Source organism: Falco rusticolus, chromosome 6 (genome assembly GCF_015220075.1).
Source record: "Falco rusticolus isolate bFalRus1 chromosome 6, bFalRus1.pri, whole genome shotgun sequence".
NCBI lineage: Eukaryota > Metazoa > Chordata > Aves > Falconiformes > Falconidae > Falco > Falco rusticolus.
Genome location: NC_051192.1, coordinates 66,499,514 through 66,643,692, shown reverse-complemented (window position 1 = coordinate 66,643,692; position 144,179 = coordinate 66,499,514). Strand labels below are relative to the sequence as shown.

Sequence of the window (144,179 nt, the reverse complement as noted above, 5' to 3'; positions counted from 1 at the left end):
AGTGAACAGAAGAGCTCATGGTTAGAGGAATCACTTCATGTGCATGATCTGTCCACTCAGCAGACCTGGAGCCTCTGTCCAGATGTAGTCCTGGATAAAACGTACTGTGTGGATAAAACCAGCAGATTTCCTGCTGATCGCCAAAAGATGGGAGCAGAGAGCTCCTTCCACAACAGAGTACTGAAGACACAGTGTTTACGTAACGTCCTTAATCATTTTTTTCAAATGTGTCACACAGAAGTTTTACAGTGCTGCTTGTCTCGAAGCTTCTTCCTTTCACGGTAAGAAAAGGGGCTGCTCTTGAGTCTAATCCAAGTTATTGCTTCAGCTAAAGACAGACTATGTTGCTGCATTGAGGAGAGCTCTGTTTATAGCAGGGGTTTTATTTTTTTTGTGTTTTCAAGGTAGATACAGGTCTGGTCTCATCTCTTCAGGCATTCAAAAAGACCAATAGCAGGTATTTAGTGAGAAAAAGGGCTTAGATAACTTTTTTTTTTTTGTGACATTTGGGGCACCTTGAGATAGCATAATATGTACAGAATTTGTATACGGTATATGTACTATATATAAAATGCAGGATCATTCAAGATGAGAAGAGGCCATTGAATGAAAAACACATTGTAATATATTGCTAAATTATGACAAACTTGATTTTGAGTAGCGTATGAAGTATATCACAGAACTTATTCCTAAACTAAATCAACAAGGCCTTTAAAAAGTCTTTAATTTGGCCCTCAGTTTCCCAGGTTATTCAAGCAAAATACATATTGAATGGAGCCCACAAATTCAATGTACAAAGCACAAAAAGCTAAAAATAGGTAGCTGGAAATCCTCCTACTTCACATACAACACTTTATACTGCCATACTACTGTACTTTTTTTTTTACATCCTGGAGGTTCTAGCATAAATTATGGGTTTACAATTGACAGCTGCTGGAATTCATACTGTTCAGTCCACTCTAATGAACTTCATTTAGGATTGAATTATATGAAATCATCCCCCAGTTAGCAAGCTATCCATTTGCAGTGACTTCTGATGATTCTTAATAAAAACAGAAGGCACTGAACATACTCTTTTCTATATCTACAAATTATGTGCCAGGGTCAAACAGCCTTAGGATTGCAGAGGAACCATGGAATTAATTTAGATAATGTGAAATAAGATGCTGTGGCAGTTGCACAAAAACAAGAAAAAATACTCCTTCCAGATCACGACTGAAGACGTTGTTAAGCATTGGCAGGGTAGCAGCCTGGAAAGGGGATATCCACATTCAAACAAGGATAGATGATACCTTTAGTCTGCAAAGGTTTGACTCAACATTAAGCCTCAGCTACAGTTAAGTTGAAAGAAGGTAATTCTTAGGAATTATCTTTGAAAACAGGCATTTATTAAGTTACTTATTTTTAATTACGTATTACATGTCACTTTGGCAAGATAAAAGCAGTAATAATAATTCCAAAACTGTAATTTCCATGAAAGGAAGGGAGTGAGGATGCATATTGGAGCTCCTATAAAGCTGCTCCACTTTAGCACTTCTATCATGTTTCTGCTCTTTAGGTCCCTTTCCACATTAGTTTCTACCTATTCAGACAGAGGCTGCTGCCCATGGCTTCTTGCCTATTTTATAAGGGTATGACGAGATAGTTAAAAATGCTTCACAGGCTGAAGGGAAGTATATTCATAACAGTCAGTTTTATACACCCAGCTTGGCTGACTACGTTGGAAAGCTGTTATGTCTTTAGCTGTGTGTGAAACCAGCTCCTCTGAGGGACATTGAGACCAAAGACTACTCAACGTGCTCTTTGGCTGGAACAGTGCAAGCTGGGGACAACCAGCTGGAAAGCAGAGACAGTCCTGTGGGTACTGGTGGTATAAAGATGACCATGAGATAGCAAAGGGCTGTCACAGTGAAGACCAATGCCATCCTGGGCTGCATTAGGCAGAGGATTTTCCAGAAGGACGAGGAAGGTGATCCTTCCCCTCTGCTCAACACTGGTGAGACCCATCTGGAGTGTTTGGTACAGCTCTGAGTCCCTCAGGATGAGACAGACACGGACATCATGGAGTGAATCCAGCAAAGGGCCATGAAGATGATAAGCATCTGACACATGAGGAAAGGCTGAGGGAGCTGGCACTGTTCAGCCTAGAGGACAGAAAGCTCAGGAGAACCTTACCAATACATACAAAAGACTTCTTATTTCCATTTGAAACATTTTCTTGCTTCTTGAAATGTAAGTTAAATCACTGCTTTAATTTTCACAGAAATAAATCACTTCTAAATGATCCTAATAGCTTTATTTAGTGGAAGGAGTTTTGAAGGAATAAGGGAAACTGATTTACACATCACCCTCATGTGAGCCACATCACCCAAATGAGTATTTTAATCTGTTCACATACCACCCCCACATATAAAACCATTTTTGAGAAAGCACGGTAACACAATTCTAAATAAATATTTACACATAGAAAGGCCAGCAGATTAGTCAGATCTCTGTTCTGGGCTTTGTATTACATTGCCCATATCCATAAATTCTTAATTTCATCCTGTGCGTATAATTCCTACATTTTAAGATTTTCTACTTTTAAGAAGTTACCTTGCTGTCAAGAAATACACCAAAGATAAGGCATGAAAAAGACCAGTACTAATAACTGAGTAAAAAAATCCTTGAGCCATAGAACAGGTCATAAATAGAAAACACATTTCAGGAAGCATCGTGACAATAATGTTAGAACTGCCTGGAAGAATCACACATCAGGCTCCTTTTACAGCCATCCTTCATAACAATTTTACTGTCTGTACCCCAGAGAGCAGGCTAAGTATAGGTATCACTAACATACAAAAAACCAGACGTAGCCAGTATTCTTGCATAGCTTCCAGCTCAGCTGTCATCCCGACTGATCCTCAGTGGGGTCAAACATAATCCGTTGAAGATGTCATTCCCACAGGAAGCTGAGGATCAGTTCACACAGGACTTTGTGTTTGTTTGCATATGTGTATTCACTGTAGTTAATGTCTTTTTACTGACTGCACTTAAAAATTGCCCTTCCCGCTGCACTGTGTGAAATGAGATTATCCCTCAAAACATGAGACAGTTTCTGACAAAATATACGCGAATCAAGCCACAGAATGTCTCTCCCACGTTCATGAGAACTACTGGTCAGAAAAAAAACCCTACCTAAACAGCTTCCCATCCTATTTTGTCTGCATCACTCCTAATAGAAATAATGGATATGTTACCTTTTTTAAGCTTATGGTTAGGAATGGTTGCAAAGTAATAATTATAAGCAAAACCCTTTATGTCTCAGACAGATATCAACTTCTTCCTACGGGATGCTATATCATATCATCTTTCCAGGAAAAATTTTGAAAAAAACGACACCATTTTGATGCAAACAAAATTACTGTAAGGATAAATGTGCAAATAAAAATGGCAAAACCAGGACTGAATCATAGCATTCTTACTTATTAATGAAAATGTTACAGCATCTGCCACCATATGAAGAAATGTTAATAAAACAATCAAAAATGTTAATTTAAGAGTCAATTATAGATAGAATTAGAGGAGATGCATTTTGCACCATTGAGCAGTGAGTGATAAAGAATTGCTACAAAATCACCTTAAAACACTTCAAATTCACTTCTCATAAGCACTGCCTTCCAGGCTCTTTTCCACTCTAAATTCTATGATTAGTAAAAACTTACCCTCATCTGAGACAAAAGGAAATAGCAAAACTCTGAATTTAGTATGATGGACTATGCTAAAGAAACAGATTTGTACATATTCACGTCTGTATATACATGTGTGTCATTATGGAGGGCAAAAGCAAAAAGGAGATAAATTGAAAAAAGTAATACCTGCTGAGATTAAGCTGAAACAAGATAAAAATAAATCTTAATTGTCTAATCCTAAAACAGCAGTCCAAATGAGGATTTGTAGTGTATCTTTTATGGATTTCTGACTGACTGTTCAAAGACTAGAGGCAGTTTTAAGAAAAACCTAACTACAACACCTTTTAGTCAACTGAATCTATCAAAGTAAATGGAGGCACATCAATTACACAGAGAAAGGTAACAAGAGAATGAGGAAAAACATTTTTTTTAGAGAAGACCTCTCTAATAAGGAATAGGTCCACAGCATAAAATGCAAGAATTACCTATATTTGATACCCAGAGCAAAAGAACAACAACAAAAAAAAATGACTGGAGAAAGTGGAAAATTCTATTCTAGAAACAAGCATATGTCCAGAAAGAATAGCGAATAATCATTACATGATGAACCTGTGAGGTCCCACCAATGACTAGAAACACATGGCTGTAAGAATATGTGGAGAACACATTCCACAAAGCTGAAGAACTCATACAAATAAGAAAAACAGAAATCCAAATGTTGCTAGCTCCGACAATAAACATGCAAAAATAACCATCTTGTGTGTATCCTTAACCATAGAAAGTCTAGTATCTTTTTGTTTCATAGCGCCTTAGTCATATTTTAATGTCTTGTGTACCCTAGAATAATAGTAAAGCATCTTGTATGTCACAGCTTCAACCTATAGCACAGGCAGTCAGCCCCCACTCACCAGTTACGATACATTAAGTGCTTAGTCTAATCTGGTGAGACTGAGCACCAGTTTACACTGTCTGGATGACTGAGTACCCTGTACTGGTATTATAGGACAAATCTTTCCAAATCCTTTAGCAACACTGATAATACAAATAAAATCCTGTGCCAGCACACTGTCAAGAACTGTGATGCTGTCCACAGCAGTCTCACAGAAAAAATAAAAGATGTGTTGGGTGAAGAGGCACAAATAGGAGATGTGAAAGACAGAATGGAAAATGTAAGGAACTGAGTACATCTGCTTAAATAGGAAATGTGGAAACATCCCTTCTTTTTACCTTAAATTTTCCCTCTCCCAGTCTTCTGCCTTTGCAAAGGTGTTTGGGTCACTTCTGGGAATTCCTTCATTTCTTGGCAAAGTCTCTATCTGACAGGCAAACTCTTTTGATAATGTCAGAATAGTTCTGTACTTGAAGTCACATAATTTGTGTGGCACTCAGCTTCTGAGATCTAAATTCTGGGCCTTACCCAAAAAGCCTATCAGGACCCAGACTTTGTTGCAACTGAGGAGGCCAGTGCTGATTCATACTTAAGTATACTTAATTCTACTGAGGAATACCATCAAAGTTAGTGGGAGAAAGCTTGAAAGACCAGACTCAAATTCCTTATTGTTTTTTGTGTTATTTCTGTTAGTTGGGGTTTTTTACATGTTAGTAAATACAAGTTTTTAACATGTACTGGAAATACAGATAAATATTGACGCACAGTTTGGATTAACAAATGTTTCCAGGGAAATTTGCAAGGTAGTATGGAAGCAAAAATCCTACTTGGCAAGAAGCCAGCTAATAAAAGTTCTTTTGCAATGGAAAAGCATCCTAACTCCAGAACAGAACATGATAAAAGCACTGGTAAACATCCTGACTGCTTCATCCCCAGAAAAATTCCCTTCTACATAATGACTACTGCTGCTGTGTGATCATCTTTTCCTGCATGTCCTTGTGAAAAACTAGTACTCCAGGGATTTTTTTTGCTTTTGATGATTGATCTTCTCTCTCAGCAGCCAGCGGAGTTTGCCCTTGACTTCTACAGAAGCTGGGTCAAGATCCAGAACAAACAGTGACAGAGATTGCTATTCTGAGTTGTATGAATTGGATGAGAAAAACATGTATAAGGCTAAAAGAAGGGGACAATGAAATTAATGTATGGGTAGGGAAGATTCTTTACCTGGGGCACCAAGCAATGCATTTTGGATAGGAACTATAGGCCCACATTTCTCATATCAAAGCAGAAGCAGTCAAATAAAGCTAGCTGGTCCAACTTGGCAAACTTACCTGTTGTTTTAGTGGACAGGCCAAGGATTGACTAGACACTAGATCAGAGCTGGCAAAAATCCTCATGGTTGTACTAGACAGATTTATGCTGACTGAAGATCTAGCAATACATCGTCCTCTAATTAAGTGAGAAATACAAGAGGCAATGTGCTAGAACTTTTGATGGCTTTCTCTGCACTGAATCTATATTACTAACAGAAGACTTCAGAATTAATTCCGGCAACATTCAAAAAACGTCTACTCGCAAAACTTTTGGAGTCAAGCCATTCTGGCAGCAAATATTTGGAATAGATTTGAATGATATTATCCATGGCAATCTTCTCTTGAAAAAACCAGAGATATCATGGCAAAAAATGTGCACAAAAATTTTACTTTGTAGACCAGCAGAAATGCAAGGCCTTTCATTAGATGTAAACTCTTTTAGTAATTAAACATAAAAAGAACTTTCAGACTAGCGTTATAGTAAATTCAAGGGATTGCTACTGATTGCATCTATGTATAATTTCAGTTAGAATATTTTTAATGTGAATTTAACATCTCTAAAGCTGATCCCAAAATATTTCAGCTTTTCATCTGTCACAAAAATATTGTATAATGCCAGAGAAACTATTAGCTTCACAGAGTTACTCTTCTGCTATCAGAAAGTATCTGATACACTTGCCATTTTCCCATTTGTGTCCCCTGCAGCTCTAGAATACAGTACTTTTAAAAACCCAATTGCAGCTGTTCAACTAAAAGCTTCAAATCTGAAACTGAACAGGTAAGAAGAAAAATAGATGGACCAGAATCTGGAAATATGCAGATATCCTTGTTCCACGGTTCTTTAAGTTGTTGTATTATCAACAAATCTCTGCTGCCGGTTCAGTTTCACTAATTTTTTATTTGAATTCGTACAATACCCCCATAAATGATTTTTTATATAGGTTCTCCTCCCTGGTTTTACAGGACAACTGTTCTTAAACACTGTTTTTTCAATATGTGGGGAAAAAAAATAGTGAACCAAATCTTCTCACAGATCACAGGTTGTTGGGGGTTTTTTTCTAATTAACTATTTACTGTGTTCAGATGTTGATTTATAGCTAATGTAACAGAAGTGTAACTATGCAAAAATCCTGAGGGTAGGAGTAGTCAAAACTGGCCAGTTAATATTGGCCCACTTTCAGGCTGATTTCTGCTTTACTTCTAAACCAAACCTGTGATTCCCTGTCAAGATTAAAAGTCTGTCATGGCAAGTAATTCTTACAGTTAATGTAGCCCCTTATCCTTCAGCTTTCCTTAATGCCATGCTTTACTAGACCTGCATACAGAGAATGTATTTCAAAGCCCAAAGTCACAAAAAGAGGCAGAAACACAATATTTTAAGATACATTGTGCAGATCTCCAGCTGGTACAATTTCACCTCCCCGCAAATGCGGACATAAAACCCCATTTGCAATGTTTCTTGATTCTACAGTTCTTGTGTCTGTACACAGAAGTGGATTTTTCCATTTATTCTCCTCTTGCTGGATGGGATGCATCACAGAGACAGGAAAGACGTCACTTCTCACACGAGCAGGACATTCCTGAATGCAGCTGTTTGCACAAACCAACCTACATGGCGCCCATTAGACAGAATTATGTAACTTTGCCTGATGATTCTCCAAGTATTATACCTGCTTATGTTGCTACTATGCACACAGCTGCTACTCTTCACAGAACAGCATTTTACCTATGCAAGGTGCCGAAACTTTTTGATGGGAGATCAAGAGACTATCTTCTGGAGAAATATTTTCTAGGCCACAAACGTTTGTAGGTGTAAGGGCATTCATGGCTGGGCAGCATTATGCTAGCACCATAGTGAGTTTGTATAGTTCCTGAGCAAATGATGGAAAAGAAGGTGCCTGGGGCGGGGCGGGGGGGGGGCTAGCACGTTAAAATTCCTATTAAAAAGAACTTCAAAAGAACTTCAAAAGTCATTGTCCATTGACTTCTGTGGAATTATCACTGTGTGACTCCTACTGCATCCTTACGCTATTGAAAAGCTTATTGGCACATAGAATTTCCCAGCTTTGAGATTGATTCGTATGTTTTGAAAATTTTTCAAAAAGTTTTCTTGAGAGTTTGATTTTTACAAGTATGTGCCTGATTCACAGCCTGGTGATTGGTGAATGAAAATATTTCCAGTAACAGAATCATTAGAAATTATATCAGGAATCAATAGGAAATCATACTATTTTATTACATGACTTAGAATTTTGGGAAAAATAATGAATGGGGAAGACTGCCTGGTTTGTGTTAATAATCATATAGTGTAATTATTCAATAAATCCAAATGAGTAGAATACATTTTCTACAAAATAGTGTGAAACATTCACAAGAGCAGCTAAACTCTCATATATATTCTTTCAGGCAGATATACTGGCAAATGCCCCTCAATCTTCAGGCTCCTTTTTGGCTTAGGGTATTCACATGGACAATTGAACTTCCATACTCTGAGCCTGAGGCCAAGCAAGGCTTTGCTGGAATCTTTTAGCTGCCAGATGAGCAGAGTCCCAGAACTTTCACGAATTTTTCTTGCATCCTCCTGTAATAAAATGACTGCCAAGGTTAACTGTCAGATATTTGTAAGAAGCAGTAAATCTGAGAGCGAGAAAGGTATTTCCCATTGTTTAGATTAAAAAAACCACCAGCTTCATTGGAATATGTGTGAGAGGGAAAGACAAACTGTGCTTTGAAGCCTGAGCCTTTTTCAAGACTGAACATCTTTGCACCAAAAAACATTTGCAAAGAATTAATACGTGAATGCGAGCTAGCAATTCAGCAGCCATTATGGAGCAAATTATAGATCACAGTCTGAGACTTTGCTGGGCACAGCCAGTTTTATACACTAAAAGACTGAATCTACTAGCTTAATTTTTCCTGGTCTGGCTACGAATACGGCTCACAATTGGTTTATAGTTTCTTTTGGGTGGTTGTTCTGATTTTTTAAAATCTCTAAATAAAATTCCTTCAGTGGTGTTTTCTGGCCAACACCACTCCTGTTCTCATATATGGAGCACTTCCAAATTGGATTGCTTATGATATTTTCTTACTGCAAGCTAAAATCAGTCAGAAACACCTGCGATTTTTGCATTCTTTCAGCATCTTGGTATTTATAGGGCAGGATCTGACATTTACACTGTAAAAGCAGTAATTCTGCTGACCCTCTAGGAAAAGAATAAAAAGATGTAAGGAAAACTGTGGGCAGTACCATTTTTAATCAAGATAAGAATGCAACTGAAATGGACAGTCTTGAAGATTGCTCCACAGAGCTAAAAGAAGCAATAGAATCTATTGATTTTTTTCTACACAACCATTGTTTCTCCACCCGAGGAATGAGATTGAGTTTCCTATTCTCTTAGACCTCAAGTGATGGAACTTTCAGAAAAGTTCTTTTACCTGCCCTCATTTGGCAGAAAAATTCCCCAGAGGAGGCTTTACTTTCTTCCCTAGAAACAGCAAATTTCATATAGCCTGTACTTGCTATGCTAGATTACAGAACATTCCATGTTATCTGACTTTAGGTAATAACTATGGAGATGGACAGTGCATATGTTCACACTCATCTTCCTATTACTATTGCAACAGGCTGCCAAAAAAAAGTAAATATCAGATTGTGCAAGAAGTTTCATTCAGATTCCTCTCTGTGTTCTCAGCCATCACTTACGGGTATAAAAATAGCTCCCTTCATCTCTGTTTTCAACATTTTTCAGAATATAGATGACACAACAGAGAAAAAAATAGATGTGAATATTTTCATATCAATAGCACATAACAAGAGTGTTCAAGAATAAAAAAAAAATAGAGAAGTAAGAAAAATAAAATTGAAAAGCCAAATGAAAAACTATAGGTACAATACAACTACCATGAAGTTAAGAGAACTGATTTAATGGGAACACAGCTGAGCTCTAAACCATGCAATAGGGGAGACCAAATAATTAAACATATTTACTCAGCTTCCCTAAATATGCAAACTGGAAACAGGAGAAATTCTCTTTCTAAACTCATTCTCATGGTAAATATCAGTGGAACATCAGCTGTGATCTAGATTCTCTTTTCTTCCCTAACTGAGGCCAGAAGAAATGTCTTGGATATGAAATTAAATCATTCATTCAATGAAAATAATCTAATGAATGATTAGAATCTTAAAATAAGTTGTATATAATATATGGGAATTATCTGGCAAAGTAACTCTTTTCACCAAAAATAATCAAATATATAAGGATCAGCGCTTTAGAAGATAGAGTACAAGATGGACTATTACTTGCTATGTTTTGAAAATATCTGACGTATTCTGTAGAGTAGGATGAGCAGCTCTGTGAACATCAGCCTAATGAATCAGGAAAAGAAATCTATTTTATGGAGAAATCAACAGGAATGAAATGCAAAAAAGTGATGCTGACTATACTTAAACATCCTTACAATTTCAGCACGTATTACACAGTAGTTCTTTCATTCAACAGCAGTGTACACCCAAGAAAGTGAAATCCCATTGAGAAAGATAAAGAGGAATTGGTTGTATAAATAAAAATTAGTGGTAGTATAAGTAAAAAAAAATGTTTTATTACATTTGCTGCATCAAGCACAATAAAGTCCAGAGTATTAATATATCTAATTAGTGTTTTGAAAGGAGGCATTTCCCAAAGCTGAAAAGAATTATGAACCAAGCCAGCTAACAGAAAGAATTTAAGCAGAAAAATATATGGCAATTGGGAATCAATTATGGACATTTTGCTCCATGCCTAGAAAGTCATAATCCTATAAGCAAGAAAGAACTCTGGCTTAAAAACCTGCAATAAACAAAATGAGAAGACAGCTATAAAGCTAGAACAATGTCTAGAAAATTGGGAAAACTGATACTAGCAAATATAAATTAGTAGTTGCAAAATGGGAAGGAAAAGAATACAAAAATTTAATCCCCAACAAGAATCAGGACAGTAAGAGAACACTTCATTATGTAAGAGTTAAAGTTGCACAGGTCTATTACTCTACAGAAATTATCCAGCCATAAAATGATACAGAAAATGCAAAAAAATATGGTCAGTATCATTTGAATGTGGAAGGAACTGCAGTAATGCTTCAGAATGGACAGGCAGAATACCATCAGACTGATAGTTCTAAAACCAGACTCTTTGTGTCAGGATATTGAAACCAAATGAGATCATCACTATCTATTTTTTCAGTGATTTATTCAACAAAAAGTATCTTTAATCTAGATGAGTTTTAGGAATTCAAATTCTAACTTGGGAAGAAAGAGGGACCTTAGGACTGCATCTATGTTACGAAGTTAACAGTGTCCAGGAACTGCTTTTGGCACTAAGGCCACCTGGCATGAAACAGCCTGTGTCATTAATAATGAATGTTTTTACCCCTCCAAAGCAGGGTGGCTTCATCCAAACTGCAAACTAGAATTATTACAGCACTGTTTAATTTACTGCTATAGATGTTTTAGGTGGAATGGATCTCATCCAAAATTATCAGTCCCATATCTGAAACAATCTTCAGCAATGTACTGTATTTTACCAGCTGTTTTTCTTCTCTGTTTTCTGCCACAAATGCATACATTTCTTCTGTGTTTAATTAGTGGACCCCATGCTCCTTAACTGATTCTTTGGTTATATGATCAATACTGTTAGAAAAAAGATGATTTAGACTATCCACACTGCATATTTTTTCCGATTTTCTAAGAGACAGTCATCTTAACACACCTACAGCCTTCTATTACCCCAGATCTTCATTTGCAGCTGTTATTGCTATAAGTGGGAGTTGGATATGGGGATTAAAAACAAGCTATTTCCTTTGGGGACTGATGTTAATACTTCTGTTTAACAACACTGAGTCATCACATTTGCTCCAATGCTGTTCACTTACTGTGTGCTTAACTGAAAAATCCAGATCTTCCTTCTATTCCAGCTCACAATTTTAGCAGAATTTCTCTCTGCTCTAAACACTGCATTTTATTCTGTTTCCAGTGCATGAATTTTGTTAACTTGAATTTACTCTGTGTCATGAGATATTCCCATATGTTTTATGGGCTGTGAAGAGTGAATACATTTTGACAAGATTCAGACATGACATTACTGAAGCCAAATAGCTTAGCTGTTTTCCAAGAAAGTATTGGACCTTTGTATGAATAGTAAAATTATCCAGAGGATAGAAAAGATTCAGCAAACTTTTCTTTGATATATAAATCCTCAGGTTTTAAGGTATGAATCAGCTTCCAGCTGCTGAAGGAGTAAGAGCTTCCCCATAGGTAGTATCTGCCACAGCAGTCTGTTACACCAAGCTGAAACATCTGCTTCCAGCCATGGCTGGACTTAAATACACATGTAGTTGTCTGACAATAATTAACATCTTTTGCTGCTTTCACCACTACTAACATTCTTCACAAACATTTCCCGCAGTTATTGACAGTTTCAACATAGTGAATTTGCCAGTGTCATACCCTCTGTTTATTATCATCTTTCATCACATATATCCATAGAAATGAATGCATATGAAAAAAAGTGGGAGGCAAATTGGTGTATGCAACCCGATCAGGAAGTCAATTATAAGAAATTACTCAGCCAACAGGGGAAAAAAGTAAATCGAGGTAAGCTGTGCAAACTTTGCAAGTCAAGAAACAGTGGCTGACTTTTGGGTTTCTCTGTTTGACTGTCAAATGAAAAGGTAGTGAGTAAAATAGTAAGATACCCAGTCCTGCCAAAACTTACTAAGAATCCACTGAAGCTCAATCAGTAAAAAATTCCAGGAAAAGTGGAATCCCACTGTATGTTTTCCTCAGAGAGGTGTTACACCAAAGCAGATTAGACACATGCATGTGATTAATTACAATGACCTACCAGGAGTATCCACATCACCATGACCCAAAATGAGAGCAGAAAGGACAGTAAAGCTACAAAACAGGCCATGAAAAAAGTCTGAAGGAAGGCAGAAATGAAGAGGGAGCCAGCAAATTAGCTGTCAGGCTGGAGAAAACAAGACAGGAAAAGGAGTAACTCAACAGGAGACAGAACGTTCAAGGGCTCAAGCTGTCATAATAGAACAGCTGGAACAGAAGAGCCTTTTCTTATGGTGGCTATTTCTTCACATTTCTGTTTTATGCTGGGATCTTGGGAGAAAAAACAGACTTCATATATGCCTTCCCTTTTCTTTGTTCAGAAATTCACTTGAATATGGGGACTCAAATGACATGAATGTCATTTGAGACAAATAAATCAGAAGTTACGTCAGCAGAGATGCTTGCCAGTGAAGCGCCTTCTAACACGACCTAGCAAGCTGACCATGTTTTGTCCAAGTGTGAACATGCACAGCATTCACCTGGTTTTGGACACCCATTAAGACTGACAGCAGTTAAAGAAAGAGATCTCCTGACAGGAAACAGGCAAAATTGTCTACAGCTTTGAACACTGCTCTGGAAGGAACACATTTTGTTCCCAGTTCTGTCAGTGAACTGTTCTTTCTCCATCTGTCAAGTTTCTGAGGTCATGGTTGACAGTAATGAAGTGTCATATAAGAAATAAACATAGCATAAACTTGATAAAGAGGCTTGATCAAAAAAGGTATTAATTTAATTAAGAGTGTCTGAATTAAGTAAATGTCAGTTGTTGCTATGGACTCTTGGGTTTTTTCTCAATTAAAAAAACCAAATAGCTTCAGTTACTGGTGCTTCCTATTGTTGGGGTTTTTTTCTTCTATCCCTCTATCCCCTAATTAAAAGTGATGTGAAAGCAATATTAAAGAAATTAAAATCTAGCGTTGCTTGGTCTCCATATTATTTAGAATTAAAAAAACCAAAATTGATTGGTAGGTATCTCTGGAGGCCGCCTAGTCCAATGCCCTCCTCAAACCAGGGCCAGTGACCAAGCAAGGTCAGGCTTTTCAGGGCCTTGCCAAGTTGAGTTTTGACTGGCTTAAGGGTGAAGATATACCACAGTCTTTCCAAGCAACCTCCTCCAGTGCTTAATCACTCTCACAATCAAAATTCTATACTCATATCCAGCTGGCATTTCCCTTGCTGCAGCCTGGGGCTGTTGCCTCCTCTCACTGACCATATCTAAGAAGAGTTTAAATCTGTCTTCCCCCACGGAGGTGGCTGAAGATGACAGTTAGGTATCTCCCCTTTTCCTTCTCTTCACTGAGATGAATAAGCCCATCCTTCTTACACTCATCTCATACTTTAAGCACCTGACCACTGTCTTAGCGGATGTCTGCAGTACTCACACCAGGTTTTTAGTAGGTTTTTTTTGCACTGAAGGGCCCCAAACTGGACCAAATACTCCACATGTAATTTTGATTAAAGAAAGGCAGAGGGGAATATTCACTTCCTTTAACTTGCTGACGACACTCTGGCTAATGCAGTCCAGCATGTGGTGGCCCTGCACTGCAAGCATGCACAGATGACTTGTAAAACTTGCTAACCCCCAGGACACCCAAGTCCTTTCTAGCAAGGCTGCTAGTCACTCCCTGGTCTACACCATTGCTTGGGGCTGTCCTGGCCCAGGAACAGGACTTTACATTTGTCTTTACTAAACCTCATGAGGAATGTGTTGGCCCATTGCTCCAGTTTTTCAAGGTCACTGTTGATGGCAGCACCAATATATCACATACTGACTGCTTGCCTCAGTTTTATGAATTTGCTCAGTGTGTCTGTCCTATTCCCCATGCTGTTGATGAAGACAGTAAACAGCACTGACCTCAACATCAGCCCCACAGGAACACGATATGTAATCAGCCACAAGTTAGATTGTAAACCACTGACCACTGTCCTTCGAAACCAGGGAGATCTCCCCATTTGGTCTACACAACAATTTTATAGGAATGATACATGAGATTGCATTTAAAGTCTTGCTAAAATCAAGGCAAGCAACATGTGCTGTAGCAAAGAAAAGTCATGTTAGTGCCAGATGAACCTCAGCAATTTTTCTGCAACATTCTGGATCCAGGCCTCTGGCAAGCAGTGCAATTCCCAAGACAGCAGGTCTGGTCAGCAGAGAGGTGCTGCCTTTCCACAGCGAAGGCAGTCTCTGACCACTGCTTCCTCTTTGCGACACAGGTACTACCCTCAGACCAGCCATGGCAAGCTACGACACCTCCCTCAGATATATCCTGGAACGTTTCTTATGGAAGAGTAATTCTTACTGATCTGGAACAAATCTTTGTTTCTATGAACTCCATGCTTTGCCTTGGAAAAACTATTTTTCCTTAAGTTTAAGAAGTGTGACAAAAAGGGCTGAGGACAGGTGAAATTAATTTATTTTTGGACAGTGTGATACAAAAGAAAATATGGAGTGATCATCTAAGCTTAATATTAATTTCTTTATACGAGCTTTGCACATGCCAGACACCTAGATACCACTATCCATTCTGGGGACATTCTGAAGTTAGTGATCAGGATTAAGATTTTTTGATAATGAGTCTGAAGAACTGCATGAGCAAATAGTTACATGAAAGAGGCATCCTGAAAGCAATACCTAGGAAAGTATGGAGCCTATAGCCGTTATCCATGAAACTGAAATACTATAAGATTTTTGTTTGAGATATTAATGATCTAGAAATGAATTACAAATGTTTTTCTCATTTATAATGAAAAATAACCCCAAGGACTGAAATCTAAGAATACAACATCCTACTTCCATATGTCGAAAGAAAAACTGATTTTTTTGATTCCTTTGCATATCATAAAATATTTCTCTGAAAAAAAGCATGAAAGAGATGTTGAAAGAGTTCAACAAATTCAGTTCAGAACTTGTTAAAATATTTAATGTTAGGGAACACTGAACATTCCTGGAGTCCTCTATCAAGTTCTCTACTGACCTCATTAATCTTAGATTATAAAAGATCGTTGCACTTAAAGGAAAATTCCCAGTCATTATTTATACTTTGGCAAGTAACTCAGTTGAGCAAAGCTGAGATTGCGTATCCCTGAGCAAATGTGTGCAATCTTCTTGCATCTTTAAATGCTGCTTACAAGGAAATTCAAGTTACCATTCGTTATGGATTTTAATCTTTCTCCGTAACAAGGGGAAAGTCCATCACCTAAGACAGCATGTCCTAGGATTTTGGTGAAATCCCTACCTTTTTCATTGTAATCTCAGTATTCCATTGTCTCTTCTTCAACGAAGGAAGGAACTGTGAGAAAATCCTTTACATTGCACTTACATGAGGATGAAAACAAACATTCCCCTCTCAGCAAAGGAGTTCCCCTTGTGCTAGGATATATTAGGGTCCTAAAGTTGCAATTAAAACACGTATCTATCAGCATGACAGGCAAAGTTCCAGTCACAGTGTGTGGAGTTCTAAAGTGTGCTGTCAATAGACCCTGGAGATCACTTCAGTTCCCCCTCCATTAAATACATAAGCGTCTATTCAGTTTATCAGAGGGATGCAACGCCATTTGAAATGTTCTAGGATGTCCTTGACACCTTGTTGCCATCCAGTAGGGCACAGAAACGCGCAGGTTCCTGTATGCCCTCTGTCATTCTGCTGTGGATGTCTGGGTCAGCCTAGGGCATCTCCGATGGCACTCAGAAACCACTGTGCTGATGTGCTGGTTAACTAAATAATCCTCAGCTACTCAGAAATCACACTGAACCATATTTTCTTTACCTGCAGTGGAAGTTTAAGCGCTTAAAATGCCTTTAGACATCTGTCTCCAAGCATCTAAATGGAGATGTCTTTAGTGCCATCAGTGTCTGGGCTACCCTATTGCAAAGTGACAGAAGTGGCACTACAAACTTTACATATGATCATAGAATCATTTAGGTTGGAAAAGACCTTTAAGATCATTGAATCCAACCACAAACCTAACCTGTAGTAATGAGGCATCAGTGACAGTGGCTTTAGCCATGTTCCACTAACAAGTGCTTCTAAAAATAGGCTTACAACAGAATCACTGAGCAATTTTAGAGAAATCATCTAGGGAAGAACACAATGCAATTCAGCAAGAATGAATGTCAAGTTCTGCACGTGAGTGAGTGCAATCAGCCATATAATGATAAAATGAATAATTACGACCTCTGGTGCTACAGAAAAGGGTCTCTGAACTACAGTGAGTCACAAGTTGAAAATTACTCAATGTTAGGCTGTTACAAAAAAAAAAAAGAACGTGACATACTGGGATGGATAGATAAACAATAGTTTTGCCTGAAAAACGCATGAAGTAACTCTTTCGTTCTACTTGTCAGTAGTACGACCTCAGGCGGAGTACCAGGTCCATTTTTGGGCAGTGCAGATCAAGAGGAATGTGGGTCAGTCCAGACAAGCAACAAGAATGACTGAAGGGCTTATACACGGCCCATACAGAAAGGTTGAAGGAATTAGGATTGGGTAATCTAGATAGGGCTGAGGGGAGAAAACTTGGCATGACTTAATCTTTTCTGCCTTTAAGAGTAACAAAGAGAATGAGGAGAAGAGAAAGGAACAAGGCCATTTCTGGTGCTGATCCCTACTAAATACTTTTGGCCGCTTTGATTTATTGCTCCCATGTGTGTGCATCAGGAGCAGGATCCATGCATAAAGTTTGTCCATCACTACGGCTTAGCTCACCCTCATGAACAAGACTCTTGGCAGGAGCAGGCTCTCTGGAAATGTGGAGCTACTGCCAGATACTGAGGATAGTCCAATCTTGTAACCTTTTTTCCTCTGTACTGGGTATCAGCTTGCATTTGCACGAAGAGTGTTTACACCACATAAAGAGCTGACTGAGCCAGAAACAGAGGCAAGCTACACAAATCATTGCATGAAGAAGCTTGACCATCTCTCTATTTCTTTGAAAGCAGAATCAGAGCGTAAGTATTAGCTGAGGTTTAAAAGGTGTTGCGGAGTTGTACACAAAATGTACTTCTGTTTAAAATGAAGAAAAAAGAATCCATTGATTAAAATCTCATGTCAGAGAGTAGCAAGGGCTGCCTAAGGGCATGGGAATCAAAGGCGATCCAGTGCAAGCTGTGCTTTCACCAACAGGGTGCAGTCCCACAGGGGCTGGGCATGGCGGGCAGAGCCACAGGCTGGTAGCAGGGTCCGTCAACAGCCCCAGATCCCGGTCCACAATTGATGCCTGGGATCCTACCAGGAGCAAAAAGAGATAGGGGCATGGAAATGGCTGCAAACAGACACAGTTGCAAAATAATTTGGGCAGAGATGGAGAGTACTGGACTGAGCTGAAATGCTGTCCTGTGCCTACCAGCAGGGATGGGGGTGGCCCATTGGAGGCTGGGCAGGGTCAGTAAGATCTGTTGGTGCTCTCAGGGCCCTGGAAAGTTTCAAAGGAACAAAAAATTACATACTTTTAATTTAACACACACCTGACTAATTTTAAGGATATCCGTATTTCAAAATAATTGATTTCACATAGCACGTTTAAGTCCTAAAGATGACAGATAAAATCCAATAAATGCAATGATTTGTTCGCTACTACTGAATTCAAATATAGACAATTCTACCAACAACAAAACATCAGATATATATATGCTAGTAAATATGGGCTAAAACAGGGGGCCTCAAACTTTTTAACCAGGGGGCGGCGTGCGGATGAAGTGGCAGGCAGTCATCTGCGGCTGCTTGGTTTCCCCCCCAACCCCGGCGGGGGGGTCTGTAAATACCGGGGGCCGGATTGAGGACCCTGGGGGGCCGTGTCCAGCCCGCGGGCTGTAGTTTGAGGACCCGTGGGCTAAAGGAAAGATTTTTGGTCTTGGCTTAAGCTTGAAGGTTTAAGCTTACCAGAATTAGTTTGGGTTGGTGGCAGAACCAACCGTGCCAAGATCTTTTTTAACAATTATGTGGGTTTGGCAAAAATCTCATTAAATCCCCTGAGAATTGGATTTTTTTTTGAGAATCTGGCTGCATCTCAAATGGGAAACAGACTCTTCCAGTTTTGGGATTTTACTGGAAATCATAAGCATAGAGTGATGTCGAAGCTGGGAATTCAAATGTTTCCCTGCCCTTCTTGGCCACAGATTAAATGAGTTGGATGTGACATCCTAATTTCAATCCATCTGTTCTTTCAGGCACTATCAGATACGTAGCTTATTTAACTGACAGCAAATTCTCAGAATAATTCGTATTACTTGCATTCTGCAATAGCCTTGGTGATCTCTTCTCCTTCCCTACTTCACCCACAGACACAGACTTAGCTATTCATCATGTGTTCCTCACCTCATTGTGCTACGAGACAGCTGTGCTCTCATGGATTGCTTTAGACCATTTGGCTGCAAATGCTGGCTGGCAATCCTGTACAGCTGTAACCCTGGCCCATAAACTTTCTAATGAAAGCCATGCCACCGTGGGTACCAAAGGGAAAACAAATACCCTTTTGTCCATGGAAAGTCTGGCAGGCAAGCAGATTCACTTCTGTTTCAATAACAAATTTCCTCTGACTGCAGCTCTCCCTCAGTCACTCCTTTGATTTTTTTCAGTTAGTCAATTTGACTGAATAGCCAAAGGCAGGAGAAGATCTAGGGTACTTTGGGCTCCAGCTGCTGATTAATTTGAAACAAAGAATTTATAAATAATTATCGAAGAAACTGCTAAATGTATTCATAGAGTACTGCCTTACTGGGAGGTGGTTTCATTCCTCAACTGGTTTCTTTTTCATATGCACACACATTCAATAGAAAAGCCTGGAGCAGGGAGGAATGTCTGGCATTTCTGCTGTCAGTGTGCATGTACGTTGGAGTGAGATATTTTTAGAAGCCCATCACATCCAAGTATGCATGAATTCTCACGTAACCTCATAGTGCAAACAGCTCACGGAGTCAGGGATGCGAGGGTTTATCAGATTAAGCGCACAGCTTCGTTCCTGTTGAGCATCCAGCAGATATTGAAGATGTGAAGTTCTCCACAAAAACACATGCTGCATGTTTCAGTCCAGGGGCATAATATGCTGTAAGACTCAAATGGAGAAGAGAAACAGCAAAGGCTGTGGTAGCCGGGGTATGGCACAGCTCCGCAGCGCAGAGCTAAAACTCATTAGCCTGGAGACTGCATGGGGAAAGCTGGATGTTTCAGTGCACTCTAGACAGCCAAATCTTTTGTCAGTGTATCTAAGAAGGTGTTCTTTTCTAAAGTGAAATTTTCTGCAAATAGGAGATTTCTACTGGGTGCACTGTAGTTTCCCAACCCATGCCCAGACATGAAGCCTTATTTCTTCTCTCTTGCCTGACCATCTGACAGACACCCTTGAAGTGCCTTCACAGCCGCAGCAAAACAGGGTCAGCTTTACAAGGAATGCCCAGAGAAGGTCAGCTTCAGAGGGTATCTGGTTTGAGACATAGAGTTATTCACATAAGAATGTGAACTTCAAGGAAAGGGACAAGTTTGGACTGAAACCTTTCTGGACCTTTTCCAATTGCCCTTTATTTCCAAGAGGATAAGAATACCATTTGTTACAATGCCAAAGGCTAGTGAATGTAAGGAAAACATCTAAGAAAATATCCAAATGTTAGTGACAGAGGTCTTACTGCTTGAACTGCAGAACAATATTACTAGGTCCCACTTAAAGAGGGCACTGTTTTAAAGATCGGGTAAGTGTCTCTAAACTGTTGAGTGATTTTAGATCCCTGAAATTTTGTAGGCTAAGCAGAGGACAGTTTAAAGTGCCTTGCATCTTTGCCCTAGCACTGAAACATCCCAAACCACTTGACATGTACGTTGTTAGGTGCACTCCAAAATAAACAGGACCATATTCCACCAAGGTACTTTTGAAAAAATATTTTTTAGCAGTAAAATAGGGCAGAAATAAATGTGAGCCATGGGTCAATTATTTTTAAAACTTTTTTCATTAGAGTGTTTAATCAGACTTTAAGTACCTAATTTAATCACCAAAGCTTAGACATAAAGCCATTTGCTGAATGAAATCCAAGTTTAGAACATAAATACAACATTCCTGCATAACGCAGCTTTGATCTAATGACTAATAACAAGGAAGGATTCTTGTTCTATTACTCCCAGAATAAAAATTATATGGCCTTTGTGTTAATTTTCTCTAATCTTGATTACATCTGTATGTCTTGTAGGTCTAAGAGGCTAAGACAAAAGTGATTACAATTCTGTTAGCTTAAAGGCAATCACTGCTTTTGGATCCAGAGATTTTAAAAAGGGTTGAAGTGACTTTTTTTTTTTTTTTTTTAAGTTTCCTTTGAAAGAAAGAAAGAATGAAGAAATGGAACAACAATGAACTAACGAGATGGCTAGTCCTGCTTGTTGCTTCTTGTGAACATTTTTCTTTAAGAGAGGAAATAAAGTCTTAAATAAAGATGACATGGTGTCACACTACTGGAATTGTGCAGGTTCATAGAGCAGCCTGCAAAAACACTGTTGAAGAATATGCTGAATGTCTTTCTAGTCCCTATGGTAACCACTGGAGGAATAAGTTGTTCTGAGGACAAGTGGAAAAAAATGCTATGAGAAAAACAGACCCTTCCCAACTACAGCAAGGAAAAGGTATGATCTTTGCAGCCTCCTAGTAATAACATACATTGCGATTATAATTTTAAATATACAGAGATCCAAGTGTCACAAAGGGGATGAAAAAGAAAAGAGCTGGCCCAAGAGTCTGTGTCTTTACGATGGGGCGTGAGGTACAGAAGTAATTTTCAGCCTGTAATTAATATTTCCCTGCTACTGCTAAGGCTTCCACAGACTAATCTCTCCTCTTTCAAGGTTCCTAATTGGATATCCTCTGAACAAAGTCCCATAGCTCTAAGTAATTCTAAGTAATACAATGATCACAAAATAAAATTATCACATAGTAGCAGTTCTCCAAATACTTCCTGAGCACTGTAGGTGGCTCTGCTGCTGTTCCTTCATTTCCTAAATTCTCACGTTCTCCCATGACATCTCTTCATTTTGCTCAGCACCCAGCATCAATCATCTTCAGCAAGACATCCATGCCACTGCCCGGCATGAGTGGGATTTCCTTACTCCAGGGCAGAAATACCTATTACCATCAGCATAAAATATCTGCAGCATCCCTATCAGAGCTCACCAAGCTGAATTTCTTGTCACCATTATCTTATGCAAATTTTCACAAATTAAAAATAATAATTGCTCATAATCAAATTTATAACATATCAACTTGGTTTGCTGAAGATAGGGAATCATGTTGTTTCTGCTGTCGAGATCTCAGAGAGCAGGAAGGAAATGTTCCAGAGGAACATGGGGGAAAGGAAGAGGATCTGGAGCATGAATTTTCAGCAGAGAATTGAAGGAACTGGCTGGGGAAGATGAACACCTGGCATAGTAATTGAAGTTCGTAACATTTTACTTTTGAACACCGTATCTGTACCAAACATTGATAACTGTGTATGTTAAATAGTTTCTAAAAACATATGTCTAAACTCCAAAACATAAAAATGTCAGTAGCATGCAATATATTAATAACTGTAATAATGAATATTTCATAGCCAGATAAATATTATACCTGATTTTAATCATTGTCTAAATAACAAATTGAGCATCCCATAATGCTCAAACTAGCAAAATACACTTTTCTACCAAATACATGATTGCTTAAAAGTATTTTCTTGCATTTCACTCTAAAGGTTGAAGAGCTCTTTCCTGCAGCTCACCAGAGCAATAACTGCCACTGAAAGGGACCCTTCATGTTACACCTCTGATCTAGGAAACACTTACTCTAAATACAAATTTAGAAATTCTTCACCTCATCATTCTCAGCAGCCATTGCCTCTTGATTTATCTCTCTCTCATTACTTTAAAAGGAGGAAGAAAAAACCCAACACATTTAGTTTATTAAATAGAGAAAAGATAGTCTTCCTTTCAGCAACAGATGTAACTGAACTACCAAAGCTTCTGAGACCAGAAGGGTTGCAAATTCCCTTCCTCCTGCCCTAGGTAAGGTAAACTGCTGTCAAAAAAAGGCAGGTTTTGACTGATATCTCCTAGGTAGAAATACTCTCACATGTGCTCCACAGCACAAATGGAATGAGCTGGCCACAGATCCAGGACACATGAAGCCCACTGCGTATGTGATGCACAGATTGACCTCTCTGAGAAGTGGTGTACGTTTGCAATAGGACTGGTCCATCCAAAACATGAGCTGTCAGCAAACCATATGCACAAGAGAGTTAATACAGCAGTCCCAATATACGTAATCCTCAAATTCCATTCAGATAAAATTTTCAGGTGAAAAAGAGACATATCCAGGAAATGTCCATGTTCATCTGGTAAAGAACTCTACTTCTAGGGAATACTAACAATGTATACCAACTTGCCCTCCAAATCTAGAAATTATATTTTTCATATCTCATGAGGCAGAAATTTTTAGACATTTTTGCTACCATCACTCTCATCTTGACGCAGGGAACCCAAATCCCCCATGCTTAATTTTGCTGCATTTATTTACTTGCCAGCAACCCTCCTCTCTCATTGGAGAACACAAGTCTCAGCAAAGTCATGGCCATGAAAGAATGCTGTTAGCAGCAGCAGGAAGAAAACGGATGGAAGATCTAGTTTTGACAAAGCTTCAAAGCCAGGACATATGCACTCTTGTTACCCTTTTATCTCATTTCCCCTTTATCAAAACTCATCTCTTGCTACTTTTTAGCAGGATGTTCCAGGCACCCCAAACAGCGCGAGGTCTGTCAGTGTATCTTACAAAACCAGTGAAAGTCCTTAGGTCTGCAGGGTCATGGGGGAATGAATAGTGTCCCTTCAATCACATGAGCACAGAATTAATCAGACAGTAGAAAAGTGCTGCGCTCACAAAGTTGTACTCTTTCTCCAGTTACACTGGTCTTTATCACTTCCAACAAACTGTCAGGAGAGCGTGACAAAAGGAGAAAGAACAAGATTTTTGGATTATGAAAGCTCACTGTTAATCAACATGAGGACTGCAGATATTGATAACATCCTGGGCTGGGCATTCAATTCAGATATCCAAGGGAAAAGCTGTTTTTCACTCCTGCATTTGTTGAGGGAGAGCCTTAAAGAATCTGTACAAAGGCAGATTGAAGATCATTGCTCTCTCCTGCCACATGATTCCTGGGCAAAAATAAGAGTGGAACTAATGAAGAATATAAATAAGGGAAAACAAATACAAAAAGACTGAAAAGATGTTACAAGAAAGCAGAAATTGGAAACAGGTGTAAGTTAAAAACAAGAAACAGTCTAGAGAGAGGCTGGCGTCAGTTCAAGCTATGGGAACTAAAAGAATTCAGTCACCTCTAAAAAGAATTAATAAAAATGTCTTGGCTGTATCAATAACTTAAACCCTTCTGTACAGGAAAACCTCTGTTTCTCTTTCTTCCTTTCCCCCGTTTTGTCTGTTTTCTCATGCACCTTGTAATTTCCCTCAGGCCCTATCCCTCACAGATACTTTTCCTCATGTTCAGAAAGGTATTATTTAGAGTACTTAAACCCAAGTTTTTAATTATACTGATAAGCAATGGCATTGTTCTGGATCTTTGACAAGGGGTGAAATTCTTAAATAATAATTAATACAACATAATCATTTGACACAAACATTTTTACTGCATTATGGCTCCAAATAATAGCAAGTCAGTTAAAAGTATGGACACTTCTGAAGAGGTAAAAATGCTTAAACATTGTCATCTATAAAGATGAACAAATAAGGAAAAGTAACATATGAAAACGAGCTTGCTATAATAAAACAGCCTGGTATCTTTAAGGAGAACTTTTTTTGTTATTTAAATGGGGATGTGTTGAAAAATCTTTAAAAATAAATTTATAAAATGTCTTGTCATGGAAAACATCAATGATGTTGCCTAAGTCCCAGGTAGAAACAAGCTAAAATATCGACCATGAGGTCATAATGATTTCCCAGGACCTCCTTGAAAATGTGAAAAGTATCATGAGAGGGATTTTCCTGATGAAATAAAGTATAAATAGCTTCAGTAAAGTAAGCAAGGGAGTTAATTCTGGCAGAAGAGATCTGTGTTGAGTTATTGAGAACTTGCTCTCTCCTCATGTATCTTTCACTGACAATTTAAATCAGTGGATGCTACAACTCCAACCACCAGAGAAGAGTAAAATCTGGGACTGGTAACTTATTACCTCATTCCCAGTCATAAATCTTGGGTTGCCAGGAACCTCCTTTGTCCCTTTTTGGCTCAGCACAGGACCCTGTACAACCCATCTGTCTATCCCACTGCCTTTTTACCCCTTTGCATGCACACACACACAGAGCTATATCTAGCTACAGATAGCTAGTTTAGAAAAGATATTTTGTTCCGAGCGGTTCTGTTTCTCAAGTGAATATCAGATGAATTCATAATTGTGGGAACTCTTGAAACATTTCCAGCTTTACACAACGTGTTTGTTTTAGGGCTCTGGTGACATCTGTAATATGTGGGTCTGCTGAGATTTGGAACAGATGCGTTATTTTCCTCAGCCACCTGGAAGAAAGTAAAATATTGAGAAAAGCTGGTTTACAAGGACTCCCTGGTGTCTGCAAACTGGTCTGGTTAATAAGAGAGAAATAATTCTGATTTTTTTCAACTGCAAAACAAACAGCTAAACACATAATTGCTGTTTTCTTTCAAAGAAATGAGTGTCAGAAGACTTGCAAGGCTTAAAATTAACACGCAGTAGCGTGCCTAGTGTCCTTTTTTGAGGGGGGCATAAAGGATTTGGCAATGTACTTTTCAGACCTGTCCTAAAACTGAAGAGCAAAACCTCAAACCTATGTGCAAATCACTGTAAGCTAGACATCTTTAGACGGGAGTTAAAGGAAATTCAGGAGGTTGTTTTAAGTTCTTAAATTAGAGGTTGAGAGTAAAATATCTCTGCAAAAAAAGTGGCCAAGTTCAAATGGCAGCCCAGAGAGTGGGTTTTATTCCAGAGAGAAGGATGTTCAGTTTGTTGCAAATGTCCTTGAAATTAACAGGCAAACTACTTCACATATACAAATATCACCACCCATATCATTTGCTGAAGTCCTCCTTTGCTTCCTCTCAATATTATGAAATGTGGCAAAATACTTTGCAATCCCCATTCCCTCCTTTGAAAAACGGGTGTCTGTAGGCTGAAAAGAGGAACCCTGTGTCCTGCAGCCCTGAGCCTGTGAGCAGGTCTCCATCTACTAACAGCAATTTTGTAGTTGGAGCACAGCCTTGGACCGGGATCAGGAGCACCTGAAGAGATCCTGCTAAGCTGCAGAGCGTTCACAGGGCTCAGTTTGCTGCTCTGTTCACACATGGACACATGGTCGCATGCCCTCAGATGGTGCTGGCATCCATAAGAGTATCAGATCAGCAATCAGGGGAGAAGAGGTGTTTGAGCAAATGGACTGATCCTTGCCTTCTCTTTTGGTGAGAGAAAGTGAAAACACAAATATTTTTGTCTAGTTGACTTTAGGATTTCTCAGGTGGTCAAGGAGAAACTTTTTACTGTTTAGAAGTGTTTTAAAATTTCTTCTCAGGCAAACCAGAGCTTTCCCACATTAAGATATAGAAGGTATTGCCTGAATTGCTTTCACAATGTAACCTGAAACATCATCAACATTAGGTAAAAGAGGTGTTTCTTAACTACTGCTGTGAATAGGGAGGAGTTAGTATATACAGCAAAAAAAAAAAAACTTGTCAGAGATAAGGGATTTTGTCCAAGATATACACATTTCAGCAGCAACTGTAAAAACCAGTTGCCTCACCAAACACCCTAGGCTTCTGGCCTAAAAATTATGTTTGGGAAGATAATGTTCTAAAAGAGACAACTCTTTGAGCATCTGTGTTTGCAGGCTTTACAACCCCTCACATGCTACAGCTCACCTCCAAGACATATACACTAGAGTTCCCAAAGAACTAGTTTTAGCCCTATATCTTGCACTGAAATTATTTTTTGCATTTCTACAGAACTACGAAATTTCAAAGAAAACAATCAGCATCTATCATCAAGAGAATATCAAGTTTAGCTGAAGTTTTCTTTTGTCTCTGCATTTTAAAGATTGAATGGCAATGATTAAAAAATGTTTTTGTAACAAATGTTTATGCAGCGTTAACAAAATTCTTGCATTATTATTGAGTGCTGGACATTGCGTAAGAACAACTCTTTACCACTACCAGTTCATTTCAGCTTTAAAATATCATGACCTTTATGTGGCAAGTGCTGTGTAAAGAGTTCAATGCGAGAGAAGCATTAGCACTTCTTAAAAAAATAAACAAAAAAAAAATGTTTCTTTTTCAGGACTGCCCTCTGCAAAGCAACTAGAATATAAAGACATTTCGTTATAATACTAAGAAAATAAAATATGGGATACATTCCTCTCCCTTCACCCCCAAAAATATAAATCTTAATTATGTAATATTAGCTACATCTGCAAAACTATATTGCTGCATTTGTAAATCCCACAGGTCCTCGTGCAATTTCTAACAGATGTATCACTGCTCTTACACAAAGGGAAACAATGGCTCAATCAGCTTTTCAGCCCACTAACCACAAGAAATACATCAAGTTATATATCCAACATCTGGTGATGATATCATGTCCCAGTTTGTTTTTCAGCATCTTACATTAACCTAGAACTAGGTCTGGCTGTGAAGCTCAGCAGAGAATTGCACTACAGTTCACTTTTTATTACCTTTTCAGAAACTCTATGACACGTTTCATTGAAATTATAATGAATTTATGAAGTCTATTATTTAGTAAGCCATTTGTCATCTTGGTATGATGGAAACAACCTAGGTATCAGGTTTACAGGAAACGTCTGCTTATGTTATACTCAAAATTTATGTTTAAGACTCAAATTTGAGCCCACAGCATTCTCCTGGAGAAATTGGCTGCTCATGGCTTGGATGGGTGTACTCTATACTGGGTTACAAGCTGGCTGGCTGAGCCCAAAGAGTGGTGGTGAATGAAGTTACATGCAGCTGGTGGCCAGTCCCAGGTGATGTTCTCCAGGGCTCAGTGCTGGGCCCAGTACTGTTTAATATCTTTATCGACAATCTGGATAAGGGCATTGAGCACACCATCAGTAAATTTGCAGATGACAACAAGCTGGGTGGGAGTGTTGATCTGCTTGCATGTAGGAAGGCTCTGCAGGGGAGTCTGGACAGGCTGAACCGATGGCATGAGGCCCATTGTATGAGGTTCAACAAGGAGATGTGCCAGGTCCTGCACTTGGGTCACAACAACCCCAGACAATGCTACAGGCTTGGGGAAGAGCGGCTGGAAAGTGCCTGGTGGGAAAGGGCCTGACGGTGCTGGTTGACAATTGGCTGAACGTGAGCCAGCAGTGTGTCCAGGTGGCCAAGAAGGCCAAGGCAGCCAACAGCACCCTGGCTTGTGTCAGAAACTGTGGGGCCAGCAGGACTAGGGGAGTGATTGTCCCCCTGTACCTGGCCCTAGTGAGGCCGCACCTGGAATCTTGTGTTCAGCTTTGGTCCCCTCACTGCAAGAAGAACTTTGAGGTGCTGGAGTGTGTCCAGAGAAGGGCAACGAAGTCTGACTTTATGATCTCTAAAGTCTTTTCCAACCTAAAAGATTCTATGATTCTATGAAAACTGCTCTGCTTGGGCTTGTTGACATGCTTGATTCTTCCAGCTAAGCCCAACTTGGAGCCAAGGTGGGAGTGAGATGAGGAGACTTGGATAAAAAGCTAATGGGAATAGGAGGGTTAAGATGAGGAGTTGAAGATGCAAGAAGGGGAAAAAGAACAAGCAACCAAGGTGGCAGGGCAGTAGAGAAGGCTAGCTGAAGCATGCATCAGAGAAGTGACAGCAGGGCTAGATCCAAATAGGAATTGTCTTCTAATGTAGGAATTACATAGAATTGTAGTTGTTCAAGCAGCTCATATAATTGTCAGTTATCCCGAGTGTCATCTAGTCCATTGGTTTTTAAATGTCTAAAAAATGCCACACTTTAGAACTGGTTGGCCTGATCGAGCTAACTTTTTGGAAAGTGCTTGCTGGAATGAGCTGAAAGAATGCAGGTTCTTCCCAACAAAACACTCAAGTTTGTAGGTACGAAGCCTGGCATTGTTTTTTTTACTGTCATACAGAGCTTCATCATCCTGATCCATTGTAGTCAGCTGCATGTCAGCATCACCGCCCTGGCTTACAATCAACTGTTCTTCTATTTAGAGTAACCTGGCCTTGGGATAAAGTTGTTCTCAAGTCACTACAGTGACAGTACTACTACTGCTGCTATGAATATTTTCTGCTTTCACTCTGTGAACATTTAATATTGGACAACACCTAGTTCTCAGCATCTCAAGTACTCCTCTGCCATTTCACAAGTCATCAAATTACTGTAAAAGCAGTAAAAATATAGTCTCAGTAGAGCTTTAAATTGTTAGCAAGTAGCTGAAAATTAGCAGTAGCATACCTTCTCTCTGTTATGTACGAAGAAAGAAAATGTGAATTCACAGAGGTGATGGTTTGAAAAGGGTGGCTAAAGTGTACGCTCAAAGTTGTTCCTTTGAACAAGGTATGGTACTTTGGACTCCATGACCAATGGAATTTAAAGTCCAGCCAGGGGTGATATTTAGTACATAACCTTATTCTCAGGGTGTCCCATTGGGTTAGTGTAGGCTGCTCACCATTCCACATATTTTTTTCATACATCCCATTTTCAGTTTCTTTCATTATGCATTATATCAGGGGTCCTCAAACTAGGGCCCACGGGCCGGATACAGCCCCCCAGGGTCCTCAATCCGGCCCCCGGTATTTACAGACCCCCCTGTCGGGGGTTGGGGGGGGAACCAAGCAGCCACAGATGACTGCCTGCCACTTCATCCGCGCCCCGGCCCCCTGGTTAAATAGTTTGAGGACCCCTGCATTATATTAAGCTTAATATCCAACACCTAGTTTTCAGATGTTTTTGCCGGACCTGAGTACCTTAAGATACGGTGGTTTTGTTTATGCTATTTATTATGTTATTTATTAAAGATAAAAAATTATTTAAGGAAGTTCTTCCATTTTAAGAGTTACTTTTGAATGTTTTCAAATTATTAGCCAGCTGGTGTGCTGACTTCTGTAGGTACCTAGAACTTTCACACTTGCAAGTTAGACTTATTTACCCACAGGCCAAAAAGTCACAATACCCCCTAAGCAATCACTTTGGGCACAAATGAACATAGAAGGAGCACAGATGGATCCTTTTTAATGCCATTAATGATCTGGATGATTGGGTAGAGCGTACTCTGTATGGTATGTATGTTATATATCTGTTATGTATGGTCGATATACTAGCATCAGCAGCATTCAGCTTCTTTGACAAATTGCAAAGCCAACCTAGGTTCAAGATTTCTACAGTTATAAGTGAATCAGTCTGACATTTGTTTACTCCCATTTGCCTGATAGCTCACAGGAAAGGAAACATCACTATTACCTTTAATCTGTAAAGATACTGTTTGTATTGCAGCATCTAGTGTTTGCAAGCACTACTCAGAGTTCAATGTCAAGTGACATTACAGAGTTCTGCAAAGAGGAATACCGGATACTGGATGTTCATATTACCACATAACATCAAGTAACAGCATGATTTTTACATTTAGCAGCTAATGCAGTAATCAAAACCTGAAAAGTTTCTACATTTGAAAAAGCAGGAAATTTTGTGATAGCAGTGTAACTTGCATGCAAATATCCAAATTAGATGCTCAAAATAATACATCCATTTTTCTGACAACCCTCTTCCTCATGTTCCTCTTCTGAAATCACAGATTTAGACCAGCTTTCTACATGCAGAGGTCTGTTAGTTTTCAAAGACATCCTGTCCTCAGTGGGAGTTAGGGACACACATCTCTTTTGAATGGTCCCACTGATGTTTTCAATACTTATCTACAGAAATTATTATCCTGTGTCAATAATAAAGTAAACCATTATTTCTGTAAGGGCTTTATATTTTTGGAAAACCACAGCAGTATTATAAAAAAAAATTGCTGATGCTGCACTTTGGGAAGGCCAGTGGGAAATATTGCGCAGCTAATTCAAATTAGGACGCTGGTTTTCATTTGAGCATGTCTTATAAAGTGCTGTTCTGTAACACAGAAATGAGAACTGTGGAAAGCCAGTCATACGATGTGTTTCTTCATTAGAAATGTAGACCAGCACAGTGACAATTCAAGGAGTCTTCAGAAAAGATTAAAATTTGGACTGCTTCTCTGTCATGTATTTAACAACACCATGCTTATTCCACCATAGGGTACTCAAAGGTGAAAAGCCCACTAAGCAGGACTGGAATGTCACTCCTAGACTCTTGAATATTGTTAGACATCACCTAAGCAGAAAAAAAACCCCCAAGAACCAAACCCCAACATAAATAAAAAACAACACAAAACCCCACACCTTAACCTGGTGTCCTGCAACTGTAGACTTTTCTTTCTTGGCCTCTGAGAACAGCCTGACCAAGACAATCTGTGGTGTTAATAGAAAGACACTTCAGTTCTGGCATGAGGCTACTGGAACCATGATCTTTGTGATCAAAATCCAAATCTAAAGTAAATTCTAAAAGAACAAGAGGGCAGTGCTTAACTCCTATCTAACAAGAAATTTCTGAGATGCCGAAAGTGATGTCATTAAGATTTTTGATGATGCTATTTTTTATATCATAGTAAAACCAACATTAATATTTTTGCTGAACTGTAATAAAATAGTTATGCTGACAATTTTAAAAAATAAATAGTAAAAATACAGACACAAGAGTTGTTAATCATGAATAGTTGTCCTTCTCACAGAATTGCTCTTACCCAGTACTAACACAACTCTTTCCTGTGGACCGTGTAAACATCCCTGAAAAATAGAAAAAAACCTTGGGTTATTTTATGGAAACAGGGAAAAAGCAAACTGTGGAGGACTAAAGTTGTAAATAAAGGAAAACCTACATGGTATTTCATTTTTCATGCCAAGAGGGTTTTATCTCATGTCTTTCTCTGACCATGATTTTAGTGATATTTCTCATAAAGCAGCCATCTTCAGACAGATTTCCACTTATCTGAAAAATACTATATTGATTCTGTGTCTATTATTGTACACAGTATTTTCTAGCAACAGCATCTAGATGACTAGAAGGTTATTATTCCTGCTAGGAGTATATATTAACACAAATTTACTTTTGATTTTACATCAAGCAGTTAACAGCTGTTCAGAAAATTTGCCACTAGTGTAACAAGATCACTGGTGATCATCATATGAATCTTTTTGTAAAAACACTCGGGAAAATGAGGTAAGGAATTTGAAGACTGGCAGAGAGTAACAGCATAGCTAGGAAATGCTTTGCTTAATTTTACCTCTGCGCAACTTTTTATAGGGAAATCTTTAACTGAACCTCTTAAATGGAATTGGAGTTAACTCCTTTTAGAAGAAGGGAATGAAAATGTAATTCATGCCCATAGAGATATAGGAATCTTCAGTCAGAAGAATTTGAATTCAGCAGCAGAATGAATTAGTAAGCCTGTCTCTCACCCTCCATCAGGTGCATTTGTAAAAGGGTGTTTCTCTACAGTTTTATCAAGACACCTCCAATGCACAACCTGGAATAAATAAACTCCCTGCTGAGGAAGACTGGACACTGCATGGCTGTGGAAGCTCTAGTGTGTTGAAAAAATGGAAGCACGTCTCACCTGATCCCATGTCTACCTGGGAAAATGTAACGCAGGAAGAGGTGACAACAGGCTGTAAACTTAATGTTTTCCAGATGAATTCGGGCCTAAGATTGTCTGAAAAAAGTAGAAGTTCCAACGAGAGATGGGCTTGAAGACTCCTCCAACATCTCAGAAAGTTAAACTGATTAAAACTTTATTCTATCTGCCAACAGTGCCAACATGTTTGTGTATGTCTTGTCTGATGGTGATTCTAAGTTCACTGGGGTTCAGTGAAATTCTGGAATGTTATATGATTGTTTTCAAACTATATAAACCAATATTTTTCCTTCAGTTTGTTTAAGTTCAGGTGGGCGATTGGAGGTTCAAGTGATATGAGGATTTATTTTTAAGGGTATAGGCTATCTGTCAGGAATTAAATATAAGTATGCTCTCACTATTACTAATTGTTCACACGCTTAATTCCACGTACATGAAGGGAAGGAAGAAAAAACACAGAAAGTCACTTCTAACCCTTTGTCTCCCCTGCAGAGCAGGTGGTAGGAAATGATGGGCACTACAGTGCCATTATTGGCTCCTCTCAGACCTGGAACGCTTCTGTGATAATCAGATCATCTAAGGCTCAGCTTCCCTTTCTGGTTAAAAGTTCATGGGGGTGCTGTAAATGGTAGATTTGTCTTCCCTTGGTCAACCAATTCCTTTTCAAAATAAAGGCAAAGATAGTAAAAATAAAAAACAAACAGGAAAAGGAAGTAACACAGAAGAAGGAACAAAAAGCTTGATCTGAGACACAACAAACCAGCAGTGAGCTTCAGAAGATTTTAAAAGACTCTAGAGAGGCCTGCATTAGAGATTAAATTAATTGCCCAAGCACACCAAAAGCTAATCCAAGAATAAAACCATGCTGTTTCTTATCTTCAATTAACTGTTAAAGATTTAGCAGACAACGGTTAAGAAATGGTTTTCCCTCATTCTGGCTTGGTCCAGAATATTTTTTGGATCAAGATGTCAAATAGCATCAATGTAGAATCCAGCAACTCTGGAAACAGGAGGGCCAGCAGCTCTCCTTTCTAACCATCTAGCAGTCCAGATGGTTTCTTTAGAGCACTTCTGATAAACAAGCTCTACAAACATGTTGCAGCCAAACCTTTTAAATGAGTCATTCAAAACACAACCCATTTTGATGTATTTAACAGCAAAACCTCCTTTTAAATTCCATTTAACTGCTTGGGCTAACTCACAGCTTGACTGGAAGAGTTGAAAACCATTTTCTCTCTTATTCTAGTTTGGGCAATTAATTCTACAGCTGACATTTACTATCCAAAAAAAAAAAAGCTACATCATTTATATAAAACACATTAAATACAGGATGTTGTGTACAGACTGTAGAGTACTCCCAAACAGCACATTTACACTTCTTAGTACACAGGTAGTTGCTGTCTTCAAAGCCAGTTACTGAAAAGTAACTAAAATATGAATCAATATGTAAAAAGTACTAAAGTACATATCAGGTACTGGGAACAAGACTCCTAATAAGGATAATACTGTCACGTTAATATCATTAACAAAGGAGTATACAATTCAGTAACACAGTAATAGCAACTTACCACCTAAAAGAAACCCATTTCAAATACCGCAGATGGTTCTTACACATGATACTCCTTTCACAAAGAACACAGAACTCTAGATACTGTTGATTAAATCAGCATAAAAATAAAAGCAGCTATAATGTGTTTAGATATGCTGCAACTCTTGCAAATGAGAGATTTATTATTTATTGATTTTTGTGCATCCTGCACTTAATTTTGCAGAAATTTTACATGAACTGCACAGATGAATCTCTTCAGTTTACTTCAGAGATTATTCCATGCTTTGAGGAACTGAATAGGGTTGCTCAGTAACCCTTTTTCTCCTTCCAAATGGCATTCTATTTAAACCACCTCAAACAATCCCTTCCTTCCATTTTTCAAATATTTCCTTCAAAATAGCTGTGAATTGTTGTCTTATGTGGTCACTTCATGATAGTTGGTTAGCGCTTTTACAAGTTCTTTAACCTCCCTTATGAAACCAGTCCCTGCGGTACTATAAATGTTGTTTTTCTCTTAGATTCATCCCCTGTGACAGAATATTTTGGACAGAATTTTGGATCCTTTTTTGAAGTGCAGGGTCATCAGTGTCATGCAAGAGAGAGGCATGCTGACTATGGACATCACTAGATAGGCATAAGAAGAAATAAGTAACTGTAATCACTATAGTCACAGAAGATTAACTCAAAATAATATAAAATATTTCATAATTAAAAGGAAGTATGTGTAATAAAGGAAAACCATGTTCAGTGGAAGTTTCCTTGCTGCCTACAGCTGGAAATTCACGTATTCCATAGAGGTATTTTAACTAATTGGCTCTCAAGTTTACAAGACAAAAATCTCTGCCTGTTGCCAGATATTTTATTCAGGGCCTGAGAGAGAAACATGTTCATATAAGTCATGATCCTGTGCATGCTTCCTTGGTGTCCTTGTGTGCCAAGACCGATGTAACAAACTTTGGGAATCTTCACTGAAGACCACAATGTGCTAACTGAGATTTGAGATAGCAGCCATCATCCTGACAATCTGGCAAACTGCCTAGGAGAATTCACTCTATCTGCTGGGAGAATTATGGATATTCTCTAAAGAGTCAATGATTTCCTGAAATCTGGCCAAAACCACATAAGTTAATTTTTACACAGATTTCAATTTCATTTGTAGCTAGGTACTTAGAGGGGTGGACCTTGTATAATAAAAATGGTCTAGAAAAAAAAAATTGAAAATATTTTCTAGGCCTTTATTATAAAATAATAAAGTTGTTTGTTTCCTGTAAAAGGAATTCCTTTAGTGAAATCCTGTCCTTAAACTATAGTCATATAGTCTCCCTAGCAATCTAATTAGGAAAGATTTGTAAATAAATTGGTTATAAATGTGTCTTGGGATACTTTTGTTTTCAGGAACTGCAACTGTGACTTCTCTGTTTATTCAGTTCTGCTCCCCTGGGCACATGTAAACAAGCAAGAGTGAGGGCAGGGTCTGGGAGGTTACAGAGGACAGGATTTCATCCTAATCCATTGTTCAGTGCTGTACTGACCTGTAGTAGACTGATATTATTGAAACTGATCTGAAGTTGCATCTTAGACACTATATTCCTTCTCCCTCTTAACACACAAAATCCAGAACTACAGGAATATTATTAGATTATTTGTGGTGAAATCCTGGCCCAACAAAGGTCGCTCCCGGGACTGACCAAGCAGTGTCAATGACATTAACAAGTTGGTTTAACAAAGACAAGATTCCAGCCCTGTCTTTTATCTCCTGTTAACAGGCTTTTATGTGATTTCAGAATGAAAAAAAAAAAAAAAAAGTCACCTGGCTGGCTAAAAATAGGAATGCAAACCAGAAAAATAATGGCCCATTTAGGGAAGCAGTTTCTATTACACTTTCCAAGATCATACCTTATTAAAATCTTAAATTGTAAGTGCTTAATTTTTTCATAACCCCATAGAAAAATTAAACATGATCTTAAAACAGCTGAAATAAGCTGATACAGTCGTTGCCATCAGCTTTCTTCAGACCAGACTTAGTACTACTATCTTATTTGCTTTGTAAGAATCTGTAGAACTACGCAATCTTCTTCAAAGTCTGGGATGAACACTTTAGTTTGTATTCTAGTAATAAGTAGTCAACTGCTCAATATTTGGTTTACAAAATAAATGAGTCAATGTTGTGGTATTTGCATTTTCTTTTTGTATTTTAAATATCCCCTTTATTTTTACCATTTAGAAGTAGCAATTAATTAAAAAAATAACATGCACACAACTTTTCTGTGCATAAATATCCCAATATTTTAAATAACGTATATTATGGGGCTTAAGGTGGCCATAGCTATATACTACTGCTAATCTGAATACTTCCAGAAGACAGGTAAGATGGTTTGCGGTGTTTCTAGTGGAAAAGCAAAACTACTATCAGTAATTCTGCACAAAACAATGATTCTCCTTTTCTCCCCACCTGAAAATCAGTAATTATCACAAAACCCACCAAGACCGGTACTTACTTGCAGTGTTAGTCTCAACAGAGACACCAAGGCTTGAATGAACCTAGGTCTTCAACTGTGTCTGAATAATTTTCCAGAGCTGTGGTGAAGTTCACTGGCACTGGGAAGTTCTCACATCTGCAAACCATGGCTGTTCAGTAGGCCAACAAGGCATTTTATTTTCCAGTGCTGCAAATCCAGCACTAAAATATGCAAAATTCCTGACCACAGCTATAGCCTACTGTAGACCAAACTCTTTAAACTTCTAATATAAACATTTTCCCCAACCATATTTTTCTGCTCTTTCATAAGTGTGGGCTATTCTTGTTTTAATTTAATTTAAATTGAAGACAGAACTACAGGCTGCAATACAGACTATCTTGTGGCCTGAAAGAGAGAGGCAAGATTAGCGCTAAGAACATACAATCTACACAGCATGTTACTACAGTGTAAATCCTGACTTTCCTATCAAAGCCTCTCCTCGAAGCTTTCAGACTTTTAAACAATGGATCAAGAGTAAAGCAAACAGCAGCAGGTAGGGAAAAACTAACAGTGACTGCCACCAGCCTTTCTCCTTTTGTGAACTTCTTACCACAGACAGGAAGCAGCAGCTCAGCCTTTATTTTTTCTATACTTGCTCGCTTTCTCAGTGTGGTCAGTCATACTTGGCTGATTTTTGCTGCAAGGAGCGTAAAAGAGGGATTCACCTGTAGCTGCATCGGAACGTCTATATCATACTAAATAATTTGAAACCTTAAGTAAATTACTTTCTCTAATGAAAACTAAAATAATTACATATAAATCTGGATTGCTTTCTAGAGACTGAGTTTATCCAATTAGTGTAACACAGTTAAATGCAAAATCACGCATGGGGGAATAAAGAATGTGACTCCTAGCAACAAAACTGGAGGCTATTACATAGCTAAAAGCAGCTTTAGGATCTGGCTGAATTTGAATTCTTGGTGTGATTTAGTGAATTACAGTCTTCTTAAACTGTGAATGTACACCCATAAAATCTTGTAGTTAAAAAAAAAAAAGTAAGAAGCATGATCTATTTTGCAAATAAAAGTGAAACTAAGGGTCAAGATGAGCAGTACATTAGGGGAATACCTGCACATACACACATAAAATATTGTAGGCTGAAAATCTTTAGGAGAAAAGTAATACGCTATTACAATTTACATTATGGTGAAGCAGTAGTAACATTTTACAATTTTGCATCAAGACTGCATGTCTTTTTATGACACTATTAAAACACAAGACAGTATCTTAATGTAAGAAACACTGGATGAATTGAGTTTAACATGCTGTGCAGATGCTAGACAAGACAGCAGTGACTCCTCTAGCCTTTAAAAGTCTATTAATCTAAAGCAACAGGTAGGAGCTACGCCTCTTCTTATCATTCCTAATGTCCAAACCCCTTGATCTTAAAAAAATAAGGTGACATGTTTTCTGAAAACATCTGCAGTTCAAATAGAAAATGTTAGCTGCTTGTGATGTAAGATTTGGGGTAACAATAGCAGTCCACTACAGAAAAGAAAGAACGTAAGATGAAGGTTTTAAAGTCCACATTAGCATTTGCCTGCACCAGAAACAAGTTGTCACTTTCTGACCTCAAGGTACCTACGGTTTGTTATAGCCTGAATTGATTGTTGATATTTAAAAAAATCCAAGTAATCTCATGGCAATCTTTAAATACTTTCAATATAAGAGAATAGCCTGGCAACAAATAAAGCTGTATGCAACCATGCCAAGCTAGTTCAGCTAAAAGAAAATATTCATTCAGTTCCTATGTCTCCAGTCTGCTGCACCACATTCAAGAAGGCCCCTTCTGGAAAGCCTATTGAAAAAAACAACGACCACTTCCTTTTCTGTGACAGAATTTCGGGTTTTAATAAAAATGTAGGTTGCAAAATAACTCAGTTTCACCCAGAGGGAGAGAAACCCCTTGATTAAAATTGCTTCAGCAATTGGGATTGTTCTCTCTACATGAAAGCTGTCACACTTGCCTCCACATGTAGCAAGGTAGCGGGTTTCTGCAGTAAGAGTGAGCCAAATCTGGCACCTAAGCACTGGAAAAGGACAGGAACCCCAGTATTGCCCTTTGGCTAACGTTTCTAACTGGCTGACTCTGAACCCTCCTGCAAAGCATCCCATTCAGGCCTCAAAGTCCTTGTTCACCAGCTAGGGCCTGCCATCCTGAGGAGTCAGGTTGACAATTTGCCCCAATAAACTTTTTGGTGAGCAGTCTTGAATTCGTACTGAAGTCTTAGCTGTGAAAGCACGGAGGATGACAGAAGGATAGGTGGTCTTCAGTGAAAGAAAGCCTCAGAGTGGAGGTAGGAACTAAAAGCCGACCTTACCACCAGTCTAGTAGCTAGTCCAAAAAATGATTAAATCGATTCCCAGGGCCTGGGGACTCTATTGCAGTCACATATATGTCTTGCTTTGGTATATTCAGTCAGTTCCTATATTCCTGATAAACTGTTGCATTCTGCCTGAAAAAAATTTGAGTACTTGATGAAATCTTTCTTTTTTCTCCCCACCAAAACAAAGCAATAGTTTCTTTTCCTTTCTCAGGATAATTCCTGATTACTTTTTTTCCCTCTGGGTACTTTTTTCACGTTAATCTCTATGAAAAGAGACATGAAACACTCTAATGCACCGATCCTTGGAATGGCTGCAAGCCAAGTTAACAACAGACAACATCTCATAAAGATGTAAGTAGATAATGAGATTTATTTTGGCAACACAGCAACATTTTTAAAGCATGTGACTTGTGGGAATGTAAAGTTTTATCACTGAGGGAGGCATCAGACAGACACAAACATCTTTACTGAATGCAACAATTAGGTTTATTCCTTTATCACAGGAATTGCTGTTCTGTTTCTAAACAGAGATAATTCAATTCATAACTTCTCAGCTAAAGACAGGTGGCCAGATCTTCCTGTAACTTAGACATATCTGATCTGTACTCTGCTCCGTTACCAGGCTGGAATGCTAAAGCGCAGTGAAAGGACCATTCATAACACTGCTGGGTGGACAGCAAATATGCTGGGCAGAAAAGAAAAGGAAAAGCATGTTGGACGTGCAGCCATTTCCTTGCCATGTCACAGCAGGCTAAGTGTGAAAAAAGGAAAGAAAAGGAACTAGTGCATGAAACTAAGCAGTCAGGATAATTGCAAAATAACAGTCTGATATTGCTATTAGCAGACAATGCTGCTTTTTCATGACTCAGTACAATCTCCTGATTATGTACATCGCATTGCAAAGCTGGTTAGGACAGTACCAGTATCTAGTAATTTATTACATATTTAGCAGTTCATTGGTTCCCATTAGTTTTAATAAGAATAATGTTTCATTCCACTGGGAGCCTGACCAACTTTTAGCATGAATGAAAAATGTTCATATTCTCATACTGGCATTTTTTGTTGACATACTCTAGCAAGGTTTTTGTCACATATTGATCTCATTTTTCTCTTGTACATTGTGAAAAAGTGTAATGAATTCTGAAATGTACTTCACTGACCCCCCCCATTGTAGATAAAAAAGACTATGAGAGGAGAGTAAACAGTTTTTCTTTCTACTGGTAATTTTATAATTGTATTGCCCTGTATATGCAAAACTTTTTATCTATTTCAACAATATGACAACAGAATAATGCAGAAGTTTTGAGAAAATTAGTCAAATACACCAGCTTTTGATACCTCATTCTATTTTCCAAACTTAAAGCCGTGGAACATCCCCAACATGTCCAAAAATCTCACTGCAAACATTACTGATTTGGTAAATACTATAGGAAAAAAAACCACCATGGAACTAGTAGGAGATTAAACCGAAAAAAATAAAGAAAAATATTTTAGATCATATAATGACATACATTATGGCAGCAAAATACTATTTTACAAAACAAAGTTACTGAGTATGGGAGGCCATTTGTTACAAAGAGACAACTTCAATCATCCTGTGGCCCAATGATTCTTAGCTGTAATCAGCCAAAAGGAACAAAATAAAATTAGTTGGTTTGTTTCAAATATAACTGAACCTCTCTCAAAATATATCAGTATCAGTCCAAGAGTTTTATTCTTAGTGTCTAGACTTCGTAGGTTTTTGGGGGTTTTTTAATAACTATCAGCAAACTTCTTGGCAGTTAACTGTGTTGAACCCTGGCTGTTGTCTTGTCTCGACTAACACACTTATTTACTGAAACAAAACCTTCTCTTCAAGTTTCTGCTGGTTTAGTCCCCTGGTAACAACAACAACAAAAAAAAAAACACCAACAAAAAAAAAGTTGTTGAAATGTAAATATTTGAGCACTACTAGATTAGGCTTAAGAATTTAGGAACTGTCTATATCTGTTAAAAAGCATGCATTATCCATCCAAGTTACTAGAAAAATGTATACCAGTACTTTGCCAAATTATTTTTATCTGACTTTGGAGAAAAAAAAAAATCTGATTGCCCTAAAATTTTCATAGGATAGTGACTGAATAGTACTCATCAACATTTTGGAAAAGCAACAGGGTATTTTACCAGCCTGATGGAAAACACATAAATGAACCTATTGCAGTTCTGCTTTTCTAGATTTGCCCTACGCAATACTCAAAATCAAAGCATAGTGAAGCACAGGTAACTGCAACCTGAAGACGATTCTTAAGTCTGTTTCTTTGAGTCAGTCTTTAACTTCTCCCATTTCACTGTAAGGGAACTTAGAATTATATTAATTGCAATGATACTGTACCACAGAATGCTTTATTTTATGAAGTCATGAAGAAACAGATGAATCTCGGGTAGATCTAACAAAAGAACTGACCCAGGGCCCCAGAGAACCTAACACCTCACCAAGAAATGAGAGTAACTCATTATGTGTTCAGCAGTAATTCATATTCTGTGGTTGAGAAACAAGATAAGGTAAACAAGAAGATCTCTTGCACAGAAGACTCATTTTGAGCTGAGATTGTGTGAACCTGGATATTCATTTGTGACATGATGTAAAGAATGAATGTAGAATCAAGTGCATTGGAAGGCAAGTCACAACTGGATCTATTTGAGGACACTGTGTAAGAACAGGCTGTATGTAACTATTATGACATTCCCATTAAAAGTGGGGAAAAAAATGTTCAGCACTAAGAGTTTTCAAATACACATTTGTGCTAGGAAAAAAAGTGTATGTTTAAATATCCTTTCTGAGTCTGCGTGTATTTTTTTCATATCACCTAGAACAGTGAATAGATGCTTTAATTTATGTGCCATAATATTAAAGAACCTACTGAATCTGTATGTTTCATTATCAGCTCACAGCTTAGTTCTCAGCAATGGAGTCTCGATCATGAAAATCCTGCATAAAATAAGCAATATGGATCTTTGATAAAAGCCTACACACTGAAATCTTCTGCAAACAATCTAAACAATACATGTACTGAGAATAATACACTTGGAATTTACTTGGAAATGTGGCCCACTTTATTTTAACTGAAAAGCATTCATTATACAGTGCAAACAGTTCTTTGGCAAATTTACTGATTAAAATAAAAACAACAAAGACTTTGGTTTAGGTAACATTAAAAAGGAAAATAAATATGTAAAATTTGCAACATTATACAGTAATATTCTTACAGTGGATGCCGAGGAAATAGTCACCTAGCCATTGGCCACTGTTTCAGAAATGTTAAAATCAACATTGATTCTGCAGACACTGCAAGAAAGCGAATTAGTACAACCCATGACTGACTACATTTTAAACTGTGGATAAAGACCTGTTTTTCCTGCATGGTTTATGATCAGATGGATGGTGGAAAATAACTCAGTATTACACTTACTTAAGCATATCCAGACTCATAAGCCCATTTTATATACCATATGAATAAACAGTGAACAGCACAGAAAACCTCCCACTTTACTCTGGAGGCTGCAGAAAAGGAACAATCAGATATAAGGTACTATTTTATAATGTATAAATGGAAACTCTCTTCTCGTATAAGTGGAAATCTTGAGAAAGTTTATTTAATATACAATTGGAATAAAAGAATGCAAGTAATAACCAGCTGGATGTGTTACTGCCTTATTTAACTGTTTAGACAGTTAAATTATATTTGAGTTAGCTATGCAATCCTCCCTCTTTGAGGAATTCCTGCTATAGGTCAATGGGAGTTCCATCTGAGTTGGAATTACAGGACGAGACATGTGGTTTGGACTCTCAGCAAAAGTCAACAAAATACCAGCGTATCAAAGAAATACAGGAATGACAACCTCTAGGAACTGTATGATAAACATGCTCGCCACACACAATTTCTAAAAGTATTAACATAGAAAATTACATAATTCAAAACATTGTATATAAAATCAATTAAAATATTCTTTAAAATATAAATTGTAGTTCCATGTGTACCTCTACCACACACCTTTAACACACCATTCACATGTACATATTGCTCCTACCATAGATGAAAAGAGTTTCTGTAGTAAGCTTTAAAGATACACCAAAGATTGAATGTTTCATGGTATCAGTTTATCAAATTAGAAATTATTAATGTTAGTAATCAGAGAAGTTATGTGCCAAAATAATATAGCGGAACTCATATTGCTGTCCTAGGTTAGTTATTAGACAGGTATCTGATCTACCATGCAATAATTAAGTATTCCGTCTGTTTTCATAATGCAAAATTTTTAAGATGACAATGTTTAATTTTGTGCAGATTTATTTGATACTGAAACCTCCGTTCCCTAAATTTAAACAATAAACTCAGAACTCTGTGAACTACACCACTAAAGAGCTCTGGTTCTAGTTAGTCCTGACTTAGGACTTAAGGACAGAGCCATAAATTTTAACATATTAAGTATTCAAGGAGAGAATCAATTCTGAATAAACACAAAAAAGCTGTAAAATGAGGTATAATAGTTGTCCTTCACTGAATATAATATATATTTCCTGGTCAAAAATATGCACTTTGTATTCTAAAAAGTACAAAACTTTGAAATGCTAGTGTAGACATATACTCTATAACGTTAAACATTTATTAAATGGGAAATAAAGTCCATTGGCAGACAATTTTTAACTTGAATGATAAAAATATTGAGGTAAAAATATATATGCATTAGATGAAACTGAAAAAAAAAAATTCAAATACCTTGTCAGAAAAAGTAGTCAATCCACAATTACTCATGATGCTTGATTTTGATTGTTCTTTTTGTCAACAAACAGTGCCACAAAATAACCAGGAACCTATTTCTATTGACAACATGCACAATGAATCAGTAGGAATCTTTGTATACAAAATGGCATGTGACATCTTTTCACATTTTCAAAACAGGGCCACACAAACTCGTGAGCTGATCTGAGATCAAGAGAAGCATGCTTTAAAACTGAACTGGATGATCATGTTACAATGATTTAAAATAAATGAGGAAAAAAAAGTTGCCAAGCAATTACATATGTTTTGACAAAAGGGATTACGCTCACTTTAAGATCAAATGCTACTTTGTCATCTATGATTTTCTAGAATGAGGAACACTGTCAATTATATCTGTAATTTACACAAAGCAACTGAATGTACCTTCCAATTACCTTTCTCTTTATTTACTTACTAATTCTAGGGTTTTTGCTTTGAAAATCTTAATAAATTTTGCTCCTTGAATGGGTGTTGAAAGGTGTCGTGTAGTTTTCTTTATTTCCTTGCTAGTTCAGATGCAGAAATGATAGTGTGATTCATCAGAATTTCCATGCATAGGTGTTCGCAGAAACTGGCCCTCCACAGCATTGCTCTGGGCACAGTGACCTTGTGTTTTCATTTTCCCTGCATTTACTATGTAATAACAAAGAGCTATATATCAAGTCAGACTGGTACTGAAAAGGGATAGTAAACTTTCAGTGTCGCTAATTAAAGACAGGAAATGAAGTGTCCATTTTAAAGTAAGTCTTAAACCCAGTCATTTTGGGTACCTAAAACTACCTGACAGTGTTCTTTTAAAAGTAGCACCAATTTGAGTTTGTCTAACCTGAGAAGTTTAATACACAATTAACATTGACCTGTTTGCTAATTTCCCTTTCATTAATTTTTGCATTGTGATTACCTTCACGGGCAGAAAATACATTACGTTATACTGTTACAGCACCATTAGAATATTGTAAATCTTGGTTTCTTGCTGTTGTTAAGACTGTAGTTACCTGTTTTTGCCATCAGCAGGCATTGAAATTATTTGAGGAGTATGCACCCTAAATTCTTAAAAAGCAGACTTATGGCTTCTTTTTAATAATATTTTGTTTTAAGCAGACTGGACAGCAATCTCCTTTAACCTTCACAGGCGCTTCGCAGTCAGCTGGTGGGCATGATTCTACAAAACAAGTTATCTGACCAACCTGTGTCAGGAAAAAAAAGTAACAAAACCGTAACAGACTTAACTACATGTTCCAAACAAGAAACACATTTTTCATATCAGCGAAGAAAACGTTGTTATTTGTCCTCTCTAAGATCTTGGCTATTATGATTAACTCCACATAGTTTATTTCATCATAAACTTATACTGAGAAAGCTCTTTGTATTATACCATCTTTTATGGAGCAGTATACCATTTCATCTAATGTTCAGGCATGGAACTCTAGGATACCAATTACTGACATTTTTCTTTTATCTTTTTTTAATTTCACCATGATAAAAGAAAATTAAAATCTAGCACTAAGATGAGCTTGTATTGATTTTTTTATGTATTTTAGTAGACCTTTTCAAGAAGTCTCTCACTTTGCAGTTAAGTTTGCCAGTACAACTATAGATCAATGAAAATGGAAAGTTAAAAAAAGTATATAAAGGCTGGACTGAAAACCAGTGTCAGGGACAGGGATAGCTGAACATTATGATTTTTTTTGCACCAAATAACTGAACATCCATAAAAAGAACAATTAGTAATGATTACCCAGAAATTAGCATGCACAAAACTGGAACTGCTGTTTTAGAAGCAGAATCTAATATAATTTCTATCTCAAAATGGATTTCCACATACTTACTTTGCATTCACATACAGTACAAGGGTCCCTTTTCCAGGTTTCATTGCTGGAATATGATTTACCCTTTTCATCAGTGCAATCAGTTTTACTGAGGCGAGATTCAAGGTTTTTTATCTGAAAACATTAAAAAAGTTAATAACTCAATCAAAGAAAGGGTTTTATTTGTGCAAGGTATTCAGTCTTTTATGCTGCATAATCCATGACAAATACTTGTCTGGGTTTTTCTTCTCACTCCACAGTTTTCATAATGCTAAAATATTGTAAACAGGTAATATGTATGGAAACAGCCTTTCAAAAGAAAACTAACAGAAAATATATCTTTCTTAACTTTGGAATATACAATTAGAGCATACAAAGAGAAATAAACTACGCGTGACACATGGAAAGGCAAATCTAAACTTTCAAAAATGAAATGGAAAAAACAATAAAAATTTAAAATGTTTGCTTGGATTTTTGACTATTTTTTCATTAATGATGAAAAAAGGGGTTATATGACTAGTTATTTTGCTGATTATATGCTTCTTGGAAACAGTAATTAGAAAGGCATCATTTTTAACAATCCCTCTGTCTTTTTTACATCCAGAAAAAACAGAAGAACTTACTGAAACGTAATAAGTCTTAACAAAGCATTTCCACTGTCAAGATGGGAGCATTGATGAGTACAAGCATTAAATAATACCATCAAAGATGGAATTGGGTTACTATGCAAATAAATACATGACTTGTATCTATAAATTACATGGAAAAGCTGCTCTGAAGGAACTTAATTATTCTAGGCAAACATTTTAGCCCACTTTGGATTTGTCTGTCCTCTAAGGTATACATCTTTAAAACTGAATTCCACTATGGCAGTTATTCTGAACAAAGAGTTTGTGTATGCCATGTTGTAAAAGTCTTCTTAAAGTGATCTAGATCTGAACTATGATTACAACGGTAGTCTGGCCTATTTTATGAAGACTACATTTGAATCAGTTTTACAGAGATTCTATACATTTCAGATAGGAAAAAAAGATTTTATTAACTCTACAAACAAATTTTTAAAGAAAGACTCATTCCATGTTTAGTAGAGAATCATAGAATGGTTTGGGTTGGAAGGGACCTTAGAGATCATCCTGTTCCAATCCCCTGGGTTGGAACAATGGTTACACAAGGCTTCAGGTTCAAAAGTCAAGTGGAACTAATTGTAGAATATTTCAGTATGATTTCAAAAGAACATAGAAATAAAAACACACCGTGTTGTGGGTTTTTTTGAGATAGTATGTGGTGGATTTTGGCTGAAGTAGATGTCCAAATACTAAAAACTTAAGAGGAATGGTGATAGGAAAACATTATTGATTAAATATAAAATTAGAAACTACCCATTATAGCACTTTACCTGGTTTCTGAGGCTTGAAATAGTTTTTTGCATTTCCAAAACAAACTCTTTGAAGTCATTCACTGCAGGCATGTTAGTATTTTCATTAGACGCTGATGTGGCATTACGAAAATATTTACTCTGTTTCACAGAACTGCAACAAACGAACACCAAGTCAGGATATTCATCTAACTTTTATTATTTTGCTAGATATTTTAAAACAGCAAAAATGTAAAAGAAGCGTAACCAACAAAGGTAGGAACCACAACAGCACACAAGACCCACTGGTGCTGAAGACAGTCTCAGGTCAAGTGAGCTGTGGATTATTGTTAATATCACTAGCAACAGGGAATTTCTTCTACTTAGAAAAATAACATATGTATTTCATGCAGGGGGAAACAAAGTTGTCATCAGTGGCACTGTAAAGCAACACCTTAAATCCACTAGTAAATCTCTTAAGCCTTCGATATGAAAGCAAAAAAAAAAAACCCAACAAAAAAACAAAACAAAACAACCAAAACCAAGTGTTACTCCCAAATACAAAATTCAGGTTTCGCTTTCAGATCCAGTTTCTCCCTCTAGATACTCATTAGCCAAACACATATCTAAAGAAATATGACTTTGAAAAGGAAAAAGTTGGTTTTCATGAATAAATGAGAAGTACTTTTAGATAATAACATATTCCTGTGTCCCATTTTAACTACCATTTGAAATCAATACTGATTATTGAACACAATATCTAGTCTTCTGTTTATAGCACTTTTCAGTTGATACCTGATAAGAGAAGTACAACACTACATTATGTTAATTAATTTAATCTGTTCATGGGAAACAGTTATCAAAGGAACTGTCTATAAATCATAATATATTATTTGACACCACTTTAGAAAACATGTATTCAAAACCAAGGATAACACTAATTATTAAGGCACATCACATTAAGATTCTTGAATCTATAACAAGCATTCCTATTGCGTTACCATGTCTTCTCCAGAGCTAAGGGATACCCAAAGAATGAACTGGCAAAGAAATCCTCTCTCATGTAATAGGGCTCATGATTTGTAATCCTTCTGAATAAATTAAAAGAGCACTTATTGGCAGGTGTTCAAGCTACTTGGTTTCCCATAGTTTCATCTAAATTAAAGAAAAAGAACTCTAAGCAACATAACGTGCCAAAATTTAAATAAACCAGCTGCTATTGTATAACAAAAAGTTTAATCTTCCCCACCTGCTCAAGTTATTGAAAATGAGAAGGAAAAAAAAGGAGGAAAAAACCTTCTCACCACAAATGCAATATAATACAACAACGAGCATGAGAACTGATGCGAATGTTGAAGGACTGAGGGTGTTTAGCTTTACTTATGCTATAAATAAAGTATTGTAAATTTACTATTTTGTAGTCATAATTAGTAACTGGACTGTTGTAGATCTTTGAGTTTCATTTCTGAAACAGTCAAACAGCAAGTTAAAGAAAACAGGAAGTTTCTCAGATATGGGGGGGGGGGTTGCTTCTATTTTTATTTCATTTAATCCTCATTATGGGACTAGCATTATGGGACTATTCATTATGGGACTAGCATCTTTAAGAAGTGAATTGCTGTTTTGTAAATTTACAAACTTCTAACAGTTCACTTGCAAAGACAGACTAAACATCCTTCTTCAAGGATTACTTCAAAGGAACCTGTCTTTTTTTATCATCTATAAGTAAGTTTATACTTAGCTTCTGTCTGCTTTTGTCTAAAATCTTAAACATCTAAAGGCTCTATTACTTCTTGACAGCTTCCTATCAATTAAGTGAAATATAATGGTGGTGTTTTTTCCCCTGCTATAACATCCACGTGAGTATTTGAAACTGCTGAAATAAATTTACCTATGTATCTGTCTAGCCGCTTTCCTTGACAGCATGGGTAGACCCTGTCTGGTCATCTCAGTCAAGGAGATAATTTTGGAAAGAACTATCATTCAAAAGCATCTCGAATTTGCTCATCATGAAGGAACTTCGCAAGAAATGTTTGGTCTGAGCAAAATTCATTTCATTTCACTAATTCACAGATAAATTTTGATTCCCTAGAAATTACAGGGATCCTGAGCAGTTGATCATTTCTAACTGACATTGTGATTTACTTCCTTGCTAGAGCATTTTGAGGATTATGGAGTTACCAACAACACTGTATCACTACTGTTCTCCACTCCAGCTCTAAGTATTTTGGTACTAGAAGCAATCCATACAAATTACTACAAATTTTTATGCTAGTGTTATCAACACTTGGTTTCCTCCTATTTCTACAGGAGGACCTAGCAGCTCCAAGGAAGAAACAGAAATAATTCAGTTTGGTTACAGTAGGAATGTGAGACTCCAAATCCCCCAAATTATGCTTCATTACAGAGTCTTTTCATGAAAACCAATGAAAAAACAAAAGCACTATACTGTGTCACTTACAAAGGGTCTTAAATTTAAGCTTGGAGGAAAAAAAAAGGTGTTTTACTGTTAGCAGATAAGCATCAGAATTTCACAAAATGCATCTTAAAAGAAAATAGCAAACTCATACAGGACTCTACCACAGACTGTGCTATACCACAAAAAAAAAAATGCAAACTCTGCAGTTTTCAATTTGTAGTTGTAGTGTACAGTTCAAGTGTCAGAATGAAATACATCAATCAAACTTGAGAAAGCAGACAGTAGAAAAAAAGTGGTATGCACTTACAAAGAAATCATTGAGTTTCTTTCCATTTTGAAAAGAAATGCTTCTTCATACTTTGGGGAAAACAAAATAAAAAAATCTCACCTTATTGTCTTGGACATTTTCATTTTCTTCAAGGGCTTGTCCTCCTGAAAGCTGTAATCAAGAGAACGTCTTCCCCGAAAGTGATATGAAAATGCATTAAACTGTCCTCTAGTTCTACAGTCTGAAATGAGACAAGAAATTACACATTACTACAGCTTAATTCAGCAGTTACAATATTAATATGATTTTACACTGTCTTCTGAATTGGCAAAGGCCAATTGAATCACACATTGTCTGATCCCTCTGGAATCTGTTTGATAGCCATTAAATATATCTCAGTGATACAGCATTTAAACCAGATGGGTGCAGAAAATTATTCACAGACCAGCTTTTTAGTATGAAACAAAGGAATAAACGTTATTTTCAAAAACCTATCAATGCTACTTTAACTATTGTTTTCACTCCTGAAATTCAGGCTCTCTTGGGTTTTCATTATTTCTTGCTTTTGGAATGGGGTAGTTACATATGGAGGAAAACAATGACAGAAAAAACAGCCTGTTGCTTCCTTATCTATTCCTGTTATTTTTGGCATCCGAAAGAGAATCTTTAATTAAATCCTGGAGAACTTTGCAGACACATTTTACTGGTTGACCAGCCCTATTACCAAATTTGAGGGATCTGAAGGTATCACGAGTTACTCAGATACTTTCTACCACAGAGTGAAAATCTCAAGCCTGAGAATAATCATGAGAGAAATCTTCTAAGATCCTAAGAGGACGTGTTCACAGAATGAAGTATGTCTTTCCTTCGGTTCACTTTATTTTGCCTTCCAAACACAGTGAGTATTTGGAAGGAGTCCCACTTGAAAAAGGAAAACAAAACTGGAACGGGACTTTGGAGAGGAGACAATGAGAAAATAGAAGTTTTCTCATTTCTCTTCACAGAAGCTTTAAAACAAAAAGTTATAATGGGCCAAGCTGCAGCAGGAACCAACAGCTTGTTCAACTATTAGAAGGAAAGAGTCTGCTAAGAAAATAGAAGAGAAAGCTGAAATACAGAATCCCATGGACATATCCCAGCTAAGTCTGGTATTAGCACAGTAAGCCATGGAAGCAACTTAACAGGGAAAGAAGTTATTTTCTCTAATGTTTCAAATTTATTCACAAAGTCAGTAACATTTTATATTTTTCTGAAATTTAGCAGTAGCTAGATCAAATACCTAAAGTATGAACACAAAATATTGCACAAGTTACAAGTCAAAAAAAGAGGCTTGAACAGAGCAACTCTAAAAACAAATGTAAAGTAGTTCTGTGATTATACAAAAATAGGTGTCTTGGACTACTTTTACTTGTACTGGACTTTTACTAAAACTAGACTATTACAATTTCCCTGTTAGGAAAAACTTTGTTTGTCTATGGCTTAATATCATTTACGATAGAAAAAAAAAAAGAGTGATCAAAAAATACTAATTGATTTTTCAGTTCAAAAATAATACCTATAGATCATTCTTTTTATCATTAATTTATCCACAATTATTCTTCCCTTTTCTCTCTTTGCAGCCTGTCCCATTCCTGAGGAAATTTATTACCTTCCTCCTATAATAACAGCACCACCAAAGAACTAGATTATATTTACTGCCAATATATTGTTCATTCTTCTTGTGTGTTCTGCTTTTTCTCACACAATTTTCTTGCTGCCTGCTCAGAAACTAAGCTCTTTCAGATGGGAACAGACTGCTGTGTCTGTAAGATGCTTGGCACGAAGGCATTTTTGATTACTCTTAGACACTTCTATATTTATAGTATGGTGAGAAAAGAGGTCACACTGAAGGGCCATTGGAGAAAGAGCCAGTTTTTAGAGGAATTTTTTTCTTAAATCAATCTGTTGCTTAAAGTTCTCTTGACTATCGTAGAAATTTTAGTTTCTCTTGGAAGCAAATTGTGGAAGGTTTCTGCTATACTCCTTTGTTTAATAACTGCTAACGTCACCTCACATAATAAATTTTTTGGGGGGTACAATAACACAATGGCCTATTGTTTTTTTTTATTCTTAGGTTGGTTTTTAGAAACAAAGGTCTGAAATCCTGGGAAGGTTTTATCACCTTAGACTGGTAAATATGAGAACCATATGTTCAGTGGCAGCTCCAAGTACACAGACCTGACATTCCTGTAGTTTTTAAAGACTCAAATATGTCAACTTGCCAAATGAACAACTCTTGTTCTTGTTTTCTGTTTCAGGTACAAGCACGAGGACGACTGTCGTTGCTGAAAGGTGCAGGACAGAATGCTCTAGCTTTCAGAAAGCCTAAACCAAGAAAACTATTGGTCTTATTTTTTTTAAACAAAGAATACCTTAGCAGTAGTAGTAAATGAGAATAATGAGCCTAAAATTCTGTTATTTTCAGCCTACCTACCAAATTAGCTATACCCAGTCCAATTAATTTTCTGCACAGAAGCTGAATGTTTAAAAGCAACCTAAGAATTCTTTTCCTCTATGGACAACGGTTCTTCCAGAAGCTAGATATTACACTGCAAGAGTCAAGACAGTATGTTTGCATATGTAAGCCATGTGTACATCTTCAGAAAATACCATTTCCCATAAGGTTTTAAAAATGCACCTATAATATACATCTGATAGAAAAAAACCCTGACATTTTGAAGTATTGAGCACTCTTAATTCCCAGTGAATCACCTCTCGAAACTGGGGTCAAGGAGAATTAATCTAAGATCAAGGAGATTAAACCAAAACTTAGGAGACTAACAGAACATGAAGAAAAGCACATATAATGTAATTATTGCTCCTATTTGATACTACTTCCATTTTCTGAGATTTATTGTAGTGAATTAAGTTGCTGTTACTGTAAGCATTTGTATGTATCTAAGAACTCCTATTCATGCCAGAGGGATCAGTAAGTGGGAGGAGAAACACTAAAGCTGTCTGAAATGTCATAAGATTTTTTTTTCAGTAGATGTTTTCACAAAGCAGCTACTTAATTACACAACATAGGAAAAAAGAGTTTTCACTCTAAAAGAAACCTTAACTCAAAGTAACTGTTTTTTGCTAAATAGGCAACATCCCTTCACATTACACTGCACCTCTTCTTTTCTTCTGTTGAGTAAGAATGTCTAAGAAATGATAAACCAAATAGCAGCAAAAAAGGGTAATATGTAATAAAATCCAACAGCAGTCTGCTCGAATTGGAACAGAGGCATTTTGCATAAATATTATTGAAATATCTGGACAAAAATAATGGTATAGAAGGTAGAAGATAAAATGACAACCCAGACTGTCATATCCCAGCTGATACACTGGGGAATTCTAATGATAAAGATGTTCTCTGCAGTTGACCTCAAAGTTCAGAAACCGATGCTGCCAAAACTAGAAGGCTCAGACATCATTGGGAAAGAAAATATCCAGAAAATTTACAAAACATGACTATATAAATTGTTAATATACAGCTACTGCTAGCCTAAAGACATTTAAAAACATATCATGTCTTTACGATTGGATGTTGGATGGCCTGCAGGAAGATAAAAACCTGTTAGGTTCTTAACACCAAACCAAAGCAAACCCAGCCTCCCCAGCAGAAAAAATTAAACAGAACTAGTTAGAAAGTTTCACAGATTATAACCATGCATCTTTTGGAATATAAATATCAATGATCAGTGGGGAAAAAATAATTTCAGACAGACTGAAAAGCCATAAAATTTTGGAAATTTCAAAAGTAAGGACACTGAGAACTGACCTGCCCATTAGATTGTGAAGGTACTGATGTCCTAGAATAGTAACAGTCCAGAGGGAAGAAGGAAATCCTCCAACTGCCTAGTTTTGCAGGCATCACAGACACCTCCATTAGGATGCCCTCCTACCCATGTTTCCTCTAGAGACAATGGACATTGCCACAGGAAGAGATTGCAGTCTGAATTGTCCTCTGGAGGAATCTCTCTACTACCTGTGGTGGGATTTGACAGGCTGAGATCTTAGGTCTGGGGTCTCATCCTGGAGTTTGGGTTTAAACACAATGAAGGACAGCCTGTTGCTTCCCTGTTGCTTTTCATTTGGGATGGCAACTATTGACATGAGACCCTGGTAGCAAAGACAAGGCAATATCATACATTAAGTCTCCTTATTTTCATTTTATGAATTAAAATTGTATTTTACTGATCATAGATATCTAAAAAAGAAAAAATATTCTTGGTTTTGATTAACTATAAATAAAAATACTGATTCAACAGAATTTGTAACCATACAGAAATACTGGACTATATTAAATGTACTTTTATTCAAAGAAAAAAAAAAAAGGATTTAATCCTTAAAAGTACAGACCATGGAACTGTATTTTAGTAGCCTGGCATAGTCTGAATTGTTAGTAAACTAACAGATACTGTCTTTAAATGTAACTTTAAATGTAAAAAGATAACCTTGAAAGTAGAAACCAAAAATAAGTATGACATGACAGAAGCAAATGAAAAGATCTGTGTAAAGGGAAAACATTTGCAGGCATAAATTGCATTATTTTAGTATTTTGAAGAGTTCTTGATAAAGAATTTCCATTGTCACAAAAGATCTTGCAGTCTCGCACTGAGACTCCTGTTAAGATTTTTAAAACAGTCTTTCACAGCATTTAGTGCTTAGCCCAGTGTTGCTTAGTACTTTCATTAAAGATGAAAGGGCATAATGAGAAGCATATAATAAGATATAATATTAGAAGTCAATTTTTAACTAGGAATAAAGCACAGTTGTTAAAAAGTTGATGACTTTCTAGAAGCAATGATAAAAATCAAATAGATTAATGCGGTCAGTACAGAAACAACAGATGGCATAATTGTTGGTCTGGTCTTAAAATTCAGAAGTTCATAAATATAGGTCTATCCTACTGGAAGATCATCTATAAATGCACCCATTAAGAATGTGTCTTAACAGTTCTAAAGAAATTCAGTGGAATTTAACCATGCTTAATTATAACTTATATAAGGCTGTTTTCCTGAATTGAATAAAAAAGAACAATATCTGACACAGGAGATATGTTGGTTGCTAACTGAGAACCAGTTAAGAAAAGACACCTTCCTCAATCAGTTTATGCTTATGAAGGTGATTTGCATCTTGTCTGAATCACTAGGTCATTACTTGACTTAAAAGAAAAGGCTAAATATATTTTTCATTTCAATGTGAAAAAAAAAAAAGGTGGGAAACGGTCTCACAGTGGATAACATTTCGAATTTATATATTTGGAGTCAAACCACGTTTCCATTTGAGCCAATATGTCTTTGCACCTCATTTCTAGCCTTCTTTTTGCATAGTTTCTCTCACAAAAATATTAGGCATAACCATAACAGCATGCTTATATTTGAGGGAAGAGAGCTTTATCATATCTGTTTTGGGTTCAGAACTGAGATATAAAGTCAGTAAAAGTAATCATAGAAGCATACTTGGAAAAAAAAAAGTTTTTTCTTTTGCACTAGAGAGGTTGAAAAAGGCACCAAAAGGTTCTTGTTCAGAAAACCTGAAGCTTGGATGCTCTTTGCTAAAATGAGCTGCAGTAAACCTGCAGTAATTCCTCACCTTCTCTGACCAGAAAAAGAAAGGTAGAAAGTGAAGGAAACGAGAAGAAAAACTTGTGTACCTCAGTGGAATTCCCTTTTTTTTCACCCCATAAACTAGTAATTCTGTTGTACGATTCATTAACTGAAATCTAAAGGTAACCTGGTACTGCTGTTATAAAAAGGAATACTACTCTGTTTTATAAGAAATAAATACTAGCTTTAATCAAGGAATCTAAGAAGTAGCTTTTTGTATCTAAGAAGTTTTTCTTTTCTTCATATGGAAAAGTATTTTGACTTGAACAAAACAGGAAGGATAACAAAAACAGATGTGGCTTTTTAATGAAGCTGAAAGAGCTGAATATATGGGTCACATTAAACATAAGTACATGAAGTGCAATGAACAGCACACCATATTCTAAATTTTAATTTAGTATAATTTTAATTATAAAATAATCAGAAATATTTTAAATATGGAGAATGGTTTATATTTTTTCTTTTAAATAACAATAATAAATTCAAAGAAACAAAACCCCAGAATGCATTTAAAGTAAATGCTGTTCCTGAATGTATGCTGTGTATTCCCCCCACCTCAGAGTAATCCGATTCCTTAGTGCCACAAAATGAAAGAATTTTTAAAAATTAATTGCTTAAACCTGGATTCCCACAGAAAATGTCACACCCATTCATCCATGCAAGAAAGCAGTTCAAGCCATGCACACTTTATTTTTTCTTCATTAAACCTCTGCACAGACTTCAAAAGAGTTCAGAAGAAGGAGATACAGATAGGCACTTTTTAAAAGAACATTAGTTATTTACCCTTTCTTTTGCTTGGCAGTTGTCTAACTGTACTGCATCCAGTAGTACTCTCTGGTAGTAACATAACTGAATGAAAACACAAGCTAGGCTGTTGAATGGCTGAATACTCTAAAGACTTTCCAAAGATAACATCTGCTCTAGAAGGCTTAGTGATAACATAACATTTAGAGAATCAACACAATTTCTCAGAACAGCTTTACAATTTTTCCAAATCAATATTATTAATGTATTTGTGAAACTGTCAAGCTTTATGAACCATGGCAAAGTGAACTTATCCTGAACCAGCAGAATATGATTTATTTGCTTATGGTAAAGCATTTGAAGAGTGATAATTGATTTTCTCACAATGCTTCTGGTGAATGTCAGGGTTCTTTTGAAGAGATTCTGGAAGAGTTTGCATTAAAATGACAACATATCAACCATATCTAGAGTTTTATAAGCTATTATTAATTTAGGAATGGCGAACCTGGTAAATATTGTTTTAAAAAAATCTGAATAAACTAAAAACAAAAAAAACCCTGGTAAAAATTAGAGTAAGACCCGAATGAAATTATATCTCGAGTAAATTGTACAAGTTTTCATCGAAACTTGAAGTATTTATTTCTCCTAGTCTCACAAAGATAACTGACACTTTAAACCAAATCTTCCAACGAAGAATTTTCTTAGACAGTGATTTATTATTTAAGGCATTGTTTACTGGACAAGACAACTCAGCAGTCAGCGTAAAACCTAAGTTATGCAGTATCTTTGAATAGTAAAACTATCTACTTTTTTCATTTTTAATGATACCTGAGCTTGTTCTCATGGTAAAGTCGCCCTAGTTGTAATCCTTCCTCAATATTTACTGTATCTGTTCAGGTTGAAGGGACATGCTCTATCCATTTAGCCTATATCTACTGCCTTATATTCTGAGCTATATCACCAAAGGACTCTGTCATTGGGGACAATTATATTTGACCAAAAGTGTTAAATGGATGCCACTGGAAGAGTGTGACCTCTCTCAAAAATACAATCCACTGGTTCCTTACTCACGCATATCTTTTGCCAGAACACTGGACAGCCTACTCAGCAGTAGTAAATTCAAGAGAATGAGCAGTAGAAAAGATTAAGAACTCAGATCTGGATTCCTTCCATCAGCAAATCTACAAGATACTGATATTGAAAGCTAAGTTATTACTAGGGAAATTATAAGATTCTAATAATCTTCAACTGATTACTCTCTCTAATGAAAGCAAGTTTTTTTTTCCAGTTAGTTTGACAGCAACTTCTAGATAATCAGAGTTCCACAGAGAAGTTCCCAAAATTCCTGAACATACTTTTTCAGCCAGGGCATGTCATCTGAGTTTTGTCAAAAGAACAAGATAATAACACTGTCAAGACCTCAGTAAAGAGAAGTCATTGCTCCCTGAAGTATTTTATTGATGATGCTACTGTAAATGATTCTGCAAACCTGCATGATCCGGAAGATTCTTTTGGGAAGGGATATTCTAACTGTGTTACAGAGGCAGTGAAGTCTGGTGTGATGAAGACTAAAGAGAGGTCATGTAGAAAATCCGTATGTGAGAGAAGCCAACAGACAGGCTACCAAGCAACATGGGATTCTCAGTGTCCTGTTCTTCATGCAGCTAAGTAAACTTTGCTTCTGGAGAAAAAAAAGTTTATTTCTGAAGAAAAACAAATCACCCCACTGTCCTAACTTATGAAGGAGGTGGTAATGAACAAGAATATTTAACCACAAAAGGAAGAAAACAGGCACTTATCTACACTGTGCAATGCTCAAATCTATGTCACGTTTAGAATGTGTGTATTTAATAAAAAATATAGAATGATCGCTCATTTAACAAGGATTGTGCTCCAGATTTGAGTTTGTAACATCTTAAAAACTGAACACTCAAATGTCTTCTTAAAATACAATAAACAGACACTAAACAAAGCACACATTAATACACCCAAATCCACCTATATACAGACCTTCACAGCAATCTTGCCACATCCTGAGGTCCAGTTTAGGAATATCTTCACAGCTACTATATCCATGTGGGAATTCAGCCACCTTAAAGACATCATGTTGTACCCTGGTTATGTTGTCACCATTGTCACACAAAACTCTGGCAAGAGATGTCTGCTTGATCTGAGTGAGCTGAGCAGGTGTGAACACACCTGGGTTCTCATACCATAACCTGTAATCTCACAGAAAAGACAAGTTTGCTAGTGAAAAAAACCAAAACACAGTTTTCCAGAAATATTGCAATACTGTATTCAGAATGAAATTAATTGTTCCATAAATCCTGTTCTGAACTTTACATTGTATCTGAGGGACTGATCCAGATACCAAAATTTAAGCACTTGGCATCATACTGACAGTCTGAAAGGGTCAAAGTCTTGAACAAATCCTTTAATTTCTCTTCTACTCCCATTTTGATGTTTTGGGTATCTTTGGACATTTAGAAAGGCATGAGACTACAAAGTTTACAGTTCTTTTAGAGGCTTCAATTACCACAGATTTCATTCTCCAGGCAACTTCCCTATAGGTTTAGAAAAACTGATAGAGTTGCTGAGATTAGAAGAATGGTTAATCTATACCTAGTTTATTATCAAGATAAGCGAGATTGTTTAATTTACTAAAAAAATTCTATTTTGTAAAACTGTTTTTATACTAATTCAGGGACTTCTTAATATATACTCAGTTAATGTGTTATATTCAAGCAAGAAATGCTGTGGTTTCGAATAATACATTTTTCATACATAAAGAGCTAAAAGCCTGTTATCAATAGAAAATATAAATAATATAATATTATGAAAGCCAAGCCAGTGCTTGGAAAAGAAAACGTTTTAAATTACTGGCCGGATTTGAAAACATTTCACACTATTCTGTGATATCGTTCACATGTCTCAAAACTATAAAGTTATAATTCTATATTGATACTTTTTTCCACTTATTTAAAAAAAAAAAATAGTAGAAGGCTCTTTTAAACTTTATGAAAAATCAATAACAATTTTATACTAAACTTAGAGGATTGGTCAAAAAAATTTTCATTTTACCTACTTATTGTACCATTTTCATAAGCCACTGGACAGTGGCCGATGAAATTCGAAGTACTGGGATCAGAAAACCAGATTCTGAAATCTCCCTATTGACATGAAGCTAGGTTCCCTTCAAACATCACTCCTTTACTCTGCGGGCACATTTGTTTTGCATGCTGCTGGCAGTTTTGATCCTTCGCCTGTTGTAAAGGCCTTTCAAAGAAGCGAGAGTTGCTTTCATAATGTCTAATAATATTTTACTATTTGCTGGCATGTGGCTTCAAAGCATTTGTATTCTTTGGACAGCAGAATCTCATCTTCTAAGTATTGAATGTTTTCCTATAGTTTCTAAACATTGTTTCAGGAAAAAAAAAAGGGAATAAAACCAAAAAACAAACAACGCCCCCCCCCCCCCCCAACCAACCAAAAACCAACAACAAAACAAATAAAAAAACCAAAAGCTTTTGCTGGAAAAATGCAGATGCACACACACAAAAAAGCAGTACCATTATTCTCTTGTGACACAAATAGGTACTTCTCACCAGTAATCTGGAGCTCATACTGCATATATTTCTCAGTTTACTCCCTCTGCCTCCAGGCATGAGTTTTATGTTTCACAGCTTAATTTTTAAACAGATTTTATGTAAGAAAGTTATTGTTAAAAAAAGTATACAAAAAGGCTTGTGCTATTGACTACAGAAATAAAAGAAAAGCATTTGTACTATCTTGAGTAGCTAATGCAAATAACATTATCTAAAGTGAATCAAATCTAATTTCCTAATCCTTCCTGTTTCCCCTTCACTAGGATGGGACTAGTCAGCATAAGTCTTTTTACCCTCATGCCATGCTAGGTCACAAATCATGTTAAAATGAGGGAAATTTTGGTTTTCAGATTCTAAGTGAATGACCTTAAAGTATGAAAGGAGATCTAGCTTCTGTGACAACAGCAATGACTATTTTCTTACTTCAGGTACCATAGAAACTGAAACTGAGAAATTGCTCATGATGTGCATGTAAAGCAATTTGAGAACAATTATCAAATTGTCTTCTTTGTGATAACCTGTCTACTTAGTGCACAACCTGCTTGTACTGAAATACGTATACAGATTATATACACAGTGATACTTTTCCAACATATGCTTAAAGTAATGGAGATGGTGAAAGCGTCTTAAATACTACAATTCCTTTGCCAATAAAATAATTAAATAACAACGAAAGGAGATTAATAACATCCATTTTTCAGAAAGGTGAATGACTTAACTGGTAAAAGGAAGCATGTGTTGGCTGTGGTGCTTTTAGGAGGTCAGTGTGACATATTCACCATAAAAAGTAACAAACTTAAAAAATAAATTAATCATCACTTTTAACAATGTTTTCAACCTGCATTCTTTTTTTCTATTTTATATTAATATCATAATGAAAATAAAATGTATTTTGATTTGGAAACAAGACATCGCAATTGTTATTAAGCATCTTCAGTTCAAAATTAATTTTGGTTTCCATGGTATTTCAATTTACCTGTCTCCATCCCGAATACGTCTAAATTGTGTGCTTAATAGACACATCAAAGTTGGCCCCAGTCGGCTCCCTGGAACTAAGTCTTCCACCATTAGAGCAGGAAATAAGTCTATGTTCAGTGGGGAACCATACAACCTATGAATAAAAAATCACAAATATTTAATATCAAATATTTTACATTTACAAAATAACCAGTATGTGGTAAAACTTAAGGGCCGGGTATATGAACTACTTGTAGTAAAAATGACAGTGATAGTGCTACAACATTTGTGAACAGGCTGTGGGTGTATATGCAAGAAAGCCTGCAATGTAGGTTGTATATGTGATGTAACATCACAAGGGTCTGCAAGTTTACCCCACAATTTCCTTTCTCCTAGTAGCTTCCTTCTGGTTTTTTGAAACTTTCTTTTTCAATAGCTTCTCTTTCCTGCCCCTCTGTACTCTTTTTCTTTTACCATAGCTGAGACTAATCCTGTCTTTGATTTTTTGTAGATAAGCTAGCAGTGGTAGGTAGCTGAAGACTTATTTTCAAACACTGAAGATCTAAAGAAGAACAGGTTACTGGCAGTGAAGGATGTCCACATTCAAATACAGTGAATAATATTCCCATTTGTTTTAGTGTACAGAATGGATAGAACTGAACACAAATACTTGCATGAGATTGGTATTAAAGGTGACTTTACATTGAAATAATATTCATATTTAACAGCATTTATAAAACCAGACATTTCAAATTAATAATCTCATGAACACATACAGTATATATTAACTCTGTATTGTTCTCATTGTTCTCAGAGATGTAGAGGTGGAGATTGTCATCTATTCCCTGGTATGGATGGAAGTGTCTTAAAAAAAAATCCCTTTACCCCTTTCTTAACAAACATTGTCTTCCAGATGAGACATTTAGCTACTAATTTTGCATGCACATTTAGATAATTGAATATTTTTCTTCACCTCTGGCTCACCTGCTAAGTTTCTCCCTGATTTCAGGATTCTTAATTTCATTTTTCAGATCTTCAAAAGTCTGAGCTGAAGAAAGATTACAGTAAACTCTAAAATCATGGTAGGGAGGAATTCCATGATCTCTGCCTCTCTGAATATTCATAGCTGCCAGATCTAAAGCCACAGTACGTGCCATGGAGAAGAGTCTTTCTGTTAATTCTGTATTGAGTAATTGTGATGGGACACGCATCTTACCAGCAACACCAAACAATCCCCTTAGAAGTGGATCAATGCCTCCTTCATTTACAATCCGAAATGGAGAGAAGAATGCCTTATGAAGAGGTAGATGGCCTTGTGGAATAGGTTCAAAGTTTTCATCCAGTCGATACAGAAAAGGATTAATGAGTGTGTGACCAAACCTAAAAGCGGCAGTTGCAAACTCATTAGTTATGCCAGAATTAATACTGGGATCATAACCCTTATATTCGCCAAGCATCTTCATGCCTACCTCTCCAAAGATCTTAGGCAGCCAGTGGCTAAATGTTATGTGTTGCATTTCTGCACCAACAATTTTGCGTGTTTCGTGGTATATTGTGTCACCATCCCAGTGTGGATTGAGTTTCAGTAGCTCTGTGGCAATTCGGTTGTGCTCTCTAAACCACAATGTGTGGATGCTGGTAAGACCCAGCTGTTCGTTAGAACGCTGATCACCAGCTAAAAAGCAGGGAATTGGGCTCTCATTTTCATCTCTCATACATTCTGTTGGTGGGCCAGTAGCAAATGGAAGAAGCGGCTTGCCGGATCTCTGTACGATGCCCTGTCTCAGAAGACCCCTTTGACTTGCCAAGTCTCGGATTTCTAGTGCTTCGTGGTCTGAACTGCCATACACATTGGACGCGTCAATGTATGAAGTCAGCTGGTTGATCTGTTCTCGTGGGTACACAGAATTCATAAGAAGAGATGTCATGCCGCTTCCACAAACTGGACTGGAGCGTACAAAAAACATGCAGCGTGCACCATTTCGAACTCTGGGATCATTTGGTGGTATCATGATCGAAAAGCATGGAGGATCATTTGTACAAACCGAACTGCAATGCTGACCATCTGAAAACCTGGCCTCACTTAGGGCAGCTACGGTGAGGTCAAGGTCATGGTCAAGAAACTGACCCCACTGCATGAGCATGTGAGTGTACTGGTCATCAGGAGTTATTGTTTCTGTTCCGATCAGAGTAGTTGAAACCAAGCGAGGCATTGGGAGTGCATAGCCGTTAGAGAGCCTCTTGGGTTCAATTCCCCGAGGCAAATTAAATCCATTTTCGTAAACTGACTTTAACAGACGTTCAAAGGCTGTCAGAGAAGCGCCCCACATGGGATGCTGAAGGTTGTTACATGTTCCATCATGTGTCCTGTACTTCTGGTGGAAGCACATATCTGAGCAGTTGTTCACTCGTCGATGGGCTGTACAGCCCGAGAGGTTAGCTATCAGATTCAAGTACTGTGGGGATACAAGGTCATTATAGTGATAACCTGAAACCGGAAGAGAGACAGAGAGAAAAATCAAAGACTTCATAGAATCATAGACGCCACAGATCACGAATTTATTTGAAATGTTATTTCATCACATTTCTCACCAGATTAAATATCCCTATTGTTTAAAAATAACAATACAATAATAATCACATATGTATATTAGAGCATTAGGTCATTTGAACAACAACTATTAGGTCAGGAGGGAACCTTGTAAAACACCAAATCAAGTAAAACTTCTGCAAAATGTTCACAAAAGGTCACTTAAGAAAGCAGAGATATTTTCAGAAATAACAGCCTCATATTGAGACAAATGGGAAATTGTCCCCATGTTAGGAAAAGTATTTTAAGAACTGTCTGTAGCATTTACATGGATTTCAAGACTTTATCTTTTGAGACTTGATAATTTACTGAACATTACTATTTTGTTTTGCTTTGTTACAGCACAAGTTGCAGAATTTCAAGAAAAAAAAAAAAGAAAAAGAACAAAAACCACAAAGGAAAATAACCACAAGCAATATAGCTAAACAGAGGAGTGATCTCTAGGACAAGTGGTGTGGAGTAACTCACATTACCCAGGACTAGTGTCTAAAGAAAACTGGTGGTTTGTGTAACACTTGGCACAGGTTTCCTATGCAATCCACTCCATTCACCTCTGGGACTACAACATACTTCCTGCATTTTTTTCTCAGTTCATAGAAAAATAGTATACACAAAATATATACTGTAATTCATTAGAATTATGCTTTTATAACTTCAAACTAAAGGCTATGTGTTGCATGATCTCTGCTGTGGTATGACAACATGTGGAAGGATTGAAGACCGTAAGGCCTCCTAGTACAGTGCTGAGTGACTGCAAATCACAGGTCAGGCTGTGCCTTGTCCATTCTGCCTACTAGGAGTCATTCTGAAAATTATTTTTTCTTAAGACACATTTGGGCTTCATTGCAGGGGAAAAGTCATTAGTTCAGGCTGTATCTACATTATCAACTTGTGTAGACCAACAGAAGAATGTAGAGTGAAATTTTTGATGCTGAGAAAGACATTCCTACTTTATCCATTATGCAATAGGAACGGGTTTCCTTTAGAAGAGCTTTACTTTTTTGTCCTGGACTGCATGTGGCCTTGGGTTGGAAAAGAACTCACAATGTTCAAGAACATACACAACCTAAACCAAAGCACAGTAAGTGAGGACAACTGGGAGATTAATTTCGCCCTGCTGATAGAAAGCACACCTTGGGTGATTAATGGATATACAACGTGGATGAGCAAGGTTCCATGATCCAGGAGGCAGCCCAAGAGTCAATCAAGAGGTTGAGTACTTGGCAGTGCAGATATACTGTTAGCTAACTAGGAACCATCATACACCACCATGATTCCTGATCTGGAAAGCTTGCAGTTATGAATAAAACCAAAAAAGCAGAATAAAGGCAGAAGAAAAAAACAAAATGAGTGAGTGTACAGTGGTACCGTGTTCCCACAGGCTCGCAGGGTTCCCACCATGATGATAATCACTCAGGAATATGAACTGAATGCAGTTTTGCAAGAAGTCAGTGCAGGCTAACTGCATACAGTCAGGACTAAAAGGAACATTTCCTGAACTCAGTTCCAGCGTGCCTTCAAAGACACTAACCTTCATCTACATTCAACACATAAATGTGGGCTAGACACGTTGGTGCTTTGCCAATTTCTACAACGCAGAGCAATTCCAAACCAACCACCTAAAACCCCTCTTTATCTTTGCCTTTAAAGGGACTGGATTGCTCATAGCTGCTCAGCTGGGACAGGACCTGTGCTAAAGGATCTATGTTTTCTCAGCCTCAGGCTACATGTACCCCGCATGGTTTACAAGTCAAAGCAAAGATATTAGAGATCTGCTACTTGCATTAGGCAAAACTAACCTGTTTCTGTGGACATATATAAATTATTTTACAAAATACTCCAGATAGGAAAAAGAAAAACCACAGAGCTAAACCAGTGCCACTGGGTAATGCAGCAAAAAACACTCTTTTAATACGTGGGCTAGTTTAGGGCAGTTTAATTCTAAGACTACACTCAAAAAACTTATCTTCTTTATAACAACACTCCTCCTTAATTTATCTTCATTCATCACTGCGTTCTTTCCTTATGATTATTCTTCATGCAGTCTTTACATAAACATTTGTCTCTTGTGGTTATCCTGGTTGCCATCCACATTTCTGCAATCAAGTTGTGAGCAAAGCTCGACTATGAATGTTTTGGGTGGAATGACTTTCATTACTAATTTAAAATAAATGTTCAGCTTCTCTGTTTAGAAGTTCACGTGGGATGCAATTTCTTATCTATGGATTAAATCTGATGGTATTCTGAGGAGACTGGAGGCTGCCATAAATGTCAATCTCAGACCCTTAATTACCTCTCCCATTGTAGGCACCAACTCTGTCTCTGCTTTATAAAAATGTGAGGTGCTGAGCATTTCCAGTACTTAGAAGCTGGCTAGCTCAGTTCACAGTAATATTAACTGTATTATTTTTTTCAAGCTGCAAGATGTTTCAGAGTCATAGAAATATTGATTAGAAAGGACCTCTTACCCAGACCAAGCTCCTGCTTAAAGCAAAGCTGCCTCCAGCACTGGATCAGGTTCAGGTGTATCCCCTGTCTAGCAGGCTTGAAAACCTCCAAAGACTGAGACTCTTCAGCCTTTCTGGGTAAGCTGTAGTGCTGCACTGGCCTCCTAGTGAGAAACTGTTACCCAACATCCAGTCTGAACCTCCCAAGCAGCAACTTGTGGCCATTCCCCTTATTATACAGTATGGTACTACAAAGGAGAATTTGTCTTCATAGTCCTTCCTTGGGATATTCCAAGATTTTACATTTTAATAAGTCTCTGAATGGGAAATTGTCAAGTTTCTCAAGTGTTCCCAATGCAAAAGTGCTAAATAACACCTTTCATTGGGCTCTGCATTTTGCAATAAAACCAAATAAGGACAAATATGAGTATTAAAATATGAGCATTAGGCTATTTAAATGAAAGCAGATTTCTTTTACTATTCAAGTTTCTCTAAAAGCCAGGTTTCTGTGGATTTTGTAGGGCTGAGAAGCAAGCTATTGTTGTGAACAGAAATTCCAGCATCACGGGAAGTTGCCTGATTTTGTGTTCTTTAATTTGTATGCTTTAATGCCAATTTTTTGTAAACTTTAGGGGATTGAATTCCACATTACAAATCCTAGAGAAATGCAGCCGAGTAATTCTCACACATCAGATTTCATATATTCCTAGTATTATATTTAATGCGCTTGCATATGCATCTAATCAGAAAACCAAAATAAATGAGGTTCCTCTTACAAAACACAAGCCTTCAAAGAATTTTGAAGAAGTTTCTGTGGTAAACTAGTAATCACAAATTATTTACTCAGCTCTAATACTGAGTAGCAAGCTCCTTTCACTAAAAAATACTGCTGTACTCCACAAAGCTTGCAGAACAAACACTTACCTAGTTCACAGTCAAAGTTAAAGTTTCTGGAAGTTATAATAAATACTCAATTATAAACATCAAAAAGAACATAATAAGTACAAATATTTCCTCTAGATTTTCAGAGTAGCTTTTGGCTACGTCTCAAGTCTCAAGAGCTCTCCTAAAACTATCATTATTTCCAAATGCTTCAGTCCTATGTCTCAAGCCTATCCACATACATATCTATACACATTAGCGGCATATGCTCCAGCTGGACCTCATGAATTTGTACTTGGACTTCAATAACTAAAGGTAGAAATATTAAACCTCAGATTTTTCTGCTATTTATAAAAAGCAGCAAAAACTGTATTTCTCATTACATCAGATCAGTGTTAAAGTAAACAATTAGCTTAGTTTGACAAACACTTCAAGAATGAGTAGCAAATAATTCTTTGAATAATATTGTGGTATGTGAAGAAGCTTTGGTTCATAAAGTACACAAATGCTTCTTGTTATATCATCATTTCTTTTTGCCAAGGCACGCCAACACTAAATAGCTTTACTTAAAGAAACACGAATAAAATACTGATCGTTTTTAATACACAACAGTCTGTTCTGCTATGAAACAATGGTCCTAATGAATTAACAAGCAGGATGCATTATGCATTTCCATTATACTAAATTTGACCAGCAGAAGAATCTGAACACGATTTTTTCCCCTAATATGTCAACATGAGGAAAAATAAAACCACTCTACTTGGACAGCTCAGAGTTACACTGCAATGTAGCAATGTGCAAACCAAGGACTGAATTGGGCAAACACATATATTTGGTAAAGTTTTGCAAAGTCATATACTCCACTGATTTCAATGTAATGATTCTGCAGTTGAGACCCAGACTTGGAAAATAAATGTCTCTTGATGTATAATGACTTAAGAAGGCAAATACACTTCAACACAGAAAAACAAAGAAAGATTACTGACTTGTTCCATTCAGGTCAACCATTAGACCATCTTGTACATGATCTTGAATAAGCTGTAATGTCCTTTCAAATATTTCCCCAGCTCTTGCTTGTTCAACAGTGTATGGATCCCTTGGATATCGAAATAAGGCTAGCAAATCATTTGGAGAACGAGGACGACTGACAGATAATTTGAAAAAAATAGTGAGTGTACACAGGAATTACAAAATAACAATACTACATAAATCATGTAAGTGTTCAGCAAGGAGATTAGTACGTACCTTGGTTACTCATCTCAAAATGGAAGGCAAACAAACAAAAAAGTTTAATAATAAAATATTAAACATTTAGTAGCAATTAAACATTTAGTAGCCTTTTAATACACATTATCTCAGTAGAAAAACTGTTGCAGTGAATAGACATCTCAACAGGAGTGTTTAAACAATAGGAATCCTTACATGTTAAACTGTTAGTATTCCCAGAACTAACCAGATGTTAACAATGTCATTTAAATAATAAAATAGCTTCCTGATTAAAAAAATCTTCCATTATTTTTAGTATATACAAAATTAATTTTGACTTCTCACTATATAAAAAAAAAAAAAAAAGTAGTGGATACCTGTCAAACAGATGTGTACGTGTTGAATTTATTGCTCTGTCAACAGTTGCAATTGCTTCCACAATCGATGTCTGTACAAAAGGATCTCCATTTCGGCTGACATTAGGCACTATAGAAAAAGGAATTCACATGTTATTGCAAAAATGGCCACACACAAAAAGATACTACAATAAAACAGAGTCTAGACACGACATCATTTTAGTTGTGCAAAGTAAACTCCTGTTCTTTAAGCATTAGTTAGTCCAAATATAGACATCTTAACCATTCTGGAACTGTATCAAAGCATACACAGTAGAGTAAAATTCATTTAAAACAGAAGTTAACATAAGTTTAAAAGTCAGCTTGCTTATAAATCTAAAACAAAAAAAAGGACAAATGCATACAGCACTTAAGTGTCCATTAATTAGTCCTACAATTTCAAGTAAAAAAGACCAAAGAAAAAAACCAATTATTCTTCAGGGTTTTTTTTCCGGTGTGGTGTAATATCATCTTTTAGGTGTTGTTATCAAGAACCTGACCCATAGCCACTGAAATCAATGCAAGTATTCCCTCTGATTTCAATTAGTACAGAATTAAATGCAAGAATTTTAACGGTTTACAGGAATGTGCTACAAGTGGAAAATAGTGACAGACTTAGTTTGCCTTTTAGAACACATGCACCACATAAGTTCCAGAAGGCTTCAGGGGAAAAGAAAAAAAGAAAAAAACCACACCAAAAATACTAAAAAGAAGAAAAAACCCACAGAAACTTATATATTCCCAAATGACTACAGTAAACTAACAATGTTCCTCTCCTGAGCTCAGCCTAGTAAGCAACACACATTAATTTTAAAGGGCTATAAATATTTTATATATTTTGATCACTGCTTTGTTTTCTACTTTAAAATTATTCAGCATTTTATTAGTACATTAAAAATCACATGCTTAAAAGCTCTTTAACGACTCTGCATAATACTGGAAACTCAGTAAAGCATAGTTCCATTCATCTGCCTTTTTATACGGTACTCAGTTGCAGCTGGATGTTTGTACAAAGTATCTAGGGCTAATAACCTTCCTTTCGGTCTAAACCAAGAACTACCAGATCCAGGGGCAACAGCTAACAATTTCCAGAGTGTGTTTAGATTGGAGAAGTCACACAGGAAGAAGGGTAAAGCAGGGAAAAAGTCCAAAGCAAATACACTGGAATAAAATCAGCAGATGTACAAAATCAGCTGACATAAAACCCGTTGTTTGCAAGCTTTTCATGACTTTTTTTTCTTTCCTAAGCAATATTTCATTATTCCTTCATAACTGGCAGCTTAAGCTGTGTCTATATGAGTTTCAGGGTCTAGACCTGGGTAATCAAACTTAACCATCTACACAATCAAACAAAACAGTCCTTGGCACTCCATAGCTGTGGCTGAAGCCCCTTTCTCTTCCCTGTGGCCACCTGCCTTGGGCCGCTGACAGCATATTTCCAGCATCCAAAACAAGCTGACCCTTTCCCACAGTGCCTAATGGCAATAGTACTTGATCTGTCCTAATTGCCTACTGTCCTTGCTTGACAGCTTCACTTTCATAACCATACAAAAACATTCAGATAAGCTAATTAAAGAGAAACATTTACAGGTTTGCTACCCTCATCTCAGTTGTTTCAGGGAGTGCCTGTGTGCCATGAACCATCTTAATACTGCAACATTGCAGACTAAAAATCCAGTGGCTGCTTACCTTCCCTAGTGCTGTCTACAATAGATGCAATATCGGTGTTCACTTTAGGTAAGTGTTTTGCAGAGCTATCCTGATACACATGGCCTGAATCATAAAACTTGGTCAGATATTAATCATACTGTACTTCATTTTTGTATAGACTATTTGCTGCCAGCAGTTCTCTTTTTAGGCTGATAAATATGAAAAGTTAAAGTCCCTGCAAGCCTTTCACACAACACCTTTTTCCCAGGGCTGGGGAGTGGCAGAAAAAAATGGCAATATTGTTAAGCAACAACTTAATCCACACACATCCCACTTTACATTTGAGCCAGAGACTTTCACAAAACAACAGAAAAGGACAGAAGAAAATGGCAAAAGAAAACATCTTTAAAATAATATCAAACATGACCAGCAAAACCTGCCTTCTATACACTTACCTTTCTTCTGTCTCAATGTTAAGAAGATTTTTATGCATTCATAAAACATTAACAGAAAAGCAGACATGCAAGTTTTTAGGCATTTCTAGCTATACCATCATTAATACTATCCAGATAGCAAGTATCCAGTACTTATAATCTGTCCGCTTGTCCTCCTTGCTTTTCTGACAGCTTCATTTTTATAGCAACCATAGATAAAATGTATCTGACATCACACTAGTTTTAAGGAGAAACATCATGTAGATGAATGCAGAATAATCAAGGATAATTTCACTAATTTTAGGTTTAATGATGCCACAATTTATGGGAAAAAAAAAAAAAACAACCCAAACACATTACAATTAAATACTGCAGATCAGCTAGCACCAAGTTTTGCAGTTTGCTAATTCCAGCAGATGAGAATGAGCAGTTGACATCTGCACTAAGTGAATGCAACTGGTTTCCACTGGAGTTGTAGTTCAATTCATGGTTTCACTTCACAGAGCTCTTACTGATTTGAGATCTGGCTAATATTTTTTATTAAAATAAAATACAAACAAACAAATAAAAAACCCCAACAACAACAAAAAAAACCAAACAAAAAACCCAAAACCACACACAGACACTATTTTTCCTCTCAGAAATCATCCTTATAGACTGAAGAAATACTATTTTTGATAGAGAAGGGGTTACACTGATACTCCACTAAAAGCAACTTAGGCCAGGGAACATCACAGTTTTATTGATACCCCAGGGGTCCAGTCCTGTCCAGCTGATTCATCAGTGCCCTGGATGAAGGGACAGAGTGTCCCCTCAGCACGTTTGCTGGTGACACAGCACTGGGAGGAGTGGCTGAGACCCCAGCAGGCTGCGCTGCCATTCAGCGAGACCTGGGCAGGCTGGGGAGCTGGGCGCAGAGGGACCTCATGGAGTTCAGCAAAGGCAAGTGGAGGGTCCTGCCCCTGGGCAGGAATAACCCCCCGCACCAGTACAGGCTGGGGCTGGCCTGCTGGGAGGCAGCTCTGCGGGGAAGGGCCTGGGAGCTCTGGTGGGCAGCAAGATGCCCATGGGCCAGCAGTGTGCCCTGGTGGCCAAGGCCAGTGGGACCCTGGGGTGCATCAGGAGGATCATGGCCAGCAGGTGGAGGGAGGTGATCCTGCCCCTCTGCTCTGCCCTGGTGAGGCCGCATCTGGGGTGCTGTGTCCAGTGCTGGGCTCCCCAGTTCTAGAGAGACTGGGAACTGCTGAAGAGGGCCCAGCGGAGGGCTACGAGGATGATGAGAGGACTGGAGCATCTCCCTCGTGAGGGAAGGCTGAGAGAGCTGGGCCTGTTTAGCCTGGGGAAGACAAAACTCAGGGGGAATCTTTCCAATGCCTACAGATACTTTAAGGGCAGGTGCCAAGAGGATGGGGCTGGGCTCTTTTCAGTGGTGCCCAGTGACAAGACAAGGGGAAATGGGCACAAACTGCAACACAGGCAGTTCCACCTGAATATGAGAAAGAACTTCTTTCCTTTGAGGGTGCCAGAGCCCTGGCACAGGCTGCCCAGAGAGGCTGTGGAGTCTCCTTCTCTGGGGACATTCAAAACCTGCCTGGACACGATTCTGTGCAACCTGGTCTGGAACAACCTGCTTTAGCAGGAGGTTGGACTAGATGATCTCCAGAGGTGCCTTCCAACTCCAGCCATCCTGTGATTGATATCATGGTAATCAATACTTTAGAAAAATCACTGATACATATTTATAAATTTAGTAAACAAAATAGCAAACAGATGACATAACACTGGGAAGTAATATCCAATATGTTAAAGAAATCACTGCTCAGTACTCATTTTCCAATGATACAAAAATACTATGTCATATTTTCTACTGAACACCCCCCACTCCCCCAGTCTTCCTTCAAATTTTCCATCAAAATTAGTCTGAAAAATCAACATTTTTATTCAATAAGTCTGAAAAGCATTAGGGTCAGTCTGTATAATATAGTTATTTCCTTATCCTCTTTGGCTGCTTTATTACCAATTATTAAGTATTAATAATTGATTACTATTTGCCATAATTACTTTTAAATAATTAGAATAATCTCAAATATACTCCTTTTCTTTCTATTTTCTCCTTTAGCTTCTTAAGATCATTATGACTTTCCTGAATTCTTTCACAACAGCTGCAGCTTAATTTTCAACCAAGTGCTGTAAATGCTCCTTTAAAGACACCACAAGACTTTTTGTCAATTTATCCCTAAAGATTAGCGTGTGTATTGAACTAGCAAATTCTAATAGGTCCAAATAATGTCTCAAGAGGCAAGTAGTATGACTAACTGGAGCCCAAATCATTGTTTGTTTTGAAGCTTAAATCCTAGAGACATTTCAGCTGACATATTCCCATCTTACTCACGTCTATGCAGATAATTGCCTGAATTAATATTAAAAAAAAGAAAAAATATGATTATGGGAGAATAGAATATGAATAAAAGAAAAAATTTCACATTTGATTAACTTCTTTGTTTACTTACAAATTAAGCAATTGGAATAAAACTATAATCTAATTCATACCTCTGATTCATACACCTTACCATTAACACTAAGCACCATACTAACAGAGGAGTATCCTATGGTATTCCGGGCAACACATTCATATCGGCCTTCATCAGCTGTTCCAACATCGCGAATGGTAAGAAATCCCTCTGGACTAACATGAAACTTTCCACTCTCAGTTACCTGTACTCCATCCTGCAGCAAAGCACAACGTTTCGTTATTCTAAACACCCTTTGTTTTCAAAGCTGAATTTTTGCCATCTTTTTTCTCTTCTATTTTTACATTTTATTTTTTATTTGTATGTTGTAGGCCAAGTACTAGTCAAATTGATTTAGATAAACTTACATTAAAAACTCACACACTTATGTTGACAGGAAGACTTGCATGTGCTTCTAAATTGTACAGTCTATTTAGTTTTCAAAATACTCATTATTATAAATCAAAGTATTTTAATAGTCATAGGTCCTCATCAAAAAAATTTAAGACCCTAAAATAAGACAGCACCTCTTGAGAACATGTATATTTGGTTTTACTCAAAGTTAACCAACCAAAAAAAATCTCAAAGAGCTTTTATGTATCAATTCTTCATGCACTATGCATTTAGAAGCTGTTCAAGGTACGTTAAAGTACATTTTCTAATGCTCGCCAACTGAAGATGATCATAAGGAAAATTGAAGATCAATATTAGCGACTCATTAATTAACTGGGAGCTCTGCTAATAAATCTGACTAATAGTTTGACATAACTATTGCACCAATGGAAATCAAAGTGAGAGAGGCTACCAAAGAGTTACCAAAACATGTCCTGGTTGAAGTGTCAACAGTGCCAAAGGGCTCAGCAACACAGTATTTTTCATTGTTTTATATCTATAGTATCATTGAAAGTGTGAAAATTAAAACCAGATTCACACAGAACTGTTACTAAAATACATAGGCCTTTTAAAGGCATACCTTATGAGTTTTAGCTGGTCCATATAATAATTTGTATAACCATATAATTTTATATATATATATAAAATTAAGGTTTCATACCCATATACATCTGATTGACCTTCAGGTAATGATTTCAGACACCACAGCAAGCAATAATTTAACAATGTGCACTTTAAATAGCTAGTTCTGAAGAGATGGAAAGGATGTTGCCTTTCCGCAACAACTGCACATATAACTAGTACCTTATTCCATGTAATTACTGGCTCTGGCTCTCCTTGAGCACTGCATGGGATCTGCACATTTGTGCCCACCTCCACTGTCATGTCACTGGGAACACTGGCAAATACAGGAGTCACTAAAAAAAAAACAAATGATACATTGACAAGATATGAAATACCACTTGTGCAAAAGACTGTCTAAAGAAAGGTCAACACTGCTTAATTTTTTAAGTTACCCAACATTTCTTAATCTACAATCCTATTCTGTCTGCAAGTTTTTAGTTGCTTACAAGTTTGTGTTAGAGATAAAAGCCCTTATTCTTGAAGTCTGCTTCAGGGTGATAATTTTAAGTACTTTTAACTTCCAACAAAACAGGCTAGTAGGTACCAAAAACTCTTCAGTTCAATAAATTAAAAAGAATTTCTGTAAATACCTAAATGTGAACAAAATCACCAGAATTAATATCTCATCAATTTCTGACAATTTTTTAAGTTTTAGTTTTTTAATTAGCAACAATTAGATGATAAAAGCAAAACTTCCATAAGTCATTCAACTGTGATGCCCTCAGCCTGACTTGCAGAGGTGCTGCCTTCACAGAGCTCTTATCCCATTGACACCAAGGAGCCCTTATCCTTAAAACATGAAAACATCACCTTCAATTTTAAGGACACAGGGTACAGTTACCTAAGTCCAGTGTGAAGAAATTAAAGCATTTTTTAATCTTAATTTCTTTCAAATCCAGATTGATATCCAACACAACCATCATGAGAAGCACATACAAGATCACGAAGACATTAAGGATTGTATTTCTGCTGTAACATACCAGTATTTTGCGGAGAGTGGGAGGAGGCTGTGCTTTTACAGAGCAGTGTAATAAATGCCACAAGAAATGCTTTGTAATTAAACATTTAATCTCCTTGAATTTAATTAAACACTAAAGCACTTAACTAAATTATAAATCATAATATTCTAATTAGGTCTAGAAGTAGCTTGCTTAGAATTTACTTGAAGAAAAGCGTAAGAAAAATGGAGTAGGTTTTTTTTTTTCTGTGCCAGCTTATTTTAAGTATAGGGAATGACTTTTCATCATGAAGGTCATTCACCTGTTGTAAAATAAAGCATCCTCTTTCTGGACATCAAAATATTATGTTAATAACACTATTTAGTTAACAACACAGAGACTTTTAAAGAACTGGTCTTTTCACAGAACAGGGTATTTTTCCAAGCATAAGAATACTGTCATCTTCAAAGCAAACCTCCATTCTTTCAAAGAGAAGTAAACCTCTTTCACAGAAAAATACTCTGTACAAATACTAATAAGTATTCATACATGTTATTTATTAAAAAACACCTGGAATCTATACATATACTCAAAAACAATGATCAGAAATGTGAAATGTTAGCAATATGCTGAACAGCAGGATTTTTAAACAACAAAAGGCATAGCCTCATTCTAACAAGCTTTTATCAAAAAAGGCCATGCGTAGTTGTAAGCTTACGTAGTCTCCACATGACTTTGAACAAAGTCTATCAGGGCACACCGTCCCACATGCTCAATTTATAAAAACTAATAAACCAACTTATAATTCAAAACCACCATTTAGAATCATTGTAAAATGCAGGGAAAGTCCTGAAGAAAAACCCAAGCACTATTCAAGCTCTGTTTCAAAGGTTTTTTTGACTCTGAACAAAGGTAAACTACTTCATATTAATATTTTGTGCTATCAAAGATAATTGACCTTACATTTTAGGGGGAGGAAACATTGAACACAGTACTGTGTGTTTTAGTGTAAGCTTAAATCTTCTTCTCCCCCCTCCCCCTGCCAGTAGCCATACATTGAGAACATACCTCTAGGCTGTACAGTAAGGTATACGACAATTCGTTGCGATCCAATAATGTTGACTGCTTGGCATTCGTACTGTCCCTGGTCATGCAGAGCAACCCTAGAAATCCTTAGAGTTCCAGAGGATAGAACTAAGTGTCTTCTGTCAACAGACAACTGGCCTCCTGAAACAGAGCAACAGCATTTGCTATTTACAGCAGTGCAGAATGAAGTTCTTCTGTGTCAGAAAACGGGAAATCCAGAAGATTTTAAATTTGATAAAATGTTGGGAAAAATTGAAGTATTTTAATAAAAGTTTTAAACCTTTACTTCTCAGAAGACAAACACGAAAAGCAAACAAAACATACATATGCACCCAATCATAATCCTGATCACTTCTCCATTTGTGGTAGAAATAAGTATTTTCATTTAAGAATCATAATTAAGCATCCAAATGAGAAAGCATCATAAGAACACCAATAGGTATTACTGTTCACTTCATCTTACTGCCATGTAAGACATAATTCATCTTATGTGCCTGGGCTGTCTACAGAATACATAGAAAAATACATACAGCCCTGAAAAAGGTTGAATATAATAAAAATTAAGTAAAAGGCACATCAATGTCTGTATCCTATTCTTCCTTTATGGACATTTAATCTGATTGGGACAATCTTGGTAGACTGAGAAATGGGGACATTATCAGCACCAAAACGATCAAGAGTTTAACAATCTGCTTTAGCCACCATAATTTAGAATTTCCTGAGCTGTTTTTCCTATTAGAGTTATTTAATTCGATTCAACTGGAATATTTACTCATTGATAAAACATCCACTACAGAATTTCTTCCTGCAGGACTTGGCTCTTAATTCCTTTACAGCCACAATCTGATAAAAGTCAGCAGAGTGCACCCCAACAATCCTGTCAATGTGCATTAAGTGACAGAAATGCAGTTATACTGATGCCAGTTACAGGTTGGACTGTTCTGAAGAGAGCACATCCCACCTAATTTCAGATCCAGTTAATGACAGTCATCTCCATTTCTGCTGCAGTAAACCATCAGTGATAGGTATGGACACATGTGATTTGCCTCATATTTTCTTAAACATTTATTATTAGAAATCTAATTTGGAGACATATTTGAGCAACATTATTTTTAATGAATAATGAAAAAATGCTTGGGCAACTAGATTCTGCGGGGCACCTTGCCTTTTCTAGCTAAAGCAGAAAGAGATGAGCCCTGTTTCCTTTGAAGACTGAAGCATCTACACAAATACATGCAATTTCTTTCAATGCATGAGTGATTCCAAAATGACAGCTAAAGTATTCTAGTAGGTTAAAAGTAAAACCAGAACACTTACCTCCTTTAGTCCAGGCAATAACAGGCTGGGGATAGCCTTGTGCTTCACAAGGGAAATCAACGGTTTGTCCCTCAATCACTGTTTTGTCTTGAGGAGTGACAGTAAACTGAGGTAGAGCTGCAGAAGAGAAAATTAACTGGTTAAAAAAACCCAACTGAAAGATGCACAACTGTCTGAAATGAATTACCATTTCCTGTGTGACATGAATAGCTCATATTGGTGGCAAAAGAGATGTTAATGTGACTCTTATATCATGACCACTATAGGGCAGAGAGTTAGGGCAGCCACTTGCGCAACAGGCATATCTCCCTCACAACCTGACCCTGGCGTCGGTGAAGGCCTCTGGGTTCTACTGCCATAGATCCAAAATAAGGGCGTATGGTAAAACTTGTAGAATCAAATACAGTATTCCCTGGATTAAAAATTCCTCCTTCTCGTTCTCTCAAAAAATTATCATCTAAATTGTGAAGAAAATGCAATGTAGCAAAACTATCCTGAGCTGCTTGTTTTCTTCTTTACGCAAAAGGAAAGCAGTGGAGTGTGGGCCAATTTCTGCAGTAACATCATGGCATTATCAGTGAGAGAAATAGTTTGTTCAGCTCTCAAAACAGTCATCCATTGGTGAATAATAAATGAACAAACCATATTGACAAGTTGCTTTGTATAGCTTTTAAAAATTGAACTCATTAACAAAGCATTTGCAACCTGAACTGTTTGCCTGTCAACGGTTTAAGAGATCTTAACATGAGAACAGAAACAAACTTCAATTTAAAGGTTACTCAAAATGTTTTAGAAATAAAAGTTCCAGCACAAAAATGTTTGCAAAAAATATTCTCCATATATAGGAGGCTTCTGATACATTGTTGTCGAATACTTCATATTCATACTATTGACATACAATATCAAAATTATTGTGATCACAGTAAGTTAGAGTACTCTGACTTCTGTTTTGCAGAAAAGGTGTGCTAATGCCTCAGGTGGCAGAGTGATAGTGTCCATGAAACGCAGGAGGAAATGTTCCCATATTCACTGAAGTGTCTACAAAAGAAAGGCAGCACAGATCTATCTGTGTGTGAAACTCCATTTCTGTTACTTCAATTTCTAATCTCTAGAACTGATGCCTGCTACAGAAGAAATCTAATTCCCACAAATTTGATACAACATGTTTACTCCTACGGGCAAAAAAAAACGTAATAAGAAATAAACATTTCTTATTCCCATCCCTGGAAGTGTTCAAGGCCAGGCTGGATGGGGCTTTGAGCAACCTGGTCTAGTGGAAGGTGTCCCTGCCCATGGCAGGGGGGTTGGAACTAGATGATTGTTAAGGTTCCTTTCAACCCAAACCAAATCTATGATTCTATGAAAACACCAATGATTAAATTCTAAGAATACTCAATTAAAATTAACTTTCAAAGAATTAGTATATTATTACTCTGAGTGAAATGTACAGCAAGAGTCCTAAGGGCTACACTAGAATAGTATTATTGAAAGAAAAATCTCTTATGGCTTTAGTTCAGCTCTAACAATTCAGAAAAGATGAAACCACACAATTTAAAGTAATATACTCTTCCTAATATGTTTTACAGCATGTCATTCCTAGTTTAACATCACTCACCTTGGACTATGATGTATGCAGTTGCATGGATATTATCTATGCTGTTAGTTGCAAAACAGGTATACTCGCCACTGTCTTCTTGCTTCACATTTTGTATGTAAAGTCCTCCTGATGGAGTTATTGTGATGCGAGGGTCACTCGGTAAAGGGGTTCTGTCCCCTTTGGTCCACGTAATGCGTGGCTGGGGGTGCCCAGTTGCACTGCACTCCAAGGTAACACTCTCTCCAACTAGCACTTCCGTATTTTGTGGATGAATCACAAAACTTGGCCGGGCTGTGAGAAAAGAACGATGCCTAAATATGACTTTTAGCTCACAAAGCACTAATTTAGCTGAATATTGCAACAGTTTGGGGAATATAGGGAGTTAATGTCTCTGTTCCAACATACTTAAAATCTTGGTGCAAAATCTGCCTTGCTTTAGGCCTAATCTAGCTGCAGACATTTATAAATATCAACAGATAAAAAATAAAAGCTCATAATTGCACTGATGTTTTTTTCTTAACTCCCATTAAAACAATTTTTAAACACTTCCTTCTCATTTGGTGCTGCTTATAAAGGTCTCTTTAAAGGCATACACGCTGAGACCCAGAAAACAAACTGGCTAAAAATTGCCATAAGTGCACAAAAAAGAAAAAAACTGATTAAGCTACATTTTAGTAAGTTTTCCCAACTACATGTGTGCTTTGCAGTGACATTTGAAGTTTGCCTGATGCTGAGTGTCAAAATTTTCTCACAGCAAAGTTTGGAATTTAGAAACACTACAGTCCTGGACAGGAATTTAGTGCTTGCAAAGACAAAGCCCTGGCCAGACAGAGATTCAGGTTAAAAAGCTCCTGTGCAAGGACAGCTGCACAGGGTGTGCCAAAGCTTTCACGAGCGGCCTGTTTGGAAGCTTGTGATTTTCAGGTATCCAGAGAGAACATTATTGCACTGAGCAATGTCATAATGCAAGAGCCTCTTCTCCTAACCCTTCTACAAGCCGCCTACAAGACTACAATTGCATACTACAATAACCATATTAAGTGGCTGATGTATATTTTCGTTCTAAGGATATTATACCTTCATGTTCTAGTTCTTAAGATGCCCAAACACAAGGTATCTACATGTCAAGAACATAAAACATCCAAAGTATCTTTTTAGCAATTGTATATTAAAAAAATTCTCTATCTGAATGCAAAATTCAGACTTTATGTTCTTTACCTGGTGACTCAAAGTATCTAAGAGTAACTTCCTGAGTTTTCACTTCGCCAGCCACATTTTTTGCCATGCACTGGTAAATGCCTTGGTCTGTTTCTTGAGTATTCTGAATCATTAACGTGCCATCATCTAGCAAGTTTAGACGGGAATCTTCTTTCATACTGAGCTCATTACTGTGAAGAAAAAAAATCTGCTGGAGTTAAACCTTTAAATCACAAGCACAGAAAACTGCCAAATAATAAGTTCCAAAATTATATTACCCAAAATAACTTGGGGTCGTGGTGTGTGGTTTTTCCTGTGTTAAGTATAATAAGAGAAAACTAAAAGTTCTAAAGAGAAGAAGAGGAAAAACCAAAAATGAACCAATTTTGCTTATGCAAGTATTACATCTTCAAAATGAAAAGACAAAATACTTCTATGAGTAAAAGCTTATGGGGAAAATAAGTGAACAAAATACACATACCTGGTCTCATTTTCCTTTAAGGCTGTTCTAACTGGCAAATCAATTCAAAATGTTTCCACTGGAGGTGTATCATGTCAGTTCAACACTTAAGATAACCTCTCTCCTAGTAGAAAGTATTTGCTATAAAACGAACCTTTGTGCCAATCTTTGTCTGGATTGCTCAAAGAGCACTAATGAACCTGATTATAATTTGTTCTGGCATGAAAGATAAGGTAGGATCAGTTCTTCAGGCTATGTCATGGGTGCATGGTCTGTGACATTAACTAAGAACAGTTACAGGTTTTTATTAAAGGAACTCTTTCTCACTGCATCCCACACTACATGATGAAGAAAGCACAGAGGAGGGATGAGATCTCACCCCCTAGGTACAAAACCCAGCCTGCTGATCTATTCAACATACTGCTCAACAGGTCAATGGCTTTTGACTAAAATCTTGCCATATTCAACTACCTTGCAAAGAGCTTTGCTCTCATTCATGCAGCCAGGAAACATGCCAGAGTCAATAATCTTACACCCCAAGCTCAAATTTCTTCTTAAAACTTTTTCATATGTGTATTCTGAATACATGTTTTCTTTGTTTATTACAAAAAGGACACGAGCCAAAGAAAATTTTAATGAAATAATTATACCATCCAAGTTCAAGGCTCTGTTCTTTACATACTTCATAAAACGCTGTACTCTTTCTGCATGTGGGGTTCTCACTGATATCAGTGGAAATAACCAGGACTCCATGCTGTGCCATTTTATCAGCAACTAACAAACTAAAATGTCTCACTTGCTGATAGAAAATGTAGAGAATTTATTTTCCAGGTCAGGTTCTCCATTTGTATAAAAGCATTATTAAGTCAAAGCCTCATTAAGCTAGTGGTAAACTCACAATTCATGTGTCTGTCATAAATTCACATCGCCTTAAGGGGGGTGATGTACTGCTACATGGCTGGCTTAGCTGTGCTGTGCCCAGCACTGCTGGAGGGACCCAGGCTCTGGGCACAGCTTAAGCAGTCACTCTGCAGCAGGCTGCCCCTTGGGCTGCTGAAAGACACACATCCTTTGTAGGCCCTTCCCTCCACATACCCTAAGCAGTGAGGAGAAGCAATGGAGCAGGCTGACTAGAGCGCCTGTGCTACCTCTATCCTTCAAGGCTTTTAAGACCCAACTGGATAAAGCAACCTGGTATGATCCTGCTTTGAGCAGAAAGCTGCACTGGAGATCTCCTGAGACCTCCTCCAACCTGATTTCATCTGCAATCCTATGATATAAGCATTTGCCTGCCCTCCATGTACCAGTATAAGGAGCCTGGAAATTGATATATCCCTCCTCTCCTGGAAGGAGCCACACCTCAAAAGAAAGCTGCCTCTGAGGAGCTGAGGCTCAAGAAGACTTTCTAAGAAATCTAACTCTTACCCAGTCAGTCCTTTAAAAATGTAGTTTTTGCTCTACCTCAAAAAGTAAACAAACACTACCTAACCCACAAACTGCACGTCCAACACATCCATATTGGATTGCTTGGTACTCACACATAAATGATTTAGTTTTACAGCTGCGAGCATCTCTGTAGGTATAACTATAGCTGAAAATCTTTCCAATAGTGTTATAGTTACAATTTAATATTTTCTAAAGGCATCAGCTTTTAAGTGTTTAAAATAACTAATGAAAAATGATCTGGGACGTTATTACTTCATATACTACTTCTATAATTAATGTTTCTGCTGTAACTATTCTACATATTAGCATGTAATACATGTGGACATGCATCCAGAAATGTACACACACCCAGACAAACATGCTTACACCAAGTTTCTCTCTTCCTTTTTTAAACTTACTTGTTCGAAGCCAGATAATTTCTGGTTTAGGATTGCCTTCAGCTCTGCAAGTGAAGTACACTGTATTCCCTGAGGTAACATCCACATCCTGAGGCTCTGATGTAATTCTTGGCCTCTCTGTATCAACAATAAAATGTATAAGGAACTCTTACTTGTTTTAAAACTACTAAAGAATGGTAAATAAAAGATTTTCCATACACCTTGTAGAAAAACACTTCTCACAAATGTTTTAACTTAAAGTACTTATACACTTAATCAGGATTAAATGCAGTTTTCCCTATGCAGACGTGGCTGTGGGCTTTCTGACTGCCTCCATTGTTCCGCAATACCTTTTAGTAGACTGGAAATGGATTATCCAAATTTGTATCAGGTTCTAAAGTAGCTCTTTTATTTATTTGAACAGAGGCTCAATTTGCTTATGAAGGAAAAACTTTAAAGCAGCAAGCACAAGTGCCATTCAAAGTAACTTCCTCTAGATAAGCATCAGTCCTAACCTGCCTCCTACAGAATAATTTGTCCAGTTCGCTTCCTGCAGTTTCCATATTCAGGCTCCTCAGATGTGCTGAGAGCTGGTAGGATACCATGTGAATTATTCCTGCACCAAATCCCCTTTTTGCTATCTTTTTCAAGAACCTGATAGACACATGGTCCATGGTCATAATTCTACTAATCAGAACTATATCCAACACAACCAAAAGGACAATTTCCTTATTTTATATCTTGGCCTCATCATGTGGCTAGGCAAGCAAATGCCCATAGCTTGATGAGAAATCTGCATTTTGATTTTGGAGCAGAGAGGTGCAGGGCTAAGCCTTCACACCCCTAGGCTGAAGGAATACAGACAAACAAGAGGATTATAATAGACGTGCTTATCCAGTAATCGTTCAGTGACAGAGGATTTCAGCACCTGTACAGGGCACTCCTCGTAAGTATAGCCGAGTAAAAAAAAAAAAAAGAACCAGTGGCCCGACCTTGATTCCAGTAATATCAACAAGAATTTTAACACGAAGATCTGTGAAGTCTGAGGTAATTCTGTACAGCTTCCTTCTTATCTTTCCCTTGTATAGAAGGGAATAAAGGATACCAAACAATATTAACATAACACCAGTGACCCTAGCTTAAAATCCTTTTATGACCAAAACTGAAATATAAAAAGAAAAATAAACTTTTTTTTCTGGATAATCACATTGAGTTCCTCAAGGAGAAATTTCAAACATGGCTGTATTTGTTTCATTAAAGATAGGCTGAGGGGTAAAATCAATCAGTTCTGCCAGGAGACAAAAATGGAGAAGGAACACAAGGAGATTTCTGGAAATAACAGATATTGACCAGAGGTGGTCAGTGGTATTGAAGAGAACAGAACAACAAATCCTAACAAACAAACAAAAATACAGTTCAGGCACATCTAACAAGCCAAAAAAGCCATCAGGAAGTGGCAAACCCACCACAGTTAAGTTCTTCTGGTGTTATCGTGGCCACTGATCTTCCTTGGATCCTTCGTGGATACTCACAGGTAGCTGCTGCTTGAGCATTACCTGACTCTGCATATGTCTTCAACAGCTCTGCCAGCCACAGAATCTCACAGTCACAGTGAAGGGCGTTTGAATCCAAGCGCCTGCACAAAACAAGCAGCCACAACACCTGTTAGCAAGCTTTGACTGTTTTGCCAGGATCAAAATGGTTCTGCAGTACCAGCAATACCTCTACCTGTGAATACAGACAATGGACAGTACAGAACACAGGTGATTATTTCTTGCTTATATGCACTCTGGTAGTCTTTATGACAATGCATAACATTTTTATTGCATGGGCAGGACTGTGTTCAATATAGCTAGCAAGCATCTAAATAACATTCCTTTTTTAACGCCAGTATTCATTGACTAAATCAGGTTTTATTTAGATGTTATACAAACTTTTTTTAAATAAAGAACTTATACCATTCTCCCACATCTTTTTTTTTTTTTTTTTCCTGTTTAATATTTATTACTGTAGTAACTTCACAGCTAACTTGACATTTTTACAAGTTCCCATTTTGCAGATCAGGCAACTGAGACAAAGACCCACAGTTTTATTTAAACATTAAGCTCCCATTGAGTTCAGCGGGTCAGTAACTTTGTAAAAAACCTGCCTATTGCAGATAACGAGAACCCATAAATTCTGTTACTTTCTTTCCAGTAGTGAAGGGCCCTGTTACTACATGGAGGACTGCACTTTCTGGTGGAAGGCCCTGTAGGGAAAAAAAACCCATTAAGTACAGAAATCTGTACCATTAAATATATCAGTATACATAGATTGAAAATAAAACTGTATGGCAAAGCAACCTCAGAGTGGTGTATCTTTAGGGGTAGTAAACTTTTTGATCATTTTGTCCTTTAGTATTCTTTTAACTTCTTCTACAAATGCCCAGGTATTATTTCTTCCCTGTTGTCTTATGAAAACCAGGCAAGAACAAGCAAAACTATTTTTAAAGTTTCTGTACAAATGTCTCCTGATATATCAGATGTTACCGGCAGAATTTAAATCTGGAACAAGAAAGTCATGATGTGACCTTTAGGGATAAGCTGTTCCAGGTCAGAGGACACCAGGTCAGTCTAGCTCGGTGTTCTCTTCCACTAACAGCCACTATTTAAATTCCCCTTTACCTATGAATTACGTGAAGAAGCATCCCTTTCCATTCGCTTGAACTCCACAAAAATTTAAGGGAGGTATGAGTGAAGCAGCTACCACTGGAAGGCGCGTGCATCATCAAAATTTACTTTATCCTGCCTTCTGCCCATAGTTAAAGGCATGGTATGTCTTAAACCAGCAGGACCACCTTCCCTTATGTCCCTTGTGATCTCTTTTCCCAGTAGACCTAGCGCTATGGCTCACTGCACAGCACACCCTCATCAGCCCACCCAGAAAGGAGGGTATGAAAGCATCACTGCCTTTCTCAAAATGGCAGTCTTGGGTAATTTAGAGAATGTTTATCCTAGATCAGTGAAGATACAAAGTGAGGGACAGAAAACCATCTGAAAGTCACCTTATTATGGTACTCATATTGAGTTTAAGTTTTTAAGTGGGGGACTTAGAAGCCTCTAATTTTCCAAGTTAATGGCATTTCAAGAAGAACTGGCTCCTGGAGTCGCTTTTAAAGTTATATTCTTAAAAACATGATTATAAAAAGGTGCTTGATGGTTTATCAGATAAGGACAAATAAAAAGAAAATACTGAAATAATCAAATATTGAAAGACATCATAGAAGGATCACCCAGTAAGACATAGACAAGAGGGGGGAAAATATCCCAAAAATAAAATAACAAATAAAATAAAGTGAAAACACTAAAAAAACCCCACAAAGCAGGATCTGTATGTATTATTTAGTCTACAAAAAAAGACCATATGATTACAAATAACTCCAAGACAGGAAACAAACAAAAGGATTTAGTTACTAAAGACAGTAAGATATGAAGCAATGGTCTCAACCTATGTACATAAACAACTGGAACACATCTCTAGGAAAAATTATTTAATATTTAAAACAATTACACAATGAAAGGCATTTGCAAGGAAGATAAACATTGCAAGATGAGACACAGTCTAATTAGATTATTTAAACTTTCTTTAGTTCAATAATAATTCAATTTACTTACAGTCTCTTCATAGATTCTAAGTGACTAAATGTTCCAGGAATCAAATGAGCTATTCTGTTGTTATGCAAAAATCTGTTAAAAAGCACAGAAATACTCATGTAATTCAGATTTTGAAATAGTCATTAATTTACATTCTTCTAGAAACTATTTAAAAGAAAATAATTTTACAAAATAATAATAAATGTAACCATTTTCAGCAATTCTTTGGCTGCTATTTTTAAGTGGCCTCCAAGGTGTATTTAGCGTCCATATGGAGCGAAAGAAGCCATAAAAAGAAGTGACCAAAAAGCAAGGCAGTTCATAAGTATTCAAATGAGAAACTAAAAAAAAAAAAAAAAAAAAAAAAAGTCATAATCTAAATCTACTTCTTCATTCATAACATTTATTTTATGTCAAACATTGATCACAGCTTTCTGGGAAATAGTTTGCAATAGAAAAATACACGACAGGCAATGCTCACTTCTGCATGCCTCTATGGTCAGCCTGACCAACGTGTTCTTGGCAAAGACTATGTAGTAGTTACAATAAAAGATTTAGATAAAAAAATTTATGGGCATGATAAAAATATTATTTTACAGTTTCAAACAAGCAAGCTGACTTCTGAATCTTACCCCAAGAAAAACAAACTTACAGCCTTTCAAGTTTTGGAAGATGGGTAAAGGATTCAGGTTCCAATGTTTCTATTTGATTAAAGTGCAGATACCTGAAAATATGTTAAACAAAAAAAGAAAATACTGAAACGTTTTTCTTAATGAAGCTGCAATATTATAAAGCAATTATTGTTTACACACTGTTTACACATCTAAAGGGTGACAATGATGTAGTGGCTTAAATTTCTTCTGTTATTATCTGAATCCTGTACTTGAATCTGAGAAATGTAAGACATGACAAAAAAAAAAAAAAAAGAAAAAAAGAGGGGTTTGCAGACCACTATATATCATCTCTGTGACTGTACATATGCGCAAAAAAAAAAGTTTGAAAACCATTACTTTGGAGATACTACTTGGAACACTCTCTTGCCAAGTCTAGTTTTCATTAGTATGCACACTTGAATAAATATATATGGAAAAAAGAAAATTATGATTTTTTTTTTTACAGGAAAATGTTGCCAGTTGCTTAGAAAACTTTTGTAGTTTCTAAATGGACAACATTTTTAGCAGGGAACTGTTCTCATTGCTATCACACTGTGTGAACATTTAAAACTATGCTGAGAAGTAACCTGTTCTAGTCCATGAATACTGGCATTTAAAGCCATGATGAATGGTCTCAAAAAGTTCAAAACCCAAACAAATTCATAATATAAAACCAAGTTTGATTGAACTGCTTTTAGAGAAAGGGCTTTCCAGCAGCTGGTGTACAATTAACCACCACAGCTGTGCTGTTTGATGCTCTGTTGATGCTTATGTAAGCTTTTAATATTACACAGCAACAAATATTACAGAGATGTTAATCCTGTAAAACTGAAAAAGTCTAATGTAACAAGATAAATAACCAGATTGTTAATCTGTAACTACTGTGAAAATGGACTGCAAAGGCAGGACCATTCTAGTCTTGACTATGTTGTGGAGGTACTCTATAGCCTTGCAGATGACAAAACAAGAAGTAATTGGTAAGACTTGCACAAGGAAATGTGAAAATTATTTATAGACTTTGGATCCTTCTAATTTCTAAATGTATCCAGACCTCCTAAAATTTCCTATTTGACCTCTGGCAAACTCAAGGACATTCGAAGAATGTGCATATATAGAAATCACCATTGGCTGAAGAATGAAAAGGAGCATCATTTAAAAGCAAAGAGACCATCTTGGACCCCACAAACTCCTGAAAAAGTAATCATTCAGCATGAAAAGTAATAGGACTGAAATACCGCACATGCTCCAATCCCTGACCCGAGCCGAATGGTCGTCACAGAGTGAGGAAAGCGGGAGCAAGCGGTGATTATGGCAGAGTGATTGCAGCGAGCCCTGGAAGGTGCGTGCAGCGGGGAAGCCAGGCACGTGCCTGGCAGTCTCCCAGATCCCCCGCCAGCAGCAGCACAGCCCGAGCATGAGCCAGCAAGCGATGCCAGGGAGCAATGAACAGGGACCACAGAAAAAGCCAATAAATCAGCACAGATGTGATCAGGCACATCAGAGTATCAAGTCTGCTTTATGCCAGTACAATGCATGGCCACAAATTGTAGCAAGCATAGACTATGATTGTATGCATGAGGAAACAAGAAGCACATGATCATGCTACGCCTGCCAGTCTTCATCTCCCTTTTGAAAATACAAGCCAATTTCAGCTAAATTAAAAAGGCAGACATCTCAAAGGCAGATACTTCCTGCAAGGTTCATCAGAATCACTAGTAGAGAGAAGAGAGACCTCCATCAGGCCCAGCCCTGAGGAAGGACCAGCAGGATAGGGCTGGTATCTGCCCCGTGGACCACCCATGAGGTGGGCAGGCACAGCTCACCCGGAGCCAGGGCTCTGCTCATCCACCTGTCCAGCATCAGCAGCATTTGGGAGAAAGCAAGGCAAGATGGGGATCATGGCAGTGAAAGAGGATACAGGGAAAAACCAGGCCCAACTGTAGGGTTTTTTTTACTTCTTCTGAAGCAGCTTTGGTTTTGGAAAAAAAAAAAATACATACACTACTTCTCGTGCAGGCAACAGGGATCTTTTCCTTTTCAACATTGTTAATTGTACTTGCATTTTTATGATTCATGAGCACCTTACAAACATACCCCTTACCTTCCCAATAAATTAATTTCTTCTAACTCTTTGGCACTGACAAGGTAAGATGTGTAGGTACAAATAATACCTCTTACTAGAGCAAGAAATAGCACTGGTAAAAAGTAGGCACACAGAGGCACAGAACCCCTTCTTCAGGTCCACGGATCAGAGGTGAGATTAGCAAAGACAGGAAAAGAAAGGACACCTCTCTCAGATGGTTTAAGTGATGTATATGTACATCATTAAACTCAAAGCAACAGTTCATAACTGCTGTTCAGTATTCAAGACTACTATAGTTACAGATGTAAACAATACTTTATGTGCCAGAAAACTCATCCTGTTTTGCCAACCAAAGTAATCAGATAATTAAAACAATATTTCTGTTATAAACCTTGCCTTGTTTACAACCTCAAATCATCACAGGTACAACTACAATAATTCAGGCACTGAAGCATATTTTAACAGTTAACTTTACCTCATCAGAAATCACGCTGTCTGAAGTAGTTCAAAAAATCAAATAATGAAGTCCAACTGGAAAATACGCTTAACTGCTTCATATGACAGGTTAGTTGGGTTTTGCAGGTCTTTAAATTATGACCTCAAAAAAGTCCCGAGCAACTTGTCAAGCAATTTATCAACAGAACAAAGTGTTAAATATGTAGGCAAAGTAATCAGCAACAAGTGTAATTCCAAACAAATAGATGCAGAAACCAGATTGCACTGTAAGTCTACAATAAAAAGAATGAAAAAATCCTTGGCTTTACAACCTACAGTTTAATCACATTTTATCACTTATCACATTCTTTTTATCCATGTAGCACATTCATTCTTTTTTAAAGGATTTTTAATATTTTAATTACTATGAAAATTTCTTGGACTGGAAATTCACTTTAAAGGTAATCATTTTCAGGAAATAATCTCACACTAACATGTCTTTACAGACCTCTTATGTTCAGAGTATAAAACGTTCTTAAGAACAGTAGTGTGATATAATGAAATGGGTATTAACAAGACTTTCATAATGCAAATTTAAAAAAAAAGCATGCAAGAGTGATTTTTAAATACTGTGTCTTCCTTTTTTAATTCTGAATTCATTATCAAGGATGAAACAGAAGGGAAGGAAATACTTAAAGGGGAAAAAAAATGTCCAAATGAAATGCACCTAGAGGAAGACAAAGACTTGATCAAATAAGCACGGTACACTTTTCCCTTTGCTATTATTAATCTTGGATATGAATATTTACAGTAAAATTCAGTCCCGGGGCATTTTTCACAGCACTAAATTTAGCATTGTGTGTTCTGTAGCATAGTATTTTTGTAGAGGATTACTTTTAACATATATGCCAATTGCTTATTTCTAATAGTACCTCCACATCTTTGAGGAAGTACTTACAATCCATTAGTCGAGTATAACTTATGTTCTGAATATTTAAATAGCATGTTTGTAATTTTGATTGTTAGAAAGAATTTTCCCTGCATTTATCAAAGAGCTTTCTCTGCCCAGGGGTATGATAAGAATTAACAGGCTTAAATCACAAGGAAAGAGATTTAAATAAGGTATTACAATAATGATATAAAATATTGGAACAGGATACTTAAGGATATTATGGAATCCTCTCTTTAAGGACTTTTAAAATAAAGCTAGATAAATATCTGTTTCCAGTCACATAGGTTTGCTGTCCCTAGCCGATCTTATGTTAGAATAATAAAGACGTACTTCTCAAGGCCCCTTTCATACCTTTTGGGTTTCTTTGTTTATTAATTACTTTTCTTTCGTTATTCCTTCCCATAGGTATTTTTAGCAGCAATGAGACTTTAATCAGGCTCCACTGTGTTAAATGTGCTTAACTGCTCACATACAGTTATGCAAAACCCAGGAACTTTTTGTAATAAAAAAACTGTTTAAAATTCACAGCAACATTTCAAAGCTACTAAAAATTGAATTGAGGGAAATAAAATGAATATATAACAAGCTGCATCACTATATGTAAAATAACATTTTTATCTATTAATTTCCCCCAAATACGTACATGTGGACACAAACTACAGCATAACTCTATTAACAGCTTATAAAGAGCAAAATTAGTATGTTAATATGAAAGTCAGAAGAAAATGCATAATTAGTTTTCCACTAGATCAGGTAAACAGATTTAAATTATTCTATTAGTATTGGGGATCCCTCTAGTTAAGGACTACAGAGAACACTTTTTGTCCCTGATACATACAGCTTTTAAGCCAAGCTCTCAAAAAATATAGTAGATGTTTGGAAGAAAAGTAATGTACACATATCTGGAAATAGGACTGCAGTTAGAGCTCTATCTTGGGATCCAGACACAGCAGACTTGTGACCTCACAAGCCAGGTATCTGTGACATTTCAGGTGGGATTCACTTCTCCAAGCACAGACGTATAGAGGCATATAGCAGTTGTCTAAGCGCAAGCATACAGAGGCAGCTTTCGTTGCCTTTCAGGTGCTCTGGCTGCCTTCCAGCTGCTGCTCTGAAAAATCACAAGTTGCCTGCAGCTTTGTGTCACATTTGCCAGATCCAAACACATCTTGCAGATTTAACAGGGTCTAAATTGGTACTAAGCGGCTACTTTTCACTAAGCGGCCATGAGTGAAGAGTTAGGTGATGAAATATGTATGGCTCAATATGTTCAAGTGCCTAGGACTGCAAAGTTTTTTCAGAATTTACTCTAGCACAAGTGAATTTCAAGATCTGATTCAAAGATCTTATTCCCTTGGCAGAAATTTACGAAGAAAAAGATCTACTACTACATCAGCAGATAAGAATTCTGCCACAGAGTTTTAAGAAGGATTCTGCCAGCTGCAGTAAATACCAAGTTTATTCTTCCCTTATACATGTAACAGTTCTAAATCAAACTATGTTTACAGTTTCTCTCAAAGAACAATAACAAAACAAAAACCAACACAACAAAAAAAAACAGAAAAATGCTTGCTGTCCTGTGTTTTGTTTTTTTTTTTAAAAAAAAAAAAAGTAATTATCAGTTTCATTCAGCTTCACTGGAGTAGAATTACTATGAATCAAAACTTTCCCCGAGATGTGGGCTACAGCATCTACTTCTGCGAACTCTGCTGAGCACTGAGCAGAGAATTGGCTGAGTCAACACATAAGTAGCAAATGTTGATAACTTTAGGCCATAGAAACCTCAAATGCAGAAATAATGACCAAGTAGTTGGTACTGTTCCAAACTGAAGTTAGAGGACTGGGAACTTGTTCACAAAGACTAACTTTAGCCTTGAGAACACATCTTTCTCCAAGGATAATGTGATAAAACAGAACCTGTAGAGACAGAACCTATTTTTATGCTAAAGATGCTTAAATGACAAATCTCTCAAACTACAAATCTCAGTGAATACCCTCCAGCCCTGCCACTGGCTTCCTGTGCTCCCATTTTCCCAGCTGGCAAGCCTTCCCTTTAAGATCTGCACAGGAGAAGGGTCTAGAAGAAGTGTGCTTTCTGATGTGCACCCAGCAGGGCATTAACTCCCCCGGCAGCTCACCAGACCAGCCATGTGCACTGCTTGTGACAACTGATGCTGTGACATAAGGGCAGTCCCTGAGCAGTGACCATGTCAGGCTCCATTTCCATACTTCCCAGCTAGCGATGAGACTCAAATCCTGTTTAAAACTTAATTTCATATAGAATAATGTTGATGTCTCAAGTCTGAGCTTAAGTTGACAGCATGATATCACTGCAGGCTGAGAGGCTTAACTGCAACCTAGCAGGAATGTACATTCAGAAGGTGTTAATATTCCAAAGTGATTTATGATTTTTAGTCATGAGTCAACAGGAAATAGAGCAAAAGAAAAAAGGATAAAAAGGATAAATATTGCCACTTACAGCATATCAGGCTTGTGGCATGGGGAAGATTATTATTTTGGAAGTATTAGTAATTCAATAAATAGGCCTCAATATTTAGAATTCTACACAGAAAATAAGAATTGCTATTAGCATGCAAGTAAGCCCTACCAGTTGCTGTCAATATGCTGCAGTAATCATTTCTAGAGTAGGAGGAAGAGAAAGGCATTAAGGAAAAAAATGACATTTTTATATGTTTTATAATTACCACTTTTGTTTTATATAGAAGCTCTTCCTTCAAAAGGCATCTATTGCCCTGTAAAATGAGCTTGTATGATTTTGTCCACATCTGAAATGTCATTTTATTTCAGATACACACTGTGTCCACTAATGTCCACTACAGGTTTATAGTAACAAGGAAACTGGTATGTATAGAAAATTTGTTTTACACTGATAACACCGTCATGAGTTTCAAAATTTATGTTGGTCCTAGAAGAAAGATGTTCAGCTCCCAAAATTCATATGCTACAAAACTCATTGGTCTAGTACTGTTATTTGGCAGTCAGACTATGAAATAGCTATGCATTTATAGCTCTTTCTGTTTTCCTAAACATTACCACAATGAATGTATAGCAATGCTTTCTGATTATGAAAAAAAAAAGTATAGTTAAACTTAACGGAATCAATACAATCAGTTTTTGTTATGTTAAGGACTGCATTTTTCATTCTTTTTCAGCAGAAATTATTCTTCAGTCATTACACAGGAAACTGACTATGATTTTAATCAATCTTTCCAGAAAACACTACTGAAACACCTACATTACAAATTATTAACTTTCTTACTTCTTAATATGGCAATGATTAACACATATGAACAATAGTAAGGTTTTAATTTTGAAATCTCATTTTAAAATATAATAAAACTGGGTTAAACTTCCAAGAGACTAATTGTGCTTTAGTTATGCTGCATAAAACAAACTGCTGCAGTCAAAGGAATTGCAATGTTATAAAACCTACAGAAATTAAATCAAAATATCTAAGCCATACACATTAGTTTTCAACATTTTCCACAATAATGTGTCTTCTTCATCAAAGCTATGTAACAATGTACAGGGACACCAGAAATGCAAATCACAAATAAAAGACAAACATAGAAATGAGGAATTTGACACAGAGATCAATTGTGTTTCTTGACATGCAAATGATTATGGGGCTTTCTGCCTAACAACCCAGGGAGTGCAGACATGCAGAGCATGCAGGCAGTATGGATCAAGGCGTGCACTTTTCCTCTGCAGGGGAACCATGGAGATGACAGCACAGAAGAGAAAAGGCACTTACAGTTGTTCTAGAGAGGCAAGTCCTTTAAATGCTTGCCTGTCAATTGACTGGATTTCATTCTTGTACAAATAGCTGAAACAAGAAACAATCAGTAATATTAGTACACGAACAAGAGCTACATGAAAGTGGAAAAGAAGAATTAAGTTGACACATGAAGATAGTTTTTCAAGTACATATTAGGAAAAAAAAATTACAAAACAAAAACTAAACACATACACATAAAAATACTTTGTCCTTGAAATTTTGTCCCAAATATTTGTCAGGAAAGACAAAAGCGTGGAGCCTTGTAGGCCCTGAGGCTGTCACCTGGATGGTCTTGGGCTTCCCAGTGCTCACTGTTACATTACTTACTGTTTCTTTGCCCCTCAGTTTCTTGATGGGCTTGCCAAAAGTCAAAATAAATTCAACTCAACAGGACAGAATTGCATCAGAAATGCCTTTGCCAGAACACACTGGGGATGCCATTGGCCTCTGATTTTCTTTAAAATCTCATCCAAATACTGGTACAAATACTCAAATTATGATGGAATAAGTCTTTTCACTGGACTTGGAGAACAAACAGTGAGAATTTCTGTAACTCCACCTGCATCACCTTTTGAATATTTACAAAAAAATACACATTAGAATATTGGTATCACATCCATAAGACAGCATTATATATTTCTTTTAGCGCTTTGTAGAATATGGACATTAGGTCCCCATTGATACTCTATAATATAAACAGAATAAACATATGCAGAGTACCAGTATGTTCGCATGTGTTTATACCTTTTCTACAGAATTAAAATAAATCAGGATGTATCAGTGTATGTGCTCACATTCATCGTGCTTTTAACAGCAAGAATGGTTTAGCGAGAGGGTGCTGGAGAAAAATCACGCAGCGTAGCTAATGACTGCAGTTTCTCCATGGAGGCAGCAAATGAAAATACTTATGGGGTTCAGTGTCAGTCACTGTCTGTGTTAGGTTAGGAACAGGTTTGCGGTTTAGAACTTTCTCACAATTATTTGACAAATGATTTGAAACTCAGTTAATCAGGCATGGATTTCTACAAAAAAAAAGGGTGAAGAGACTTTGGACCACAAATGGCTTTATTAGCAGGCATTTTATTAGTAGTGGTTTTGGCTTTTCTATTATTACTTTTTTCAATATGGAGTAGCACATTTCCGTTGTGTCTAAATATAGTTTTCCAATGCATTGCTTGCCGAGGTTCCAACACATAAATATACAGACTCAGGAGTACTTAATGAACATAGATACACATCCGAACAAAAAGCAGAGTTCCTCCAATAACAGAATAACAAGGAAGCAAAAATTTGAGGTGTTTAAGATGCTCAAAATTATGAACAAATTAAACTGGGGAAAAAAAAGTCACGTGCAATTACTGTAAAAACTTTTACAATAATTTGAAAAGAGAGAGGACAGATGTATTAAACATTTTGGATGTGGAATTGGTTTTTATTCTATTTGAAAAAATATTTCATGAATATTCAAATACTTGTTTTGACTCAGAAATATCAATTCATTTGAGGATCATAAACATTACAATTTTGTATCTCCTTGATTTTCTTTTCTGTATGATGTTAAATTCCTACCTTATTTCCAGCGAGAATTTTAACTGCACCATTTCTTCCCAATCCTTAGAAAATTTCAAGGACTGAACAGCTGAAGTGTTCTTTGCCATTCTTAATGCATTCCACTTGGCAATGTGGAAATTCCTCTTATTCCTCCAACTAAACTCCTGATCAGACCACCCAACCAGAGTGGGCTAAAATGGTTTTAATAACCAACCTCAGTTAAGCGTCTCTTGTGGGCATTTGAAGAATTCTATTCAAGAAATCTGAATTAATCCAATTTGGAAAAAACCAAAACATTTTACCATAATCACTCATGTAACTTTTATCTACTTTTGGCAGACAAAATAAGGCAGAATGAAAAACAAAGGTGAGTGAGAGGAAGAGTAGGATAGCGACTGTAGTTTTGCAGACTTTTACCACCATATCGCAGGGAAGGGAGCAGTCTTTCGTGTCCCCTGTTGGAGCTCTTACCAAGCCACTGTAGAGAGACTTTATTTGGGATTCAGTTTTAAACTACAACTTTTTCCATTCTGATCAGAAAACCCTTAGCTGCAGGACATTCAACTGACCTCAGTCCATCATGTCTGCCCACTGCTGAGAAACTCCAAATCTACAAAAACATGTTTCCCATGACAGATGTGCTAACCAGACTTACATTTAATTGTGTAGCTGTTTCCCTCAGGATATTAACAGAAAGAAAGATACATAAATATTTACCTAATGAAGAGAGAGATGACAGAATACAAAATACAAATAAGTAGCACTTGCAAAAAATATTTATGTCTTTCTAAAATGCTACTGTGCCTAACAAGTAAAACAAACACCGCACTGATTAACAAAAACATTCTCAAAATTTATCCCAGCTACATTAGCAGAAAACAGATTTAGGGTATAATTAGGGAAAAAGTAACATAATTTATTTACCTAAAAGCTTTCTTACAGAACTGAGCCAGTAAATTTTACAAAGAATGAACAAACATTGGCTTAAGATGACAAAGGGATATATTCTATTAAGACATTTAATTATCTTTTGCCAATTACTACTAACTGTTTTCAGAAGACTTTAAAGAAATAGCATTTTTCCGAAAAGCAGGCAAGGCTGATAAAGGCCAGAGGTACTGGTCATATACTTGGGAAATGAACAAACAAATACTTAACCAGTTATCAGGAAATTAGAAAAAAAGTAGTTCTAATTAAGACATTTGTCAGATCCCCTTATGACGATAATTTTTGTGGGGGTTTTTTGCCTTTTTTTTTTTATGGACTGTATTAAAAGTCATATGATTTAAGGAAAGTAAGATCCAGGCATATTTATTTGGAACTAGAGGGGGGAAAAAGGTAAAAAGTAATAGCAATATCAGGCATTGTAGAGTTAAACCTGAGAAGTAAATAAGTATAGGAAAAGATCTATATAGAAACATAAAGGAGATGGTGGAATTAGCAACATGAATTGCAAAGAAATGAGATTCAGAATCACTGGAGGTGTTCAAAGGACAAAGCAACATGACCATGACAGCAACAGTGGCAAAAGGCACAGGAAGAAACATGACCTAATCCCATTTCTGGAAGGGTGAGGTCAGAAACTCAGCACTTTGGCAAGCCTGTAACATATCATCTACCACTATTACTTCATTCACCAAAGGCAAAACAAACCTTACATGTTCTCCTTTAGTATTTCCAGAACTGATATACTTCATACAGTGTTATTTTCCATTTATCAAGTTTATTGCAATGTTGTTATGTCTGGTTCCTCACCTCTCTGTTTCTAAGTGAACATGCATTAATGTGGTTGCCAAAGTTCTTCTCATTCTCCATTTTTATTTCCTTCACTTACTTCACACTAGCTTTCAGTTTACTGTTCTGTAAATACCAAGCACCTTCCCTGGAATGTTGTTCGTTTTTTTTAAATTGCTAATCTAAATTTAGGGAGGAGATAAGGAAAAATATAAAATATTTTCTTTTTAACTTAACCTCATTTTTCCCATTGCTGATTCCAAATACTCTAGTATCCTACATGTTAAAACAGTAGTACATGTCTACCTTCAATTCCCAATTATCTTCTCTCTTGGAGACTAAACTGTTGGCTTTCAGGATCAGGAAGGATTATCCTACCAAGCGTCCACAAATCTGCCTGCATCTATATTATAAGGGTGGGAAGCTTTTCTTTCTGTACTACCACCTGTAGTCAGTAAACTGAATAACTCACAGGAAGTCAATTAAATATATTCAGTGTACCATGTACGTCATGTACACATATACATATAAATCTTGCATCAGGAGCACAGATTACAAATGTTACCAATTGTCTTGCTCATATCAACTTCTAAAGCTTATTTTAGACAGGAGTGTTTACAGTATCCTTTGTAGAAGGGGGAACAGAAGATGATCTAAAAAATTATACAGAATGACTGAAACGCAGAGAAAAAAATATATATATTACGGATGGGGTCCAAGCTACTAATGCCTTTTTGACCCTTAATAAGGGACCATATTGCCAACACCAAGGTATATGAAACAAAGACAGACAGACAGAAAAGGAGAAAGGTTGGGGGGTGGGGGGGAGGTATCCTCTTGGTTTCATAGCAGAACAATAATTACATTTCTTTCTTTCCAACTTTTAGTATATGAATTCAAAGACAAATCATTACCAGAAACAACATAGCAAGAGCACACAAAACTGTTTACAGAACTGTCAAAATTTCAATTGCATATGGAACAAGATTACAAAGATTCCTAAAAAATAAGCTACAAAAATCATACGTGCATAATTTTCTTGTTATAATGTAAAGATCAACTTTTACAATGATGAGTAATTTCAATGCACAGAAATTTAGAAGCTATCATTCTGTCAAAATCTATTCTTCAGACAGACAACTCTGAAAACATGTGTGCCTCATAAAACTCTATGCTCAACTTTACAAATAAATACTACAAAGAAGCATTTGAAAATTCTAGGGTTTAATACTTGCTGGAAAAATATTTTGTCCAAAAACACAAAAACTGATCAGCAGAGGTACAGGAATGGGCCTTAACATACATCTCTCAGACACTGGTTTTTATTTTTTTAAAACTATAATGTATTATGTTTTATACTTACATATTTGATATATAACTATATAGTTACAAGTATTTTTGTAAGTTATACATACATATTTACTAATGGTTACACACTTTATATACACTTATGTTTTGCTAAATCAAAGCCACTGAGAAATGACAGGTTTTCTAAAATTACTCAGCGAGTTATACATTTTCAGACAGTACTTGAGTTCTCATATGAACAGAAGTAACACCATGGACCAATGATCTCATTTAATGAAAAACAACAATACAAGTTAGGTTTGCAAATATCCATAGGATCAGGCCATACGAAACCTCAAATATTCCAGATTGTTTGGTTTTATAATATTAAATTCTGAACAATATTTCTAAGTTCTGTACAATCTCTCCCCCCTAATTTATACTTCATTTGATCCTACTGGGAAAAAAATTGTCTGTTTTCTACCACATTGAATTTTATATTCCAGTTTTCTTACCAATACAGATCTAAACATTATTACATGTATATGAAAACAAATCATAGTTCAGTTACCTCTTTTCACTCTTTTATTGAGCTGAGCAGAGTGCATAGTTGGGTTTTATCTCAGGTTTACAATAGCTAAGCAAAGGCAAACATGGAAATAAAGAACTAAGAACAAAGTAGTATTTCTGCACAGCTGTTGACCATGGAAAGAAGCTTAGCCATCCTGAATTAGTAGACCTTACATACTCCACTACCAGATCCACCATACAAACCCCTATTGTACAAATACAATCATCGTGGACACTAATAACTATTTGGGGACAGTCTGTTCAATATTCTTTTTCCTCCTATTGTATCTAAACAATTTTATTACTGAAAAAGAATACACATAAAAATGAGACCAGGAAATGTAATCAAACACAGCCTGGAAAACCAGGGAACATGTCTGCACAAATTTACGTGATTTTTATTTTCCTCCCTTCTCCCACCTCCTTACAGCTATTCAGGCTGTATTCTTGAAAACCAGATGAAGCTAAGCTTCTGAATTGTGCGCAAACAATGGAATCTCAAAGTGACCATTATTTGCTATACAGCATTCAGGCAACGATCAATACTCCAAGACAACAGAGTGAAACTTTTCTACATGACAGTAGATAAGGTGGACTCCAGAGACTACAAATGTGAATCCATGACAACCTACTTTTCAGCTTCAGTCTTTTATACAGATAAAAATAACATTTTTTATGCCTTTTGCTTATTCAGGTAATTAATCACTTGTTAAGTTTGCTAAAATTGGGAGGAGTTAGTCTTAAAAAATAGAGGGTGCCTGAAGACATAGAACTTATGGCAAATCATATAGGTACTTTTCTATTTTATGTTTGATTTAAGCTGTTTAACTATTCCTAAATTGTTCACTGAATGTAGTATAAATTTGTAAGAGAAAAGTTATATAAGTTACAAGCTTCTGCAGACACAAATCCTGGACTAGCTGCTTTTTAAGCCACTTTTCAAAACATAAACTTTAAAAGTACCTGTATGATTGTTTCAGTGAACCGTTAAAGAGGTGACTTCCTAAACCTTTCAACACATCCCTTTATAAATTATGTTTTAAGATGCATGTAATAAACAGCAACTAGTAAGTTCTTTAAAAACTACTGCCTACAGATATCAGGCTAATATTAGCAAATCTCAGTGCACCTTCATATAGAATAAGAGATTCACAGTTGTCCCCACCCCATAAATGAATTTCACAGATTTTTCAAAGCAGTTTATCTCCTGATATAGTGGATCAGATTAAAACACAACCTCAGACTAAGACACTTTCCCACTGAAGTAGTTCAGTTAGACATTGATGCAAAAAGTGAGATTCATTTAACTTACAGATATTTCAGATTTTCAAGGTCTTCAAATGCCCCACTAGGTATTCTTTTGATTTGATTGTTGTTTAGAAGCCTATATAAAGAAATAAATAGCCATTTATTTTAACATACAGGAATAGTAGGGGGGGAAACGTGTAACAGCAGGTGTAATGTAGCATTAAAAGGAAAACTTAAAAAAATATATATATTTTTCCCCTAACAGTAACTGTTAGAAGAAAAGTTATGTGCTTACAGATGCTCAAAGTCACTACCTTGCAGAAGATTCTGAAAAAAATAGAAAGAAATTTAAAAAGTAAAAAAATATCTACAAACTGAAAAAATGTAGGGGTTTTGTAGGTATCTGAAATGAGGATGAAGGGAAAAAATTTTGGTCTCAAATCTACACATCAGTTTGAAATTGATAAAATCAATAGTAACAAATATTTGTCATTAGCAGGTACATTAAAGTGACTTTTCCTAGATGGATCTTAGCAATATTTTGGTGTACTGGGCCCTTTACACCATACTGCAACACAACTGTATTCTGGTGTGAACACACAGTACAATATTTCTCAATACACGTGTTATGTGTTTCCAGGATAAATAGGTAAGTGATTGAAAGCTCACTGATATCACTAGCAAAGACCTCCATAAAAAGCAGCTCATTAGGAACAAAAACTTCCAACTTCTCACAGTCTTAGTGAGCACATTAGAATAGGAAATTTCAAAACACTAGAGTTTGTCAAATATTTTGTAACTGCACCACATTTGCAACTCTGAGCCTTTGAATAGCTTTGGTTTAACTCCATGACTTATCATGTAATATTCCACTAAAGTCACTTAGCACAATTTGGAAAAAATTATACAGTGAATATCTGTATTTTTCATACCTCAAATTAAAGTATGTTAATAAAACATTAGGATGGAAATAAATTTCCCTTTTTTTAATATACATATATCTGATTTTGTTTTAAAACACTTTGAGCCTAAAATCCACTTCCCTCACCTGTGTAAATACTACAGATGAAATTTTTGAGATTACTTACCTGTGATAAGTGAGCAAATTTGGCACATTATCAAATTAAACACATTAAATCAAAAGGGGAAAGGGCCTTAGGGCTGAAAAATAACTTACAGTGTGTTCAGGTTTTTAAGCCGTCTAAACTCTCCAGGCTGGATTTCTTTAATCCTATTAAATCTTAGGTCTCTGTAGAATAAAGGAAGAAGAATCACATTATAAAAAACCTATGTATTTTTTCACATGGCAAACTGAACTAAGCACAAGTCTTTTGTGACCACTGTGACCAGCCTCCATCCATAAACCATAGCTTTTGACAGCAGCAGAAGGCAAAACAAATCCAAACACTGTTTGACAAGTCTAAGCAGAGGACTGACCAAACCCAGCCTCAGCAGTCAGTGCTGAAGGCTCTATCCAAGTCAAACCTGTGGTCATGAAGGATGTTCTCTTCCACAGTGAAGCAACTTGCAATGGGATGTTTCACTGAATTGAATCGTCTTTGTTTTTTAAAAGCTACTTGTAAATAATACAGTAAGTAAACAGATATTGAAAAATTTGGATCAGAAAAAAACACTCAGGAAAAGAGAAATAGCTTTCAAAACTTTTAAGACTTTTTTTTTTGTTGTTGTTTTGGGTAAGGAGGTTTAAGTGCCTTCTATTGTCCTGCTTTTAAAATCTGTAAATCCAGCTGCATAAAGCTGTCTATTTTCTTATTTAATTTTACTTTCTCTTAGTTTTTACTATGTTTTTACCATCTTCAGTTTCCTGTTAAATCTATACCTTAATGAGAACTTCTTAAATCAGAAGGAAACCAGTTTCTCGGGCGAGGTGCTGTAGAGTGAGCAGGGATAGAAAGCAAGATGGCAGCCATGCAGGGGTGTGGGGAAATGCCAGGGCTGTGCCAGTCTCACACCTCTCTCCTGCAGAGAGGCGGCAGCAGCTCTTTCACCCCTGCCCACCTCCTGTCCTCCACTGGGTACGAGTCTCATAGTCTTGCTGCTTGTTTGCACTGGCTGTTGTATTCCCAGCGGCTCAAACTGATTAAACCAAGTCGTCGGGACCAGCAATAAACACATAAAATAAAACAACAACAACCACCCAAAACGAAAACAACCCCACAACACAAAACCCCCCAGAAAACACTTTTCTGCCTGATTAGCAATCTGAACAGATTTCCTGGGCGATCATACAGGTGGGACAGGGACTGTGAGGAAAGATCAAGACCAGGAGAAAGGAAGGAGGACAGCACACCTGCCCTGTTCCCTCCCTAGCAGCACACCAAGGCACCAAGGACACCAGGACTGTATAATCCCCGACAAGCTAGAAGGGAAACAAACAGAAAGCGAGTAAAATCTGAAAGACCACAGTTATTGCATTGTCTTTCCTAGAACACACAGTTATTGGTTGCTTTCAAAAGGTAGGGCATAAACTTGTCATAATGTCAATCTTTATACCAAAACCTGTCCTCATTAAAACACAAATATGCACTGTATTTTAACAGGTAGTATGTTATCAAGAAGTGTCTCTAGAATTTATTTAGTCAAATGAAATCTAGAAAAGCCAAGAAAAAGCCAGCTGCATACTAATCCCATGTAACTCCACTGGCTGAGGCTGTAAGTCTTGGGGGGTAGAGTTGCCTTAAGTCTTTTGCACAGAGCATGCTTAAGCATCATTCCTCATCAATCAGCCCATCAGGGCTTATTCAGCCCTGGAATAATGGCCTCAGAAGGACTTTTTCTACATAAGTGGTTTAGGATACGGACGGACGGTTCATTGTAAGGAAAGGATTAGACATGTGGTTCTGTTTGCATTACACGCCACCAAAATATTTGATCAGTGACTGGAATAAATGAGGGATGCAAACTGCTATCCCTTATTTAGATGCATAGTTAAACTGCCTGTAGACATGCAGGACAGCCCCCTTACTCAACTGCCCGCTGAACTGAGGATTTCCAGAGCAAGAAGCAGAAATTGTCACGGCTTGAATTTGTTCATTACAAAAGCATCTTCTTCATTACAGCAAAACTTTTTTAATCACTCACACAAAACACACACATCCCTGACGAGAAAGACGTGCTGCCTATGAGTCACTGAATCTCAAGTGCTGAGATTTTCTAAAAAAACATTGCATCTCATAGCCTTCACTGAGAGAATATAGAGATGATCCCATCATTGGGCATGATTATTGAGACCTTTTTCTAAATTATCTGAAATTTTATTGTGTTTCAAAGCAGCATTTTAATTTTGATTAAAATAATCAAAAGTGCAAAAAGCCAATATTCATGAATGGAATATTGAAAAGTGGGTATTTTTCAAATTCCTCAAAATACTATTACAACTAGAAATAGTTAGCTCCTGAACAACAAGAGACTTTTCAAATTGATTTTTTTTTTAAAGTTCCACAATTAAAAATAAATATTTACGCAAAGTAGGAATAGACCAAACCTGGAATGTCTTTTTATATGTAAACTATATATATTTGTCTATATGAAAAGCAAGCCTATTCCCTGCAGTGAAGCAAACAAGTATGTAACTTTCATGAATGCAATGGAGCCAGTCCTCTGAGTCAGCATCAAAATGAGCACCTTTCTGATGTGTCAAATCCATTCTGCAGTAACTCACAAGGATAACTAGGGATCAGCAACGCCAATCAAAATAATTCATATTATTTTACCATCACTGCATAAAGTGATATTTTACCCCAACTCTTGACACTATTGCCCTTCTCATATGAAGCTGTTAAAACTAAATAACACATCATATTTGAAACCCTACCCATTCACTGTCATTCTCCATATAGGTACTAAAAAAGCTGTAACAAAACACAGCACCCAAATTTTCCCTAGAGCCCAGTACATTTGGTATCTGTAAGTAAAATGTTTCCTAGAAAGCCAAGAGGAAAACAAGCCATTTCTATAAAAACTAATCACATATTTTGTTTAAAACTAGTACTCCGGCTATATTAAAATTGGAGAAAAAACAATGTTAATCTTACTAAAATGTAGAATTATGATTTTGGCACATTCCTTCCAAGGGGAGCTCTTTCTCCAAAGGAAGTAACACTTCTAAGTGTCAACTCAAAGCTTTTTCATTAATTTTCCCACACAAAATTCCCCAAAACGAAGTGAGGCAGATCACAAATGCTGTTCAAAATAAAGAACACATAACCTCTTTCATTCTCTAAATTAAGATAATTACACTTCACAAGGTATTTCTTGTACACAGAAGATAGAAGTTAAGTCATAGCCACTATAAAATTTTCAAGAAGAAATTCAAACTGTCTTAATTTCCTTATATAACAGGATCATAAGCCAAGCAGCCAAAGGAAATAAACTATATATTGCATACATTAGTTTAAGGGTTTTGATACAGGCCATTCACATAAACAAACCAGAGAAATATGGTTTACATGAAATATCTATAAACCAGGTGTTCAACTGGTTGGGAAAACAAGAGCCTAAGCAAAGACTTGTTATTGAACTGAAACACTCTATCAAGTAGAACCCAGCAGAGGTCTGCCATAAGGTATTAAATATTTTGAGACAACCTGGTAGGAGGAAAATAAGCTTACAAAGTTTGCAGATGTTAGCAAATTTGGAGTGACTGCAACTATTCTAGAACATGTTTAGTATTAAAAACAAGCGTGAAGTTATAAACCCCTGAGATGTGGAAATAATTAACTCCACAGCAATGGCACAGGGGAGAATCAGCCAGCCACCAGTTCTTTCAAAGCCAATTGAAATCTGTTTCAGTAGGTGATGAAAAAAAATTGAAAAAAACTCAGTTACCACTACCATACCACTGTAGAAAAACATATTCCACACTAGACAGGAGCACTATTTCAGGCTTGAAATGTCATCCTCCCATGGTACAGATCCCATGTCCATCTTATGAGAACCAACCACATTTCAGCAGACAGGAGAAGAGCTTAGAGCAAAAGCATAACAGCAACCAGAGCACAGGGAAGCATCCCCTTGGAGAGTGAATGGCAGGAATGAGGACTGTGTTAGACCGAAAAATGAGTAAGGGGAGCTCAAGCAGGCCATTATGGTTCAGCTCTTCAAAGACATTTTGTGTTGCTGAAATAATGTGTGGTTAATCAGCATGATGAGTTTTGTGGGTTTTTTTTTTCCAGACTAGTTCCTGCCCAACCATTCTGCCCCATGACTTTTTAGTCACAAAAGCCTGTTCCCTGCCCATTCATTTCCCTTCCACCTTTTGCATTGTCCCTCCTTTTGCTCCTACAAACTGACTGCACCCTGGCTGTATGCTGTGCTTCAGGGCTTAGTAAGCCTGACTTCAGTGACCAGCCAGTGCACCAAAGCGTTAAAACAGCAGACAGGGAGTCCACGCCAGATGCTGACTGTCATTTTTCCCCTTCCTAATCTCTAAATAACAAATGAAACAACTAAAAAAAATTATGCAAACACCTATGATGATGACGTGATTTTAAGGTACTATAATAACTTTTGCATAATAATCCAAACCTAAATGTCACACATTTAGCTTTTCAAACAAAAACTGCATACCCAACTCCTAATTGGGATTGCCTCCTTCACTGTGTGTTTCACAGTGAAAATATTTACTCCTTTAAAATTATACTTAGACAACATAACAATACTTTTAGGGAAGTGTATGCTACTGCTGCTTTCTTTTACTGAATTCTCTTAGCTTGTGGTCCTGTACCTAAGCATCTTTCTTCAAAGTCTGCCTTATCTCCTAAAACACTTTGCTAACAGCATTAACTCTTAGCTCTGCTCCTCAAACATAGCCACATGTATATACACACATAAAAAAAAGTCATTACAACAAAAATGCACTTTCCTTCCTGTGTAAAACCTGAAAACTTGTCCTTCTGTCAACTCACAAAAATATCCTAAATACCAATAGTTACCATTTTTGTCCTTCTTGCAACCCTCCACAACTAACGATTTAAATTGTAAAAACACACTTCAGCCACATAGACGTCCCTAGAAGCTTCCCTAGAATGCTTCCCTTTGAAGCATTACATCTTCCCTGAATGCCACAAACAAAACAACATGTCAACGGTGCCTAGTAAACTGAATACTCTCAGGATTGTTTTCCTGGTCCCGCATCATCTGCTCTATGCTAATTCATGGAGGGTAAGGCTGCGTAGGCCAAGAATGTGCCAGGGAGCACGCTGACAATTCAGCAACTGGACACCTCTGAGAGTTGCATTCCAGTGCCTGGGAATGGTCTGGGTCCCACAGCACCACGAACAGCCCAACAGCCGTGGGTCAGGAAGCATGCAGCAAATGGGGTGCACACACACAGTTGCTTACCAGGCTTCTTATGTGTTGTTAGGTGAATGAGGTTTTATGAAAACCTGTACAACCTAGATGTATTGCATATAAATAAATGCAGTATCTGTATGTTTTCTTTTCTGTGACAAAGTGATCAAGACCTGTGCTGCAGACACTTTGTCTGAAAATAAATTCTTCCTAATAAATTCTTTATTTGAGCTGTCTCCATTTGTCTCCCCAGCTTAGACTGCCCATTCCTAACAACAGTAAACTATTTCCAATTTAGGATTTAAAATTAACTTTTAAGAATACTTTCATCTAATTAATCACAGTGAAAACTTCTAATCATATAATTAAAAAACATTACACAGCTGCTACTGAACCATACAATCCAATGCTCCTGTGGCCCTGGCACTCCAGAATGCCCTATTTAAAGTTTGCACTAACAGTGCACAGTAACGAAAGTTTTCTGTTAACACATCCTGATGGGGCAAGGCAACGTTTGGGCATATAAATTCATTGCAAGTTAACAAAATAATAGTTTAGAAAATAAGTAATAAATACTAAAAGGCATTAATAAATATTTGGAATACGAAAATCACAAAGGACACAGCAAGCAATAAAGCTTTCAAATGTACTGACCTTATACATCAAGCATCTTACAAGAAAAGCTGTTTCATATCACTGTTTGAAATACAGGAATCCCTTTTAGAGAAGAGGCTGGTTTTACTCAGAGCAAACCATGCACTGAAATTAAAACTGTAATTTTTTTTGAAAAAAAATACATTAAGTGCATTTTTCCTTTATTTTTTTGCTTTTCTAAGTATTGCAAAACAACACACGGGACAGTTAAAGCTTTACATTTCATTACTTTTATAAAAGATTAAACTTGGTGTTTAATAATCTTAATTCAGATTCCTTTTTGCATATGTTTGACTTTCAAAGATTCTGTTGCTTCATCAAACTAAGAAAAATCATGAACTGATTTAAAATAGGGCTGCCAAGACAATGGCATGTACCCCCTGTCCTGCACCACAATGGGCAGCAGCCTGCAGATCAAGTTGCAGATACTCAACATCAAAACAAAGTCATCCCCAGTCATCACCTCACTGATAACAATCTATCTGATGCCAAGTAATAAGCACCAGCTGATCAGCACCTAATACAAAAGGCCTATGGGCAGATTCTTTATGAGGAATTGCTGGAGCAGCAGCAGGAAGGAGGACACCCGGGCTTCTCAGCTTGCTCCACACCAGCCATGTCCTTCCCATCTCTGCCTGCAGACTGGGTACCCTACCAGCTATTAGGGCTTGGAGGATTTCCCTGAGATCCCTTCATTGCTACAGGCTGGGTATATAGGAAATGGCTTTCCATTTTTTCAATTGTGATTTGTGTCAGAAGAAACTATGATGACACAAAAACTTAATATTAAGATCTTTAATTTTAAAAAGGGGAAAATAAAAAATAACATGGTAACTACTGCTTCATTCATAGCCACGTCTCTCTCATACAATTACCCAGTTCTAACATGGATATTGAAACACTGTATAATGTGATGATTTAATTAAAAACATTTATCTTGTGAAATAACGTATATATGCAAAGCATCAGGGCATTAGCAAAATACTCTACATGTCACACACATCTGACAGAAATGCTGCAATTACAGAGATTTCAAATCTTGTACCGCAACAAATATTCTTGCCATTTCTAAAGGTTGTGCAAGTTTATTATACACAGTCCTCTATGAATTAGTTCCAGTACACTTAAATCCAAATGCAAAATCTTTCAGGACATTTAACTTTAAATAAAATATTTTGTAAGAGCAAAGACAGCTGAAAATATTCAGAATTCTGGTTATACATCTTCCTAGCTGCAAGATGGAAATGAAAGCAAAATAAATCTGAAAGCTCTTTTGCTAGGGTATAAGATTTACGAAATGTAACATGAGGAAATGGTTTCCAAGTTTAACAGCTAGAATCACCAACATATCTCCCAAATAATATGTGCAAAATCTTAAAGTAAGGGAGATGACTTAGTTTGCTTTAGACACTTTTGCTCTATTATTTAAAAATGCTTGAGAGAAAAACTCTACATACAAATGGAAAATCTTTGGCACAATGTGCAATTTCATTTTCTGTTTATATCCCTCCTGATTTTGATAAAGATCAATGCAAAAATAGGCTATCAATCCTATTTCCCTCTCAGATTAAGGAATAAAGTTTAAATAATACATCTATTTGTTACTGGTTTCACTGTTGAGGTTAAGGAGGATAATAGGTGGTCTAATCAAGTATTCATTGCTTGTACTAACCCCAAATAATTCTGTGACATGAGATTATGTCTTCCTTAGTAATTTTCGGGTAGAACTACTGTTCCACAGCACCTATATTTCTGAACTTCAGAAGATCCCTTGATAATTTCCATTTGTCATAACTTTTTCTTGTCCAAAATGAAAATACTGTGTTACTTTGCTTAATAATGTTAGATGCCATCAACAGAACAAACTAAACACCATGTTACACTTTGATTTACTAAACTTGCTCTGGCAGACTATTTTTAAGCGTACAGCTCTCCAATATAATAGATTATAAATCACATTCATATGTTGATGCTAAGAAACCCTACATGCAAATCAGAATAAATGAAACCAACAAACAATAAGAATGCCAAAAAAGTAGGGCTTCCAGTTTTCTCAAAAACCAGTATCCATCAAAATAAAATAAAGCCAAAGCATCAGATCTACCATTGGCGAACTAGAACAATGCATTTAAACTCAAATTTAGAAGATCTGCATTTGTATTAGCCTATCATATTGAAAGTATCCAATTTCATACTTTAAATTGAAAATATTTACTTATCTTTTAGCTTTGGACAAGAAAGAGGCAATATGAATGAAATCAACATAGTTGTATAATAAATACACTGACATTTGAAACATGACGTTGACACATTAATGACTTTTATTATTAATTTTCACTAAAAAAGAAAAGTACTGAAGCATTTACCAATTAAATCAAATCTTGATTTTTATTAGCAGTGAAGATAAGTATCTCATGACCTTGTTTCAAGGGCTAACCAGTACTTCAGCACTGATTTAGGACATAAATGAACTTTTTAATACAGAGATATTTCCTCACATAAGAAAAATCATCACAGCACCAAAATGGAAATATCTGAAAGGATACTACTGTCTTACGTATCTTAAAAATTGAAAGGTACTCAAATGCTAAGTGTGGATCATGAAAGAACAAACCCCATGCCCAACTCCCTGCCTCAAAGGTAGACACTTTCAAAAGGTCCAGTGAAAACTATTTAAAGCTAAACCTCTTCCTCTGTATGTGACTCTGATCTGTATGGTCATATAATCTTTATTACCTTAATCTGACAAATTAAAAGGAGGCAGTTGCTTTGGTTTGGCAAGAACTAGCAGGAATAATGCAAACTACTTTAAAAGGATATATTTCTCATTGTTACAACTTTCTGATAGAGATAAGAAGTCTGAAGAAGATGTGTGTGTGAAAGAATGCACTCTTACTCATCTTACTCATCTGTAAGGCTAGTTATGAAGTGTTGATTGGCAGCAACTGACAAAACAGAAAAATGACAGTTTCTCCAGCTGCATTATATATACTGAGTCTGGAAAAAAATGCAAACTAGTTCATCTCCTTTTGCTGTAGAAAGAAGGAGGGAATAACTTAATAGATAAACGTTAGATTTTTAGATCTATTAGATTTAATAGGTTAAATTAATAAATTAAGTTAAAGAATGACCATTGCATTTATCATTTGTTTAGCTCTCTTCAGATGTTTTAATAAGGTAGGAAATGTCTTAACTGGATCACGTTGTCATTGGCAAATTGAAAAGAACAAAATAAGAGAAAAATATTTTTTTCTAACAGTTGAAGATTAATTTCTACCCAGCAGAAATAACCTATACCATAAATGCCAAACTACTATGTTTCTCAACACAGAACAAAAGATCTGCAAATGCCAGCAAGACTACATTGCTTATGTCTACTTTAGTCTTACTCTTTTTTTTTTTTTTTTTTTTTTTATTCAAGGTCATCCCAGCAGGAAATGAAAAACAGCCATCAGCATAGTAAAAACATTCAAACAGAGCAGAGCATGAAAATTGCACAAAAGAGGTTATATAATCAAGTCAGTGCAGTAACTGGATGATGTCAATGGCACTTTAATGCTGCTTTAACTACTGCCCTGTAAAAAAATGTGTCACTTTGTTGAACAAACAAAGAGAAGGCCACCACTTTAAAAAAATAAAACCAAACCTCACTTTCAGCTATAGCACTACTTGTAGTAAACCTCACTGCTAACACTGTAACATTTTCTAGAATACCAGAGGAACCAAGATTATTTTTTTTGACTGGTTTTAAGATTTAGCTCTAGCAATTCTTTTACGAACAAAATTACATCATTCTCCTTTTTCTTGGCAATTCATTTTCTGGATTAATTCTTCCCCAGTCTAATTACTGATAGAATATGTGATTTTCTTCAGTTTACACAGAGATTTTTATTATCAGCAGCACTCAGCATATAAAATAAATCAGCTGCATTTTTAGATGGGAAACGAAAACATAATTCTTACATGGTGTGTGGGTGTCATAGTCAATAATATTTAGTTTTCCATAATTTTAGTGACAAAAACAGTAGGATCACTAAAAATACTGAAATTTGTAGAACAGGAGTCAGAATATTTGGCAATACTCACCTTCATCATAAAACCATGCTTAAAAAAACATAAAGAATGAATTCTGATTGATGTATCAATTATCTAATTAAAATAATACCCAATTTGCACAAATATTTAAGATTTGTTGGCAGAGAATGCAGTTTTATAAGTCTTTAAAAATACATTTATCAGACACAGCTTTGGTGAATGGAGAGCTTATGATATATCCTTCTCCAAAAGCTAAGGATTTGTTTTAAATAACAATTATTTTCTCATTAGAGTTGAAAGGAAAACATTTAAATGTGAACTCAATGAAAAGCAATACAGTATTGTCTTACTAAGTCTGTAGATCCCCCTGCTGCCCTTGTTGCCAATTTTTCCAACCAGCTATGCAGTACCATTAACAGGACTCGAGTGGGATTTACTGGTTCAAAGTTTTAGGCATGCAGGTTTAATTGTCAAGAATTACACATGGAAATTTTACCATGGCATGATCATGGCTCTGTCTCATCCACCTTCAGAGTCCTCCAAAATACATCCACTGCAGAAATAATGTATTTTGAAATTTAAAATTTTACTTTAGAATGAGAATTAGAAACAATTATATCTTACCAAACCAAAACACACAAACAAAAACCCCTCCTTTTAACAGTATGGGTATGGTTCTAAGAGGCATAACGCTATTTCTGCAGTCTGAAGAAACAAGAAGAAAACGCAAAAATCTGTCTATTTCTCCAAGAGAGATTTTTTTCTAAACCTGAACAATGAAAAGGTTGTTGACAGTACAGTCATGTACCGATAATCATTACTGATTATTTTTGGCAGAAATACACTTGGGAAAGGGCTGCTTTCTTGTCCTGCATTTATACCATGCCCAATAAAATAGGGCATGATAGCTGTGCCTAAGTGCTGTGTTCAGACAAATACATGATGTTTAAGGTCTTGGGTCAAGGAAAGAGTGAACTAATGGTTGGCACAGTCTGTCTTGTAAAAAGCTACTGATAAATCAAAATATTTTTAGAGGAGTAGTGAGATGTTGGAGACACAATCTCTTCTCAGTTTTCTTCTCAATATTTATTTTTTCAACTGTATTTTTCAATCAAAATATAAGTTTCTCCTCTATAGTAGGCTAAAGAAGACACCAAAAATGGAAGCTGACTAGTTTATGGCATACCATGAACCACTGAAACAAATGCAGTAACAATTTCATTTGGTTTTGTAGTTAACAGTTGTGTGAATTACTGTGGAAAAACTCCACAGAAATACTGCTTTATTCTATAGTTATAAATTAATCTCCCTGCCACCCCATTCTGCAACACCAATAATGTTTCTGCACTTTTCTGTCTCACAGGAATGTTTAAGTCTAAACTCTATATCCATGAAATACTGATATTCTTAGAGGAAAGGACTGAAAGCCAGAAGGAAACTTGATCATCCCCTGACCTCCCACACAGGACAAGTCACACAACAGTACAAAAGTTCCTGTCTTAAGGCAATTAGTGCTGTCAGAGCTGAGCCACTCCTTTGACAAAAATATAAAACTGTTCAAAAACACCATGGATCAAGAAAAACCTAATGACTTGCTAGTCATTCTAGTAGTTAAAAATACTCACTGTTAAAAATTGGATAATCTCATCCTACTTCCAGCTTGAGCATGTTTATCTTCAGTTTTTAATCACTAGAAGTAAACAGCTGTAGCTGAGGAGTGGCACTGACCATTTTTTCTTAAAACGGATCCAGAGGAGTTAAGCACTGAAGTTCATACACATTTTTTTCTTTGCAGCAACAGTTCTTAAAGGTTTAAAAATAAATCCTAAAACTCCAAATATGGGTGGGAAGGACAATATATTCACAATTCTTTGTAATTTTTCCTGATTTTGTTCTATGGCAGATAAGTCTTTCTTTATCCATCCATCCAGGAAAATGGATGCAGGTGCAACGCAAGCAAATGAACATGCATACTCATAAAAGAAAATACACATTGATACAGAAGAAGGTATCAGCAGTGAGCTGAAGGCAATGAGCTCTCGGCAACAAAAGATCCTACAGCTGAAAACACAGATATGAATGAGGGCTGGGAAAGAGGTAACAAACTGTGCAGGCAAATCCTAGTATGGAAGTGTGATTTCCCTGTCAGTGCACTTCGGGCGGGTGGGGCTTTACATTCCTCAGGGCAGGCAGCCTCACTGATGCAGTGCATGTGAGCTTGCATTATATTTATTAGACCAATAAATAGCATTCAGCATCTACAATGCTGATGACCTTACTAAAGAATGCCCATTTTGTCTCCTTCAATTCAAAAAGTCTTGCAGTACAAGATCAACATCAAGCCAAAGGATGTGGAAAATTGAAGGAATTGCTGCATCTGAAAATAACATCTAAAATTGACTCAGAAGCCTTTATTCATTGTAAATCTATAGCCTGTCTTCCCTCTCTACTAGGTGGATTTTATCAGAGTATATTTCCAACTGTTATGTACTTTCCAGTTATTTCCAATACAGTGATTGCTCTATTAGATTCAGACAAACTCAGAGGTGTCGTCAGAATTTATCTGGATACCTGTTCTTATAGAATTCCAAGGACATTTTACTATTAATATGAAAAGCATTATTAGCTTGCATAAAGAGTAAAAACAAAAATTTGGGTACTCTATCACTTGGCTACAGACCAGCTTCCTGGTTTCAGACAAAGCCACAGCTCTTCCTTCCACTTCATGGAAAATCCCAGGTCACCTCACTGAAAAAGCTGCAGCTCTTGGAATCGTATTTTCTGTTTCCTGAGGTTAACAGGCTGCCAGAGCAGATAAATCAGCTATTTTCTTGCTCTGCCTCCAGCTCCTCCTGCTCCTGGCAAAGAAAACTCAGAAGAACTGGGAGTGACAGGGTTGTGTTAGGACTCCTCTGATACTTATCTCCTCATTCCTCATCAGTGCAGACAGTGTTCGAACAGGCATCTGTGTGTTCCTGTCTCTTGGAGAAGAGAAGCTGCTTTCTGCCTATGAAAAGCAATGGAAGCAGCTGCTAGAAGACATTCAACCTTAAGGTACCCAACTGAATGACTTTCAGGGAAGGGAATCTCTGGGAACAGATATTACTCCTGCCTTTTTCTTCTTGCTATGTGCATACTAACAGATAACAAAATTATACACAAAAAACCAAATAAAGCAATTCAGAGCCATTACTCATTTCCAACTCCTGCTTCCTACTCATTAGGGAATGAGTTACCTTACAGAACACATCAAAAGATTATATAAAAAATTGATAAATATTATGCTTTATACTATTTTATAGTCTTCCATAACTGGAATTAATCAACAAATAATCATTTTTATTTCACATTCCAAAAGTAGAACTGAACTAAATAATATGCCTACAACTTCTTTCCCTACACATTTATTTTTCTTCTTTCTCTACCTATATTAAATCTGGATTGGCCAGAATGAAAAAAAACTTGGAAAACTGGATTGCTGCAAATTATAGATATGTCTGAAATTTCTAAATAAGTGTTAGCAGTCTTGCCCATGCTTGTTAGTTATTTTAAATCCCAGTGGCCTCAAGAGATCACATCTATTTTGCTTTATGTCATGCACCCTCTTCCTAGTAGTTCTAATATTGGAAGCATTAAATCAACAGTTACAGAAACACAGAATGGTCAGGGTTAGAAGGGACCTCTGGAGATCATCTAGTCCAGCTCCCTTGTAAAGCAGGTTCTCCTAGACCAGGTTGTACAGAATCATGTCCAGGCAGTTTTCTTGAGATTCCACAACCTCTCTGGGCAGCCTGTGCCAGTGCTCTTACATCCTAAAAGGAAAGACATTTTTCCTCATATCCAGATGGAACTTTGTGTTGCAGTTTGCACCCATTGCCCCGTGTCCTGTCACTGGGCACCACTGAAAAGAGCCCGGCCCCATCCTCTCGACACCTGCCCTTAAAGTATCTGTAGGCATTGGTAAGATCCCCTCTCAGTCTTCTCCAGGCTAAACAGGCCCAGCTCTCTCAGCCTTCCCTCACAAGGGAGATGCTCCAGTCCCCTCATCATATTTGTAGCCCTCCGCTGAGCCCCCTTCAGCAGTTCCCAGTCTCTCTAGAACTGGGGAGCCCAGCACTGGACACAGCACCCCAGATGCGGCCTCACCAGGGCAGAGCAGAGGGGCAGGATCACCTCCCTCCACCTGCTGGCCATGATCCTCCTGATGCACCCCAGGGTCCCACTGGCCTTGGCCACCAGGGCACACTGCTGGCCCATGGGCACCTTGCTGCCCACCAGAGCTCCCAGGCCCTTCCCCGCAGAGCTGCCTCCCAGCAGGCCAGCCCCAGCCTGTACTGGTGTGGGGGGTTATTCCTGCCCAGGGGCAGGACCCTACACTTGCCTTTGCTGAACTCCATGAGGTCCCTCTGCGCCCAGCTCCCCAGCCTGCCCAGGTCTCGCTGAATGGCAGCGCAGCCTGCTGGGGTCTCAGCCACTCCTCCCAGTGCTGTGTCACCAGCAAACGTGCTGAGGGGACACTCTGTCCCTTCATCCAGGGCACTGGTGAACAAGCTGAACAGGACTGGACCCAGTACTGACCCTTAGGGAACACTGTGAGCCACAGGCCTCCAGCCAGACTCTGCATCACCGATCACAACCCCCTGAGCTCTGCCACTCAGCCGGTTCTCAGTCCACCTCACTGTCCACCCATCTCACCCACACTGCCTGAGCTTACCTGTGAAGACGTTATGGGAGACAAGTGTCAACAAGCTTGCTGAGGTCAAGGTAGATAACATCCACTGCTCTCCCGTCATCTACCCAGCCAGTCATTCCATCAGAGAAGGCTATTAGATTGTTCAGGCATGATATATTGACTACTCCCAATAACCTTCTTTTCCACCACACACTCGGACATCATCTCCAGGATGAGCTGTTCCATCACCTTTCCAGGGATGGAGGTGAGGCTGACTGGCCTGTAGTTTCCTGGGTCCTCCTTCCTGACCTTATTGAAGACTGCAGTGACATTGCCTTTCCTCCAGCCCTCAGGCACCTCTCCTGTCCACCGTGACCTTTCAAAGATGATACACAGTCGCTCACCAATAACATCTGCCAGCTCCCTCAGCACTCAGGGGTGCGGCCCATCAGGGCCCATGGATTTGTGGGTGTCAGGTTTGCTTAAATGACCTCTAACCCAATCCTCCTGAAGCAAGGGAAAGTCTTCCTTTCTCCAGACTTCCTCTCTTGCCTCCAGGGTCTGGGATACTGAGGGCCAGCCTTGACAGTAAAGACTGAAGCAAAGAAGACATTCAGTAACTCTGCCTTCTCTCTGTCCTTTGTCACCAGGGCACTCATCTAACTCAGCAGCAGGTGCATCTTCCCTTATCTTCTTTTTGCTACTGAGGTACTTGAAAGAAGCCCTTCTTGATGTCCTTGAAATCTCTCACCACTAAATGGACCTTACCCTTCCTCCTCACATCCCTGCATGCTCGGACAGTGTTCCTATATTGCTCCCAAGTGGCCTATCCCTTTTCCCACATCCCATGAACTTCCTCCTTCTGAGTTTTGTCAGAAGCTCCTTGATCATCTATGCAGGCCTCCCGTCCCCTTTGCTTGATTTCTTACTCATAAGGATATACTGATATAGAGCTTAGAGGAAGTGTTGCTTGAATATTAGCCAGCTCGCTTACATCCCCTTAACTTCTAGAGCCCTAACCCATAGGATTCCTCCAAGCAGGTCCTTGAAGACACCAAAGAAGTCCAGGGTTGCAATCCTACTTGCTGCCCTGCTTCCTCCACACAGCATCCTGAACTCCACCATCTCATGACCACTGCAGTCAAGGCTGCCCCAAAGCGTCACATCCCCAACCAGTCCTTCTTCTTTGTTTGTGAGTACAAGGTCCAGCAGCCTCCTTTGCTTGTTGGCTCCTCCCCCACCTGTGTTAAAATGTTATCACTACTCTGCAGGAACCTCCTGGACTGTATATGCCCAACTGTGCTGCCTTTCCAGCTGGTATCAAGGTACTTGAACTCCCCCATGATAACCAGGGCTTATGATTGTAAGCCTATCTCCAATTGTCTGTAGAAGGCCTCATCAACTTCCTTTTCCTCATCAGGTGGCCTGTAGTAAATATCCACAATGGTGTCACCCACATTGGCCTGTCCCTTAATCTTTACTCATAAGCTCTTGTCTCATTCTGCATCCACTCCTAGGTAGAGCTCCATACATTCCAGTTGCTCCCTCACATAAAGAGCAACACCACCATCTCTCCTGGCTGGCCTGCCTTTCCTAAAAAGTACATAGCCATCCACAACAGCATTCCAGTCATGAGCTATCCCACCATGTGTCTATAACTGCAATGAGATCATGTCCCTGTGACCACTCTAATTCTCCCTGTTTATTCCCCATGCTGCGTGCATTGGCAGACAGGCATTTCAGACAGGCAATTGAGCATGCAGATTTCCTAGGAGGGGTGCTTGAGGATCCGCCACAGCCACACACACCCTTGAGGTGCCTGGCCTTCTGGTACACATCGTGGGAGGCAGCTAAGGAACATATATCACTGCTCTGGTTGGCCTGGCTTATTCCCCAGTTGGATGTGATGGCGTGAGCATTGCCACGTTGGACCCCCTTCCCCTCAAGTCCTTCAGCTAAAAGCCCACCTCACCAAGCTGGCCAGCCTGCTGCCAAAGATGCCCTTGCCTCCTCTAGACAGATGAACCCCATCCCTCCCTAACAGGCTGTAATCAAAGAATGTCCCATTGTCATAGAAGCCAAACCCCCTCAAAATGGCACCAACCGCAAAGCCAGAAGCTGATGTTCACTATGATGTCTAATTAATTAAAAAACACTTTTTTATATCTACGTAACTATTTCTTCATATTAACGAAGTACTAAAAGTATCAGAAAAAAGCATGAAACAGTTTGACAGGAAGCATTTTTACACACTTACATGTTGTTACTAAGGCCAAAAAATTAATTTCTGAGTATAAGACAATTCTGTGCTCCTTCAGTCTTCACAGTTTAATGCCAATTTTAAAGTTATAATTCAATCTGATTTTTTCCACTTTGAACATGTTCCAACTTACATCCTTGTTTTCATTACCCCCTATCAGTTACAAGCTAGCTATCACTCAGGCCATATAAATACCATTTGGGCCGTGTGGAAAGCAACCCCACATGCCTCCCAGTAACACATCATAGCTAACGTGGATTCTCAAGGGGTCCTTCCTAGCGTTCAAATGGAAAGAAAAACGCTTTCAACCACCCATGTATGCAAAAGAAGGGGAAAAGTTAAAACATTTTATTAGTATTGCCAAAGTAGAATGAAAAGAAAATACTAGAAACATCTCTGAAAGGTTAAATAAAAGCCTGCCTTTTACGAAAATCAGATGGTTTAAAATATCCATATAATAAATGAAGTAGCATGACAACTCAATAGATGGGAGATCTATTAAAAATTAATTTGTGAAAGTTAAAATTGTAAACGTTTCCAAAGGCACATGCTTTGGCTGCCAGGTGGCAGTGGCAGGCCCGGAAGGGTGCAGAGCTGGTGGGCAGCAGCTCTTGCTTCCAAGGCAAGGAGGGAAAATGGAACGGGACCTTTTCTGCAATAAGATCTCAGCAGGAAGACTCTGTGCATGCCAAACCTGCCCCTTCAAATCCCATCTCAAACTCTAGGCTATTTTTACGGTTTTCCCTGAGGGCAGGCCTATTTCGGTGAGGCCCCATGGGCAGTTAACAGCTTCCCTCAGGAAGCAATGCCTCCCCTCCTGCCCCCACCAGGCCACCCTTTCCCTGGGGGCTAACATGAGTGGCCACAGACATTGCAGCCCACAAAATCAGGGAAATGATTCAGAGTGAAAACAAATGTTTTCCCCTTATTTTTCAGCTAACTCTCAGAATTGACTGAGAAGACCAAGGGCAGGAATGAGCAACTACTGTTGGCACCCAGCAGCCAAAAGAAACCCAAGTACCACCCACAGGGTGTTTCTGGGTTGTTTTATTTTTTTATTATTTTTTTTTTAACTGCAAAGGGGTACAATTGCTGTTATGTAAATTAAAACAGAAAATTGAAACAAAACAAATAGGTACAGACTAGCATTAATATACTAAATAGAGCAGCTACTTAAATACATTAGATTTACTATTTCCTCTTAATAGACAGCATAGTCATCACAAAAAAATAAGTTTGAGTACTATGTACAGCCAAAAATTTAAAAACAATCTTGGTTTTAATAAGAAGATATAGCTACTAATTTTTACAGCTTTGAACAACAGATTCTTCCAATGTTTCTACTACCCAAAAATACATATTTACATGTCTAGGAAATGTATAAACTACTAATACTGTGCTTGACTAAGAACACTGTCATACATGTGGCTTAAAAGCCAGTGAAAAAATCCCTTCCACAAATATTATACACCAAATTTTAACTTCACCTGAGAAAGAATCCTCTGGACCCACAGCTAAATTATTGATGCTGTAAGACTGGTCAGAAGCACAAATAAACCCTCTGGTCCAGAGGCATACAAATGCCAACTTAGGGCTGGGTTTTCCATAAATACTTAAGGCACCTTAAGTAGAATTTAAGAGGCTGAAGAGTGCAAGCCACACAGCACTCAACCTCTTAAGCACATAAATTTCTACTGGTAAAGTTTCCTCAAGCATCAGAAGTTGTGCTAGTACAGTAGTGTCATGGCTGAAATCTCTCCTGAGAGATTATACACTTGATCTGGTCTCTGGAGGGCCAAATCCTTCCCATGTCTAAACCACACTGCTGAAGATAAAATGTCCATTAAGCTCAGCCTTATTTCCCACCCACTGAAGCTTTGTCACAATGCAGTGAAAAGCAACAGATTTTAGGAATCAAAGAGACACCAACCAAGATGAAAAACAAACAAACAAACAAAAAACAACAACAACAAAAAAACAACCACCAAACCATCAAATTTTAAATCCACAAAGGTATTCAAGAAGTTTTTCAAATCCTGCTGCTACTTGAAATCTCTAGTATGTGGGTCCAGATCTTACAAAGAATTTATTTTATGGGATCTGCCATCATGACCAATTATCTCCAAAGTTCAAAGTTAAAAAATAAATTAATTCTACCCCAATCATCAGCTTCTTTTTAAAGCAGGTTTTTTATGTATACTGTCCAGAAGATTAACTCCTGGAAAATTAAATATCCCTTCAGAGGAATAATGATATTTTCAAAGCAAAGTCAACCTACAAAATCCAATAACTAAATAAGAAAATATTTTAATATTTAAGAATCCTACAAATTCTCCTTCAGATAACAGACTAAGATATCTTTTGTATTATAGACTAGTGATGATATATATATTTCTTCTGATTTTCAGGAGAAGAGTTTGGGAAGGTAGTTATGGGAATATAACAATAAAAAAACCCTAACAACAATCAAACCCCAACCAGGATACAAGTTCTGCCATAAACAGTATCTGACAGGCAAAACAGGTACTTGCTCTGTTCTAATGCTATTAAAAAACAATTCCTCATGGATACCCACAGAAAAAAAGTGAATGAAGGGTAATAGAAAACTGTTACCTGAAGAATCTGGGTTGCACAGAAATTACTGGGTTTGTATATACTGTGGGAATTCAAGATTTTACCAGTATTGAAAAGACAAAACTAATTTGAATTCAATTTGATATTGCTGAATTATTAGTGCCAAACCACAATTAGCTCTTATACATTTCTTTGATGAATACGGGATTATAAACACATCGCATGGAGTTACAAAACTGACCTACATAATATACCAGAGTACTTGAGTGTGTGGGCTGTATGCAAGTAATTTGCCTACTCTATCTGTTCTCTAGGTGTTGTTCGCATTGCAAGTTCATTAAAAATTGAAAACTTCCCCTGTACTATCTAAAGTATTTGGCATACCCACAAATTTCTTCAAAGGATAGTTCTGTCTTACATCTATTAATGGATAGATCTTTTATACAGATATGACCAGTATAAAGATTGGCACTGAATGCTGGTTAATGTTGGGGTTTTTTATTATAAACCTTGCTTTCTGTCACTTAATTACTTTTCCAACCTTTTCAACTGGAAACATCCAATGAATACTGTCTCAGACTATTTTTACATTTTAGACAAAATTTTTCTATTTCCACTTCTTTCATGCAATTCGTCACTTGCAAGATGTATCCAAAATGTTTAAGGAAAAAAAGCAGACGTCAAAAAGAAAACATCTAGTACAGAAAGAAAATGAATTTGATACAGTTTTTATAAAACATCTCAGAAAACACTCATAATTGGAGGATTAGAGGATTTTCTGGCTCAGACTTCAAAACTGTCATTTATTGAATCAAGAAAGATGTTTTGCATGTATCAAAATTTTAGAAGTTTCAAGTGATTTAGCTTATTAACAGAGCACTCAGGAAAAGGAATATCCTGAGTTTTACAAATTGCTTTACATAGAGTGTAGATGTTTTCTATACTAAGAAAGTTAATTATAGACTTTTGATAATTGTCTGGTAGTAATTATTTACAATCCTAACAGCTTCAATCCACACAGAAAATATGCTTTATCTGTACATAAAATTCTGACTAGCAAACACTTTAATTGATTTACTTTAATAGTACCCGTGTAGTAGGTAGAATCAGCTACACTTACTTAAACTTTGCCCAGGCCAGTAAAATTAAATCAGAAAGTTCGTGACTTGAATCTGGCCAGAGCAAACCACCTACTCACATAAACAAATTGTTCTCACTGGCAGTTGCAGCTTTGCAGTTGTTCTCACCCGATGGAAGTCTGTCCTTTTTCTGGCACTTTAAACCAAATGCCTGGACCTTTTTTATTGGAGATTGAGAATGTTACCTAACTGAAATATCTGAACTTTATGATTCAGTTTGTCTTTAAAAAAATACTCCCACCGCTCAAATTTCTCAGAGTTTATCAAAATGCCATCAAAACTTTTTTCTTGAACCTAAATCAGTTATTAACCCAAAGAGTGGCAAAATATCCCTTAAAAGGCATCCTGATTTGATAGGCAGCATCCCAGCAGGAAATAAATCGCTGTGTATTTTTAATATACATACACCACACCATCACACTGCTGGTCTAGCTTTTTGCATTATCTTAGCAGACAACGTAATGCAGCATTTATTTGTATTTATTTTGAGTTCTGAATTGCTCACTAGAGTTATCTGTGCACAAGGCCAAACACTGCCCCACATATTTTCCAAAATACTTTTGAAAAACTGGACACAAAAAAATGTTTCCTCATTCACCATTAAAGCATTGTGAGACTTTGATTCAGACAAACTTTAAAGATTTGAATATTGATGACAGATTTCATTCTGATTATCATAAAATTTATCTGCTTGTCATGATAATCAGTCATTAAATAGAAGCCACCATGAGATACCAAAGTGAGATTTTATATAGAAGGGCCAACCAAAACAATGTAAAAACAAAATATTTGCCTTCTGTGGTGGCACAGTGGACCTTGAACTGATGCTATAAGACTCTGAATTTAATTGTTTTGAGAAGTCTGCACTTAATTTCATGCTGCCTCAGCTATGATGCTCACAATGCCTGGAGATAAGTCAAAGGAAGCATGGACTTGCTTATTCTATACTTTTTCCTCCTATGAAGGAAACCAGCAGCCATATGGCTAATAAAAGGCAATTAAATCTGTTAGTCTGGCTAACACAATGCAAATAACTTATCACTTAGCAGTCATCATCCTGATTACCAAAACCAGTCATTAGTTAAGGTAACTGTGTACAAAATAATATTCTTTTCCTTTTTTAGACCAGCCAGGCAACGAGCAGACTGTTGTAATAAGTGATTTAAGAGGAAAGAATGCTGAAAGAAAATGTTTCTGAAAGATCCGGGGAGTGGCAATTGGAAAGAGAATAAAAGGTTTGAAAGTCCGAACAACAACAGATCACCAAAAAAAAGGGAGCAATGTCGCAGTCATTAAAACTAATTTTGCAGTTAAATACATATGCTCATTGTTTTGTTAGTAAAACTTCAAAATCAGCTCGGGGGAAAAAAAAACAACGAAAAAACAAAAACAAGAGACAACATTGTGTTGCACCAAATTCGCATTTTTTATTCTACATACTTTCACCAGGTTCAAGAAGCCATGCCAGACACCGCACAAACTCTTCAATATCCTAATCTTTGCTAATCTTTGTAAATACAGATTAAACAAAAAGACATGAAGCTGAGAGCCCACATCAGTCTCTCCCTCATGTCTTTCTCAAGAAATTTGAGAATCTTTACTATTTGGAATAAATTAAACATTTATCCATTTTTTTTTTTTAAAAGACCTCACTTGACTTTCATTAGCAACAGTAATAATTCCATACCAAAAAGAAATCAAATTTGGCAGCCTGGTAAGCAAAGGAAGGAAAAAGAAATATTCGAGTCATTCCATTCCAGTTCAGCCAGCTCTCATTGCACCATCTCTTTGGATTGTCTTGAAACTCTGCCCATGTATGCAATAATAAAGCCTGTAAAGCTATTTTTGTTTTGTTTTTTCATCAAATCCAAATGGAACATACGATAAAGACAATTTGGCTCAGTTGTTTCCATTTTACTGTATATATATACACACACACACAATATGTATAGCATGTGTATATGTATGTATATAAACACAGACATACACACAAGTATTTAAAATATTAACTTATTTTTATACATAAACTTCTACAGAAAGACAAGCAACTGTAAATATTTAGCTTGTGTGATATAGATTTTAAATATCACCTTTATAAAAGGACCTTTTTTTTGTAAGTGAAGTCTTAGCCTATAAGGCTGTAAACACTTTGGGCTGGAAACGGATTCAGTAAATGTTCAAGCCCATAAAGAATCAGAAGCCTGGGGATCACTCATATAATCAAAGCTAAGCATAAATTCATATTTGTGAAGTGAGATCTAGAGCACACAAAATATTTGATCATAAAATAATATAAGAAGTGAGGAAAAATACCGTGAACAAACTACAATAAGCTTTGAAAGTCTCAGAAATCTGAAACAAAAAAAGAAATAAATGAAAAAAATACCATTTTGGGAGATGAAGCAAGATGGGTGAAAAGTTAGTTTTTCAATTGTTCAAAACAGAATTGGAGCCTGAAAACATTTTCATTTTACCCATTATGCATAGTAAAATATTCTTGTAAAAGGACATTTTTAATACAAAAAATAAAATATTATGCAATTTTACACATCACATACTATTTATCCTCTTCTTTTATTTTCTGAATAGTTGTCTGCTATTTTCTGTCACAATAGCAATTTCTTCTATTGTATTATGTTGTTTTCTTTCCATAGCCGCCACCGATCATTAGCCTGAGCTCTGCCCTCTTCTTTACTGGCCATACTTTCTATTTTTCTTTTCTGCTAGACTTTCAACTTTTTAATTTAGTCTTAGTTTCCTAACAAGCCAATCCATAAGCACAGATGGGGAGCCTAACATATTTAATATCTAAATGACCAAGTCAGTAAGAAATACTCAGAAAAAAGGAGGTTGGAATATTTATTAGTCATATTTTTCTCTTAGTCATGTGTTTACCACAATGTTAGATGAGACATTTACTCCACTCCTTGTGTCTCAGATCCAGACCATCCTGATGATGCAAGGGATAGGCATCTCCCTGTTATTCTTCCTTCAGCCTTCTTTGTGAATGAGGAGAGGAAGAGTGTATTTACTCATGTCCAAGCATCCATTTTTTACTCTTTCCAGTGAGTAATCCTATGTTTGTCTCTGCAACTCAAAAATTTCTTATTCAATGTTCCTCATGCCCCTAAATTCCCCAAAGTAATCATAACAGTTGATATAAGTCATCACTTCTTATTTTGGTGGTGTTTGGGAAAACTGAGAAACACAAGAGGCACTGAAGCTATCTGTTAGCAGAATCAGGAAGGAAGAAAGAAAAATGTTTAAAACTGATTTTCAACTAAGGAGCTGGACAACAATACCAAGCGATCCACTGATCTACATAATCTTCATGGCTTTCTAAAAAGTTTCAGTAGAACAAATGTAAAAATCTTGTGCTGACCACAGTCCAAACTCCCAAAGCTTTGGCAATTAGAAGACAATCTTTTGAAACAGCTAGACATCCTACACAGTCCTGATGAGCACATAAAGAGATGTTGGTAGTAAATGGTGAACTTTTACAGCAAGGGAAGGTCACCAGTACAGTTTCAGAGAGCTGTACTGTGTTCTGCATTGTTCATTTTATTCATTAGTGGAAACGGGATGAACAACACAGGGAACAAAGTTTTGCTTATGACATTCATCTATTTTTAAGAAGTCCGACTAGGAAGAACAACAGAAGGAACTATCAACAGACCATGAATAGCTATCAAAATGCAGACCTAATGCATGTGAATACAAAATTATGCATATGGAGAAAACCAAACTTTACAAATAAAGTGGTGGGCCTAGAACTGATAACTACTACTTATGGACGTGATCTTAAGCCACCCTTGACAACTGCATGAAAACAACAGTTCAAGAGAAGAAAATATGTTGGGAATTATTAGGAAAGGAACAAAAAATAAAAATAGACCATTCTAATGTTGCTTTATAAATTCCCAGTTAGCCCACATACCAGATCTGTCCCTGCAAACACTGGGGAAAGTTAGAATTCCATCACCTCAAAACCCAACAGAGTGGGGAAGGAGCAATTTACACCACGTAGTTTGTGTAGTGCTCCTGGTCAGCAAAAGTTATGAGTTTAAAGTAACAGCTAAATTAGTTGAAAAAAAAGAGGTTAAACAATTTGTGGAGGAGAAAGCCATCAAGATTTACTTACAACATGGAAATAATGTTTAGCTCAGAAAATCCCTAAGCTGCAATTTCAATTATTACAAATTATATTATAGGGATGAACCATTATATACTGCTCTATGGTGTCTAATTGTTTGTTAACTGTACTTTCAGTCACTCTCAAAGAACAGATTTTAGGTCCAATGAATCTTTGGTTTTACCCATTACAGATATCATTCTGTAAATAAATACCAATCTAGCATTTTCACACTCAAATGATAAGCATTTAGCGCTCAAAAATACATGTTAGTAAAAAAAAAGATGAAACCCAGAAATTATATTTTTTAACTGTAACATAAGACAACATATTCCTCTGAAGACAGTGTGTTAAATATACAGCAAGACACTTGCAGGAAACAATGGGTATGATTTTGCTTCAACAAAGAATTTGATGAGGGTTGACTTGCTGCTGAGGTGACAAAAATACATTTCCACTAGTGGATCTAGTGTCTTGCAGATACGTTCTTGAAACGAAGACTCGGTTGGGCCTTCTGCTGCATCCCTCAACAGCTTTCCCTAATGCCTCCAAGTAAACACCAATCAATGTGCCCTTCTGCCCCTGCTAATGACAAGCACATTGTGCAAACTCTGCAAATGTCTCCTTAACACACTCAGAAAACTGAACTGCAGAAGACTAGTCAACACACTCATGCTGGAGAAGACATGAATAAATGAACAAACTGCCCAGCAGTAAGTTTCATTCAGCTGTCCGAACAGAGCTGCCTGTTGGTTTCGATCTTCTAGGCTATCCAAGACAATGGTTGGGACTAAGCAGGTACAACACAGGCCCAACGAGACCTGTTTGGTGAGGCAGCATGAGGCTAAAAACTATTTTCTGAAGGGAATTCAAATGGCGCTAGATACTATAATTAGCAAATGACGGCGTTTCCTTTTGGATGAGCCGCATCGTGCTCCAGGCACCATGGACTGTATTGGCTAAGTCACTACTCACTAGAAGGGAAGCTCAGTCACCAAACATGGCTGTGTTCTCCTCTGTACAGAGACCTAAGCGTAGGTGTTTTAATCTCAAGTTGAACTTGGCACTTGGTCATAAAATTTCCATGAAGGAAGACCTAAGATGATTTTTATTTAAATAATCTAATGCTTTCCCCATATTTTGTGTAATTCAAGCAAACCATCATTGGCATCTAATGCAGCCTGCTGCCCAGCCACCAGGCTGTCAAGATCTGTGTCAGTATTTAGTTACTCTCAAATACTTCAAGTAAACATTCAGGATCTGTTCTTTTTTGAACCTAAATATATACAAATCTCTGAGTCTTATATCAGCGTCACATCTCTCATCTACCTCCTATATGTCAATTATGCTCAGCAGTGATTGAGTTTACTCACAGCCCAGATTTGAGATTACAGTCCTTTGCATTTCACAGTGTTGAGCTGTATTTATTTGCTGTCTCAATTACTTAAACTACAGGAATTTTTCTGAAAGGATTTCAAAGATCTGATTGGAAGCAAGGATGCTGCATTTTTCAGATGAGAACGGGATGTCAGTTTGGAAACTGATAGTGTATCCTTTGCAAACAGCAGTTCTGCAAATAGAATGTATCCTTCTGCTATGACAGCCCAGACACGCCCTGAGAATCCTGCACTGACAGTATTCATACATATCACACATTTCTTAATAGAGGCATTTAGGGAAAAGAGGCATAATGTTACTGCAAATCAACACTGAAATGCAAAATGTCATTATGTTTCCATTACCCCTACCTCTTTGGTAATTATGTATACTCCAAACAGATGTGTGATTCAGTTTTGGTGAGTTTTTTTGGTTTGTTTGTTTTTTTTTAAAAAGCCACAACTGTATGAAGATAGATGCTTTTGAAAAGCATCAGTAATGTTTTCCACTGGCATTATAAGTGTACATTAGATTCCACAAAAATTCTCACAGAGCTATGAAAAAAATCTAAGTACTTCTTATACAGCTGTCTAGAAACTCACCATAGGATTAAACAACCAATGCTTTCCCCTTGGGTTGATTCTTGACATGTAACTACAAACCAGAAGTTAAAATAGATAAATAAGTAAAAAGGTATGCACTGTAAACTGTCCAATTCTTAGGATATGTTGGAATCATGTAAACAAAAGCAGTAACACCAAGACTGTTGCCTTCAATTTAATTTCAATGACTACTTCAAAAGCTGCTCACCTGGAATGATTGCAATTTATAAAGTCCTATTAAGGTCTGATCACTTATACCAGTGTATTGAAAAGGTGGTTTATTCATAACAGACATGCAGGAGAGCCAAAGTAATAACTACTCATATGAGTAATTTGTAAAATATTTGCTTTCAAAGTAAATTTTTCTCCTCAATAATTTGCATGCCATTCTTAGGGCAAATCAAGTCCACTTTCTTTTGTGACAGTTATTTTTTTGTCAATTTTTACCTCTTCTGCTTATAACACAAGTTTCTATTCTTACTCAGTCTGTGAGACCCAACTGCAGTGACTGCAATTACGCTTGTACAGCTAGCAAAAATAAAAATCAGAGAACATCCAGGTGCTGCCAAGAAAAACTGAAAAAATTTTAGTATTGGTCTGAATATGTGTAACTAGTCCTGTAGACAGGTCTGGATTTTGGCCATGTTTAGGCAAGATACAGAAATTAACATATTGCATTGATACTCAAAGGACCCCTGTCAGAATTACAAACACCATGAAGCAGAAATGGCTGTAAAACACAGACATCCCCCAAATAAATGTAAAATGGGATACAATTCAGGGAACAGAGGACAGCAGCAGTACTACATCCAGAATTTTACATTCCTCAACTGTTTAAATGGTTTAATGTAAATATGTTCCAGCAATTTCCATGAATACAGGAGCACTCTATATTTAGTCAGAGATCACAGGAAACTTCCACAACCATACTTAAGGCATGAAGTGGTTTTGCAAACCACTTTGGAAGCGGATCACCATTCTTAAGGGAAGTCAGCACAGAACTGTGATGCTGGCCCTAGTCCTACACAAAGAGCCTGGGCAATAATCTCATCTTGGGTGAAACACACGTGCTCATGCAAGGCTCCACCAGCACTTTCAAAGCTGGCAGAATGCACCCTGCAGAAGAAATCTAAGCTGTGGATCCCAGCCGGCAGCAGGGAAGGGGGAAGTGCCAGAAAGTGGGAGAAGCAGGAGAGAGTGAGAAAATGTACAGCCTTGCCATAGGCACTGGCAAGGTCAGCAACTAGCAATGTTATGAACAGTTTTCAAAAAGAAAGCCTGAGATTAGAAGTAGACATTTTTGATATGTGGGGGAAAGCATTTGGCTGCACTGTTGGTCTGGGCCCCATGCTGTTTTAATCCATGTAACAAATTATATGTGAAGTAGAGCAAAGTCAACTCAGCTTCCAAAATGGGACAATTTTCAGAACCAGTGCTCAGCAAAATACAACATAACTATGCGCTTACAAATGAGAAAACTTATGGTTATTTTTTATAATTTTTTTAATTATTATTTTTTTTTTTACAAAATTACTTTACACAGTCAATCTCTGTTCTAAGGAAGAAATGAAAGACAAGAATGTGGAATTTACCAATGCCAACAAAAATGGGCTTAACCCATCAGCAACACATTTTGCAGGATTTTGTAAACCCATGTTTTAAAGGTAAAGGCATTCACTTGAAATTAACTCATTATTTCTAAATATCTAGTTATCAACACCACACCGAAGAAAATACTTTTAAAATGCAGGCTCCGTATTAAAGACAAACTGTCAGAGTTTAACCAAAGATGAAAAAACTGCTTTTTTTCATGCTTAAAAAAAGAAACTATCCTGGAGCATAGAAATTTTTCTGTGGGTGATGGGCTACCTGCATGAAGCATAACACTGCTGTGTAGGACTGCAGTTCTACATCACAGGAAAGTAAAAAACTAGTAATTCAATGAGTACCTCAGACATGTAATAATTATTCTGAAAGTATATCCTATAGCTAAAGGTAGGCAATTCATATACAATAGGTAAGCTATTAATTTATAATTGGTACCTTCAAACTACCAATTACTAAATAAATTGTACCATTGTTCTTTGTCCCAGAGATTCATAATTCCTTTCAGCCCATCTCCTCCCCATTCACAGACATTCAGCAGAACTGTAGCAGGAGGAATAATTGTGCATTTACAGGCATAGTGTTACTTATATATGTTATAATAGTCCCCTAGCTGGTTGGTGGAAAAGGAGAATACACATTACCAGATGACAAGTAAGGCCACCATTACGATTTAAAGAATGCTGGTCATCCACAGGCTTATTTTAAGAATTACTGTTCTTTATCAAGCTGAAAAAATGCTTTTAACTTCTTTTGCATTACCTCTGCTGCATTCAGGCTTGCATTATACCAGAATGATAATTCAGATTTGGGATACTAGACAATTTGATGTATTAGTGGGGTTAGACAAATATAATACTTGCATTGTTCATACATTCCCCTCTGACTCACTGCAAGATTATAAATACCCACTGTAAGGGGAGCTCCACCCTGGCTAGGTTTAATCTAATACTTTCTGCTGTTGCAGGCCCTTCTACCTTTAACATGAAACCAAGCCATTAAGGCTTGATTCCATACTCTAAAGATGTTTTTTGCTTTGTTTTGTTTTGGTTTTCACATTTAAGGTGATTCACAAAACTGGCTTTACAGAGTTTCCTGTAATCTCAAGGCAAAAGGTGTTCTGTAAATGTACTTTGTTTCAAATGTAAGAAACATTAACCACCCACTTCCTGCGCTGTTCCCTAAAAGGTTTACAAGTACTGCAGGGCTAGCCCCACTCTGCCAAAAGGCTGCGCTTCTTGCCAAGGAGGGACTCAGTTAACGCTAAATGACTGTACTCTTCACGTTAAATAATACTTGGAAGCTGAAACACGCCAAGGCTTTATAGATCCCTTTTGAAAATATCTGACAGAGTCACAAGTCAATTTATTACAGGAGGCCCCGCAGAAAATTCCCAGGGCCCGGCTCTGCTCAGCTTCCAGGGCTGCGTGCTGCAAGGGGAGGGCAGGGCGGGTGCCAAGGGCTGCCCCCGCCCCAGGACGGACAAGCGGGTCAGCAGCACACAGCCGTGCCTCACGGTAAGCCTCGGAGCAACACGGCGTGTGATGTTCTTTCCCAACTTTTGCATTTATGACAGGTAAATACGGCTGGAAAGGTAACCGTTTCAGCAAAATTAATGCGAATTAAATAAATGTCTATCGCTGCCAATACTAGGTTTTATTACCGATACAATCCCACTCAGAACAGTGGCAAGACACTATAGAGGAACAGCAGGGCGTTTCAGCTGGCACAGGGGTGCCTGAATTAAAAACCAAGACATGAAATAGCGCTCACAAGTCTCTGCAGGAACTTGAACCCGGTCAATTTTCAGTAAACCCAGGGTTTGGGTCCCGCTTTGCTCGTACATCCCCCACCGTGTCTCAGAACTGAACAGAAAGTGCTACATACACCCCCGCCGCTCCTCCCGCCAACTGAGTATGCTTTTAAGCAGGATACTAAGGAAGCGGCAAAACCCTTCGAGGGACGATTAAGCCGTAGACACAATGCCCGTAGGCTAACCAGAAAATCCACCTCCAACCGCAAAACCGGGGGCACCGGCCAGACCCCGCCCGCCCCCCGCGCTGGAGAAGCCGGGCCAGGGCGCGCCGGGGCGCCGCCACCCGCCGGGCCGAGCGGGCAGCGGGACCGGGGGCTGCCGAGCCCAGCCCCGGTCCGCCGAGCTGCGGGCAGCCCCAGGCCACGCCGCCTCCCGGAGGAGCCCCGCGAGCAGCGGAGTGGGGGGCGCCCGGGGCCGCTCGAGCAGAGCCACCGCCGCGGGTCCAGCCCCCGTCCCCCGGCCGCAGACAAAGGGCTGAGCCTCCACCGCCACCCAAAGTGCCTCCCACCCAGGTACCCTCCTCCTCCTCTGCCCTCCCTCCGCCCCGCCGAGCCGCCGCCGGCGCGGCAGCCCCCGCCCGGCTACTCACAGGATGGTGGTCTGGGGGGACACGGCGGGGACGCTCTCCAGCATCAGATGCATGCAGCGCACCGTGCTGCGGAAGCACAGGCAGCGGCTGGGGCACCACACGCTCCCGCGCTGCTGCGGCGGCGGCTGCGCGGCGGCGAGCCCCCCGCTGCGGAGCAGCAGCAGGAGCAGGAGGCAGAGGCCGGGGGCAGCCGCCGCTCCGCGCCGGGCCATGCTGCGGGGCGCGGGCAGGAGGAGGAGGAGGAGCAGGAGGAGAGGGGCTCCGGGAGTTCCGCGTCGCGCCCGCTCCGCTCCCCGGCCGCGGCTGCCGCTCTGCTCGGCGGCGGGGCGCTCCCGTCCCCCCGCGCAGGCTGGAGGAGGGGACGGCGGTGGGACCGCCCCGGCCGGCGGCGGGCTGGGGGCCGCCCCGCAGCGGGGGCTCCGCGCCGCCCTGCGCACGTACCGCGGGGCAGCGCCGCGCATCGGGGCCAGGGGTCCCACCGCCCCTGGGCCGCCGCTCCCCCCCCCAACTCTCGCCTCCATCCCTTGAACGGGGGACTGAAAGCACCCCCTGAGGCGGACGGCTGCGTACACCTCCGGAGAGGAGAGGATGCAGGCAAAACGAAGGGAAGCGAGAGCAGTGGAGAAGGGAAAAGAAAGGGGGGGGGGGGGGGGGGGGGGGGGAAGGAAGGGGAAGGAGCGGAAGGGAGAGCAGAAAGCACAGAGAAGGGGGGGGGGGGGGGGGGGGGGAGACAAGGGAAGGAGAAACCCTTACGGGAAGAAGCAAGTTCAGTAAACCACCTCCCGTTTCTGCCCTGCTCTGAAAGACTCACATTCACAACCCTTGGACTGCCCCCTCGCAGTGCTGCAACTTTGACCCAGGAACATCTGTGGGATTTGCCCTGCATTACCTTCAGCTGATGAGTTTGGGTAGGTGCGTACTGGTGAGGAGGTGTAAGAGGACCACCAGAATGCAACTGTACTCACAAGAACAACGGTTGCAGTCTTAGCTCCCATGATCTCAATGCTTTCTCAGAACAACTTTTGTCTGAGAACCAGACGTGTTGAGATGTCTCATGTTGTCCCAAATATGGTGCTGTTCTTATGTGATGTCAAGTCCAAAGCAGGTAATTACCTTTTCTCCAGCCCTCTACGTGCCTTGACTATTCCAGGTGAAAACACTGGAGTGTCATTTCTGTGATGACAACAGTGATCACAACTCACCTGTTAAGTGTAACAACAACATATTCTCTTACAAATGATGAGTGTCGGCACCCCCAGTTCTGCCCCAGAAATAAACCTTGGCACTTCTGCAGGGTTGGCTGTATGCCTTTTTCTTCAAGGAACAACATAAAGACCATTCTTGCCTAAAACTTAACTATAGTAACTCTTATTCCGAATGTCACTGTGAAATCTTGGTTTTAGCAGAAGTCAGGGAAAGACTTTTTAATTTTTACTTTTTTTTAGCACAAGTCCAACACCTCAGGTAGGAAATCAGAGCCTGGAACTGTGCTACAAGTGCTGGAAATCACTGATAGGACCACAATCAAAATATGCAGAGATGGATCATTACCTGTAACTTTTTTTTCCTGCAGAAGTACAATTTGACTGTTTTTCCTGAGTCACTATCTCTTGCTTCTCTAAAGCAAGATGAGTGCTTAGCTTATATCTTAAAAAGAGTTAGCTAATGGAAGGGTGGAAGTGTTTTTCTTGTTCTAAGGAATCCTGAATCCTTTGAAACATCCTTCAAAACATCCTTCAACTTCCCATTGAGCTGGAAGCTGGCTAACTGGGAGCCTGCAGGCTCAACCTTTGTCTGGAGATAGGGCAGGCTTACTGATGTGCCATCGTTAGTATGATTACTGAGTTTCTAGGGTAGGTAGAGACTCCCACAAGACTTACTATTTAGATACACTTCTAAACTGAGTAAATTTCTAAATACTTTTGCAAAGCTTCGAGTGCTATTTCAACAGTAAATGTATCAGAAATTCGTATACATGCACATCAGCTGTTTTACCATTGACGATACCAATCTGAAGTAGAAGAAAGTTTACAGAAGCAGCAGGTTAAAATGTTCATCACCTCAGTGTCAATTCAGCAGACAGCTGCTATGTGTATTACCCCCTCTGCATTTGTAACCAGTGTTGGGATATATGCATGTCTTAATCTAAAAATTAAATTTCTTTCCTGGTCCACAAAAACCTCAGGCACTTTTGACCTACAAAGTGCAAGTGTTGGCACAAGTTTTTGTTCCAGGAATGCCACTGACATTAGAGCATCTTGGCGGTTGTTAATCTGTCATCCTGCAGCACCCATATTAAAAGCAGCAGAACATCTGAGGCTAGATAATTATAAATGATAATACAGAAATATCACTAAACTGGGATATCATAGCATTTAGGAAAATATAATTACGATTTATTTTGTCATATTTTGGTGCTTTATGATGATTATTTTAAAAAATAAAGTACATAGTCAAAATTGATTATGTTTTCTATAGGAAATTATAATTGTTCTGAAAGGTTTTTATTATTTGGAGACTTGCTAGACTATTGTACTATACAATTAAAAGTATCTGTGTTATACATATGTAACTCTGACAGTGACATCAAAAGTGCTTAGACATTTTCACTCTAATTAGGCAATTTAGCCTTAATATGCTATATAGCATTCTTGCCATTTACCTTGTTACATGTAACCTCCAGGCTCTTGGTTAATACATTATTAATGCCTCATAAATCATTTCAGTTAGACTTTTTTCATGCCCTGTGGAGTCTGGTAGAGTATGAGGTGTTAGGTTTATGGTTGGACTCAATGATCTTAAAGGTCTTTTCCAACCTATATGATTATATGACTCTATGATTTTAATATTCATTGCATGCTATTCTAAATAGGTGACAGGGAAGGTTTCTGAAAAATAAGACTTCCAAATGGTTTTGATACATCTTTCTATTCTTAGCCAGTTTTCATAGAAGAAATTTTATAAAAAGTGTAGTCATTACTGTTGACCCTGCATATAAATATTCATGGAAAAATTGTGTTCTGTTTCCAGTTTGTCTAGTTGAGGAGTGGACCTAACAAAAAAATACGATATTTATGCTGGAAATTAGATAACTTGCTTTCTGAATGCTAGGAGAAGTGCTTTATAGTTATGTATAGTGTAAATCTCCATTTGCTTTTAAGTGTCCTACTTACCTCTCAGATTTTTGTCAAATACTGCCACTTGCTGGTTTTATTCCATACCAGTAATTTAGTTTTACAGCTTTTGCTTTGCTGAAGTACTAAAAAAAAAAAAAAAAACCCCACACTTTTTAAAAGGTTAAATAGTTAATACATTTATCTTTTTTTTGCTAAAAATTCAGACAAAAGAAACATAAGCTCAAATCCTCTTCAGTTTAGTTTATACTTCCATGTTAACATTCTATCTCTAGATATAAATTCAGGCATTTAAGACATTTCAATATGTCTTCAGATACCTGACAATGGAAATGCTTTGCACTGACTTTGGCAGACACAGAATCATGACCTGGTTTATTATTTAGGCTCATTTTGGCTAACAATAACAGTAACAGTTAAAAGAAACAGATTATCAAAATAACTGATGAAAAAGCACCGTAGAAACTTGTATTTAAGTTTTTTTATTAAAATACACTAGCACTGGACTCTGAAGCCTAAGCACATCTGATCTTTAAATTTTTAAAGGCAGAAGCAAAAGTCAGACTGGTTTTGAAAGCATATTATCTTGCATTTTATTTCTATTAAACATGCAAAGTGAATGTCATGGGGTAGCTAAATGGCATGTCTGCAAGTGTGCTAAACTCAGGGTACCAGCTAAAACAGTTATTTAAATTCATAAATGCTTGTTCATAAGCTTTTCTCAACTATCCAGGAAAGCTTATGCTATACTCAGATACATACTTCTTGAAATATCTCATGCTTCTTCATAGTCAGATCAGAGGCAATATAACTGCTCTGACTGTGGGTATTCAAGAGTCTATGTTACCTGCTAGCCCAGCAAAGGCTGAGGATGTTGCGTCCACAGAAGCCAGACTCACATATCCTTCTTCCTCTCAGTTGGAGAAGTGATATTGTTGGTATCTTTAAAAGCTGCCATCCTTCTTTCCTGAATATAATATGAATTTCGAGGTAAAATTATTCCTTCACTGGTTACATTATGAAAATAATCCTTCCAAGTTCAAACAAGAGTGTGCCTAGCACTGGAACGTGCTAGGGTATCTTCATTTGCCTCATATTTTGCAGGTCATCTGAACATGTGTTGTTAATTTCTTTACAGAGTCATAGAATGGTTTGGGTTGGAAGAGACCTTAAAGATCATCCAGTTCCAATCATCCTGTCACGGGCAGGGACACCTTCCACTAGACCAGGTTGCTCAAAGCCCCATCCAGCCTGGCCTTGAACAACTTCCAGGGATGGGGCATCTTTATAAGAAATTCTTGGGGCACGTTCTATATAAATGGGCAAAAACAGAAAAGCTTGTTTTCCAAACTATCTTTGAATCTTCACTTCAGTCAGGCTACAGGTGCTAGTGTATGTGTCCAAGGAAAGATGGTTAGCATATCTTAAATCAGGCAGTAGAACTTATATTTTCCAGGCATTTCTGTTCTTTCAGATAATGTGTTTAACGTGTCCTCCCTTTCAAAGAGGGAGTTTGTTAGGTGTAGCTATAGGAAATGGACGTTACTAGCCCATTACCTGATACTTAGAAAAACAGATAAGCTTTCTATTTTTACTAACTGTGCAATGTGGACCTAATAAAAATAATATTGAGCCCCGTTTTGGCAAGGTGCTTAAAACATAGGGAAACATAGGCCCTTATTAAACAGCCAGCCAACATACCTAGTGGAAACATTGCCCTGTAATGATAAAGAAAAATAAAAAACCCCTCCCCTGAAGAGACTTTCCCAAAGGAAAATGTGCTCAAACCAATGAGCTCCTGGTTTCCCACAGAGTAATATACCTTAATATCAGCATAATGGGAAATCGGGTGTTATTAGTTTAATCCCTTGTCTACACTGAGGAAATACGTCACCCAGAAGAGATTACAGGCTATTATTGGTACTACAGCTGTGTCTGGAAGCCTCAGCCAGGATCAGAGCCACCCAGCCACATGTTTTATAGGCATAAATAAAAAACAGTACCTTTTCTGAAGACAGGCAGATGCAGTAGGATCGTGCCCATTTCCCAGATGTGTACTGTCAAGATCCTGGGCGCCCTGAGCCCAGAGGCCTGGCTGATGGGGTGCGGGGCCATCCTGGGAGGAGCAGAGCCTGGTTCCTGAGGAGTGGGAGCTGCTGTGGGGAAAGCCAGGCCCCCCTGCGAGGGCAAGGAGACCCACTTTTAAGCTTACTGCCATTTCCAGCCTGGCCTCACCTCAGCCCCATCCCCATGGCCCTGCCCAGCCATCCCAGGACTGTGTCTGATCCCAGTTCCTGCAGTGGGCCTGCTCCTGATCCCAACCCACAGGTCAAAATCCTGGCCGAGTCTTGGCTTATCCCAGTCCCCAGGGAGGTGTCTAATGCCCAGGGCTGGGGCTGCCCGGTGCCCCCAACTGTCCTGGTCCTGATGGGGGAATGGGACAGGCTCTGGCAGCCAGGCCCTGCCCTGCCTGTCCCGGGGAGCCTCTGCTGCTCCTGGCCATGGGGATACCAAATCCTGGGAAAGTGTCCTAAAGGCAATGTTGGACAAACCCTGCTGAACTCTCCAGAGCGGTGTAAATGTTTTCTGTTCTTAATTTTAAAAGAATAAGCATCATCAGGAGAAACATAGCCAAAAGATCAAAGGAAGCTGCTTTCCTGCTCAGCTGGTGCATGTGAGGTCCCACCTGGAAGGACACATAGTATTCTGGGCTCTGCAGATCAAAGGGGATGATGAGAAACTGGAAGGAGGACCACCGAGATGCCCGAGGGCCTTGAGTATATGACCTATGAGCATAGGCTGAGGGATCTGGGCTTATTTCATTTGGTGAAGTGGGGGCAAGGCTGTGATCCAACAGCAACATATGACACTTTGAAGAGAAACTACAAAAACTGATAAAGCAAAACAACTCTTTGCGGTGGCAGATGATACACATAACAAGGTGCAATGGTTGTAAATTGTGACTTGAAAACTTTAAGCTGGATAGAGCAAAAATATTTTTTACAAGGATGGTAATGTGGCACTGGCATAGGCTACACAGAAATGCTGGGAATCTTCTTTCTGAGAGATTCTCAAGATTTGATCAAAGTCCTGGCTGATATGAGAAAGTGCTGGCAACAGTCCTTGCCTGAGCAGAAGGCGGGTCAAGAGGCCTTCAGGCAACCCCTCCAGCCAACATCTCTGTGGTTCTGTCATCAGCTATCTTGCCTTTCATAAATGCCCATCTTGCTGTTAACAGTAATGTGGGCCTAGGTGACTAGCTTGGGCAAGATGCCTCAGAAGCCTAAAAGGTGAGTCATTAGCAACTTTACCAATATGACACAATCTGGGACAGGAATGGTTTGCTCTGGTCATCATGGCTTTAGCTTCCAGTGAAATGCAACAGTGCTGGAGCAAAATCAATTTACCATAGTTTGATTAGAGTAATAGTTAAACAAATATCTTTGAAAAAACATAATTAATGTGATACTGTTAAAGTACAGAATTAGATTATTTTAAACAGAACATTCAGAAGAAAAAAATTGGGTTTTTTCACATAGATTTTTCTGTTTAAAAATAAAAACCCAGAAAGATACAGTTCCTTAAACTTTCGAGTCAAATACCAAAGTACACTAAGAAGCAGGAGGGGGTGTGTGTGTTCAGCTAGGCTGGCTGAGATTTGGGCTATTAACAGACCTCCCCCAACTCATCCATGTTTTCCTGGCTGATGAAAATCAACAGGACTGTTCAACAAGGGTGGGCTAGCTTAGTCCTGTTCTCTCCCTCAGGGCAGTTTTGATGTCCACTAATTGCTCCCTGGATTGCCTAACTCCTGTTTGATCTGCCTACTTTAGTCACCTTTGATGTTCCCTTGTTGTTTGTTACAGGATCTCTGGTTAGGATTAAGTAATTTTAGACAGTAAGACATTCCTGTCAGACAAATAAGACAACTAAACGTGTCCTTTGCTCCAGGTAGCCATCCCTGAGCTACAGTAGCAGTGAAATCAGGGGTCTTGATTTGTAACTCAGGCTATTGTATCATGACCAAAATTTCACGTCCACCATATATGTGCTCTTTTTATTGGCCTTTGGATATTAGAATGACCTGTCCCAGAGCAAAACAACCTTTCCAGATGCAAGGCATAGATAAAAGTAAGCAAACCAGAGCCTGCTTAAGAAACAAATGGAGAAAAAAAACCCAGCCACTACTAATCACGTAGCAATACTGGTACCTTTTGCATGCAAATCAATGTAATGTACAATTCTCTTCAGTTGCACAGACAGTAATTATATTCTCAACCATCCTTGCTGTACATCCTCCATGGTCCTCCACTAATCATTCTGTCCTACACTCATCCACAACATGGACATTTGGTTCGTTTGGTCATCTTTGTTTTTGTTTAGCCTGTGGAAAGCAAAATTATTCCCATCCAGTTCTGACTGGAGTGATGATATCTTCAAAATATGACTGGGTTACATGACTCAAGGTTCTATTATTTATACTTATCATATCATCTGAAACTGTTAGCTGGAAGAATTCTAGAAAAATAGCAGATTTTAGATTTTTTTCTCATTGTCAGTTCTCATTCTATTCTTGCTGTGTCTTTTTTCTAACAGTAACAGCTGAAAAAAGCTGTCTGGAAGTAATGAGGATGAGGGAGGAAGGTGTGTTTTTTAAAACTTACTTTTTCTATATTATCAAAAAAGCAAATATTTAAAAAATCCACTGCAATTAAAATGCTCTATTCATTTGAAATGTTTTGTAATAAAAATATATTTCAATTCGAAACTTTAACACGTCTTCTCTCCCCACTGAAAAACAGAAAATATTTTTATTGTAAATATGCACCAAATGTCTCTTACCTGACATATATGTATTGAACCAGTAGCAAAATGGCATATTATAATTTGCACAGTATTTTTTTCAATTATGTTGAAATATAATTGCATTGAAATTCAGTTAGCTAAAGTCTAATCCAGAATTTTGTGAAGAAACAGGCAAGAAAAGACACTGTCCTCTTTAACTGGAATCTATTAGCAAACCAACAGTTGACTGGCATCTTAGTACAAGACAGTAGCCCTTAAAATAAAAAAGTAAATCTCAGTATCACTTCTAAGGTCATCATGAACAACTTGTTCAATTTTAGTTTGCAACTTTCACAGAGGCACCAGAATTAAAAGGACACAGTCATTAATTCTTCATTTCAGACTTTTTTCATCTTTCATCTAAATGTTTTCCCTACTCTTTCTTTCCAAAACACAAAGGTTTTAGGTCTTAGATTTGAAAAACAGAACAGTAGGAGGCGCTTGAGTGATTCCTAATTCCATTTTCTATTTTTAAGTCACAGTGTTTATTTTACTTGATCGTTATAGATTTGTGTTATTATAAAATATCAAGGAAGGTGAAACCCAGTGGCACAGAAGCAGGCGGCTTGCTCCATCATGTGAATGCTGGGGCCTGGAGCAAGTTAGTGGTTAAGAGTAGTCTGGAAGTCACATCTCAGAGAGGGTTCAGAAAGCCTCCTGGGTTCAAAGGCCCTAAGCAAGGGATGAGCCAGTGGCTCAGAAAGCCATTGGTTAGTTTGGAAGTAAAGGACATGCTTACAAGGAGCATCTGTACAGTCTCTTTTCTTTCTCTTCTAGCTGCTCTGAGCCTCCCCTGTTTAAAAAAGACAACTATTTTTGTTCAAAACCTGTCTTTTTGTGTGTTTAAAATCTTTTTGGTCTTCTTTGGAGAGTTTACTGTGAGGAGAACACCTAGGCAGATCCTCTTCAAAGCCAGCTCAGGACCTTGTCACACTCATATTTAGAAGTCCTGTTCATTAAAGTCATAGTTTCTCTTCTCTTCAGTGAGATTTTGAGGGAGCGCACCTAGAAGGTTTAAACAGATCATTTAATAGATGAGTATTAATAACAACAGGTAGCATATATATTTTACTTTTCATTTATGGATTTGTTTGTAATCAGCATTTAACTACAGTATCAGATTCCTTAGGAAATAGTGGGTGAATTCAAATTGCAGTTTGAAAAGTCAAGGTTTAGCCAGGTTTTTCAGACTGAAGTGTGTTAAGAACAGTAACTTTCCAGGGTGCTCAGCACCTTTGTTCAGACAGCTTCTGAACATGTGTAGACAAGATGCACCATGGGATGGTTTGCATGATTCCTATCTACAGATAAGATCATGTCATGTGCAATGCTAGCAGCCTAACCTGAATCAGCATGTCCAATTAGAGGAGCAACCTTTGCCATGAATATTGCTATTGCTTCTTGCTTCTTTCCTCACCTACTTTGGAAAAGGTTCCCTTTTTATCCCAGTCTGTTCAAAATGGTTTATGATCACACACAGTTATGTAAGTTGCGACTACACAAACTTTGCAGTTCAGCTGATCATGCAATATCTGGTTTTAGACGTAAAACAATTTTGCTCTTAGTTTTAAGTATTTTGCATTGGCTGTCCTACAGTAAATGAAATTGCTTAAAAAGGTCACTCCTTTCTCTCTCCTGGAATTAATTACTCTTCCAGACAGTGTATTCCAGACCTGCCTCTTTGGATGGAAACGGAGCTTAAGTTATTTTCAGAAATTGTCCTCACATGTTTTCTGATAACCATAGATGGTGTAAATGAGAAAGAGTGGAATAACTGGAAGTAAACTTCAAAAGATTAAAAACTTTTTTTTTTTTTGAGAAAGTAGCATATGACTAAAGGAGGTGAAAATAAGAAAAATTGACACCTGACCGAACTAAGTTTCTCTTGAACACACTTTAATTAGTTAAATTTGGTGCTATTACTGTTGACATGCTAGTTTCTTTGGTGGAGCAGCAAACCTGAATTTTACTGTGAACTTTTCTTTTTGCCATTTACTGTAAGTGTAAGTAAAATATGAGCTAAAAGATAAAGTTCGTTCTTGGTCCAAGAGGCATACCACAGAAAGGCTCTTCTGATCTATCTTTTCTTAGGGAACATGAAGTTTTAGGGTATCAGCATTTTTAATCAGAGGAGATCAATTCTAAAAATGTGTCTGTGTACGTAGACATATGAGGTGAACAGGTATCGTGTCATATGTAGTCAGAAAAGCTGAAATGACAGTTTTAGCAATAAGGGTTAGCTATTACTCATATCAGAGTGGAGACCTTGCTTCTACCTAGGATTAAACATATCTGTTGGTGGAGGTGTTAACATTGATATGATTAAATATGAATGTGTCTCACACATCTTGGGCAGCCATCTGGGCAGAGCATGAGGGCTCTGGGGCATGGCCAGGGATTTTGTGAGGCAGCAGACTTCACAATTTAAGATTATACGCACGCATGCACACACTAGTCTTTTCTATTAATATTACAAGAAAAAATCAAATATAAAGTTCCATGCTCCTGGAGAATAAACCTCTTTAGGAACGATGTCTCAGGCAAGGACAACATGATCCATACAGGGAAAGAACTAAATGTGTGAAAATCTCAAAACCTGTTTTCATTTTGTTACATCTCCTTAATGTGTAAATCTAGTAATAACTTGCACACTTCTGTTCTCCGTTTATAAAAGCGATGATCAGTGAAGAATGGAATAGAAGCAATTCCATATGTTAGGAGGGTCAATGAATAGCTCATTTTTTGTAACTGTGTTATTTAGTAACAGTACACTGCTCAGATCCTATTTAATGTAACATGTTGACTTATATTAATTCAAGTAACAAAACCATTTAAAAATAACCACAGCCAGCTCATGATCACCACAAAAATGGAAAAAAACATGCAGCTACCGGTACTGTTCCTATTATAAGTAATCACTGCATATAAATTGGTGCCACATTTTCATAACAAATAACCACAGAAAGGACCTAAATGAAGAGTGTTCTCTGAAGTATAATTTGAAGCAGTTAGTGCCGCGGTCACCCCAGCGACCTCTCTGCTGCAGCTGCTCATGTCCCTGAGGCTGCTGCAGATATCACTGCCCCTGTGACCACTGCCAGTGCCTGCAGCCCCAGAGCTACTGGTGAGGCACAGCAGGACAAGCATCACCAGAGGAGCCAGGAGCAAGGGACATCCTCATGTGAGGCTATAAGATCTGACAAAGAAGATAACCTCGCCGAAGGCTCTGTACTTTAGCAGGATGCTCGCTCTTTAAGTGTCAAATGAAAATTGGGCACTTGAGCAAAATTACAGGTGCCCACAAATATAGGTCATGCAACACAGGGTGTTTCAGGGCTGGAGAAACTTGGTCACTAATTCCAACAGTATAGTTGGATGCTCCTCAGACGTGCTGAAGTGTGTGCAGCCCTAATGTTTGGTGTGCAGTAAGAGACAGAATTTTGGTTTTTTTCAGTGAGGCATTATTTGACTTTTCAGTGTTAAGAATTTCTTATTTTCAAATCATAAAAGCAGGACATGTCTGAAGCTAATTTAAGATTAAAGCTTCTCTCACTGACAGCTTAAATTATGGAGCAAAATGAGCAAAGCTTTCAGACAGGGCAAAGCCTAGAGCCTAATGCAAAAACAGGAATAAGCATAAGTGCTAATACGTGAATCTCAGAAAACCAAAATAGCTTCTGAGCAACCTCCATAGGGCATGCCTGCATCCTCCAGTTCCACCATATCATGCAGCCTTTTTCTTCTTGGAATAGTTGTGATATCACAGTACAAATGTTCCTATCTTTTTTGTTACTTTCTCCATTACATTTGCGGTTTCGGATCATCTAAATGTTTTTGCTTTTTACTGACCCTGTGTACTCGTTCTGCAGCTTTTTATTCTTCTGTCTTGATCCCTTCCACAGACAGTTTGGCTGATTGTGCTCTTTGGAAGCATTTGTGAGGGGAGTGATTTTCAATGTACAGTCAGGGAACCCCAGAGAATCCACAAATTATTCCTAACAGTGCATGAGAGGTAGTTAAGAAAATCAAGTTGCCTGCCAGCATGGTTAAATATTCTTTTTAGAGATCATTACCTCCATTGAAAAAAGCATCTGCAATGTAAACTCTTACTCTAGATTTAGATCTGGTTTTCTCCACAAAAAGTGTTAAATGAGTAATGGATTGCACATGCCCCGCTCCATATCATCCCTCTCATTATGAAAGAAGTAAAACTTCTATATATAGTAGTGACAAGACAGAGTTCTAAGTTATTTGTGAATACAGTTTCTGCCATCATTTTTCTCTTTTTGGTACTACTGAGGCAAATAATCATGTTACTGATTTTACTTAAAAAAAAAACAGAAATGATCGAAGATGGGAAGATTGATCAGCACAGAATTGATATATTGTACATAAAGAACTTGATGATGTGATGGACTAAATAGAAAAGGCAAGGTTAGAGATTATTTAGAGATAATAGAAATTTTTTTGCTATGTTCCAAAACTTGATCGAAAT

At 37.6% G+C, this 144,179-nt stretch overlaps 1 protein-coding gene across 1 annotated transcript; it reads right to left on the bottom strand.

The window, feature by feature from the left end:
* Positions 1-41,925: 41,925 nt before the first annotated feature.
* On the bottom strand, positions 41,926-132,263 carry PXDN (peroxidasin). Its single transcript, XM_037391973.1, has 23 exons — positions 131,706-132,263; positions 101,116-101,187; positions 100,003-100,074; positions 93,525-93,596; positions 86,279-86,350; positions 85,648-85,719; positions 83,461-83,630; positions 82,012-82,132; positions 79,733-79,902; positions 78,533-78,805; positions 76,918-77,034; positions 75,583-75,741; positions 73,757-73,869; positions 72,620-72,776; positions 67,948-68,056; positions 67,351-67,508; positions 61,430-62,933; positions 60,465-60,599; positions 57,894-58,102; positions 49,624-49,744; positions 46,859-46,991; positions 45,484-45,597; positions 41,926-44,841 (listed from the first exon to the last, which is right to left on the bottom strand). The coding sequence occupies exons 1-23, from the start codon at positions 132,224-132,226 to the stop codon at positions 44,719-44,721; spliced, it is 4,767 nt and encodes a 1,588-aa protein (XP_037247870.1). The 5' UTR covers positions 132,227-132,263; the 3' UTR covers positions 41,926-44,718.
* Between the last annotated feature and the right edge of the window lie 11,916 nt (positions 132,264-144,179).

What these genes read in the sequence shown, in the direction of transcription:
- PXDN (XM_037391973.1), bottom strand. Translation starts at nt 132,226, where the DNA reads ATGGAGGCGAGAGTTGGGGGGGGGAGCGGCGGCCCAGGGGCGGTGGGA. An exon ending in CTTAAAAACCTGAACACACT is followed by an intron (nt 100,075 to 101,115) that starts GTAAGTTATTTT and finishes TTCTTTATATAG; the next exon opens with GCTTCTAAACAACAATCAAA. An exon ending in ACCAGAAGAACTTAACTGTG is followed by an intron (nt 82,133 to 83,460) that starts GTGGGTTTGCCA and finishes TTGTTGATACAG; the next exon opens with AGAGGCCAAGAATTACATCA.